We start from the raw sequence: 144,179 nt of genomic DNA, 5'->3' as shown, positions 1-144,179 counted from the left end.
TAAGTCCACGCTCTCCCTGTTCCTCGCTGTTGACTGTTGCCATAAAAATAGTTTCCACCGCCATTATGAAATCGACCGCCATGTCGGCCTCCACCTCTACCGCCCCTGTTATATCGACCACCACGACCACCCCTGTTATAGCCTCCTCTACCACCATTAGTGTGATTATTTTGAGGAGATGATTGAACTGTGAGAGCATTTGGAGAAGAAGAATGGTCTACATGGGTAAGAGTCGCATCTCTTTGTTCATCCAAGAGCATCTGTTGTTCTTCACAAATCAATATAGATCTTGCATCCCAAAAAGATGGGGGTGAGTCACGGTGCCTGATGGTTGTCGCAATATGGCGGTATTTAGGTGACAGCCCGTTTATCATATATGCGACAAGATTCGTATCAGAGACTTTGGCGTCCATATGTTCCAGGCGATCAGCTATAGACTTAATCTTATTGCAGTAATCAGTGACAGAGGAGGTACCTATAGAAATATTTCGAAGTTCTCTGTCTAGTTGGATGACCTTGGAAGCTTTGTTGTCACGGAAAACTTTCTCGAGGCTTTCCCACACTTCAAACGCTGTTTCCTGTCTTTTAAAAATCATGTTAAGAAGAGAAATTGATATAGTTTCATACAACCATGATTTAACAATCGAGTCCATACGAAGCCATGTATCCTTGGCAGTTACTGATTCTTTTTCTTTGTCTTTGTCAGAAGTTTGAGAAGAAGGCTGAGCAGGAGGCTTGAGATGATCGTCAACACCGTATCCAATACAATGGATTTCAAACAGCTCTCTCCATATATCATAGTTCATTTGATCCAAATCCAAGACAAAAGGGACAGCATGCTTTATATTGATTGTTGAAGAAGGTTTGTCTGATATGTTGGTAGACATCGTGAGAAGAAGATTGAAGAGAGGCTTCGAAGACAGGAAATATAGAATGAAAAAGGATTATCAGAAAGATGAGACGACGGCTAGGGTTATTGAGAATGATCCAAGTTTACAGGAATTGCTCTGATACCATGTTATCGTATAAAATTCCCCTATGAACCCTTTTCATTAATAACCCTCAACATATATAAGTAACATATGAGAAAAGGGCCAAACAATAAAAGGGCCGGACTATACAAAATAATACAAATACATAAATTAATAATAACACACTAACAGAATGTTGACAAAATAACTCTTGAATTCTATCCCACCAAATTCAAACAAACCAAACACACCCTTATTACATAAATTGTGTTTAAAACCGAGTATCCTTTAAATGACAAATAATATTATATATATATATATATATATATATATATATATATATATATATATATATATATATATATATATATATATATATATATATATATATATATATATATATATATATATATTTAAAGGAGTAAATCGATAAGATCATCCGTTAATTTTGTTGTTATGCTCTTGAAAGTTGAAAGTATGTCATCTTTATTTGTGTTGAAACGGATTATTAAATACAATATTCATGTGACATGTGACATGTCGAGTTGCAAAGCTGGACTAGTCTCTGTAGACCCGAAAATATACATGAGTATACGACTATGAAATAAAACTAAAATGCATTATCTAAAAATATACCAAATAAATGTCCATGTATTATTATTTATTATTATTTATTAGGTCTATATGTGTTTCAACCCATCAATTTTTTCACCGTAACTAGTGACAAAATGTGGATATGTGGCTTCTTGTGCACCAAATAAAGTACATATATAATTATTAAATTATACATGAAAGATGTATAATTTATGATGGGCTTTAAAGGACTCATCAGGAAAGGACCACCACTTACGCTTTAAAGTGTCTACGTGGACACGATTATATTCACCTCATCATATATTTATAACAAAAGTTATAATCAAATTATATATCTTATGTTATTTTGAAAGTATAATCTTTAAAAATATTGAGATAAATATGTTAACATATTGGTGTTATACAAGAACATGAAGGTAAATAAATATAAACCAAAAAAATTGAACCTTCTTTTCATGCAGATCGTACTTGACAGTTAAAAGTTAGTACAGTAACCAAAATCCATAAATATATATTTTCTTAAAATTAAAATAACTGACACAAAGTATCTTCATAAATATTTTCTTAAAATTAAAATAACTGACACAAAGTATCTTCATAAATATTTTCTTAAAATTAAAATAACTGACACAAAGTATCTTCATAAATATTTTCTTAAAATTAAAATAACTAACACAAAGTATGTTCCTTTTATATAATTTTGTTACTTATTTTAATACTTTATCCATATTATTTTATTATTTATTTATTCTAAAAGGTATAGGAGCCATACTTTATATTTTATCTAGTTTCATTCGTGCCTTTTAAAATATGAAAGAATGAATTATATTTTCAATGTGTAATAACTTTCGATAGGTGCTTTGTAATTGAATTATTGGCACTTTTTAGAGTGTCGTGTGAGTTATATGGTCCATCGATTTCCCGTTTCACCATTATACCCTTCGTATGCCGTCTTTATGAGGGCGAATTGTGAATCCTTGCTCTTCAGATTATTTAATAGATTTTTTTGTTATATGTATAAATAAATTTAATAATAATATATTTTTTATTAGAATCATATGCTAATGATTTTCTCTACTTATCTCTATTGCTGGTCTATGCCTCCATATGTCGGTAGTAGTGTAATATCGTACTATCATTAAGTATCGCCTTATGATTTCATTATTTTCGGTTAATTAGATATCTATTTTGTCACAAGACACGTTTTGACTCGTTTGGGAACATGTTGATAGTTTATTTTATTTCCATCTTTTATGTAGTTTATTTTAGCATTTTAGCTATTTTTTGTTATTATAGCATTGCATTAACTGTCACATTCTTTATCTTGGATTGTATCAAGTATTTTTTTTCTTTTGTATAAGGTGTTTTGCAGGTTTTTGGATTCTTGTTGCAGTTGTGGATTAGCTTGTTGCTGGACTTGGTGGGCTTGCGATGAGTTTTTGGGCTTTACGGATCCATTCTGGAAAAATTGGGCTTGATGCATTGAAGACTTGGATGAGATGAACTTTTGAAGATGGATCATGGACTCTTGAAGATAGGCTTGGACTATCCATTTTGAATCTTGAAGATAATTGGTTCATTTTGAATCATGTGAGGTGTGGAGGGACCAAGGAAATCTAAGATAGTGGGGTGGAGTAGTGGAATAAGAAGCCAATAGCATTTCAACATTATTTGCGAGGGTGGGGTATCCACCTACGCAGCCGTGCGCGAGTACCTGCACAACTGCATAGTTAGGGGCATTTTTGTCATTTGGCTCATCATTTACCTTGGGGGTTAGGTATAGCAGCACACACTTCGAATTTTATAGCATTGGAGCATCTTAGAGGCGATTTTGAAGAGCTAGAGCCATCATCTTCTCATTCTTCTAGTAATTGCTAATTTCTTGATATTAAAACACTTTTATGATTATTGTCTTGTTGCCATGAGTGACTAATTACTTTATTTTGGTTGAATTGGGCTATGGGTTTTGAAGGATTTTTGTTTGATTGTCATTTATCTCATGTTATTGATCATTACTTTATAATTCTTATGCTTGTTTAATACTTTGATCATGAGTTTGGTACTTGAATGAGCAATTGTTGGTTTTTTTCTTTGATTTAGCAATGAATCATTAAATTTGCTTAGAACAATGGCTTTATGATGGTAGAAATCATCTCTAGCTTATGGATCATGACTTCTTTATGGATGTGTAAGCATTTACATTTTCCAAGAATTGGGAATTCCTTCATTCATAAGGCTAATTAATTTTCTTGGGTTCAATTGCTTTAATTGAGTCCTTGATTTTGATTAAGAGTGTGTGTTGTGTCATTCACCAACCTCCATACTACCTTTGAGGAATTTTGGCATATCATGCTTCATGATTGCTATAACCAATTTAGGTTGAATGATAACTTACATATTATATCTTAACGATAAACATGCAAATATACATTGTGTTGAATTATGTTGGTTGACCATTTATGTCGATACATGAAAAGTGATCCTTTAGCTATCTGAGATGACGCATGTCCGAGGCGAGGAGTCTTCTGAAGTGAGAAGTGTTCCAAAATGAAGCCAATTCCAAAGTGAAGTTTTGTCCAAGATGCATCTTTTGTTACTTGTTATTTAGAGTTTGTAATGTGCATTTAATGTTCCTAATACTATTTTGTTTTGTATTTAATGTTTTATAGTACAATACATGGGACAAGATCAATAGAAGTTGTTGCGTCAGTCTGTTGATCTTCAAATGTCCTTTAGTCCATACACTTTATGAGATTTGTCTTATTGTCAAAGAAGGGTAAACTTGTCCATTGATCAGTTGGGCATTCTAAAACTTACAAAGCCTGTTCCCAACTTATTGAACACTTAAATTAATGTTTTCAAGTACATACAACCTTCATTAATCTAATTGTAACTACATAAAATAACCATGGAATCCTCCATTCCATTCCATGTTTCTCAAAATTCCCTTTAGGCCAAACAATCACTAGAACCACTTATAGATCAAGATATCCTTCGTGTTTATGTTCCAATCTCATCACTAAAGTGTCAATTCATATCTATGAATGTCATTCATCTCTTAGATGTCAATCAACATGTAGTTATCCCTAAATTTCCCTAAATTCCCTTATGGCCAAGTACTCCTTAAATTCAACAAGATATCATTCAAGTCTTCATGTTTTTGCATTTAAATCATGTTATTAGTATTAAATCATATTAATGAGTATCATATACTCATCAAATACTCATAAACAAAGGATTCCATTATTTTCATTACATTTCACTCAATTCCATTCCAATTCTAGCATAAACATGATTCTACCATCATTGATAATTTTGAACATTCAAATTGGATTTGTTTCTATCAGATATCATCTAGGTCATAGAATCCATTCCAATCTAACATATAAACAAGAAATCCCCAATGTAGATTTCTAGGGTTCATGAGGGTTTTCACCCAAGTCTTTAAATCCAGCAATAGGATGATTGGATTGAGATTGGGGTAATCAAAACAACTCAAGGGAGGTTAGAAAACCAAATCCTTAAATGAGATCAAAATCGCACAGCTCCCAATCCATAGATGAAACTCGAATTCAACATTAATGGGGGAAGTAAGTATACCTTGAACCACTTGATTTATTCACAACTTGCACCAAATGAACCAAGAAGGCTTGAGATCGACTCCTAGGGTTTATCTTGAGCTTGAATCACCATTTCACTTCCTCTTTTCTATTCCCATCATTTAGATTTAGCTGAAATGGAGAAGATGCATTCTTATTTTTGGATTTGTCATATTTGGTCCTTCAAGTTTCCTTATTTTGGCTAAAACCTACAAAAATCTTCAATATTTATGATTTTAATTAATGTTTTGGCATAGGAAGTCCTTCCCCATCCTTTATATAACCTTTTTAGTCCTTTCCACTAACCAAGTCAACTCGTTGGTCCACTCACTTTGCCAATTTGACACCTTTTCCCTTTAACTTTTAAAATGTTATTATTTTCACTTCTAAACTTCCAAACTTCATATCAACTAATGATGTGATTATCCCTTGATGCTTTAACTATACAAATAATTTTCTTGTTTATTTACTTTATTAATTTAAGAACCCAGTCTTAAATTTTAGGATGTTACAATTATGAGTGTTTAAAGTTGAGAAAAAATGTTACATGAACTAATGAAAGTACATTGCCTAAAGTAATCCTAGAGCGAAACCGGACATATAAAACAGTCACTTTAACTTGTCTAAATAAAACTACAATGTTTAAACGGATTGGATTGGTCATTACTCTCCCAAATCAAAATAAAATGATCCGGATAGGGAGGGTGAATATGGTAATCCTTAAGCTAGATTTGAAGTTGGAAAATAAAAACGAAATTTCAAATGAAAAAACAAGAATCAAGTTTTATCCACGTAAATCAAGGGTGAGTTCTTCTTTCTTGTAGCTTTGTTTGCTTTAATGTAGGATTTATTAGAAAGTCTATCTGTTCAAACGTTTTGGTATGTAATAAATCTTGAAATATGATGATGATTTAAGAATGGAAAGCATGATTCCAAGCTCAAAACATCAAAATTACATCATGTAATTAATAGAATGACGAATTAGTAAAATTAAACCAAAACCATAGTTTTTATAAGTTGATGGATGCTTGAAAATGAGCATGTATATTGATAACTTGATATGTATGAACAACTGATGTGTTATAAAGAGAAGAAAGTATTTGATAAATGATAACTAGAATTGAATTATGGGTTTAATTGGACCATTATTTCTAGAAATGATTTCTTATGGATGTGATATATCCATTGAATATGGATTGAAGAAGATTCATCAAAAAACATCAAATCAAGGGAGTAAGGGTAGTAGTTAGTTGATACCAACTACCAAAGGTGAGCACATGTGGGTTTTTTCCTAGTTTGGGAAGCATGGCTATAACATAGTTTTATCATAAAAGAGCTGTGAAAATAATATTTGAGCATGATTAGTGTTATTCTTATAAACTTGTTTTAGAACAAACATTTTTTTTGCAAACTATTATTAAAAATAAAGTGTGTTATTTGATAAATTGTTTGTGTGTCCATTTTTTGTGATAATATAACTAATAAATTGTGAATGTCTTTCCTATTAGACATAGTTATTCTATAAGTATATTTATTTCATGGAATTTGTATGTGGTAGACTTGCATAATAGAAAAGTGGTGACCATGCATACACTAAATGTTATTGCATAGTATGAAGTATTGCCTGAAAAATCATGATATCCCAAGAACGGGATATGGGAAGATTCTATTGGGATTGTACATCTCTTTGCAAAGTATATGTCTAGTGATACCTTAGCAAGTTGATTTATTCTTCCTAATTTTGTAAGGTTTTATAAGGTGAAATTTATATCATCAACCTTAACGTTTAGATTGTTACATAATTGAAGGACTGTATGTCGATATAAAGATATGATAAAGGAAAGATCATAAAGTTTTTATTTTAGTTTATGATCATGCATTGCACACATACTACATTTCATGAAGTGAGTTGGAATAAAAGACTTCTATAAAATGTTTTATGATTATATTATATGTAAACCCATGTAGGTTATGGGATATTTTATCATGCATACTATTTTTAAATGTTATTTACTCTAAGAACATGGTTAAAGACTAAGAAGAATTTAGTATTGGATTAGGTGTCTAAGCCCATAACTATAATTGGTATGTACTTGACCCTAGAGTAGCATGGTCCATTTGGGTTGCATATCATCATGATAATTTGTTAGGATAGACTTTTAAGAAGAGGTTATTTATGGTTTATTAATATATTATAAGTTCTAATATATTAACATGAAATCATATGATTTAATTATTATTGATCAAGAATTAGTTTGGAATTAATTTAGTGATCAAAAGAGACTAATTAAATCAATGGGGACTAATTGTGTAAGTTAGTTATATTTATATGTTGGGCTTATTATCCATGTTGGACTAAGATTATGTATGGATACATAAAGAGTTGGGCCACATGAACCATGGATCATAAACCCATGGGTACGGATTAAGGTTAACCCATGACCTTTGGAATCCCACATATAAATATGTTGCTCCACAGCCAAAATCATGACTAATGTATTATTGGAGACTACGGACGATTTTGGTGGCTAGCATTCTCTCTCAAATGTCATCTTTTGTCCTAGATGTGTTGTGATTCCATTTGAGGTATTCATACTATTGGTGCTAGGTTCTTAAAGGTCGAATACAAAAGGTTCTACAAGCTACATAAAGAGGTAAACTCCTAACTAGTATTTTATGTTGTTTATATCATTTTTATGCTAGTTGTAGGCTCAAAGATTTGGAAACAATATTACACGTATAATTAGAGAAAACGTAGATCCAAAGCTTTTAGGGTTGTATGTGTACCATAGGATGTTGTAGTATACTAAAACCCAACAGTGGTATCAGAGCCATGGGTTGTTTTCTAATATACTTGATGTTTTATAAGTTTTCAAAGTGAATAAATCGAAATTTTTGTCTTCTGCCCAGTGAACTCGCCGAGTCCACTGGGTGACTCGCCGAGTTGCTTGAATATTGTCTTGGACTCGTCGAGTGCATCAAGGGACTCGACGAGTTGGCAGTCCTGAATGCAGATTTTCGAGTTTTTTGGCCTGGTTTGGATTAGAATCATTACCATAAAATGTTTTTGTTCATAAAATTTGATTTTGTTGTTATAGTAATGATGATTCTCTTCTAATTAATAGATAATTGTCAAAGTTTCAAGACTTGTACTAGATTATATGATTAGGCTATTTTTGAAAAAATTTTGTTATGAATTATCTTAATTTAGGAGTTTGTTTTTTATCAATAGAAAGTTGTATGATGATAGTTATTGTTCAAACTTTGATCTAAAATATTCTTGATATGAGTTTTGTAACTTGTCCTCGAGTTACATGAAAAGTCTCATTCAAGAATTTTAAAACTCATAAAGTTCCATAGGTTATGAAAATGAAGAGTCTTATTTTCTTAAATGATTTTAAAGTCTTCCATAACTTGTCCTCAAGTTATGGAACTTGAAGAGTTTTTCATTAAACCACTTTAAACTCATAAGTTATGGATTTGAAAAGTTTTGACAAGTTTCAAAACTTTCCCTCAAGTTTTGGAATTTGTAAAGTCTCTCTCATGATTACTTTAATTCCAAATCCTAGAATTTTAAAAGGTAAAAATTCAAACCTTATGGACTTTATTAAATTAATTAAAGTGCCTAATTAAAAGAAAGTTAATAACTCCATAATGACATGGTTTAAGGTTAATTAAATTAAGAGTATAGTTTAATTAATAGATTAAACCACCAAGTATTTTTAAATGTGTAAAATACACCCTTATACTATTATAATATTAAACGTTAATACTTATATATATGTATAAGACAAATTAGTCTTACCGTTAGTAGGCCTCATTCACGAAGTCGGTCTATAAGAGGGGTATAAGGTTACTGCCTATAAAATGACACTTTAATGGGATTTCCACTTTCACCCACCGCTTCCTTGACTGGTGGAGGGTCGTTAGCCGAACTGGTTTAACATGACATTTAAATTCTCATTAAAAGTATAATGAAATACTAAGTAACTAAACACTTATAAATTTCTAATCTTAGTTACTTAGGAAAATGTGAATATGGTGCTAACACATGAAATTTGACTTTGCACCTTGTTAGGCCGTTAGTGGAGCGTGTGTGGTTAATCGGCACACTAACCTGGGACTGACAATGTGTGGAAAAGGGTAACTTGATGTTAATCATACATCAATGGAGAGTGTGTGGTTAACTGACACATTGGTTAGGTGGTTGTAACATTGGGTGTACCAAGCTAATTTGCATGGTTATTCACACCTTGTTTGTAATCCTCGGCATCCCAATCACAAACTTGAAGAGCACAATCGAGATCTAAACATGCCATTAAATTTTTCAATGAATCTCAAAGGATCTAGGAATTTCAATTCACTTAAAACCTAGAGTTCCTTTTTCGTTTTTCGTGGTGGAAATTGGTAAATCGTCATTTACCTACCTTCAAATATTTTGCAATAGGATTACGACATCCCTCTTCGGAATTGTAAAGTATTGTGTTGGGTCCTAGCCTTAATATTTCATTTGGGTGTTATATTAAGGACAAAAAATCAACTAAACTTGAATTTCTCCTTCATAAATATCTAAGTTCAGACAACTATGGTCTTCTCGAACCTTTTGAAAAAAACTTTCTTTATAAAGATGATTTTCCACAAGGCGATCAAGGTGAAAGATTAATCCCATTTTCGTGCTGTAGTGGAACTTCACTTCCTCCACCTCCTCCAATAATTATCCCTAACCCACAAGTTCTAGGTCACTCAAAGTCCTATTGGCAGGAAGGAAAGTTTGTATGTACTCACGTCTTGGAGATGAAGTTGCATATTGACAAGCTGGAAGATTTGGGTGTCGAAGTCTCAAGGAAGTTGGCGGTTGACTAGTTTCTTCAATCACTTCCAAAGTCATATAGCAGGTTCTTTAAGGACTACTATGTGATATACCACGACATGACCCTTATCGATCTTACCTATTAGCTTGTTGTTGTTGAATCAGTAATGATTTGGTGCACTGGTAAAGCAAATTTGATTAGAAGGTCTACTCCCCAAACTTCCATGGACATTGACAAAGGTAACATTGGAAGTCCAGAAAAGCTTTATCTTCCCATTGGAAAGGGATCGACTATGGTCAAGTCATTTGAACAAATGGTAAAGAGAAAGGCTAAGTCTGAGATAGTCATGTGCACCATTCCAGAGAGTCCATAGGTTTCTATTGCAGGGGCATTGGTTGCGAAGTTGCCATATCTACCTCAAGGACCATAAGGATGGTAAAGTCAGCGTGTATGACTCTGCTTCAGGTAAGTCCATTATCTAACTCTATTAAGCTCCTATTTGGAGATTCTTAATACATGATGTAATGTAATTACATTTTGATGTTTTGAAGAATCAAAGAAATGAAAGGAAGCTTAAAGGAAGAGTATGTTGAGTCTGATCATGAAGAGATGGATTTCGATCGCATGGTTCGATGATCAGATATATGAGCTATTGCTTAAGAGTTATGATAGGTTGCTTAGTAATAGATAACAACATTTTTTCACTTGTATTTGCATTGTAAGGATAAGTTTTCCGCAATTTTTATAAATAAAGAATTTTTTTGAAATTTATCTTATTTTTAAAATTTCCTTACAATGGCTTTTGTGAAAAATTGTTGTTTATGTGATTCCATTGATAGCAATATTAGGAAAATGGATTTGATTCTTTCGTTTGTGGTAATGTCAAGAATTTGCCAAATAAGGAAAGATTCTCATCACCAAAGTTTCATTTGGATAGAAACTTGGAATCATGCAACTTGTATTGTGTGATGAATGAGAATTTTCATCTTTGGGAAATTAAGACTAATTCCTTGTTCACATGTATATGTGAGTCAAGTGAAAGACTAGGGGATCGGATACACTTGGGTATGCGTTGGTCAGGTCCACCACAGAGAACGATAAGACTATTCATCATGATTTACTAAATTTTAGTAAATATGGTTATGCTTACAAGTTAACTATAATTCTGAAACATTGGAAAAGTTTCAATGTATGGCAGAACGAATGAGAATAATCAAATTGGGCAGAAAGATAAAAGTTTCTCCAATCTAAAAATATGGGATAGTACTTGAGTATCATGTTTTATGATCGTCTTAATGATTATGAAAACCATATCACAATTGATCCTCTAAGTACATCTTAGTGCATTTGTTTGGTAAGAAGAGGAATCATTAATTGTTGAAATTGTTAAATCAAGAAGATGAGTCATACTTCGTTCCAAAACAAGTCTTAGAGTCATACTCCAAGATTGTAACTCGAGTAAAATAATCTTAAGAAATGTTTATAACACTTGTCAAATGTAGAGTAAAATGTTTTCTACTCTTGTACATTTGAAACTGGTAAGTTGTGATGTTTTGGATAAAACAAAGACCAAATAAGACCAATAGTGTGAAGTGTTTTTTTTCTTGATAAGAATCCGCACTAACTCTTAAATATTTGTTTGTCAAGGAATGATTCTTGACAAGAGAATCTCATATGTCATGGAGTCAGTGGGAGTCTTAATGATCTTGAAAAGGGTCTCAAGAACTAATCAAGAATAAAACATTTTGTTTATCACGAGCACACTACTTGAGGTTTATAACCTATCGTGTTGACATATTCTTATTTTTATGCTCATTCCAGTTAAAAGTTGACTATGCTTGTGAGTTCTATAAGTTCTCAGTTGTTTGCATAACAACTTAGAAGCAATGGTAGGCCCCTGTGCTGCCATGTGACAAGAAATTAAGATTGAACAAGTTCATTCCATACGAGTTTGGATTTGTCACTGACCTTGTCTTCTGATTATGGTTTTGACAAATTCACATGGATAGGAACACATACACCATAAAAACTAAGTGTCATAAGGTTTCTCTCCGATTCATGAAAATGATTGTGACGAAACACTAAGTAGATTTTAAGGAGATAGCAATTATGATATTTGCATTCTCAAATTTGATTATGATTACGGCATACGTTTTTATAATTCGAATTGTGAGGAATGGAAAAAGGTCTAAACATTTGAGACTTATTGTTGTAAGTTCTTAGATTGTTTAGACACACATGTGAGCTATCTAAGGAAAGGTGTATGATTTTGAGAAGCCTAGATAAAGTGTTATCAAAGCATCTCATATCAGAAATATGAACTTTGGTCATGAAAGTCAATAAGTATTGATTTCTAGAAGATCACCTAATTTATGGGTACATGTCAAAGCTAGTGGGAGCATAAGTGTTATGCTAGTAAAGTAATTATTATGCTAGTGGGAGCATAATCAATTATGGTAAGGGTTGCAAGTTAGCAATGTTAATTATAGAAAACAAAGGTTTCAATTCGCCAAGTTACAGGGTTTGAAAAATTGTTTTACTATAATTAAGGGAGAGGAATTCATACTTCATTTCAAATCTAAAAGCTTAGATTGAGATTTTAATCAAATTTAGTCAAGTATATATATTAATGTTATGTTGGAATGGTTCAACATAAGGAAATTCTATATATGGAAATATTATTTGCGTTCTAAAATTCAATTATGATTACCGCATCCCTTTTCATAATTCGAATTATGAGAACATGGCAAATAGAAATAGAAATATTATAGCAAAAGACTGGTCTAGTATCATGTCTTTATGTGAGACATCATGAATCATGTCCCATATGTTGTGGGTATAGGATCGATTATATGTGATGTAATATTCATCCGTTCTAAATTTTCCAAATGCCCAGGGCATTAAGAGGGAAAAGGACTAGAACTGGATATGACTAAAATGATTAAGCAATTGTCGAGGAAAATCTGAGGTTTACCAAAGATTGGTTGATCATGGACACTTGGAAGTATGGTGTAAATTTTGGAAATGACCATATTGACATATTCTGAAAAGAGGAAACTCTAGTTTAGAACTGATAGTCAAAATGGGAATATGGAAATGTTTCCATAAGTGGAAGTGATTCTTTAAATCTGTGTAAGATTAGAAAACTTAATGCAAGAAGGATGTTCAAAGGAATGTACTTTGAATGTGAGACTTCGTTTCCATGGAAGTGCTCTCCACTGGAATACTTTGTAATGTTTGTTGCCAAGTCTCTGTGATTTTAGTGCATAGTCATTACAAAAGGATCATTGCATATAAGTTTAGAATCTAACAGATTACAGTAAATGGAAAGAATTTAATATTCTTACGTTTACAGTAAGGATTTGGGATTGTGAAACGAGCATCATTAAAGTATTGTCAATTGATCTATTTCACATAGTAAGGACCATACACAAACATAGTGTGCATTCTTAGAGCATGGGACAACTATTGCTTTAATTTGGGTATTAAGTTGATTATTCGAAACATTATACAATGAATAATGAGTAATCAATATGGCACTCAAAGTTTTGGGGCCATATAGGATTAATATTATTCTTGTGTTTCGTTTTGCATGTTTTGACTTCCCGAATAACTAGGTTATTCAAACCATCCACAGTCGATCATACTTTGGAAAAAGGTATTGAGGCAAGACTGTCATGAATGGGTCTCTAGTTTGTCTAGGTGTTTTAGACATAGCTGCAATGTTCATGAGTGCTCCTGGAATAAGATTCGAGTATTGGATTAAACCCATGCTCATTTGAATCACTTCATGGATTTTATCACGAGTGATCATGAGACGATAATATCTTATATTCTTGAAACTAAGAGATATGAGTTGCACTTTACAAGTCAGTTGTACATTTGATGATGTGAAAACGCACTCGTAACTTGGTGTTATAAAACGCATCATTGTGTGTGATTGGATGAGTAAATAGAGCAAACATATAAGTCAAAGTTTATCATTTCCTTTTACCCTTAGAGGGATAAAAGTGATATCTGTGGGCCCCTCGATGATTTAGTGATGACAACCCTAAGTGCTCGGTCGGGTCTGGACTAATTTAATTTGTTCAATTAGTCAGTCATCATAAATCGGTAATTAGGAAACAAAAAATGGATAGAGAGAATGATTATAATCCATGTCTCAGTCCATATGATATCTAGAATGGAGGAATATATGATCCCTTATCTAACTAACACGTCCTTGACTAGGTCAGAGTTCGACAGCGACTTTTAAGAGCTACGATTGCTAGTCAGGATTTTGGAGTCGTACTTGCAATAATAGTGATTAGACTTATCTAAGTGGGAGACCGTTGGATTAGGTGTCTAAGCCCATAACTATAATCGGTATGTACTTGACCCGAGAGTAGCATGGTCCATTTGGGTTGCATATCATCAGGACAATTTGGTAGGATGGACTTTTGAGAAGAGGTTATTTATTGTTTATTAATATATTATAAGTTCTAATATATTAATATGATTTAATTAGTATTGATCAAGAATTAGTTTGGAATTAATTTAGTGATCAAAAGAGACTAATTAAATAAATGGGGACTAATTGTGTAAATTAGTTATATTTATATGTTGGGCTTATGATCCATGTTGGACTAAGTTTATGTATGGATACATAAAGAGTTGGGCCACATGAACCATGGATCATAAACCCATGGGTATGGATTAGGGTTAACCCATGACCTTTGGAATCCCACATATAAATATGTTACTCCATAGCCAAAATCATGACTAATGTATTCTTGAAGACTATGGACGATTTTAGTGGCTAGCATTCTCTCTCAAATGTCATCCTTTGTCCAAGATGTGTTGTGATTCCATTTGAGGCATTCATACTATTGGTGCTAAGTTCTTAAAGGCCAAATACAAAAGGTTCTACAAGCTACATAAAGAGGTAAACTCCTAACTAGTATTTTATGTTGTTTATATCATTTGTATGATAGTTGTAGGCTCAAAGCTTTGGAAACAATATTACATGTATAATTAGAGAAAACATAGATCCAAAGCTTTTAGGGTTGTATGTGCACCATAGGATGTTGTAGTATACTAAAAGCCAACATTTAGTTCGTAGAAAAATGACGATTTGAGAAAGCGACTAGAAGAGAGTTGTACTTAGACGAAGTGAAGCTTGATAGTTATCTTAAGCATCATGTCCTAAAACCTTAAAATACCCAAAATATTTGATGGCTAATTTAAAAAATGATCCCATCAGAATAAGAAACTTGTGGCCACTAAAGATACTATATAATAAATGTTTCATACATATTGTAATTCATAGATGTTAAATCATATTTTGACTAAAGATACATTAACCATTATAAGTTGTGTATTTGCATTATCTTGCATTAATATGAATTAATCAAGAGCTATTCTCTAAAATAACCATAACATACTTTCTTGGGATGCAGAGTTCTTCATGGAGGATGACAAGATAAAACTTCAAAGACCCAATTAGACATATAAGTTTTTAGCTTATGATTTGTGAGAGAAAGAGGGAGAGAGAGAGAGAGAGAGAGAGAGAGAGAGACTTGTACATGCACCTCTATAAATAGTGATTGGCTTATTCATTGTAGAGTATGCTTAAGAGATGTAATATTTGAGAGTTGTGAGTTGAGTTAAATATTTAGACTAGATCCAGTTTCTTTTTGTAACTCCTCACTATGATCGATTATGTTTTTAACACCCAAATCATCATGTTGATTGTATCCTTATTATTTTGCATGTCAAATCAATCTTCCATGTCCTAACAAGTCGTATAAGATCCAAACCAAGAAGATTCAAGCGATTATGTCATGGAACAGTTCATGATTTGACAACTTTTGTACAATTCGAAAGATTTTGACTCTTGTTAATGAAAAGCAATGAAACGGTGATTGATTGTCGAAGACGGTAAAAGAAAAGTTATCAGAAAAATGAAAGTCAAATTTGATCACATTTTCTTTGTGTTCATTTGGTACTTAAGGTTACAATACTTCTTACTTAAGGGGTCGAGCAATAAATTCTTGTTATGCATTTTTGGGTTGAAATGAATTCTAGCTTACAGAAATACTTCACTTTGGGCTGATAATGTTCACTTAGGGATATAGTGTTGTCTTTGTGCTTCAATTACTTCGAGTTGATGAAAGCATGAATTTCAGGTTGAAATCTATTTTGGGTTCACTTCGGGCTTATGTAAAGATGAGTTTCGATACCATTTTGATATTGATTTATTGATTTTTACCTGCTTCATTCCATTTTAATTGTTTTTACTTCATGTTGACTGCAACAAACAATTGGGCAAGAAACATAAACAATTACATATTTGGTTCCCAGTCAACTGAAATCCTCTCCCACGAGCCTTCGGGGCCTCGGCCTTCACCGGCCGAACCTCGGTAGTCCTAGCAGCAGGCGTAGATCCCTGCGCTGACCCCTGAAGAAGCTGAGGGCACTCGGCCTTCCAATGGCCGGTCTGGTTGCAATGAAAGCAAACCGAAAATCCCTTGGGGCAATCCGTCGTGATATGCCCCTCCTTCCCACACTTGTAGCATACTCCAACCCTGGACGACCCCTCATGACTCTTACTGCACTTCCCACAAGTGCGGCCCTTCGCGCCCCCAGATCTCGAATCAGCGGGTCTAGCCCGCTTGGCTGCCGGCTGAGACTGAGCTGGTCGCTGATCCGCCCTCTTTGACTCGGCCTCCTCCCTGGACTGAGTCTCCAACTCAATCTCCTTCTTCCGAGCATTTTCCTGGAGCTCAGCAAATTTCCGGTAAGTCGAGTTCGCCACAAACTCCCGAATGTCTCTCCTCAGCACACTCAGATAACGGCTCATACGAGCCTGCTCAGATGACACCTGATCAGGGCAAAACATCACCCTCTCATGAAACTTCCTGGTGATCACTGCCACAGAATCAGTACCTTGTTTGAGGGTCAAAAACTCATGAATCAACCGTTCCCTCTCCACTGGGGGAACATACTCCTCTCTAAACATAGCGGTGAACCTCTCCCAGGTCACCTCGGAAATCTCATCCAAAGTGAAGTTCGTCGTCACGAACTTCCACCAATCCTTCGCTCCCAAGCGGAGCTGGTTCAAGGCGAACTGAACCCTCAAGTGCTCTAGACAAGAACACATATAGAAACATCCCTCGATGTCAGAGATCCATCTCATAGCAGCAATCGGGTCCTGCGTCCCGTCGAACTCTGCTGGCTTCATGTTGTTGAACTCCCGAAACAACGACGAGTCACCTCCCTGAGGTCTGGCAGCAGCAGTAGCTGCAGCTGCAGCAGCCTCAGTCAGCGCTGCATACCGCTCATCAAAAGTCTCAATCAATGTGGTCTTGATGTTCCCAAACATCTCAGGAATCTCAGCCCGGATGGCAGCAGCCACCTCCTCGTGAATCAATCGACGGGTCTCCTCGTCGCTGACACCACTGCTCTCAGGTGTGTGTCGATTCCCAACCATGATGCCTCTGAAATACAACAATAATTATCAGAGACCCGATCGAGCATACTCATACCCGATGACGCAACCCTACTGGTCCTCCGTTGTCCAAATGATTCTTACTTGGAATGCCCACTGATCCGGTGTCTTCAGTAGTACGGGCCCAATACTACTGACCACACCGCATCAGCATTCACTCCAAGTCCTCCTCCTTGGATCCTGGATTACGAGTACTCTACTCTCATGAGCTCCTAACTGCTACCTACTCGCTCTCAAAGCATCTCAGCAGCAGAAATCTCCTAGGCTAAGGCATCACAAATCAGGCCATTCTAGTCCTAATATGTATACCTAGCCTACTCTAGCATGCATAATGTAACATAACATATCTCATAACACATAATGTAAGGGTACTTTTGGGGATTCACCATTCGGGCGCTGGCTGATCGTACACACGGCTCTGCTCTGTTTGTCTCAAAACTCTTTTTACTCTTTTCTAAAATTTTACTTCATTATCAAAATTTTCCTCAAATCCTCAGTTTGAGTTCAGATACGCCCGAAGATGCATCTGAATCCCTCAAACCAAGGCTCTGATACCAACTTGTAACACCGTAAAATTTGAAACAATTTTTCACTTTTGAAAACCATAAAATATCATTCACATTCATTTTAAAAACATTGTATCAACATTGTATCAGTACAAAACCCCAAGATCAGAATATATATAAACTCCAATGTGTGTGTACGAATCATGTCGTCGCCTTCCCGCACTCATCACTGGTACCTGAAACACATAACACAACAACTGTAAGCATAAATGCTTAGTGAGTTCCCCAAAATACCGCATACAACACATACGCCACTCAAGGCTATAATACAACCTTCCAGTCGATGTGTCTTAACGGGACCCTCCAGTCCCGTAGCTCATTGGACCCTCTGGTCCGGTCATAGCTCGTTGAGCCCTCCGGCCCGGTCTGTATCGTTGGACCCTTTGGTCCGGTCTATAACATCATACAACATACATATAACACATAGCACATAATTTCATACATAACACATAAGACCCTCTGGTCCACACAATATACCACTCTAGGTAACGTATAGTGAGAAGACTCACCTCGGTGTCTCGGTAAATATCCGACTCGGAAGAAATGTGATCTAGCCTCTGCCTAATCACATAAAGTAATACTCTCATAAATACAACTGTACTCAACCCTAAAAGTCAACAAGGTCAACGGTCAAACTTTGACCCGACTCGTCGAGTGCACTAGGGCGACTCGGTGAGTCTACACGTGTCCACTGACTCTCTTAGTCCCTTTCTTGGCACGTCGAGTACTTCCCCTGACTCAACGAGTTCCACCTGGCATGAATCGTGGGGCCACCCCGACTCAACTCGCCGAGTCTCAAGAACAACTCGGTGAGTTCCGCCTTGAACTCCAGTCCCCCTGACTCTCCCTGACTCACCGAGTTATTCTCCAACTCGGCAAGTCCACTCACTGAGTGATTTACGGGAAACCCTCATCCTACTCGCCGAGTCTGTTCTTCGGACTCGGCGAGTTCATGCCATGCACAAACTCCACAGGCCTCCTAAGGTCAGATCTGTCCCATACATTCATAGATCTGGCCTTCCCAAGCATGATAATCTTGTAAAGTTCAGACCTTGACACTCATTCAACATCAAAATGGTCTAACTTGGTGATTTAGCCCCAAAAATGACATCCCAAGCTCATGGCTCCCAAAATGACTCATAAAGCTCCAAGGGTTAAGGTCTCTGGACCTCTTTGGGTCCAGATCCAAGACATAAACTCGAGAAGGGACCAAATGCTCCACTTATTCAACCTCTAAAAGGGTTAGAAAACCCTAACACTAAGAATCAACCCCAAAACTGAAGAAGGTCCGAGAAAAATACCTCAATACAATCTCTATGAACTCAAAAGTCACCCAAAATCGCACCTCCTTCAGCCTCCTCTTGCCTTGGTCACCTTCTTCTTACAAAAACACCCACAAAAGGATCAAGAATGGCCTCTCCTTCCTCACAAACGCTCTAGATCTCTTAGGGTTTCTTTCTGGGGGTTGGTGGCCGCAAATGACGGCCCTAAGGGCCTTTAAATAGGTCTCAAACCCTGGAAATTAGGGTTTCATTAAACAGCATGGACTCGTCGAGTCCACTCATGAACTCGCCGAGTCTAGCTGTGAACTCGCATACGAATCTGCGACCATACTCGGCGAGTTTAAACGCCAACTCGCCGAGTCTACTCACAATTCCCAAAAATAAAAGAACACAATAGGATACCTGGGTATCCAAATGTTACAATTCTCGTGGATATTTTTTCTACCTTATTACATATCCTAAAGCCCATCGACGCTTATCGACTACCGGAGATTTGAGTTTGCAGATTTCTTCATCGTTGTTTTTCATTATGATATCTCGTTTGGTTTTCTTATTTAGTAGTAGTTAATTCGAATTTTAGAGCATCATCATCCATTTCGAACTTTGAGGGGGGAAATGTTGAGATGCAAAGTTCTTCATGGAGAATGACAATATAGACTTAGAAGACCCAATTAGACATTTGAGTTTTTAGCTTATAACTTGAGAGCATGAGAGAGAGGGAGAAAGGGAGAGACTTATAACTACATCTCAATAAATAGTGATTGTCATAGCATCATATCATATCATACTATACTTATAAAGGAAGCATTTTTCCTAGAACCTCATGCATTTGAAACTCCCACACCTCTTTTTTCTAGCACCTCATGTATTTGAAACTCCCACACCTCTTTAACTTCAAAATAATTAATCATACACTCAAAAGTTAAATGTTCGTTGACCTAGAGGTTTATTCAATGGAAAGACCACACAATTGGAAGAGCATTCAATCCATAGTACAAAATTGAAATTGATGTTATAGTTGTGCTTTTCTCTATGTATACACCTCTATAAAGGTAACCTTTGATGTTATCAATTTTATGATGATATTATTGTTATAAACCTTCAAACATGTTCATTAATTCTTGATGTTGTTCGAGAATATACCAGAAAAGGTAGTTGTTAGTTCTCAGCTTCAATGAGACTATTCAAAATCATACGATTTTATATATTTTGTTTTCTCAAACCATATTGATTTGAAACCTACATAACTTTTTATATCCCTTATTTAATAACATTTATAATATTTATAAATTTCCAATAATTTTTTTTGCACTCTCTTATTATATATGTAGCTATATTAGTACACTTTTCTTACAAAAATTCGTAATTTGGTTGAAGATATTGTAATTCAAAAGTTTTCCTGTTGTTCAAGCATTCACGATCGAAATATGAAGATTTGAAGAAATGGGTTATGTCGCGCGATGGTAATTGTAATATGATTTTTTCCTTCAACCAATAGAAATCAAGCTTTTCTATTCTTTCTTTATATTCATATTCAGTTTCTCATGTGATCCTTATATGTGATTTGTGTGTATTACTCAATCTTGAATCTGACTCTCCAAACATCAATGTTTTGCTTGGAACATCTTTCTGATTCTTCTTTTTCAAGAAAAACAGTTTGATTACAGGTTATTGAATAATTGTCATTAAGGCTTTATGGTTGAATGGTGTTAAATGAAGAAAAAAGATTCAGAAAACGGATATAGGTTTTTTTTAGCAAAGTAGACGAATGTTAGTTTTTTTCTTTGGATTTAAATGTATATTTACATAACATTTTTATTTATATATTCAACAATCCAATGTTCTTATTTCTTTGATTGTAGTTTTTCTATTTTGATTACGTTTAGTTTCTATTATTTTTTTGGGTCATCCTACACAACATATTTACAAGACAATATTTAAAAGATAACATGATTTTTAACATTAGATATTGTCACAACTATCATTTTTGCTAGGAAATTCTACTCTCATGTAATCATCCACCTAGTGTAAAAACTTGTACTCTAAGAGAATATCATACTCTATGCTCATTCAAATACATCTCATATGTTCAACTATGAGTTGAAAACCCTAGACATCCCGGTTCAAGTTCGTTATGGACTAGGATTCTCTTATTGGACCTAATGGACCAATAAGCCTTCAACTTTAACTAGTTTGGGCCTAGAAACTATAATTGGGTTCTAATTGGACCCACACTCACAAACCTATAACATTTTGGACCATTTGGGCCTAGAAGGATTCATTCTAACCCTAATGGGCTCAATCTATTCCAATTCCTACCTTCTTGGCCCAAAAGCTCGGCCCAACATCAATTAAAACACAAACGAAAAAAAGAGAAAACTAATGGGAGAAAATGGGGTGACACCTCATTGTTGTCTAACATATTTCCATGTCTTGAACCACCAAACATCTAGGCACATCACATCCAAGCTTGAAGAAGTCAACTCCTACTTCTCTCCTCCCTCCTCTACTCCTCGGCCATACACATACACACAAACAATTCACACTTTTCTCTCAACACTCAAAGATTCTATCCTCCTATTCTTCAAAGATTCATGGGTTTGTGAGGGTGTTATTCAAGAAAGTATTCTACAAGCTTCATAACTTGAGCAACCATCAATTGGAGATCTCTTCAAGGCACAAGCTAGGACTAAAAAATCTCTCTCATTCTTCATCTACATCTTGAAAACCCCAAGGAGAGTTCATACCCCCTTGTTTTTGGTTTTTTACTTGTTTTGGGGGAGAATACAAGTTGATTTGTGTAGATCTATGTGTATATGCATGATTATGTGCGTTTTCCATGAATTATTTGGTGATTATGTGTTGATTACTTCATTAATCTAAAAATTTGTTAAGAACTTGAAGTTTATCACTTGGATCTTCATAAGAACTTTGAGAAAAGTATGTTTTATCACATATATTACATATAAACTAGTAGATCTGGGATTTCTACACTTTAAATAGCAAAAATGAGTGTTGTGCTCTTAGATCTATAAATTAAACTCATAAAACAGACCTTGACAGAAAAGTTTTGGTCCAATCTCGGACTGTTTTGACCCCCTTAATGATAATATTTTTCAAAACTGTTTCACATGCAAAAATCTCAGGTTTATACCTTTAAAATGACTACTCTCACGTTTTCATACGATTTTTCTACAATTATTGGCGAATTTTACAAAACTGCCTACCAGATTTGAAATAATTTCGGACCAGCCTGTGAAGGTGAGCAATTTCACACTTGTTGGAAGCCATTAAAAATTATGAAAAAAATTGTGAACAAAGTAGACAAAATTTCCAAACTTCCAGAATGTACGGATCCAAATTTCGACTTATGATGATTTTTCTACAAATTTTCCAAAAACTAAGTCGAAAAAGCCAAAAACCAGAAAAATGTGTATTTCCACAAAAATCAAGTCAAAAATGATATTTTTGACAAAAATGGGTTTAAAATGTTATTTTTTACCACAAACTAGTCATCACCACAAGTTTTTAGCAAAATTAGAGACTAAAGTGTTATTCTTACAAAAGTTGGGCCTTAATTGTAAATTTTTGGCTTATTGGGCCATGAACGTTATTTTTACAAAAGGTGGGCTTTTTATATCAACTTTGTAAATCAAGAAAAAATAAACAAAACAATAGCAAACGGTTTAAAACAATATTCATATCCTTATCGGGCCTGGAAATAATATACATGTTTAGTGGGCCTTAGTGTCCTTTTACATGTATATTGGGCTTATGATAGACATTCATATCCCTTTGAGCCTGGAAATAATAGACACATACATTGGGCCTTAGTGGTCCACTTACATGTTTATTGGGCCTGGGAATGAGTTTTATATGTGTTCTTCTTTCTTTTGCTATTTTAGTAAATACTTGAACCAAAACCAACGATAACTAACAAATAGATTCTTTTGATCATTTTCTAGATTATTGGGCCTTAGTGGCCCATTTTTATGTGTGATAGGTCATGTATACTATTTATATGTCTATTGGGCCTCATTGACCCATTAACATGTGCGACAGACCTTTGATATTATTTATGTGCTATTTAGGCCTGTAAATACCTTACATGTGAAATGGGCCTTAGTTGTCCTTTCATATATATATATTTCGGGCCCATGTTATATAATTTCATTCCAATTTGGGCCTTTAAATGATTTACATATTTAGAGATGCCTTAGTGGTTCACTTACATGGTTCATTGGGTCTGAAATAAGATTATACCTTTCTTCGCGTAAATTCGATTAAGGATCTAGTGAGTTTTGTCGGTTGGCACCTTTTAAGTGTACGATCGTAGCCTATAGTTATAACCAAAGTCTCTTGGAGGGAGAGAAGGGATTTGTGTATATATCTATACGGGGATGACACCCCACACCTGAGCTGTTCGCTACAGTTAGACTAACTCAGTCTAGGGTGACGGAAACCTTATAATAAAAAATCAAAACCGACGTCCAACAACGCCAAGGCAGGCGAAATTGTCATTATTTAGTATGGTTATGACGGCTCACTTAGAGGAATTAATGTTATGAAGTTTACAGAAGACCCTTATCTTTTCTTTTGGATTACTCGAAAACATTCTCGTACTGGTACTCAACCTCGGGGGTTGGTATGGCAGCTTTCTCTTTTACAGACAACATCGGGTTGTCTGGGAACATTCTCTTTACATTCTCTCTACATTCTCTTTACCCATTTTAGTCAAATAAACAATAACATACATGTATTAATACAAGATCTGACACAAACACACTAAACAGTTTGCAGAAAATATAGGATTTTCTGGTGGCTTTCAAAGTTATACAAATCATTTTCACAAACATGCTTATGAACTCACCAACATTTTGATGTTGACCGTGTTTTTCAAAATAACTTGTATTCTCAGGAAACCGTTGAAGCGGGATGAACGAAACAAACTAATGGATATTGTGTTATATTTTGTTTCATCATACTCTTACTATTTTGGCATGTAATATTCAAATACAATATTTGATGTAAACAATGAATGTTGTTATATTACATGTGTGTTGATGATGATGTTATATTTCAATTATATTCATTGTAATGATATTTCAAGATGAAGTCACGCACAAGCCCCCGGACGTTTCCGCCGTCTGGTTCGGGGATGTGACAGATATATATATATATATATATATATATATATATATATATATATATATATATATATATATATATATATATATATATATATATATATATATATATATATATATATATATATATGACTGACTTATCATGATATGTTCTTCATATGCAAATAATTTATCAATCTTACTACGACAAGAATTACATGTGACATTTACGAGAATATATATTATATGTAATTTTTTTAACATATATATGCACCTATGTATTTTATAAATTTATAATTAAATATCTTTATGTTTAATAATTGAAGATATTAAAATGATGCATCAAAACCAATTATTTACACAAGAAATATTATATAATAATAATAATAATAATAATAATAATAATAATAATATAATAATAATAATAATAGTAATAACAACAATAATAATAATAATAATAATAATAATAATAATAATAATAATAATAATAATAATAATAATAATAATAATAATAATAATAAATACACATTTCCAAGCACCACATTCATTTGAAACACACACTACAACTCAAGAGTTTTCTAATTTATATATATTTATTAGTTACAACTCAAGAGTTGTTAACATATGGTTATTAATTAGTAATCACTAATAACTTTTTATTTTCTTTTCATTTATAAGTTTGTAAGATTTTGCTCATAAAAAACATTCATGTATTTGAAGACATTTGTGATTTAAATATGAAGTGTTAATATAAATGTTATAATTAATATTTTAGTGTTTTTGTGTTACAAGTTGTAGTGTTTATATTTCTTAATTTTTATTATTCGTTGTATATATATCTTTTTTTAATATAAATGTTATAATAGATTTTTTGTATTTTTATGTTGCTAAAAAATGTAGTTCATTTTTTTCCATACATTTTGTTACATGTTATATATAGATTGTTATATGTTTGATATATAATTTACATAATTCTAAACGCTTTATAAAATTATCAAATATTTGTATACATCACAATGACTTAAAAATTAAAACTATAATCTTTAATAAAACTAATATGTTAACTTTAGGTTTGCTTTACTACTAGCATTTTGTTTCAAAGTAGAAATATTAAATAATAAGTTGATAAAAATTATAATTTTAACTACATAATTGTATTATCGCGCAACGCGCGGAGATTCTCCTAATTCATAACACCCAAATTATCGTCTCGATTCTGTTTAAGAGATGTAATCTTTGAGAGTTGTGAGTAGAGTTATTTATTTAGATTGGATCTAGTCTTTTTTTTGTAACTCCTCATTACGATCGATAATATCTTTTAACACCCAAATTATCGTCTCGATTGTGTTTTTATTATTTCATATGTCAAATCAAGCTTTCGTATTGTAACATACTCCTATTTAAGGATATTTTAAGGTGTTTATTTGACTTCTCTACAACTAAATAAAAACATCTCAAAACAAATAAGGTTATACCTGATTTAATACAACGCAAAGGAACATTATATTCACGGATTGGTATAAACACTTACAAATGTTAAAAAGATGTAAAACAATATATATTTACATTGCATGGATATAATCAACAATATATGGTATTATGTTATATCATCGTCTTCGTCTTCATTTTCACCATTCATTTCTTCTAAACACATATCATTTGAGAAAAATAACGAAAACATATCATCCTCTAATTGTACCAAAAATTTGTTGCATCAACTGACTGTAAATAAAGGCAAAATTTAGTGTACCTCACGATGTGGAATACTGATTTTCTGATATAGACAACACATATGTTTGCGTAATAAAAGCATATAATGAGGCATTAACGATCTCACTTTAGTGGGAAACCTATCCTAGCCGATTGACATGGTTTGCTTTGTAGGTGAACAGAACACCATTCATTCACTATTTGATTAGATATTTGGAGAGCATGCAGTTCACTGTAAAGAACTCTCGGGGTTCAAATACAGGCACAATATGGTTAGGGATGTTTTGTTTGACATATTTAAGCGTGCCAGGGTTTCTGCTAAGAAAGAGGCACCTATTAATTTTTTGACTGACCCGACAGAAGAAAGGTCAACCCTCAGACCGACTGACATTTTGATTTTTGGATGGGTCGGAGGGAAACACGCATGTGTTGATCTTACAGGGGTATCCCCTCTCGTGGGCCTGAGGGCTGGGGGTTTCACAGTGGGACATGCTGCTTTAAAATCAGCCACAAGCAAAGTCACCAAACATGAGAGATCGTGCATGAAAAATCAACACGTGTTCATACCATTTGCATTTGATACGTTTGGTTTCCTCGCACCGGATACGATAGAGTTTCTTAAAAGAGTACAACGAATCATGCATAGTAATGTTATATCCCCTAGATCTTCGGATGTAGTTTTTAAAAGAATTAGCTTACCATTCAAAAAGGTTTAACGGCACAGCTTGTTGCCCGTTTTCCATCTCACTCATTGTACGATGACAATTGAAAAATAAATAAAGAAAGAACACTACTTATAAAATAAAATAAAAAATAAAAAAAAAAAATGAGTAACATTCACAAAAATAGAAAAATATATGATAAATCATATTATGAGATTACAATATTATGCTATGTCATTAAATGATGAATTTGATGATTTATTTAATGTAGAATGCGTGTTTATTCAATAAAGCTCGTTCCGAGGGGCTTGAAAGAATACAAAACTAAAAAACTATAAAATTTATTGAGTTTTAAGTAAATAAAAAATATTATTTTTGGTTTGATTAAACCCGAAAACATTTTGATATAGTGATTTGTTATTATTTACGTTATTGTGTTGACATGTGAATGATTGATCGAAAAATTGGAAAATCCTTTGAAAATCCGAATTTTCTTTTTAAGCTTACTGGATAAACGTATTGATCAAATTATAGCCCACATTGTAATTTTAACTAGCCCAATAAAAAATAGGCCGGAAATTATAATAGGTCCATATTTTAATTGTCGAAATGTCTTTCAATGATATGTTATAGTTTTACTAGTTGTGTAATGTCAAAACAAATTGTAAGTTATTATAATAATGAAATATTAATATTTTTAATATTAATGTTATAAATTATAAATTGTATGAAAAACTAGAACTAAAACCGGAACCGAACGCAATGGATCATCGAACCAAGACTAAAAAAACACCGCCCAAGATCAATTATATTTGGGTTAAGAGATCCAAACATTTGAAACGGTTTAAACTATTCTAAAAAAATTGACCGAGAACACTAGGACTAAGCAATCTCCATTTGGTCTAAAACGTGGGTCTCAAGTGCTCCTCACTTTTAGCTACCCACTTGTCTTTAAGCAGGCTCAAGTTAGTCTCGGACCAAAATCAGCCTAAATTTGTTTTGAGTCAGTTTTATGGTAGTTTAGGTGTAGGTCGGATGATTTTGCTAGCCAACGTCTAGTTTTCAAAGCTAACAATAACTTTTCGGTCTAGTCTGGTCAAGACTGAAATAAAGTCGATGTAAACTAGTCTTGACAATTATATTAATGATTTTTTTTTCAAAATTACTCCATAAATGTCTCCTACTTCCTAACCATTTTCCCATCCTAAAGCACAATTTATCTCTTGAAATCTATCATAATATGTCTAGGATACTATTATATTTAGCAAATGTCAACAGCCTCAAAACCTCAAACCATCCAAAAATGACAGGAGTTGAAAGAAGTAGTTATTAAGTTGGTAGATTTGGTTTTGATCCAAACACGTGATTTGAGTAATGTAGCAAATGAAATTTTATTGTGTATGCTAGAAATAGTTTCGCATAAGTCGAAGAAAACAAGAAATCATTTTTTTTTCGATGAAATCGATCTGAACAAGTTGTATATGTCAAACCTAACAAACAAAGCGTGGTAATAAAAATCAATGCATGTTTGCACTAAAGGGTTGTACGCAGTAAGTATGGTCGAATCAACATGGAGATGTCCTAAAGTTAATGTATTTTTACACCATACATAACGGAATTAAAATAAAGAGGGTCTTTATAATTATTAAAATTAAAAACTAAAATATATAAGTATTGCATAAATTGTAAACTATAAGAAAATTTAAAGTAAAAGACGTTCCACTTATGATAAGACTTCGACCTTTTCTGTGATAAATCATCAAATTTTGTTTTTAATTCGTGTTTCTATCTAGTGATTTCCACTTTGGTTTAACTGAACATTTGATTTTGGTTCGATCTATGTTGTCACATGAATTAGAATTCAAGCAATATATTTATTCAAATCAGTAAAATTCATAATTGCGTTACAAGCTAATAGTAAGTAACAACATCAAATTGGTTATGTAATGATGTAAACTAAAAACTACAAAATGCTTGCAAGAAATATTGATTATTGTTGGGAGTTTTACACTGAGCTTAATGCGATTATTTAACTTATATCTATGAGTTTGTTTAAGTTTTGTTAAGAAAATCATGTTGATTTCAAAGAACTTGTTTTGATTAAATAATTTGGTAAAAAGAATTGCTAGAGTTTGTTAGTAGTTTCACTTTTTAGTATCAACTTAGATAGAATGTGTATATTTTAATTGGAGTCAAATCCATTAAATTGTAATTCATACTACACTTATATCATTTTAAAAATAATAGTATATCTTTAGGGACTCGGGTTAATCCATAAATTAACAAAAACAGTCATGTTTTATTCAAACACATAAAAGTAAAATGGATCCTAAAAACGAATAAATTAAACCAAAACTATCACTATTATGCACACAAAATTAACATCAAACAAGAGTAAAAACAATCTAGTTTCGAGCATGAGCATATTTCCAACAGTTCTGACTTCTATTATAAAAGTTGTAAAAGCTTTGAGAACATGGTTTCTTGGGGTGCTGGGTCTTAATGGTCAAGGATATATAGACATTTTGGTAGGCTTCAAGATCCAAGTGTTTGTAGTGCGGCTTCGAGGCATTGGAACTATATTATTACAATTCTCAGACAACTCCTAGATAGGGTTTTGGACATGTTAGAGTTTAGATGGATTAGTGTGGTTGGTTAGATAGCTTCTTTTTTGCATCAGGAGTCGAGGGATAAACTTGAGCAGTGAGATGCTACATCAGTGTGATTAGAGGGTTTATTTATTTATTTATTTATTTTGTAACATCCCAAAATTTCCAGATAAAAATTTTCATTTCAAACATCCAATAGTCATGACAAAACAACCAAAAGTGTATCAAAATGAAAATAGTATCATAGTACAAATTCCAAAATCACGCAAATGAGGAAAACATGGGAAAATACGGTGTGATCAAGCCGGGCTCTTCCTTTTCGAGCTGGAGGTACCTGAAATATAAATTGAAAACTATAAGCACAAAGTTTAGTGAGCTCCCCTAAAATACCCCATACCATACATAAATATTAGTCAAAGCATAATTTGGTCTATTTCAACCCCTTTGGTCTCTTTCAACTGGTACTAGGTCTATTTCAACCCCTTCGGTCTCTTTCAACCAGTACTGGGTATAACTCAACCCTTTCGGTCACTTTCAACCGGTACTAGGTATATCTCAACTCCTTCAGTCTCTTTCCACCAGTATCGGGTCTATTTCACCCCTACAGCTAACACATAATCGTAACAGTAAGAGGCACAGAGACAACCAACATATACATGCAATACAGGAAATTGTCACGAAGACAATTATCATCCTACTAGCATAGTCTATTTGGATGGCATTAGTGCTTTCGACTCACGAGTAAAGCGAAGGAAACTCACCTCAATCTAAAGATGTCAAATCACACTCGGGTTGTCGGATCATGAAGTCCTCTTACTAAACCACAAATAATAGAACCCTAATTAGCAATTAGGTCATTAACCCTACCCGAGAGTCTAAATCCTAAACCACGACTTCAAGGGTAAAAAGGTTGCTTAACCCATCCCTAATTGGGCCTAACAACGACCAGTCCAAACTAAAGAACCTTAAGGCCCAACATAAAAGATCTCCAAGATGGCCTAAGGCCCACACTCAACAAAGCAAGAGCCCATCAGTCTGTAGGTGGAAAGTTGTGCTGAAATGCAGACGAGTACCCAACTCCTCATGGAATCTCTTCCATAACCTGGAAGTAAACGGAACATCCCTATCAGAGACCACAGAAATCGGCACCCCATGTCGTGCCACAACCTCCTGAATGTAGATGTCTGTCAACTTCTCCACGGAGATACTCTCCTGAATCGGGATAAAATGCGCACTCTTGGTTAGTCGATCCACAATGATGATGGGTTTTAGCCATAAGAACTTTCCTATGTGCGCATGCAAAACCCTAATTCTTGGATCTAGGCTTTCTAATTAAACATGCTTTGAATCCAAGACTTCTAATGATTAATTAGGTATAAAACAATACAAAATCAGATCTAGAATCATACCTTTGAATTTCTTGTTTGATCTTGTTGTCTTGGAGCTCTAGAGTCACAATTGTCACTCCTCTAATGGCTTACAAACACCAAATAGCAAGGAGGATGATTTGAGAGAGATGAGAGGGGAGGAAATTCGGCCAGAGATTCTCTACTTGAGATGAGATGATGATTTCCCTTTGCCATAGGGTCTATTTATACTTGTAGACTCCTTAAGGGTTACAACTTAAACCCTAGTTGGATAATCTTTCCTTAAAGCAATCCAAATCCATTCCTTAGATAACCTTGGACGATTTTAAGCTATCCTTAGCTTCTAAAATTCGTCCATCCTCTATCCAATAAGGATTTACAGTCTAAAGTTTAACTATCAAACAACTGACAGTTTATACCCTCTTATTTAATTAATCTCTTTAAGTCACCAAATTAATACCAATTAATTTATGACTTATATTAATCAAATAACAGTATTATTATTCTTTATATTATTCTCATAATATATTAATAATATTTATTCTCTCTTAATAAATCATCCTATCAAGTTGCTATGGTGAAGGCAACCCAAAAGGACCATGTACAATCGGGTCAAATACTTGCCTAATATAGTTGCAGCCTTAGACACTATTCCAACAGTCTCCCACTTGGATAAGTCTAGTAACTATATGCATAAGTACAATTCGATTTGCAATCGTAGCTCTCAAAGACGTTGTCAAACTCTGATCTAATCAATCTTGTCCTTTAGATAAAGGATCATACAGTCCTCTGTTAGATATCATGCTGACAATTCTATGGAATGATTAGTCAAGCATTTAGGTTTCTCGATCTCTGATTTATTTGACATAGAACTTAATCGAACACATCAATTCAGTTCTGACCGGGCCCGACACATAAGTCAAATCAAATCATTGAGCGGCCGAGATATCACTTTTACCTTCTTAGGATAAAAGTTACAGATAAACTTCAACTTATATGCATTTACTTATTCATTAACCAACTATACACAACAATGCGTTTTATGACACCGAGTTACTGATGCGTTTTCGCATTATCAATGTACAATCAATTAACAAATAACAAACCATATATCTAGGTTTTAAGACTATATGATATTATCGTCTTGCGATCACCCTTTTATATCATATTCCATAAGGTGATTCCAGCAAGCACGGGTTTGTTCCAATGCTCAAAACCAGTTCATAAGCACTCATGAACGTCGCAACAATCTTTTGTTATGTCTAATACCATTTAGACAATCTACGCACCAATTCACGACAATCTTCATTCATATCTACTTCCAACATATGAACGATTGTGGACAATTTGAATAATTCGATTATTCTTAATAAACTCAATTATTCTGGAAGTCAAAACATGCAAAATGAAACAATAGTTAAACAATTAACATAAGACAGTAACATTACTTATAAATAAAACTCCTTTATTTAATCATCAAATGTTAATTACATTTATCTATTACACGTTTCTACTACTATCTATCTAATCTATGCTAATATCATCCTTCAGCCCAATACTCCTAGCATGCTGCAAGTGCTTAACCCTACTCAGTCCCTTCATAAGCGGATCTGCTGGGTTATCTTCTGATGATATCCTCTTCACTACGAGTTGTCCTTCTTCTACACGATGTCTAATAAAGTGATATTTTATGTCGATATGTCTTGATCTACCATGATCTCTCAGTTCCTTGGTCAAGGCAACCGCTCCTTCATTATCACAGAAAATCTCCATGGGCTCCTTTATGGCAGGTACAACTCCAAGATCACCGATGAAGTTCTTCAGCCATATTGCCTCCTTCGACGCTTCACTCGCTGCAATGTACTCTGATTCGCACGTTGAATCAGCTACGGTTTCCTGCTTGGAACTTTTCCAAGTCACTACTCCTCCATTTAGGGTAAAGACCCAGCCCGACTGCGAACGGTAGTTGTCCCTGTCGGTCTGAAAACTGGCGTCACTATACCCTTGCACCTTCAAGTCATCACTCCCTCCGAGGACTAAGAACCATTCCTTCGTCCTCCGAAGGTACTTAAGGATATTCTTCACCGCAATCCAATGGGCTCTGCCAGGGTTCCCTTGATATCTACTAACCATGCTCAAAGCAAAGGATACATCAGGGAAAGTACAAGTCATAGTGTACATGATTGAGCCAACTGCGGAAGTGTATGGTACTCGGCTCATTTCTGCTATTTCAGCTTCGGTACTCGGACTTTGAGTCTTACTCAACTTGGCATTACTTTGTATCGGTAATTCTCCCTTCTTCGAGTTTTCCATACTAAAACGTTTTAGTACCTTCTCTAAGTAAGTGTTCTGACTAAGTCCAATTAGTCTCTTACTTCTCTCTCTTACTATCCTTATTCCTAAAATGTAAGAAGCCTCTCCGAGGTCCTTCATAGTGAAGCACTTCCCGAGCCAGGACTTAACTTCCTGCAGATTCGGGATGCCGTTTCCTATGAGTAATATGTCATCGACATATAGAACGAGGAAGCTAACTATACTCCCACTGGCTTTGACATATACACAAGATTCATCTTCGCTTCGTACAAATCCAAACTCTTTGACTTTCTCATCGAAGCAAAGATTCCATCTGTGAGATGCTTGCTTAAGTCCATAAATGGACTTCTCAAGCTTACACACTCTATTCGGATGATTCGGATCCACAAACCCCTCTGGCTGAGCCATGTAAACATCCTCAGCCAACTTTCCGTTAAGGAAAGCGATCTTGGCATCCATTTGCCAAATCTCATAATCATGAAATGCGGCAATCGCTAGCATCACTCTAATAGATTTTATCTTCGCAACTGGTGAGAAGGTCTCGTCATAGTCAACTCCGGGAGTTTGAGTAAAGCCCTTCGCGACCAATCGCGCTTTATATGTGTGTACTTTTCCATCCACGTCGGTCTTCTTCTTGAAGATCCATTTGCACCCAACGGTCTTACGTCCGGGCACATTATCAACCAAATTCTAAACTTGGTTATCATACATGGATTGGATCTCGCTATCCATTGCCTCTTTCCATTTTGCAGACTTTGGGCCTGCCATGGCTTCCTTATAGCCATTAGGTTCATCAAGTTTTATTAGTGTACCATTACTAATATACGTATCCCCTTCGGTGGTAATATGAAAACCATAAAACTGGGGTTGAACTCTAACTCTATCGGAACGTCTGAGAGGTAAGGACTCGTCAATCGGTTCAACCGGAGTTTCCTCCTCGGGTTGAGTGCCAGCGGTAGAGGTTCCTTCATCTATCGACTCTTGAATCTCTTCAAGCTCGATTTGCCTCCCACTGTCTCCTTGGCCTATGAGTTCTCGCTCTCGGAAAACTCCTCTCCTCACAACGAAGACAACATTGTCCTTCAGTCTATAGAAGAGATATCCAAAGGATTTATGCGGGTAGCCGATGAAAATAGATCGCTCACTACGAGGTTCGAGCTTGTCGTGAGTATCTCGTCTTACGAAATCCTCGCAACCCCAAACCTTGATATGTGCTAACGAGGGAGCTTTCCCTGTCCACATCTCATGAGGTGTTTCGACAACCTTCTTAGTAGGGACTCGGTTAAGGATATGGGTGGCAGTCTCTAAGGCATACCCCCAAAAAGAGATTGATAGTGAAGCATGACTCATCATAGAGCGAACCATGTCCAACAAGGTTCGATTACGCCTTTCTGCCACACCATTCAATTATGGTGTCCTAGGTGGCGTCAATTGTGAAACTATTCCACACTCCTTGAGATAATCGTGGAATTCAAGACTTAGGTACTCTCCTCCTCGATTGAATCGAAGCATCTTGATTTTCTTGCCCAATTGATTCTCCACTTCATTCTTGAACTCTTTGAACTTTTCAAAAGTTTCTGACTTTTGCTTGATTAAATAGATATACCCATATCTACCATAGTCATCGGTAAAAGTCACGTAGAAGCGGTTCCCATCCTTCGTGGTTGATCTAAACGGTCCACATACATCGGTATGTATTAGGTCCAATAGACCCTCACCCCTTTCACACGTACCTGTGAAGGGTGACTTAGTCATCTTTCCAAGTAAACAAGATTCGCACGTGTCATATTCCCTAAGGTCGAATGACTCCAACACTCCATCCTTTTGGAGTTGGGCTATGCGTTTCTTGTTGACATGTCCAAGACGACAATGCCACAAGGATGCTCTATCCATACTATTGGAAGAATCTATGTTTAAAACATCATTTCCTAAGTTATCAACAATCATAACAGTTTCATATATTCCATTACATGGTATAGCTTCAAAATAAAAGACACCATTTAGATAAGCTAAAATAGAACCATTCTCATTATTAAAAGAAAATCTAAAACCTTGTCTAAACAAACCATGAAATGAAATGATGTTTCTAGCCATTTCTGGCGAATAGCAACAATTGTTCAAATCTAAACATAAACTATTCCTAAGCACTAAAGAATACACTCCAATCTTGGTCACAGGCGACGATCTTCTGTTCCCCATGATTAGATTGATCCTTCCTTGCTCCACATCCCTACTTCTTCTTAGTCCCTGCACATTAGAACAAATGTGATAACCACAACCGGTATCAAGAACCCAAGAAATAGCATGATTAGAATCGTTAGATTTAATTGTGTATATACCTGTGAAAGATGGCTTGATCTTTCCTTCCTTGATGGCTTGCAGGTACTCTGGGCAGCTTCTCTTCCAATGTCCTATCTTATGGCAGTGGTGGCACTCTGCCTCCTATGGGTTAGGGTAGGGCTTATCATGATCAACTTTGTTCCTACTAGAAGAGGCACCATCTTGGGCTTTAACCTTGCGATAGTTCTTAGACGAAGCCTTCCTCTTCTTTCCCTTCCCTTGACCAATAGCCAAGACAGGAGAAGTAGGAGGATTGGGAGTTGGTGCAACAGACGTGTCCTTGAAGTTCCTCTCAGCGACCCTCAAGAGACCTTGGAGTTTGCTTAGGGTGACCTCCTCTTTGTTCATGTGGTAGGTCATCCTAAATTGATTGTAGCTCAGAGGCAAAGAGTGAAGCACCATGTCGATCGCCAAGTCTTCCCCAAAGTCAACATTTAACTTGCGAAGACGGTCGACATACCTTTGCATCTTTTTCAGGTGCACGGTAAGAGATTCTCCATGACCCATCTTAGCAGAAATCATGTTAGTGAAAATCTCATAACGCTCTTGTCTCGCATTTTGGTGGTATCTCTCCAATAAGTCTTGATGCATCTTGTACGGGTACATGTCCTCATAGGACTTTTGGAATTCGGAGTTCATGGTGGCTATCATGATGCAATGTACCTTTGTTGCATCGCGCTCATGAGTTTCAAAAGCGGTCATTTCAACCGGAGTAGCGATTTCAGGGTTAATTTTCTCGAGCTTCTCATCGAGGACATACTCCTTATCCTCATAGCGAGCAATGGTGCGAATGTATCTTATCCATTCGCTAAAGTTCGTCCCATCGAAAGTGACCTTTTGACAAAGGCTCATCAATGTGAAAGAACTAGCAGCAGCGTTGTTTGCGTTCGACATCTACAAATAGAAAGGACAAATATAGATTAGAATATGAATCCCTAATTATCACCCAATAAGAAAAATTAGGGCTAGGATCCAACAATAATATTTACATATTAGAAAAGGGATGCCGTAATCCAACATGCAAATAATATGAAGGTAAGTGAATGACGATTCACTAATTCTCCACCATAAAAAACTAACTATAAGTCCTAAATGTATTGAGAATTCCTAGGTTCGGATGAGATTCAATGAAACTATTCAATGGCATGTTTAAATCTCGATATGCCCCTCTAGTTTGTGACTGGGATACCGAGGATCACAAAGCGGGTGTGAATTACCATGCAAATTCACATGGTGACTTCATTGTAACGATCACCTATTCGATGTGCCGGTAAACCACACACGCTCCATCGAACTATGATAAACAATGAATCACCCTTTTCCACCTTTGCTTAGAACCAATTAGTGTGCCGGTAAACCACACACGCTCCACTAACTTCTTAGCAAGGGTGCAAAGTGTAATTTCATGGGATTGCATCAATTCACTTTTCCTAAAGTAACTAAGATTGGGAAGTTTTAAAAAATATGTGTAGTTACTTTGTATTTCATATTATACTTTTAATGAGAGGATGAGGTTGCCCTATCCTACCCGTTCGGCTAACGACCCTCCACCGATCAAGCAAGCGGTGGGTGTGAGTGTACACCCATTAAGCACCATTTTATAGGCCGCAACCTTATATCCACCTTATAGATCGGCTTCGTGAATGAGGCCTACTAACGGTAAGACTAGCATTTTAGTTATACATACATATATATATATATATATATATATATATATATATATATATATATATATATATATATATATATATATATATATATATATATATATATAATCTTGCAATATTATATTAGTATAGGGTTGTATTTTAAACTTTTAAAAACTTAGGGTTTGAAATTTAAATTGTTTAAATTAAAACTTTTAATCACAAAACATAAATTTCAAAACTTGAGGACAAGTTTTAAACATTTAAAACAAGGAGGATCAAATAACAAATAATTCTAATTAACAATTAATTTCCTAATTATCTATATTTGATTTATTCAAGATTTCTTGTAAGATAATTACCAATTTAATCAAAATAATTAATTAATTATCATATAAGGAAATTAAATATTTTATTAGTTGATAAATATCTTTAATTAGATCAAGATTATAGTCATATATATCAAAAAAAAGATTAGGGTTGATCTAATATGATTAAGGTAAGTTTCCATAAGATAATCATGAAGAAATCCCGAATCTGGCCTTTCCTGACGCTTGGACTCGCCGAGTGCACCAAGGGACTCGCCGAGTCAGGCCAACTCGCCGAGTCCACTATGGAACTCGCCGATTCCATGACTCAGAAACACAAAAATCGAATTTTGCAGTTAAGTTTCAAACAAACAAGCAACATTTAATAGAAACCAAGCTAGTCTCTGATACCACTGATGGGTTTTAGCCATAAGAACTTTCCTATGTGCGCATGCAAAACCCTAATGCTTGGATCTAGGCTTTCTAATTAACCATGATTTGAATCCAAGACTTCTAATGACTAATTTGGTATAAAACAATACAAAATCAGATCTAGAATCATACCTTTGAATCTCTTGTTTGATCTTGTTGTCTTGGAGCTCTAGAGTCACAATTGTCACTCCTCTAATGGCTTACAAACACCAAATAGCAAGGAGGATGATTTGAGAGAGAGGAGAGGGGAGGAAATTCGGCCAGGGATTCTCTACTTGAGATGAGATGATGATTTCCCTTTGCCATAGGGTCTATTTATACTTGTAGACTCCTTAAGGGTTACAACTTAAACCCTAGTTGGATAATCTTTCCTTAAAGCAATCCAAATCCATTCCTTAGATAACCTTGGACGATTTAAGCTATCCCTAGCTTCTAGAATTCGTCCATCCTCTATCCAATAAGGATTTACAGTCTAAAGTTTAACTATCAAACAATTGACAGTTTATACCCTCTTATTTAATTAATCTCTTTAAGTCACCAAATTAATACCAATTAATTTATGACTTATATTAATCAAATAACAATACTATTATTCTTTAAATTATTCTCATAATATATTAATAATATTTATTCTCTCTTAATAAATCATCCTATCAAGTTGCAATGGTGAAGGCAACCCAAAAGGACCATGCACAATCGAGTCAAATACTTGCCTAATATAGTTGCAGCCTTAGACACTATTCCAACAAATGACCCATATCGAATCCACTTCGCGCATCTTCCGACGCATTTTGGTAATAAAATCCATCGTAATCTCTTCCTATTTCCAAACGGGAATATCCAAGGGCTCCATTTTTCCATGGGGTCACTGATGCTTGACCTTTACTTTCCTGCAAGTCAAGTATCTCTCCACATACCATGCCACATCTCGCTTCATACATGGCCACCAATAATCAGGTTGGAGATCTCTATACATTTTTGTCGCTCCGAGATAAATAGAGAATCTCGACTTGTACGCCTCCTCCATCAAAACCTATCATGCACCACCCCAGCATGGAACCCACATCCAACGATGAAGGGTCAATAACACGGCTATCATAATCGAAGGAAGCAACCTGACCCACTATATGCTCACTCTTCTGGTGCTCTTCCTTGATAGCCTCAAACTGAGCCTCTCGAATCTGCTCTAATAGTGTGGTAATCACTATCATCCTCAAACATACATCCCTAATCGGGGCAGAAACTGCTTTTGCAGCTGAGGGCATCGGCCGCCACGTGGGCCTTCCCCGGGTGATAAAGAATCTCACAATAGTAAGCTTTTACCACGTCTAACCACCTACGCTGCCTCATGTTCAGATTCAACTAGTCCATCAAATAACTTAGGATCTTGTGATCCATGTAAATAGTACAACGAATCCCATAGAGGTAATGTCACCAGATCTTGAGGGCAAACACCATATCCCCCAAATCCAAATCATGCGTAGGATAATTCGCCTCATGAGGCTTCAACTGCCTCGAGGTGTAAGCAATCACATGACCCCGCTGCATCAGAACTGCACCTAAGCCCGTGATTAAAGCATCACAATATACCACAAAGTCCTCAACACTGTATGGTAGGGTCAGAATCAGCACCTTACATAATCTCTGTCTCAGGGTCTCAAAAGTTGCCTGCTGCTCAGGCCCCCAACAAAACGTGACAATCTTTTTTGTCAACCTGGTCAAAGGAACCACTATCTTGGAGAAATCCTAAATGAATCTCCGATAATAACCTGCCAATCCAAGGAAACTCCAAATCTCAGATGGAGACCTCAGGACTTCCTACCTCATCATCGATTTAACCCGGGCAAGATCTAACAAAATACCATTCTGGTTGACAAGGTGTCCCAAAAACTGCACCTCACATAACCAAAATTCACACTTGGAGAACTTATCATACAATATCTCCCTCCTCAGAGTCTCTAACACCTCCCTCAGATGCTCCTCATACTACTCTTGGGTCTTGGAAAAGACCAGGATGTCATCAATAAACACAATCACAAATCGATCCAACATGGTCCTACATACACAATTCATGAGATCCATGAATGCGGCTAGAGCATTAGTGAGCCGGAAGGGCCTTACCATGTTCTCATAATGAGCATAACGAGTTCAGAAGGCCGTCTTATGCATATCCTCCACTCCGACCCTCATCTAGTGATTACGTGAATGCAAATTAATCTTGGAAAACCAAGATGCGCCCTGAAGTTGATAAAATAAATCGTCGATCCTTGGAAGTGGGTAACGGTTCTTCACTGTTAACTTATTCAGCTCCCAGTAGTCAATACACATCTGATGCATCCTATCCTTTTTGTTCACAAATAAGATTGGTGCTCCCCATGGTGAACTACTTGGCTGACTAAATCCCTTATCTAGTAGCTCCTGCAGCTGCGTAGACAACTCCTGCATCTTTAGAGGTGCTAACCGATAAGGTTCTTTGGCTATCGGAGCCACACTTAGAACCAAGTCAATCCAAAAATCCACCTGCCTCTCCGAAGGCACTCCTGGCAAGTCCTCAAAGAACACATTTGGTTATTCTTGAACAATCGGTACGTCATCTATGGTCACCTCACCCTTCTCCCGGGTATCCATCACATAGGCTAAAAACCCGGAACATCCCTGCTGAAGATAACGCATGGCCTTGGCTATCAAACATAGAGTTGGACAACGCTGAGAAACCTCCTTGTGGATCACCAACTCTCCCCCACTTGGGGCTCGAATGAGTACCAAATGAAGCCCACAATCATTCATTTCCCCATTGAGGCTCAACCACTCCATCCCCATGATGACCTTGCTCTCACGTAGAGGAATCGGAACCAAATCAATTGGATATTTCTCACTAAATAACTACACAGTGGATCTTTAAAGGTGCTAACCGATAAAGTGATTTAGCTATCGGAGTCACACCTAGAACCAAGTCAATCCAAAAATCCACCTGCCTCTCCGGAGGCACTCATGGCAAGTCCTCCAAGAACACAATCAGGTATTCCTGAACAATCGGTGCGTCATCTATGGCCACCTCACCCTTCTCCTGGGTATCCATCATATAGGCCAAAAACCTGAAACATCCCTACTGAAGATAACGCCTGGCTCTGGCTATCAAACATAGAGTTGACCCACGCTGAGAAACCTCCTTGTGGATCACCAACTGTCCCCCACTTGGGGCTCGAACCAGTACCAAATGAAGCCCACAATCATTCATTGCCCTATTGGGGCTCAACCAGTCCATCCCGACGATGACCTTGCTCTCATGCAGAGGAATCAGAACCAAATCAATCGGATATTGCTCACTAAATAACTCCAAAGTTCATCCCTGATGAACCCTCAACACTCGCACTAGACAGTCATCAGCAATCTCAATCACTAGTGGATAATCCAACTCTCTAGGAGCATCGTCAAACCTCCTGCTAAGCGCAAGGGATACAAAAGATCGGGTAACCCCTGAATCGAATAAGACCAACATGGGAATATTGTTCACAAGTAACGACCCTAAACATCAATACAAACATATAAGCATGAAAAATAACATAAACAAGAAGGTAATGAGAAGATACATACCAATGACCACATCGGGTGTTGCACAAGCCTCCTCAACCGTCAACTGAAATGCCCTGCTCTAAACAACTGGTGCCTCCGCCTTTCCTTAGTGGCCATCAGTGATCCTTATATTTGTCGAACCAGGTGCTACTACTGGTCCTCCTGATGCTAAACTCGGGAAGTTGGCCTTCTTATGACACCTGTGCTTGCAAAGGAAGCAAATCAGATCTGATATATGGGTGGTGGTAGCAGTACAATCCCTGCCGAAATGCTCTATCTTGTGCACTTATAGCAACCCAAACCAACCACCCTGAAGACCCCATCATGTGCCTTGTCTTACTTGGCACAGCAGCTACGACCCTTCTGGCCCCTTGATCAAGAATCGAACCCCTTGGGTTTCTTCACCAAAACCCCAATCGTCTGCCTATGCTCTGCCTTCCTCTTACTTATGTGCTCTAAATCAATCTCCCGTTCCTGAGCCCTGGATATCATGTCATATAGTGTCGGGCATGCGGAAAAACTGACTAACTCCTGAATATTTGATTTCAACATGTTATGATATTGGGGCTCTCTTACTGAACTTGGCGGTGATCTCCACCACGATCTCAGTCGTCTGTCGCATAACTAGAAACTCACTCACTAGTTGTTGCACCTCAACAGTTGGTGCAAACTCTGCTAAGAACAGAGTAACAAAATCTGACCACGTCATGGCCTTAATGGTTGGGGCTTCCAGAGTATAGCCAACCTCCTACCACCAATCCCAACCTCGCTCCCTCAAACAACCTGCAGCGAACCTCACCTACGACCTCTCGGGCTAGAAGCTAGTCATATGGGCACACTCAAAGTCAGTTATCCAACGTCTAGTTGCGATGGTATCCTTCAAGAATTTTGGCGCCCCACAACCCCTGGAATCCTTGAAGGAGAGAAAGCGGGCTATAGGCTAACTAGCGGCTAGATCTGCCCTGAAGATCTAAAGGTGGTCCTCCATCAACTCGATGATACCTTCCTTGATCGACCCAACCATCACCGGGGTCACATCAAGGATGCCTCTAGTAACCTCTGATGCAATGAACTCACATAATCCATCATCAATTGGTTCGCTAACCAAGCCCGAATCAGATCCCGATCTTGAACCTCTTGCTCCACTACGTGTCACCACCATGCTGAAACATAATCACATAAACAATCAATATACACAAGAATCAAATAGAAAATATCTAGTTGTTGGCTAACGGATCCATGAACTAACCAATTCAAAACAACATCAATCAACAATTGGGTTTCAACTTTCAATCCATAACAATAAATCCATTACTAGGGTAAATGAGCAATTTACCCCTCACCTACTTTTGGACTAAGACTTAGGCCCAAACCTTATAGTCCACAAGGCCCACATACTAAAAACAACCCAAGGCCCAATCCACGGCCCAATTTTCCAAATTAGGCTGAAATCCATAGTGGGCCTCCACAAATAGATATCAACCCAAAACTTGATGGCCCAACAGGGCCCAAAAAAACAAAGTCCAAAAGATGGCCCAAACCGAAGCCCAAAAACCAAAATCTCAGTCTATTGAGTACGCGGGGCGTACTTAGTGTAACATCTGGAATTTTGAAGGTTAAGAAAGGAAAGAAAAACCCCAAGTCAAGAGGTCTACTCGTCGAGTATAGGGAGGAACTCGATGAATAGGGGCGCGGTTTCAGTCGCAGATTAAGTGACCAACTCGACGAGTCGGTGGACCGACTCGGCGAGTTAGCCAGGGTTTGGGAAACCCTAAATTCGGTCCTTGTACCCTATTTAAAGAACATGAGGCCTCTCACTCATCCCCTTACTACCCTCTCAATTCCAGAAATGAAACCCTAGCCACCCAACTCCATTTCTTGAGCATTGTGAAGCTAAAGGTTGTTTTGTGGTGCATACCTTGGAAGATTGGAAGCAAAGAACGAGGAGGAGAGTTAGATCCAACATCTACTTCAGTTTGGCAGCTAATAGAAGGTAACAAGTTGTTACCTTGAGCATTCATTTGATAGATCCTTTCAACTTCAGCTTTATGGCCTTTTCTAGCACATTTGTGGCTAGTGCTTGCATGGAGCACGATCTGAAGTTTGAAACTTTAGATCTGGACTCTCCAATGTCCTTAGTGCATTAAAGTCTCAAGATTTTGAGGCTTGAAGCCCTTCCCCATAGCAAAACTCTTCCTTATAGCTTAGTTTTGGCTTTTGGGAATTATTCATACGTAAAGGTTGTAACTTTACGTGGAAAGCATGATCTAGGAGGTTGGATCTACCTTTGGGAGAAGTTGTTTGGCTTGTAAATCGTCTGTATAGAGTTGTACCTTAGGGGACTCAACGAGTTATTCTTTGGACTCAGCGAGTCAGGTCTTGGTTCCCCCAATATTCCTGATTCAGTGTGTGGTAGCTGGATCTAGAGGAGGACCTAGCCGTTTGGGTTCATTATGGACTTGAAGATCATCATACTCGACGAGTTCAAGGAATGAACTCGGTGAGTCTAAGGCAATATCCCTAACTTATGAAGATGGAGTCGACGAGTTCAAGGGTAAACTCGGCGAGTTAATTGAATAAGGGTCCTCGGTGTTTGAAGGTAAACTCGACGAGCTCAAGGAAGACTAGACGAGTAGGATCGAAGTCCAAAGCTTCGTGTGGATAGTAGGACCCGACAAGTTGGTGGGCCAAGTTGGCGAGTAGAGTCAATTCGGAGCGTTGACTTTGACCATTGACTTTGACCAAGTTTGACTTGGTTAGACTTTTGAGGGTATTATGGTCTAAGTGTTATTTTGGTATTGTTAGTTCGGGGAGCCGAAGGATCAGTAGTGCAGGAGTTGCCGGTTAGCAGTCAGCTAGTCTTCAGCAGTGCGAGGTGAGTCTCATCACTGTTTGTATGGGTCTAAGGCACCAATGTCGGCCCATTTAGTTTATGTATGGTAGGAAGACCTGGGGGTTAGCCCTAGGCATTATGCATGAAAGAACAGGAGGCGACTCCTACCACGTAGTATGTTATTATGCATGGTAGAAAGACTCGGGGGTTAGCCCTAGGCATTATGCATGAAAGACCAGGAGGCGACTCCTGGAACGCAGTATATTATTATGTATGGTAGGAAGACCTAGGGGTTAGCCCTAGGCAATATACATGAAAGACCAGGAGGTGGCTCCTGGCACACTGTATGCTGATTAGCTAAGTAGATTAGTATGTATGCTAGTTGTCTTTGTGATGCTTGCATGGAAGACTAGGAGGTGGCTTTTGGAACTTGTCTATAAGACCGAGGGGGATGGCCCCAGGCTTGGCAAGAAAGACCACGTATGGCCCGTGGCATAATAACAAGACTATGTTTGGCACATAGCATCTTACTTGATTATGGATGTGTTTGATATGTATGGCTCACAATATGTATGGCATGTATGGCCCAATTGATATGTATGGTATGTGGTACTTGGGGAAGTCACTAAGATTCGTGCTTACGGTTTATAGTTTTGGTTTCAGGTACCTTTAGTTTTCAAGAAAATGAGCTCAGGACGATCGCAGCGCACTCACCCATGTTATTATGCATTATGTGATATTTGGGATTAACTCTGACATTCGTTTTAATTGAAATGTTTTCAATGTCTGGAACATAGTTATTAACGGTTTCCTTATATATATTAAAAATGAAATTTTTTTCCTTGAGTTTTGGGGATGTTACAAGTTGGTATCAGAGCCTTGGTTAGAGGGATTCGGGCACACTCTCGGGTGTGTCTGGACTCAAACTGAGGACTTGGTATGAAAATTTTCAAAAGAAAAATCATTTAATAAAAGAATTTTGAAAGTAATTTGAAAAGAGAAAAGGGCTTTGAGAAGAAAAGGGTGTGATGCGTGCAATCGACCGAGCTCAAGTAAGTGGTTCCCAAAATACCAATACAGGGTCGTTATACGATATGATATGATTATTGATTTGCATGCTAGATTAGAGTTTAGGATCTAGGAGAGATGCATTTGTATGCTTATATGAGCTTATAGATCTGCATGCCAGAACTTATAAGTCGGTAGTAGGATGGTCGGTTAGGGTTACGCCTAATTGTATGAGCCTTTGATTTACATGCTAGTATAGACTCCTGGTAAGAGGATTGAGTGGCTTGTTTGGGTAGATATTTCCGTTTGTCTGAATGTTGCTTGCTTTGTGCTTTGTGGGGCTTCAAGTGATGGGAGTTAATGTTGGATTAGTGTCTAAGTCCATAACTATTTTGGTATGTACTTGACCCGATGGTGCATGGTCCTTTTGGGTCGCCTTCACCAAAGCAACTTGATAGGATCAATTATGGAGAGAGAAGATTAATTATGATTTATTAATATATTATGAGAATAATATATTAAAGGAGAAATCATATTGTTTAATTAATATTACTCAAGAACTAAAAGGGATTAATTAAACTTAAGGGACTAGAACTGTAATTATAAGATAATTGCATTTGGGCTATGGATTACCTTGGAATAATAGGTTGGACGAATTCTATGGGGAAACCCATTAGAAATCGTCCAAGGGATATTCTAAAAGGGTCTATGGGCTGCTTAGGGCTTAAGTAGTCAAATTAGGGTTTCCTAGTTGAAAACCCTAATAGCCTACATGTATATATAGAACCCTTAAGCCCCAAAAACGTGGATAAAAGTTCCTCTAGGGTTTTGGACGTTCTTGGGCAGCCTCCTCTCTCCTTATTCTTCATCCTCTTGCTCTTGGTGTTTGTGAGCCATTAGAGGAGTAACACTTGTGACTCTAAGCTTTCTAAAGTCATTACAAGGAGGATTTGAGATTGTTATTGCTACATAACAATCAATCTAAAAACCCTTTCACATGTTAATATGATTAATTGTATGCTAGAACTACAGTTTAAAGTCTGGGATGAATTGCATGTACAATAGAGAAACCTAGATCCAAGCATTAGGGTTGCATGAGCATATAGGATGTTCTTATGGCTAAATCCCATCAGTGGTATCAGAGCCTTGATTGGTTTCTATTGTATTGATGCCTAGTACATTCATTCATGTTGCAAGATCGAGTTTTTGGCCATCTGCTTGACAAACTCGTCGAGTTCCAATGTGGACTCGTCGAGTAGGGTGAACTCGGCGAGTCCATAAAGGGACTCGACGAGTTTAGCTGTCAGACAGGCGGATTTTCGGGATTTTTACCTATTTTGACTTACGATAATTGTCATAATTGTTTAAAATTAATAAAATTCGAATCTTATTGATTCCTTATGATTATCTTTGTCAAAATAAAAGATTTTGGTCATCTAATTAGATAATTGTTACCTTATTTGATAAATGTTAAATTATTTGAATTATTTGATCATTATCTTGCAAGAATTTGAACTAGATCTAATTAGATAACCACCAATTAATTGCTAATTGCCTTATTTGAATTATGTGATCTAGAATATTCTTGATAAAGTTTGGAAAAGTTTCAAATTAATCCTTTTAGGTTTTATAGTTTAAATTTGAACTTAAAAGTTTTTGTTTTGAAATTTAAATTGTAGCACCTGGTTTCTGGTACGTAAAATTTGTCTTTGCATTTTTCATTTTTAGCCTTGGACTCGGCGAGTTGTAGGTCCGACTCGCCGAGTAGAGACGGGATCCGGAGCGTGTTTAAGTTGGCGACTCGACGAGTCCATATTCCAGACTCGGCGAGTCACCGTTGTCTGATGAAACCCTAATTCCAAGGGTTTGCCCCTATTTAAGCTAGCTTGTGCGGCCCAAGCTCGCCCCCTTTCACCCTCAGAGCGCCCTACATCAAACCCTAACTCGTTTCTTGTGAGATTGAAGTGATTAGAGTGATTCCTTGAAGTTTTTGGGAGAAGAAGGAGATTGGAGCAAGAAAAGGAGAAGGACACCAGATATCTTGGTGCTATTTCAGAGTTCTCTGAGGTATATCTCTACTCCATTCTATTTGTATGCTTAAAACCCCATTAGAGCACCTTTGAGCTCTTCTTGAACCTTTTTCCAAGCTTGTGCATGAAGTAGAATTCGTAATAGGTTGATTATCCACTAGATCTAGTCATGGTTGAGCTCCAGAAGCTCAGATCTATAACCTTTATGGGAGTAAATTGCTTGAATGTCCTAGATCTACCTTCTTAGCCCTTATTTCGCCCTTAAACCCCATTCTATGCATTTCTACACGTAAAGTTGGAAACTTTACGTGAAAATCCTGCCCTAAGAACCCAGATCTATGAATGGCATGAGTTGGATCCAAGCAGAATTGCGTGTATAGTTTTTGCATGTGGCCGACTCGGCGAGTCGTTCATCTAACTCGGCGAGTCGAGTCGCGAGTCCCTGAGTTTCCCCCTTTTTGCATTTGCGGGTTGGGAGTAATGAGTCATTAGGTGTGACTCAGTGGGTCGGAAGCTAGACTCACTCATGAAGTCACTCAGCGAGTTGATTACATGACTCGGCGTGTTCAAGGCAACCTTCTTAGATCAAGAACAGACTCAACGAGTTGTTCATACAACTCGGCGAGTCATAGCATAAAGTGTTCATCGGATGAAGATGAACTCAGCGAGTTGTTCATACAACTCGGCGAGTAGGATGAAGGACTATTGGCCTTGGGTATAGAAGGAAAACTCGTCGAGTCTACGTCTAACTCGACGAGTAGAGACATATTTATGGTCAGACTAAGGGAAAGGGACTCGGCGAGTTGGCAAGCCAACTCAGCGAGTCTGGTCAACTGGCAGTTGACTGTGACTTGACTCTTGATTTGTAAGGGTAAATGGTCAATTTACTCTGAAGTCGGTTAGCAGTATTTGACTAAGGGTTTTGTGGGAATTATAGCCGGAGGATTTCCGGAGTGGCAGTAGTAGCAGACAGTCAGTTCCCACACAGATCGGCAGGGACTTTGAGGTGAGTTTCCTTCCAGTAGTAACGGGTCTAAGGCGCCAAGGCCGGCCCGTATAGACGAGATGTTAGTGTTAGAGTGTGGGTCGAGCCCGTATCTCTTGGTTGAGTTGATTATGATATATGCCAGTATGATAGAGATGTCTATACTCGTTGTCTGTGTGATACTTGTATATTATGGGTTAGCGGCTGAGTGTGGGCGAGGCCTGTATCTCTCCGAGAGTGGAGTGTGGGCGAGGCCCGTATCTCCAAGATAGTGGAGTGTGGGCGAGGCCCGTAACTCCCGACTAGCGGAGTGTGGGCAAGGCCCGTATCTTCCTGAGTGAGGGTGAGGCCTGTACCTCCTAGGTGTACGTTGTATGCTTGCATGGTATGAGGTATTATGGGGGGACTCACTAAGCTTCGTGCTTACAGTTTTCAGTTTTGGTTTCAGGTACCTCTTCGTCGAAGGGGAAGGAGCTGGCTCGGTAGCAGTACATCACACACACACACCTGCTTGTGTTCCGCATTATGACATCTACCTGGGAGATTGTACTCTGACATTTTTATGATTATTACAATGTTTTCTGACATGCAACATCTTTTGTGAAATGAAATGGTTGTTGAATGATTTATTTCTAAATGTTTTGCTAAGTACATGTTTTAAAAACGAAATTTTTAGCTCGTATTTTTTTGGGATGTTACAAGTTGGTGTCAAAGCCTTGGTTTGAGGGATTCGAACACACCTCCGGGGGTGTTTGAACTCAAATCGAGGGATTAAAAGATTTTGGAAAAAGAAAATGTTTTCTAAAAAGCTAGTAAAGGGTTCTAAGAAAGAACGAAGTGTGTGATGTGCGCGACCGGCCAAGCTCAAGTAAGTATTCCCCAAAGTACCCATACAAGCTTATGTTATACTTATCAGTTTCAGTAGAACAGCATGCTAGAATAGGACTAAGGATCTAGGAGTGATGCCTTATGTGCCTGCTTTATGTGCTTTAGTGTGTGAAAAGTTGAATGCTAGAATTGAGTATACAGCAGTAGGATGGCCTATTTAGGTTATGCCTGATAGTGCGAGTTTAGCATTGTTAGCTAGTTCAGTTTTTCCCTACAAGGATAGAGTTGCTTGAGATTGTTTTCCTTATGTCCAAATGTTGTTTGCTTTGTGCTATGTGGGCTTTGAAGTGATGGGAGTTAGCTGTTAGGTGAATACGTTAAAGTCACATGTGATCAGGGTTGAATAATCTCAGAGTGTTGGATTTGACCCTATTGCATAGCTCTTGTTTGAGTTCTAACTGTGATAGGGATGAGTCCCTTACTCGAAGGATTATCCGAGCCTTGTCACATGTGATTATATTCAGGTAATAGCTAATTGGCATCACCAAGAGGCCTTCAGCAGCTGAGGACTGGGTTGGGTGGAGTCAGAGGTTTCCTAGGGTAAGCCTAGGATAGGAGTAGCAGAGATCAGCGATAGTGAAAGGGACCTGGTGGAGTCAAGGCAGTCCTTGGAGAAGGTACGGATAGATGTGGAAGGTAGTATGGGCCCGTACACTACTAGAAAAAAGGCCTTTTACGACGCTCATTGCGCGTCGTAAAACGCTCAGACGACGCGCAAATGCGTGTCAAGGAAGGCCCTGTCATAAAGAGAGACGACGCGCATTTACGACGCGCATTTACGACGCGCATTTACGACGCGCGGTTACGACACGCAATGCGTATCAAGGAAGGCCCTGTCATAAAGGAAGACGACACGCATTCGCGTGTCGTAACCTTACGACGCGCGTGTTAATGACACGCAGTGCGTATCAAGAAAGCCCCTGTCAAGAAAGGTCATGTCATAAATGAAGATGACACACATTTTTGCGTATCGTAATTTTAAATTTAAAAAAAAATTATTTATGGATTTACTTATTTTCATATTAAATTTGCATTTTATGTCACATAATGGAAAATAAAATACCATATACAAATAATACAGTGCATTGCACAAAAGTTAATGTTATACAAATAATCATTCGAATAGTAGACAAATGTAATACTACAAATAATCATTCCAATAGTAGACAAATGTAAGATTTCAACATTTTTTATATAATTAACTAAATTATTAGCCAAATTTCCTAAAATACCAACATACTTTTCTATGAAGAGCATTAACACTATTCTTTTCCATCAAAAACTTCAAAACCTGCATAATTAATTTAATGTTTAATCAGCTACAGGTCAATAAGGTAGGTTTAAGCAAAAGAGGTTCATAGTAGTAAGATTTTACTTACCACTGTTGTTAATGACATTGAAAGAAGCAGCCCAACAAACACCCCCTCAGAAGGATTATTACTAAATGAAACCACAAACAAAGTTAAAAAGTCAAGTATTTTGTGACAACCCCGGAACCAGGGGCAAGGCTGTTTTTACCCATGGTATGACCTAATACATGATAATAAAGACTTGTTTAACAAAAAGAAAAATGATTTCTCACGTGACATCACTATTAAGAATTGATGAAAGAGGGTACTCCACACTGTATTGCCAACAAGCTTGACACCAACACCTAAAAGCTGGAAAAAACAATAACATAAATAAAAATAAATGTAAGATTTGAGATAACAGATGCATAATTCACATGTCTACTTTTACCAATTTATTTTATGCAACATATATGCAGCTGACATGAATGAATTATACAACAAGATAGGAGTAAAATAAGGGATGGTTGCATATTTAGTATGATAAATAAAGAGATTTGTGGCATAAGGGGGCATAAATAATAAAAAGCAAAAAGGAAGAGGAAAGCTGACTTACATAATCAGCAAATTTCTGAATTGGTGCTTTTAACATAATACATAAGAGTGGTCCCGAAGGGATAGCTGGCAGCAAAAAATCTCAGGCAAAAAAAATTCCAGGAGAAAACAGTTAGTACCTCAAAAGCAAAGGTTTTATAGGGTTAGGCATGCACCAGCAAGACAGGGACTAAGATTATAAGTGATGTGAATGGGACATAGTAATTAAAGGAATTTTTGTCACCATTGTTCCATGCATAGTGGTTGGGGTAGAGTGTTTTTCCATCACTGTTAACACGGAAGGGTCCAAGTTCTTCCATGGCTCCACATCCAAACAACAAGCATCCTAGCCCAGTAGAATACCTTCATTAATAGTGGTTCTTACTCTAAATTTTGGTGCATTTGGATGATGATCTTTAGAATCTCCATTCTGATTCATGAATATTTTATGTGATTCAGATTCCAGTGAAGGGAAGAGAGGAGTAGCCGGGGCTGTTAAAAGCCTGAAAAAGATAACATCCAAACTTTACTAAATGTGTAAATGTGATCAGTAACATGTGCCTACAACTCTACAAGGATATAAAACCATAATTTGTACATACTGGTTGCAGAAGGCATACTGATTTTGGTAGAATTTCCTGTTCTTGATCCTGTGACATCAAATTTTTTATATAGTTATTGAAATATATGATGATAAATTCGTATACACATGGCCAGGTAAGCTACACAAATCAAAGAAATTCATTAGGGATTTCCTATACTTTTACTCCTAAATTTTAGATAATATATTAAAAGATTTATTACTTAAAAGGATAAGAAAAGGTCATAAACTAATAATTTTGAAGCATTAGCAACTGAAGTAATAAAATAATCATCAAATAAATGGAATACCAAGTGACGAGTCAAATTCCTCTTCTGGGTGGTGATTTGGAGTTTATGGATCCTGCAATCTTCCACATGGACAAATCCTAAGAGAGGGGGTCTTGGATATGGTGAAACTAATGCAAGTTTTTGAAAATATATGGACTAGCCATGTTAAAAATCAAAAGTTAAACTAAAAATGTAGATTGGAACAAGCTATATGGACCAAAACTTAGAAGATTCACGAGCAATCTAGAAGATTCACGAGCAAAGTTCGATTATCTTTTTCAAACTAACCCAAAAAAAGAACGTCTTTAATCACTTTAGTCAAAACTTCCGAGGTTTGGTCAAATGATGATGCTAGCATACAATTAGCCGATCGTTAGGTACAAGGTTGATGAATCACGACCATGTAACCAGAGCGTAACGAGACCTAACCCATTTTTTGATCCATGCTTACAATTAGCCAATCATTAGGGGTTGGCATAGATGCTGATAGCTCGCAAGAGCTCTGACCTGGATTTATTTCTCCAGTCAATGTTGATCTTCCATGGCAGCATAATTAAAATAATCAAATGTCAACAACGAGCTATCATGAGACCATATACTAAACACCTATATATTTGTTTATGTTCTTTTGTCTGGCAGGACTCTAGCCTAATTTCGACCTCTGCCAGCAAAGAACAAGTCGGGGAAGACCTTCACAAGCTTCAAACCATGCAAACCATGGTGTTTGTCGTCCACACACAGCCTTCTCTAACAGCCCATCTTTTTTCCAGGGCAAAAGAGTTGGGCATGATGGGTGAAGGATACATGTGGATCATAAAAAGTAAGACTACCAACTTGTTGAATTCCATGGATGCTGAAGCAATCAAATCGATGCAGGGGGCTGTGGGTTTCAGATCGTATTTTCCAGCATCTAGAAAGCTTCACAACTTTGCTTCAAAATGGAGGGAGGAACATTATGCAATTAATAAAAGAAACCATTTCAAGAAAGTCAATTATAGACTTCATTCAAGTAAGAATGAATCAAGAAGAGCCCTTGAATGAATTGGTCAAGCAATTAAAAACAAGATAGTATTTTAAAGATGTTAAAATTAGGTAAATTTACATCACAATGAAAAGTTCAATCCTACAAGTTTTTAAGCAATTAATAAAAGAAACCATTTCAAGAAAGTCAAACATCTATAAAATTGTCTATTCATGGAAGATGGAACTACCAAAGAATTTGCTGATTAATTGCTTGAAGGTAACAAAGTGCAAACTTTTTAAAGAAATAGAAACAAATTCAAGTAGATTGTAACAAAGAACCCTTGATTAGAAACGTTCAAACAATTGAAATCAAGAAAGTAATGTAAGTTTCAAGCACACACTAAGTTCGACCATGGCAAATTTCAAGCAATTCAAAATAACCCACTTCGAGTAAGATCAGATTAGTAAGTTTATTCAGTGATACGACCACATATAAACCAAGATCAGATCTATAAGAACGCTCCACTGATCTACTCAAATAGTAGACATCGAAGTCAAAGGATAGTTTTTAAAAATTATTAAACAGGGCAATCTCTTATCATAATCCTTTTCATCCATGGTAAGATATAGTAAGGTTATAAAGCATAAATAAAGAGAAATTTACCTTGCATAGAAGGTCTAGGGCAAACAAAGCCATCATTCACTAGAGAAATATTTAAAGACATAGGAACAGCGGGCGAGTTGACTCTGAACTGCGTACCCACAAAATCGACCTCAACCGACATCTGATTCACATCTACAGCAGTTTCAATAGCAGTCTTGAGATCAGCACTTGGAAATCCAGTAAAAACGGTGCCGTTTCCAACCGGACCTGGAAAAGTAGCAGACCCATCAGCAAAATCGACAAACACCCTCCATGATTTAAGCTCTTCGTCGGCGTTATTGAGGACTCTGAGGGTTGATTCGAAGCGGTAGGGTTGATTTGATGTTCGGTTTGGTGGGAGCTTGGATCCGGATGTGTAAGTGTAGGATAAGTAGACGCCGTTGCAGGAATCGGACGCTGGTGGCGGTGACGGTGGTGTTGGAGTTGGAGTTTGGGCGGCGGTAATGGTGGCGAGAAGCGTCGCTGCTTCTCCCTTCTCTTTTTGTCAAATCGATCCCGCACCAGAGGTGCTTCCCCTTTCTCGATTGATTTCCATCATCGAGCCACCATGGCTGCTTGCGTTCCCATCTTCCTTTCTTGATAGATGAACCACGACCACCGGACCAAAACTCCCGCTACCTTCGTCATTCTAATTCCCCTTTTTCTTTTTATCTGTGGGGAATAAGAAACAAACGAGAATTAATATTTGGATTCTAATATTGAGACTTGAGAGTATAATACTTAATTAGGGCTTTTTCTGAAAATTTCAACATCGAGTGGGGAATAAGAAAACTATTGGCGAGTATTCTCAATAACAGCAGAGAGATGAAGAAGGTGAAATTACAGCAACGATGAAGTAGATGAATGGAAATCAGAAGCCCTTTTTCTTGATTGAGATGATGAAGTCGGGAGATGGAGATGAAATCGTAACCTTCGATCTTTGATTGAGAAGTTGCACAACAGTGTGAGGAGAATGAAAGATGCGTGAAAATGCTTAGGGCAGGGAGGGTAGCGGGCTTTTCTAATTTTTTGGCTTTTCTTTTCCCGCTTGTAACTAAGGAACACGCGTTCATTAAAATTATAAAGCGACACATATAGAGGGCGCGCATTTAAGGTACAGCGCCCTCCGTGTTTTTAATTTTTTTTTTCTTTTGACACTAATTTAAAGGCACGCAATAATGCGTGACCTAAATCCTTAAATTTTCTGAAGAGATGACACTTTTTTAATGTCACTCTCGTTTGCGTAACATAAATTAATGAGTGTTGTAATTTGCACGTCGTAAAAGGCTATTTTTCTAGTAGTGGTACTACTGAAAGCAGAGGATCCATACCCGAATCGAGGAATGCTAAGATAAGACCAGGGAACTTGCAGTGAGTGTGATTCCTCCAGAGGTACCAGTATCGCTAACAGTTGTTATTTCTTTTGTCTTTCAGAATGGTGGTACTACGATCGAGGCCAGCAGTAGGCAGTACAGGAGAGGGATCGGGTTCGGGATCAGGTTCCGAGCCAGTAGATGAGGGGCTACGCGAGTTCATCGCGTCTGAGATCACCAGAGGCATCCTTGAGTCGACCCCCATCATCTTCGGGTCGATCAAGGAGGGGATATTGGAGCTGATGGAGGATCGCCTCTGGGCATTCAGGAGCGACATGGCATCTGGCTAGTCAGGATCTCGCACGCTGTCCTTCAAGGAATTTCAGGGCAATGGTGTGCCAGATTTTCATGCAGCGAAGGACCCCATAGCGGCCAGACGATGGATTGCAGACATTGAGTCTGCACAGATGATTAGCTTCTGCCCTGAGGGGTCGAAGGTGAGGTTCGCAGCAGGGTGTCTACGAGATCGAGCTAGGGATTGGTGGGAGTCCGTGGGGGACTCATTGGGAGCCTCGGCTGTCGAGGCTATGACTTGGTCGGACTTTGCGACCAGGTTCAGGGCAGAGTTCGCGCCGGCTGTCGAGCTTCAGCAGCTGGCCAGGGAGTTCTTGGATATGAGGCAGACGACGGAGACTGTGGCGGAGATCACCGCCAAGTTCTGGGAGAGGGCATTGTTGGTGCCCTAGTATGCGGGTGATGAGGATATGAGGAGGACCCGTTATCATGACATGCTACGGGCTGACATCCGGGAGCATGTTAGCTTTTCAGCTTGCCCTACCCTGGAGTCCATGATTTCTAGGGCGAGGGAAAGGGAGATTGATTTAGAGCACATTTGGAAGAGGAAGGCAGAGGCGGGACAGGTGGTTGGGGCTTCGGGGAAGAAGCCCAAAAGATCAGATGGGAGGCCAAAAGGCCAAGGAGGACCGGGCCGCTGCGGGAAATGCGGCATGACGCATGAGGGACCATGTAGGATGGGATCAGCAGGCTGCTACAAGTGCGGCAAGGCAGGGCACTTTAGCAGGGATTGTACTACTCCTATCTCGGTTATTCAGACATCTGAGTTGTTGTGTTTCCACTGCAACCAGAGGGGCCACAAGAAGGCCAATTGCCCCCAGTTGGCAGCATCAACGCCGGCTCCAGCTACCCTGCGGATTACAGATGCCCGGCAGGGTAAGGCAGAGGCTCCAGTGGTGAGGAGCCGGGCGTTTCAGCTGACGGCAGAGGAGGCACGCGCCGCACCCGATGTGGTGACAGGTATGATTCTTTCCCTCTACTTTATTTTTATGATGTTATGATATTGATATGTGCTATGTGTATATGCATTAGGATCGTTCCATGTGAACGGTATTCCTGTCCAGGTGTTGTTCGACTCGGGTGCCACCCGATCATTTGTTTCCCTTGCGCTTAGCAAGAGGTTTACTGAGCCTTCGGGCATGTTGGATTGCCCTTTAGAGGTGGAGATTGCCGATGATCGATCGGTGCGAGCGTCATCATTATTCAGGGATTGTGTCCTGAGGCTTTTCGAGGAGCGCTATTTGGTGGATTTAGTTCCCATCCCGTTGCGGGGGAACAAGGTAATTATAGGCATGGATTGGTTGAGCCCTAATGGGGCGGTGATAGATTGCGCACAGCAACTAGTGCAGATTAGGACCCCGAGTGGGGGAGAGTTAGTGATCCACGACGAGAGGTCACAGCGTGGGCCTGAAGTATGTTCGGCAGTGAGAGCTAGGCGCTACCTTCAGCAGGGATGCGCGGGGTATGTCGCGTATGTTATGGATACCCGGGAGACGGGTAAGGCGACGGTGAGCGAGGTTCCAGTGGTGCGAGACTACGCTGATGTTTTCATGGAGGAGCTTCCTGGAATACCTCCGGAGCGCCAGGTGGAGTTCAGGATCGATCTAGTTCCTGGTGCGACTCCAATAGCCAAGGCACCCTATCGGTTGGCTCCTCCCGAGATGCAGGAGTTGTCTACACAGCTGCAGGAGCTGCTAGATAAGGGGTTTATTCGACCGAGCAGTTCACCCTGGGGAGCCCCGATCCTGTTTGTAAAGAAGAAGGACGGGTCGCATCGGATGTGTATAGATTATCGGGAGCTGAATAAGGTAACGGTGAAGAACCGTTACCCACTCCCGAGGATTGATGACCTCTTTGATCAGTTGCAGGGAGCATTTTGGTTCTCCAAGATCGATTTGCGTTCCGGTTATCACCAGATGAGGGTCAGGGAGGAGGATGTACAGAAGACCGTGTTTCGGACGCGTTATGGCCATTATGAGTTCGTGGTGATGCCGTTTGGGCTCACCAATGCTCCTGCCGCGTTCATCGACCTCATGAACCGCGTGTGCAGGCCGATGTTGGATCGGTCTGTGATAGTTTTCATCGATGACATCTTGGTTTATTCCAAGACGCAGGAGGAGCACGAGGAGCATCTGAGAGAGGTTTTGGAGACCTTGAGAAGGGAGAGCTTGTACGCCAAGTTCTCCAAGTGTGAGTTTTGGTTGCACGAGGTGCAGTTTCTTGGGCACCTCGTCAACCAGGACGGGATTTCAGTAGACCCGGCCAAGGTGGAGGCCGTGATGAGATGGGAGGTTCCAAAGTCTCCATCCGAGATTCGGAGTTTCCTAGGATTGGCAGGCTACTATCGGAGATTTATTCGGGATTTCTCCAAGATAGTCGTACCCCTGACACGGTTGACTAGGAAGGCCGTGGTCTTTCATTGGGGGCCTGAGCAGCAGGCAGCGTTCGAGATTCTGAGACAGAGATTGTGCGAGGCGCCGATCTTAGCCCTGCCCGAGGGCGTAGAGGATTTTGTGGTATATTGTGATGCGTCGATCTCAGGCCTAGGTGCAATATTAATGCAGAGGGGGCATGTCATTGCTTATGCCTCGAGGCAGCTGAAGCCTCACGAGGCGAACTACCCGACACATGATTTGGAGTTGGGGGCGATGGTTTTCGCCCTCAAGATTTGGAGGCATTACCTCTATGGGGTTCGATGTACCATTTACACGGACCACAAGAGCTTGAGGTACCTCATGGATCAGCCGAATCTGAACATGAGGCAGCGTCGGTGGTTGGACGTGGTGAAGGATTATGATTGCGAGATCCTTTACCACCCAGGGAAGGCCAATGTGGTGGCCAATGCGCTTAGCCGCAAGGCGGCGCCGATCAGGGATATTTGCATGAGGATGACTGTGATGGCTCCCCTGTTGGAGCAGATTCGGGAGGCTCAACAGGAGGCTATGAAGGAGGAACATCGGAAGAGTGAGCGAATAGTGGGTCAAGTCACCTCCTTCGATTATGATAGCCGGGGGTTATTGACACTACACTGCAGGGTGTGGGTGCCATATCTTGGAGGCGTGCGCCAGATCTTGATGGAGGAGGCGCACAAATCCCGATTCTCTATTCATCCAGCGGCGACGAAGATGTATAAGGATCTTCGTCTAGACTATTGGTGGCCCTGCATGAAGCGGGACGTGGCATGGTACGTCGAGCGGTGTTTGACCTGCAGGAAGGTCAAGGTCGAGCATCAGAGACCGCACGGCAAGATGCAGCCGTTGGATATCATGTTATGGAAATGGGAGGATATTACGATGGATTTTATCAAAAAGCTTCCCCGGACGGCTCAAGGAGTGGATTCGATTTGGGTCATCATGGATCGATTGACCAAGAGCGCCAATTTTATTCCGTTTCAGGAGAGTATCTCGGCCGAAAAGTTGGCCGATATCTACATCAGGGAGATAGTGGCACGGCACTGGGTGTCAGTGTCAGTGATATCGGATCGAGATGTGCGGTTCACTTCCAGGTTTTGGAAGAAGTTTCATGATGAGTTGGGCACTCGTCTGCACTTTAGCACCGCCTTTCACCCGCAGACGGATGGTCAGAGTGAGCGGACCATCCAGACTTTGGAGGATATGTTGCGGGCTTGCTTGCTAGACTTCGGTGGCAGCTGGGATACCTATCTTCCCTTGGCTGAGTTCTCGTATAACAACAGCTACCACACGAGTATTGACCGTCCTCCATTCGAGATGTTGTACGGTCGAAGGTGCAGGACCCCGATATGCTGGGGTGAAGTTGGCCAGAGGGTCATGGGGAGCACCGAAGTGGTGCTCAAGACGACCGAGAGAATCCAGCAGGTTCGGAGCAGGCTTCAGACTGTGCAGAGTCGGCAGAAAATTTATGCCGACAAGCGTCGATCAGACCAGGAGTTCCAGGTCAGGGATATGGTTCTCTTGTAAGTGTCGCCTTGGAAAGGCATCATTCGATTCAGGAAGCGGGGCAAGTTGGGCCCGAGATACATTGGTCCGTTCAGGGTTGTAGCCCGGGTGGGCAAGGTGGCATATAGGCTGGATCTGCCAGCCGAGCTCAGCCAGATCCACAACACCTTCCATGTCTCCCAGCTGCGGAAGTGTCTCATTGATGATTCAGCGGTGGTGCCATTAGAGGATATACAGGTTGATGACAACCTGACTTACATTGAGCGCCCAGTCGCAATCCTCGACCGGAAGTCGAAGGATCTAGGGAACAAGAGGGTGAAGTTAGTGAAGGTGTAGTGGCAACACCGAAAGGGGTCCGAGTGGACTTGGGAGCCGGTGGAAGAAATGATGGAGCATTACCCCGAGCTGTTTCAGGATCGAGCAACAGACTTCGAGGACGAAGTCTAAAATAAGTGGGGGAGATTTGTAGCACCTGGTTTCTGGTACGTAAAATTTGTCTTTGCATTTTTCATTTTTAGCCTTGGACACGGCGAGTTGTAGGTCCGACTCGCCGAGTAGAGACAGGATCCGGAGCGTGTTTAAGTTGGCGACTCGGCGAGTCACCGTTGTCTAATGAAACCCTAATTCCAAGGGTTTGCCCCTATTTAAGCTAGCTTGTGCGGCCCAAGCTCGCCCCCTTTCACCCTCAGAGCGCCCTACATCAAACCCTAACTCGTTTCTTGTGAGATTGAAGTGATTAGAGTGATTCCTTGAAGTTTTTGGGAGAAGAAGGAGATTGGAGCAAGAAAAGGAGAAGGACACCAGATATCTTGGTGCTATTTCAAAGTTCTCTGAGGTATATCTCTACTCCATTCTATTTGTATGCTTAAAACCCCATTAGAGCACCTTTGAGCTCTTCTTGAACCTTTTTCCAAGCTTGTGCATGAAGTAGAATTCGTAATAGGTTGATTATCCACTAGATCTAGTCATGGTTGAGCTCCAGAAGCTCAGATCTATAACCTTTATGGGAGTAAATTGCTTGAATGTCCTAGATCTACCTTCTTAGACCTTATTTCGCCCTTAAACCCCATTCTATGCATTTCTACACGTAAAGTTGGAAACTTTACGTGAAAATCCTGCCCTAAGAACCCAGATCTATGAATGGCATGAGTTGGATCCAAGCAGAATCACGTGTATAGTTTTTGCATGTGGCCGACTCGGCGAGTCGTTCATCTGACTCGGCGAGTCGAGTCGCGAGTCCCCGAGTTTCCCCCTTTTCGCATTTGCGGGTTGGGAGTAATGAGTCATTAGGTGTGACTCAGTGGGTCGGAAGCTAGACTCACTCATGAAGTCACTCGGCGAGTCGATTACATGACTCGGCGTGTTCAAGGCAACCTTCTTAGATCAAGAACAGACTCAACGAGTTGTTCATACAACTCGGCGAGTCATAGCATAAAGTGTTCATCGGATGAAGATGAACTCGGCGAGTTGTTCATACAACTCGGCGAGTAGGATGAAGGACTATTGGCCTTGGGTATAGAAGGAAAACTCGTCGAGTCTACGTCTAACTCGACGAGTAGAGACGGATTTATGGTCAGACTAAGGGAAAGGGACTCGGCGAGTCTGGTCAACTTGCAGTTGACTGTGACTTGACTCTTGATTTGTAAGGGTAAATGGTCAATTTACCCTGAAGTCGGTTAACAGTATTTGACTAAGGGTTTTGTGGGAATTATAGCCGGAGGATTTCCGGAGCGGCAGTAGCAGCAGACAGTCAGTTTCCACACAGATCGGCAGGGACTTTGAGGTGAGTTTCCTTCCAGTAGTAACGAGTCTAAGGCGCCAAGGTCGGCCCGTATAGACGAGATGTTAGTGTTAGAGTGTGGGCCGAGCCCGTATCTCTTGGTTGAGTTGATTATGATATATGCCAGTATGATAGAGATGTCTATACTCATTGTCTGTGTGATACTTGTATATTATGGGTTAGCGGCTGAGTGTGGGCGAGGCCCGTATCTCTCCGAGAGTGGAGTGTGGGCGAGGCCCGTATCTCCCAGATAGTGGAGTGTGGGCGAGGCCCGTATCTCCCGACTAGCAGAGTGTGGGCAAGCCCCGTATCTTCCTGAGTGAGGGCGAGGCCCGTACCTTTTAGCTGTATGTTGTATGCTTGCATGGTATGAGGTATTATGGGGGGACTCACTAAGCTTCGTGCTTACAGTTTTCAGTTTTGGTTTTAGGTACCTCTTCGTCGAAGGGGAAGGAGCTGGCGCGGTAGCGGTACATCACACACACACCTGCTTTTGTTCCGCATTATGACATCTACCTGGGAGATTGTACTCTGACATTTTTATGATTATTACAATGTTTTCTGACATGCAACATCTTTTGTGAAATGAAATGGTTGTTGAATGATTTATTTCTAAATGTTTTGCTAAGTACATGTTTTAAAAACTAAATTTTTGGCTCGTATTTTTTTGGGATGTTACATAAATAAGTTAAACCCTAATGTTTTGAAATGTTTCAAAACTTGCCCTCAAGTTTTGGAATTTAAAATTTGATTAATAGTTTAATTTAGAAATGTTAAATTCTGAAACCCTAGTGTTGTTTTGAAAAAGTTCAACTCACACCCTTATGGCTTTATTAATTAATTAAAGTGTATAATTAAGAGAGATTTAATAAATCCATTAAAGTTTTGGTTTACAATTTAATTAAATTAAAAGTATAATTATTAAATTTAACCACCTTGTATTTTAAAATACTTTTAAAAGTATATCATTAAAAGTCTAATATTATATATGTATGAGTAAAAAAGTCAGTCTTACCGTTAGTACGCATCATTCACGCAGCTGGTCTATAAGGAGTGTTTAACGAAATTGCCTATAAAATGGCGATTGAATGGGTATCCACTCTTACCCACCGCATTCTTGACTAGTGGAGGGTCGTTAGCCGAACAGGTAGGATAGGATAGAAACCTTCCAATATAAGTATAATGAAGTACAAAAGTAAGTAAATGCTTTTACAAATTCTCAATCTTAGTTACTTTAGGCAAAAGTGAATTGATGCAATTCCATGAAATTACACTTTGTGCCCTTGCGAAGACGTTAGTGGAGCGTGTGTGGTTAACCAGCACACTAAATGGTTCTAATCAAAGGTAGCAAAGGGTGACTCAATGTTTGTCATAGTTCGGTGGAGCGTGTGTGGTTAATCGGCACATCGAATAGATGACTGTAACATGTGGGGGCACCATGTAAGTTTGCATGGTTATTCACACCCGCTTTGTGATCCTCGGTATCCCAGCTACAAACTAGAGGGGCATATCGAGATTTAAACATGCCATTGAAAATTTCAATGAATCTCAAAAGATCTAGGAATTTTCAATAGATTTAAAACTTAAATTTCTTTTTCGTTTTTCATGGTGGAAATTAGTGAATCGTCATTCACTTACCTTCAAATATTCTGCAACTAGATTACAACATCCCTTTTCTAGGTTGTAGAGTATTCTGTTGGGTCCTAGCCTTAATATCTCATTTGGGTGATTTATTAAGGACTCAATCAATCAATTAACTTGAATTTAATTTTTCTCCCATTTTGTAGATGTCAAAGTATGACAACTATGGTCTTCCCAAATCCCGTGGAACAAGCTTTTCACATGAAGATGATATTCCACGATTCGATCGAGGAACACGAGATCATGCTTCACTTCCTCCACCTTCTCCTATTATTCTCCCTAACCCACAAGTTCAAAAGATTGAAAAGTTCAAACTCACTCAAGCCCTTTTGGCAAGTAAACATGAAGAAGGAAAGTCAGTGTATGCACACATCCTAGAGATGAAGTCACACATTAATAGATTAAGAATGTTGGGATCTGTTGTCTGTAAGGAGCTGGCTGTTGACTGGGTTCTTCAGTCACTTCCTAACTTATATAGTGAGTTCGTAAGAGAGTACTATATGATGAACCACGACGTAACCCTCATTGATCTCACCTATATGCTTATTGCTGCTGAATCAGCAATGATTTGGCACACTGGAAAAGCAAAGTTGATTGGTGGATCTGCCTTCTAGACCTCTATGGATATAGGCAATGGCAACGAAATACATTCCATGATCGAAAAATTTGATCATAAGAGAAAGGCAAAGTCAAAAGTAGTTCCGTGTGCTGTTCCAAAAGAGTTAATTTGTTTTTATTGCCAAGAGAAGGGGCATTAGAGACAAAGCTGCCCTATTTACCGAAGAGATCAAAGAGATGGGAGAGTCAAAACGTATGGCTCTGCTTTAGGTAAAATCCATTAACTAACTCTTTTAAGTTCCTATTCTAGATTCTTAATACATGATGTGATAAGATTACATTTCGATGTCTTGTAGGATCGAAGAAAAAAGAGGAAGCTTAAGGGAAGAAGTGAGTGGAATCTAATCGTGAAGAAATCGATTTCGATCGCATTACTTGAAGATTAGAATCTTGAGCTACTACTTGGAGTTAGAATAAGATTGCTAAGAAATATGTATTAACATAGTTTTTCAATTAAATTGCATTGTAAGGACAAATTTTTTTCTGCAATAAAATAAATTTTGATTTTATATTATTTATTTATCCTTGCAATGGCGTGTATGAAAAATTGATGTTTGTAAGTTTCTATTATTAGCAATAATGGATTTGATCTTAATTATGTGGAAAGGTCAAGAATTTACCAAATGGGGAAAGTTTCTCATCTCCCAAGTTTCAATTGGACAGAAACTTGGAATCATACAACTTGGTTGCATGATGAATGAGAAATTTCATATTTGGAAATTTAACTAATTCGTTGACAAAGTGTCAAGTGAAGGACTAGGAGATCAAGCACACAAGGTTGTGTGTTGATCAAGTCCACCACAAGAGTAACAAAGATATTCATCATGATTTACTAAGGTTAAGTAAATATGATTATACTTATGAGATTAAGGGTAATTCTCAGTTGATTGAAAGAGTTTCAATCAATAGCGGAACAAATAAAGAAGAATCAAGTGGGCAGAAAGATAAAAGTTTCTCTATTCTAAGAAGAAGGGAGAGTACCTTTTATTATGTTTTATGATAGGTCTTAATGATTAAGAACTATATCTCAATTGATCCTCTAAATGAGTCTTAGTACAATTGTATGTTTGAGAAGAGGAATCAAGAATTGAAAAAATGGTTAAATCAAGAAGTCAATCATACTTCGTTCCAAAAATAAGTCTTAGAGTTAAGATTGTGACATTGAGTGACAAGTCTTAAGAAGCTTTATAACATTCATCAAATGTGGAAAGTTGTGATGTCTTGGATAAGACAAAGACCAACTAGGACCAATTTTGTGAAGTGTTTTGTCTTGATAAAAGCTACGCTAACTCTTGAATATTTGTTTGTCAAGAAATGTTTATTGACAAAAGAATCTTAGATGTCAAGGAGTCAGTGGGAGTCTCAATGGTCTTGAATGGTTTCAAGAACGAATCAAGAATAAACATTATCGATCATCATTAGCACACGACTTGAGGTTTATAACCTATCGTGTTGACACTATCTTGTTTCTGTGCCGTTCCAATTGAGTTAATTATGCATGTGAGTTCTATGAGTTATCATTTGAATGCATAAAAGGCAAGGACCTTGATCAATGAAAAGTACATTGATAAGAAAGGATGAGCTGCTTAACTACTTGGAAGACATGGTGGGCACTCGTGTTACCATAAGGCAAGAAATCAAGATTAAGAAAGTTCGGTCCATAAGAGTTTGGATTTGTCGCAAACTTTAGTTTTGGACAAATTCGCATGGATAGGAACACATACACCATAAAAATCTAAGTGTCATAAGATTCCCTCCTAAGAATGACTGTGAGGAAATGCTTTCGCTAAGAGAGATTTTAAGAAGATAGTAATTGTGAAAATTGTATTCTCGAATTTGATTATGGTTACGGTATCCCTTTCCATAATTAGAATTGTGAGATTTGGCAATTAGTCTGAATTGTTTAAGATACACATATGAGCTATCTAAGGCAAAGGTGTATAAATTAAGAAGCTTTGATAAAAGATTATCAAAGCATTAGGTATTAGAAATATAAACTTAAGAAATTCAATAGGTATTGTTTTCTGGAAGTTTAGTTGTTTTCTGAATACATGTCAAAGCTAGTGGGAGCATAAGTGTTATGCTTATATGAAAATAATCATCATGATAGTGGGAGCATAAATGTTGTGCTTGTATGATTATTAAGGCAAGTATTTCAAGTTAGCAAGATTAATTATAGAAAACAAGAGTTATACTTTGCAAAGTCGTAAGCGTTAAATAGTTGTTTTGCTATAATTAAGGGAGAGAATCCTTATGCTTCATTTCAAATCTAAAGGCTTAGGTTGTGGAATGTTAATAAATTTAGTCAAGGATACATAGTGTGTTCTCAAATTTCGACTATGATTATGGCATAGTTCGAATTGTGAGAACATGGCACATAAAATATTATGGCAGAAGATTGATAAATTATCAGATCTTTATGTAAGAAATTATGCATCGTGTCCCATACGCTTCGGCAATAGGATCGATTGCAAATGCTATAATATTTAACCATTCTAAAATTTTCCAAATGTCTAGCACATTTTGAGGGAAAAAGGAAAAGAATCGGTTTTGACTAAAATAATTAAACAACTATCAAAGGACGATCCAAAGTTCGCTGAGGATTGGTCGCTTGTGAGTAGTTGGAAGTATTGTATTGGATGGACCATATCGACATTATTATGAATAGATAAGATTCTATTAATAATGAGTTGTCATATGGCAAATATGGAAATGTTTCCATATTGGTAGTTGGATATTGAGAATCTATATCTAGATTAGAAACTATTATGCAAGAAGGATGTTCAAAGGAATGTACTTTGAGTGAGAGACATCATATCTATAGAATTATTCTGATAGAGATTAGCCAAGTCTTGATGATTTTGAGCTATGAATTTACGAAAGGATCATTGCATAAAATGTTAGAATCTAGCATATTCTATAAGTGGCAAGAATTTGATATTTTTATACTTATGATAAGGATTGGGAGTTGTGAAATGAGTATGATTGGAAATGTGTTCATTTGATCTATTTCACAAAGTAAGGACCATAGATAAACATTGTGTGCATGCTAAGAGCATGAGACAATTGTTGTTATAATTCATGTAAGAAGTTGATTACCCGAAACAACAAATAATGAGTAATCAATATGGTGATTAAATAAAATGTTTTATTTATACCCAGAGTTTGGGGCCATATGGGATTAGTATTATTCTTGTGTTTCACTTTGCATGTTTTGACTTCCTGAATAATTAAATTGGTTCAGAACAATCAAATTATTCGAACGGGCCACAGTCGTTCATATGTTGGAAGTAGGTATGAATGAAGACTGTCGTGAATTGGTGTGTGGATTGTCTAAAGTATATTAGACATAAGCAAATGTTTGCTGCAACGTTCATGAGTGCTTATGAATATGAGTTTGAGCATTGGATTAAACCCACGCTCACTTGGATCACTTCATGGATTTTATCACGAGTAATTGGTGAGATGATAACATCTTATATTCTTGAAACCGAGATGTGTGAGTTGTATCTTGCGAGTCGGTTACACATTGATAATATGTAAACGCACCAGTAACTTGGTGTTATAAAACATATTGTTGTGTGTGATTCGGTAAGTGAGTGCAAGCAAGCATTGAATCAAAGTTTATCCATTCCTTTTATCCAAAGTAGGATAAAAGCGATATCAGGGCCCCTCGATGATTTAGTGATGGCACCTAAGCGCTTGGCCAAGCCAAGACTAATTTGATGTGTTCAAATGTAGTCTGTTGTCAGTTGTCATAAATCGGAAATCGAGAAACAACACATAGATAGAGAGAATGATTTAAATCCATGTCTCAGTTTATACGATATCTAGAATGGAGGAATATATGATCCCTTATCTAAAGGACGCATATCTGATAAGATCAGAGTTGACAGCGGCTTTTGAAAGCTACGATTGTAGATCAGGATCCGAAGTCATACGCAGAATAGTTATTAGACTTATCCAAGTGGGAGACTGTTGGATTAGTGTCTAAGTCCATAACTATTTTGGTATGTACTTGACCCGATGGTGCATGGTCCTTTTGGGTTGCCTTCACCAAAGCAACTTGATAGGATTAATTATGGAGAGAGAAGATTAATTATGATTTATTAATATATTATGAGAATAATATATTAAAGGAGAAATCATATTGTTTAATTAATATTAGTCAAGAATTAATTGATAATTAATTTTGTGGCTAAAAGAGATTAATTAAACTTAAGGGACTGGAATTGTAATTATAAGATAATTGCATTTGGGCTATGGATTACCTTGGAATAATAGGTTGGACGAATTCTATGGGGAAACTCATTAGAAATCGTCCAAGGGATATTCTAAAAGGGTCCATGGGCTGCTTAGGGCTTAAGTAGTCAAATTAGGGTTTCCTAGTTGAAAACCCTAATAGCCTACATGTATATATAGAACCCTTAAGCCCCAAAAACATGGATAAGAGTTCCTCTAGGGTTTTCGATGTTCTTGGGAAGCCTCCTCTCTCCTTATTCTTCATCCTCTTGCTCTTGGTGTTTGTGAGCCATTAGAGGAGTGACACTTGTAACTCTAAGCTTTCTAAAGTCATTACAAGGAGGATTTGAGATTGTTATTGCTACATAACAATCAAGGTATGATCTAAAAACCCTTTCAAATGTTAATATGATTAATTGTATGTTAGAAATAGGGTTTAAAGTCTTGGATGAATTGCATGTATAATAGAGAAACCTAGATCCAAGCATTAGGGTTGCATGAGCACATAGGATGTTCTTATGGCTAAATCCCATCAGTTAACTGCTAGATAAATACCTTAAGTCACATGTGACCAGGGTTGAATAATCTCAGAGTGTTGCGTTTGACCCTACTGCATAACTCTCGTTTAAGTCTAACCATTGTAGGGATGATTCCTTTACTCGAAGGATTATTCGAGCCTCGCCACATGTGATGGTATTCATGTAGTGGTTAAATTGGCATCATGAAGAGTCTTTCAGCAGATGAGGATTTGATGGGTTCGGGAACCTAGGAAAGCCTAAGATGAGAGTAGTGTTGAGAGCAATTGTGGCAGTAAGGGACTTGATGAAGTCGAACCAATCCTTAAGGAAAGTACGGATAGATGTGGAAGGTAGTATGGACCCGTACTACTGAAAGAAGAGGATCCATACTCGAGTCAAGGAGGGTCGAGATAGAACCAGGGAACTTGTAGCATGTGAGACCTTCTGAGGTTACGTATGACCTTGACGATTATGTGTTTCATTTCGGAATGGTGATGATTATGCGACACGGGGCAGGAGGATCGGGATCAGGTTCAAGTTCGGGATCCGAACTAGTTGATGAGAGTCTGCATGAGTTTATCGCATCAGAGATCACGAGAGGCGTCCTTGAGGCGACCCCAGTGATTTTCAGGTCGATCAAGGAGGGGATTTTTGATTTGATGGAGGATCGTCAGAGGGCATTCAGGAGTGATATGGCATCTATCCAGACAGGGATACGCATACTCTCCTTCAAGGACTACAGAGGATGTGGTGCGCCAGACTTCCACGGGGTGAAAGACCATTGTTCCCAGGAAATGGATTGCAGACATGGAGTCTGCTCAATTGGTTAGCTCCTGTCCTGAGGGGTCGAAGGTTCGGTATGTTGCGGGATGTTTAAGAGACAGAGCCATAGATTGGTGGGAGTCGATTGGTGACTCTCTGGGAGCCTCAGCCGTTGAGGCTATGACTTGGTCAGACTTTGTGGCCCGATTTAGGGAAGAGTTCACGCCGACTATGGAGCTTCAGCAGTTGGCCAGAGAATTCCTTGACATGAGGAAAACGACAGAGATAGTGGCGGAGATTACTGCCAAGTTTCGGGAGAGGGCCTTGATGGTGCCTCAGTACACAGGAGATGAAGATATGCGGAAGACTCGCTCTCATGACATGTTGAGAGCTGATATTCAGGAGCATGTCAGCTACTCGGCATGCCCGACCTTGGATTCTATGATTTCCAGGGCGCGGGAGAGGGAGATTGATTTGGAGCACATTGCAAAGAGAAGGTCAGATCAGATATGTAGTTTGGAGGGTCCCGGGAAGAGACCCAAAACTTCGGATCAGCGAGTGGTAGGCCGGCTGGGCCAAAGTCAGTGTAGCACGTGCGGGAAACTACACGAGGGAGTTTTTCATTCCAGGGGTTCAGGCTGCTACAAGTGTGGCAGGGATGGTCACATCAGCAGGGACTACCCACAGGGGCAAAGCCCATTATGTATTCACTGCAATCAGGTGGGTCACAAGAAGGCCGACTGCCCGACGATGAGGAGAGGAGAAGGGAGTGCGACTGCCCTGACTACTTTGAGGATTGTGGAATGGCGAGAGTGTAGGGCCTTGTAGTAATAGACGAGGAATCCGGATTACAGCAGGCAATGTTGCAGATATGTATCAGTTTCCCTTTTCGATTCTATATGTATTATGATGGTGCTTGCCTCGGTCTCAAGTAATGGTGTGTATGAGTTATTTCCCTGCTTGTATTCGGATGTAATTGCAGAAAATGCCATATGCCAATTGCATACCGGGAATTATTAGTAGTTAGTGTAAGGTCATTTCCCTTTTCTAGGGTTCAGTGTTATCTCGATTGCAGCCGAGATCGGTTCAGGAGCATCATGAGAGATCTGCGGTCAGGATTCAGTAGGATGGTTATCCACCATCGTCATGATTCGGTGAAGCTCACTCTATGTGTTAGGGATTGCTTTTGGAAGTATCAAGAGAAGCGGTTTATCGCTGAAAAAGTTGCTCTGAGCATCGGCTAATTCGACTTTAAGGTTGAGAAGGACATCAGGTTAAGCTTTTGGGGTCATTAGTGTCGGGATTTCAAGAAGCGTTCATCTAGTATTTAGTGATTGTGAAACCTTTGGAGTGGGCTAGTAATGGATCGCTAGAAAGATTAGGCGTTGGTAGTCAACGTGCCTATCGTGTAAAGGAGGAAGGTATTGAAATCCTCCGATTTTTGCGTGCCATGAAGACTTAGTCGAAGCTAAGTGGGGGAGAAACAATCTTGATAAAAGATATATTTATTTTTAAAAATAAGCTATTATTTTAAGAAAAACCAAAAAAGAAAACATGGACTACTAATATGAAACACATGAAATATGTTTTATTCTATTAAAATTTATTAAATATTAAAATAAATAATTTCTTTTAAAACAAATAAATTATTTTTTTAATATAATAAATAAATAAATTTTATTTTATATTCATGAAACATATTTAATAAAATATACTATAATTATAATTATATGGATTAGGTTGTTTAAATTAGTCGAAAAGGTCGTAAAAGTAGGGTATTCACTATTCAGCATTCACAGTACGACCCAAACCCTGAAATTTATGAATCCATTAAAATCGGTACAAAGCATCTAGCTATAAAGCGAACACCTGTTTCCATCTATCACAGAAGAAGCATCAATCGACAATCATGGATGTGCCACTGTTGGAGACACTTAAAGAGGCCATAACCGCATACACAGGACTATCTCCGACGACTTTCGCCACTGTAGTCGCTTTGGCTCTCGCCGGCTTCTATGTCGCCTACGGTATGTTCGGTGGATCCTCCGATTATCATCCACAACAAAGCTCTAGATCATTCCAAGAAGAAGAATCGCAGCCTCTCCCACCGCCGGTTCAGCTCGGCGAGATTTCCGAGGAGGAGTTGAAAGCCTACGACGGCAACGATTCTAACAAGCCTCTCCTTATGGCGATCAAGGGTCAAATCTACGATGTCTCACAAAGCAGGTATATTATTATTTTATCACAATTTTGCTTCTATTTTATCACCATAGAATTTCACTTTACTGATTTGATTTCGGTCGTACGTTTTTCAGTACCTTTTTGAGAAGAGCATAATCTCTAAATATTTCTTTATTGGCTTTAAGACGACGAATTCTGTTGACTTGAGGAATGTGTATAATCAAAATTAGGGTTCATAATTCGATTCTTAAGCTTATGATTTGGGCATTATTGAAGAAGCTACAATTTGTGAATAAAGTACTGATTTTTTGGTAACCCTTTTGATTTCTTGCAGGATGTTCTATGGACCAGGTGGACCATATGCGTTGTTTGCAGGGAAGGATGCTAGTAGAGCTCTTGCGAAAATGTCATTTGAAGATAAAGATTTAAATGGTGATCTCACTGGTCTTGGTGTATTCGAGCTTGAAGCCTTACAAGATTGGGAATATAAGTTCATGAGCAAGTATGTCAAAGTTGGTACAATTAAGAATCCAGAATCTGCACCCGAGTCGTCTGCTACACCTGTTCAACCAGCTGAGTCAACTCAACCTGAGTCAACTCCAGATGACCATGTTTCACAGAGTACAGAATTAGCAGCCGGTGAAACCAAGGAAGAGACAACAGGTGAAGACAATAAACATGAGTGACTTTCTTTGTGATGCCTTGAGGAATTTGTAGTATATGGGTGTCCATGATTGTGACTTCTTGTATGTTATAATAGTCGTATTATTTGGCATAATATGATGATTATGATATGTTACCTATTATTATTATTATTTTTTTTCATTTCAAAATGAATGATGCGTGTTTTGTGTAGATTTTTAGTTGTCTTTCTTTGTAAAAGGTGTCTGATTTTTGTTTTAGACTTACTAGGTGTTTGTTTGTTTTTTTTTTTGGCAAAACTCTTTTGATCTTTTATGTAGTAGGAAAGAGATTCGGTAAAAAGACTGCGTTTTGGAAGACAAAAGATATAAAAAAGTCATCGTCACATTTTTTTTCCGAAAAAAAAATAGTTTCTGATTTTCAAAGACGATTTCTAAGTTTAAGCATAATATAATATTTCTTTTTTCCACCAGCGCCGCCACCGCCATCTATGTCACCACTCTTACCTCTGCCGCCACCACCACTCCTACCTATGTCACCACTACCATCACCATCACTATTCTTTTTTATGAAGACTTTAAAAAATATATAATTTTTTTTATGAAGACCGAAGATATGGAAAAATATTTTTGGTCTATATTTTATTCCACAGATATAAAAAAAGATTGAAGACGTTTTACGTGTTCAAAACAAACACCGCCTTATAGTAACAAAATTTTGTAGATTGATTTCGGTTAACACACAATAACATACCTAAGTTCAATAAGAATGGGGTAAAAGAAGTAAAGAGTAAGTTGCTTCCATTGATGACCTCTAACATAATAAAAAAATTAAAAATAAATAAATAAATAAACAAAATATAAGCCTAAACTAGTTGATCTCCTGCGTAAGCATGTAATGAATAATAAACAAGGTTGTGTGACCAAAGAAAAAGAAAGCAGATGATCTCCTACATGTAATGAAGAATAACCAGTTTTGTGTGATTAAAGAAAAAGAAAACAGATACTAGCAATAAAGTTGAAAGTAAAGAGGAGGATGATATTCTGGTAAAGAAATTGAAGAATACATAAATAGTGAAAAAGAATACTAGCACATAAGTCATGAAGTAGATACTAGCAAAACAAGCTCAAACTATAAAATATAAACATTGAAAACAATTACTAGCAACAAGTCACAAATGGCACTAGCAAAACAAGCTTAAAGCAATAAAACTGAGTGGCAAACACAAAGAATAGAAAGGAAGCTAGACATATGCAATTAATATAAATGAAACATTTGTTAATCAAAAACCATATAATATTGCAACTTTGCTGAATATTCCCTTTCATATAGGAGGAATCATTAGTTCATGATACAAAAAACACTAGGGTTTACTACAGAATATCTAGTTTATTATGCATTGAAAACAATAAATGCTTTTACAAAATAACCTAAAAGAACTTGAATATGATGAGAATGTTAATTTGTGCCCTAAAATATGACAAATTGGAGTAAACTAGAGGGGATTCAACAATCTCGATTCCTACTCTAAGCATGCCAAAATTATTGTAGTACTACTTATATATATATATATATATATATATATATATATATATATATATATATATATATATATATATATATATATATATATATATATATATATATATATATATATATATATATTTTAATTAAGCTAATATCTTATATCTCCCATGTTCTATTATTTCTATGGCATTATTATATGAAATTAGTGGTGGTCAACTAAGGATAAAAGAAGGTCATTAAGGTAATTTTACAGCAATTGAGTCAAATTTGATTCTATACAATGTCTCTGTCTCCTTGTCCAACTGTATATATCTCTCTTCTGCTATAAATACATCACAATTTCAAGAACCCTTTTCATATTTCCTCAATCTTAACATAAAAATCACATCTTTTGAAGCATGAAACGATTCTCAGTTCTTATTTTGATGATCTTGATCGCAAGTTTTCATTTTGTGAATTGCAGTATGATGACGGAAGTCGATCAAGAGTCACACCAAAGATTGTTATCAAGAAAGTTTCTTTTTTCTTATAAGAGGCAACTAAGAACAAGTTCTTATCAATATCGTTTCAAGCAATTTCAGAGCAACAATGGCGGATCATTGAATGAATCTGAACAAACTGTTCCAGGTGGACCAAACCCACTTCATAATTGATGCGATTTTTGTGCAAAATTACATTCTTGTAATAGGATATAGAATTAGCCACGTGTCAAAGTCTTATTCTTTTTTCTTTCGTATGAGACAATCCATGTATTATAGATATAGATTACACAAGATGCAGAATTTAATGTATATCGTATGAATCATAAAGGAATTTTGTTATCGTATTGTTTCAAATTCACAAGAAAACTGTTGGTTATCAAGGAAATATGTAGAATCATGAACGATCATTTCAACATTATATTCTCAATCAAGAACATCAAAATCTGCATGAAATTCGTCATAGAATTCGGAATTTTTTCAAAGATAATATGAATTCATTGACTTTTGTAACAAGATAAATTAATTCGAAAGAAAAAACGAATACAAAGACTTGGTTGGATGCATGCAAGTACGCAAAAAGGACATCTCATATTCTCATAATTCAATTTATTCAAATGATTTGAAGTCAAAGCCAGCTAATATAACCAAGAAATTTTATCTAAAATCTAAATAAAACATATAAAATGGGAAATCAAGATTTTCCATTTTTTTTAAGTTTGAATTCGATTGCTATGTAGGAAAAAGAACGTGAATCGCAGGTTGATCACACTAAAGCAGCTGTTGATACTAAGATGACAGATGAATACGTTGACTTTAAAGTCAACACACAATAATGTGTATTATTATTATTATTATAGAAATAAAGTAAAACGGAGGGGATCGGTTAGTGAAAATTCTTAATCTTTTCAAAAAATATTTATATTATCTATTTAAAGAAAATTACATAAATAGTACTTGTATTCAGCAAAAATACAGAGTTTGGTCCTTATAAGGAATTTATTGCAAATATGGTCCTTAAGTTTGAAATTAATTACAAGAGCAAATTATTGAAATCGTCCCTATGGTTTGGTCAAAATTGCACGTTTGGTCCCTAACTTTTTTTTGCACTCGGATCGTCCCTCTAGTTTGATTTTGTTGCGTTTTTCGTCCCTTACATACATAAATTTAGGGACCAAACGTGTAATATTTGACCAAACCATAGGGACGAAAAACGCAACAAAATCAAACCACAGAGACGATCCAAATGCAAAAAAAAAAAAATTAAAAACCAAACGTGCAATTTTGACCAAACAATAAGGACAATTTCAGTAATTTACTCTAATTACAAGAACCATTGGTGTAATGGATTTCAAACTTAGAGACCATCTCTATAATAAATTCCACATAAAGACCAAACTTGGTAACTTTTCCTAAGCATAGGGACTATTTATGTAACTTTTCCATTTATTTATTTATTCGCCATTCTTAGCTAAGCCTGTTTTCAGAATCTAAAAATAGTTGCAGCCTGCAGTATGACATCAAGCTGCCGGCTGTACTTTGAAGGTCGACACTGTTCATCGGAAAGCTACAATGTTGTTTGGATTCATCCACTTTTAACTTTTTCTTGTGTTTTCCTCATGGCATATTCGTAAATGTTCGCAAAAAAAGCTGAAAAAACGATTAAAAATATATGAATTCTTTATATAAAAATCATATCTAAGTGTCCGACTATTCAAATTTTTAATAAATGGAATGAACGCATGCTCACCAAATGGCCTGCTTAAGTTCAGATTATAATTTTATGGATTAATTCCATGAATCATGAACACCATGATTTGAAAAATAAATGTCAACTGTTAAAAAAGTCCAAGATAATGCCTTAGTTGATAAGCATGCTGAAAAGATGTGGTATTGAGGTCCTTTTAATGCTTAATTACACGTAAATTATAAAAGTCTACTCTTTATATTAAGACCAAAAATGCAAGATGTCACAAGAAAATAACATGTTAATTCTAGCAAGGTTGACCTTTTTATATAGATGAAATTTCCTTATAAATATAGACTTGTTTAACAACCTAAAGCCACACTTAAATCTTCATTTTTTTCATCCCTTTTCCCTCAAAGATGAAGCTTCAAGTTTCTCGTTTGAGTTTTATATTAATCTTCTTTCTTTTAGTCGATATGTCGAGTTGCAGAAACATGGTTGACCGGTCAACAAACAGATTGAAGAATGAAGAAAGAATAAGAGATAAGTTTGTTTCTACGTTTCAGAAACACTTTCACACAAAACCGGAGTTTAAGAATGAAGGCAACAGTGAAGATGCTTATTACAAAGTCTCTCATCGGCTTGTACCCGGTGGACCAAATCCGCTTCATAATTGATGATAAATCTTCTTGTGTTTATATGTAGAATTATTTGATTCTTTTTGGTATAATTTGTTTAGTAGAATTGAGATTTTGAATCGAAGTATTGATTTCCATTTGTATGTGTATTTTCATCAATGGAAGAAGTACTTTGTGACTGGATTTTTGGTCTTTCATGCGTATGTGTTTCTTGATATGGGTAAACGGGTTGGAATAGGATATGGGTCGGGTCACTTTTATACCGATTTCTCTATAGGATTGGTTAAAGACGAAAAATAATGGAAAGAACCAAAAGTCAATTGGTGGGTCTTATGAGTTATGAGTTTTAAATAAATGGCATCTATTAAGTAGTTATTTAATGTTTAAACCTTTCAAAATCCCAAAAGTCCATTTCATTCTAGGAGGTACTCTAGGCTTTCATCTTTACATTTAAAGTTCACATTGTTTTGTTAAAAATGGGAACCAAGTTCTTATCAAGCCTATTGAATTACTCAAGCTCTTGACTTACTTATGCTTATTCAATGTATGTATGTGGGCTTCTTGATTTTTAGTACAAAAAGAATCATTGAGGATTAAAGTAAACTCTAATGTATATAAAGGTAGATGATGTCATGATATCATGTCTAATTAGTACAAGACTCCTACATGTTACACGATTTGAGATGGAGGTTCGATGAGATGATGACATGCGTGGTTGATCAGTCCTTAAGGTGTTAAATACAAACAACATAAATGTATAAAATCATTGATTTTTTCTAATAATAGATTACAACATACATAGATTTGAATGAAATCATTTCTAGTGAGTGTATGACTCATACAAGCAACCATAGATTTAAGAATAGTCAAGTTTAAATCGTTATCTAGTCGAGTCTTTACTTGAAAGAACCCTTCAAGCCATATCAATGCACATATTTCAAAGCATTTAACTTGAAGCAAATAACAACTCATTTTGACTTTTAAACATCTTCATTTTCCTATATAGAGTCGTGTGAGTTTTATCATAATTAATAGCTTGTCTCAAAGAAAATACACCACAATAGGCATCTTTAGAAGTTAGTTACCATAAAGACTTATTCTTGAAATTATCCTAAAAAATCAAATTTTTTTAGTCAAATAAAGAGGCCACACAGCAAGAGTGACTGTGTCATCTCCTACACGTTTAACGTTTTGGAATGGGGTGGTGGGATTCACCTTTTCCCCAATTTGGTGACCCTCAAGGCCCTGTGTACACGTGTTTTCATATACCCTCTCTTTGTCGCACTCTTGACCCTTTCATTATCTAACCTAAAAATCGATTATACGAGTTTGTTCTCTTTAGAAGCGCAGCAAAAGGAGCTACCCCAATTCGATCGGTGGTCGTTTTTTCAGTTTTCAGTTACAGATCGCTGAAGCACACCAGGTGTTTGTGAAATGTCGCCAGTGAAGTCGCCGCAGGAGCTCAGTACTCCGGATATTGCGAAAAAAGATAAGGTCAGCGTCTCAGCGAGTCTAATTAGGGTTCCGAAGTTATCTTTTTCTTTGTCGGGCATAACCCATCATCAGTCCAAGATCTTTAATCCCCTGTTCCGAAATCCCAAACCTTGTTCATAAAATTTAGGGTTTTTCTATTAACTAGTTATTTAAATGTAGTTTCTTAATCCTATTAGTAAACCTTCGGGTTTAGATTAAACAGTTTAGTTCCTCATATCAGTTTCTTAATCTTATTAGGGTTTCTATCCCAGACACCGCGTTGTAACATTTTGACTATTAATTCTGCGTGATTCTCAATCGCATGCTTGATTATTTTGAGATTAAGTTCTAATCTTTTCAAGAATCTAGCTTGTAGTTAAGAAGGGTGAAGAAGAAGAACTTCCTCCAGGGTGGAAGGTCGAAGTGAAAACACGAACAGGAGTAAACGGGATAAAAAAAGATCGGGTACTTTGATCCTAACTATCTTTCAATCTCTTTATCATTTAACAAAGGGACAAAACAGTAATTAATCATCCATCACCATCTTTCTATCATCCATGCTTCCAGTACTACACAGATCCGGCCACCGGATACATATTCCGATCACTCGTAGATGTCCACCGCTATCTCAAAACCGGAGATGTGGGTCCACGAGCGAAAAAACCCAAAATCACCGGTAAGAAGTTTTCACCTTCGAATCGTTATTTTCACCGCATCTCATACCTAAAACTTGTTTCTGATTTGTCGCTTCAAAAAACAGATAAAAAAATCGTTGAACAAATTGAATCAAAGGAACAAACGATTGTTTCTTCTAGTCCTTTGAGTGAAACTCCAAATAATAATAAGCGACCACTACAAGATAAATCAGCGACAAGAAGCAAGTCTGAGTTACCTCAACGTGCTTCAAAAAGACTAGCCAGAGTCACCATTGATGCACCACCACCACCACCACCATCATCATCACCACTGCTGGAGCCTAAAACTAGTAAGGCTACACGATTATGCGGCATCAAAACTGATGCACCACCACCATCACCACCAGTGCTTAAAACTAGACAAGCTAAACGACAAGCTGCAATGGAAATTGAAGCACCGGTAACACCACCACCACCACCGCCGCCATCATCACCGCCAGAACCCAAAACCAGTCCTCAAGTTACCGCTAGACAGGCAGAGGAATCACAAACCCAGCCACCTGTTTCTTTGGCTATTTCAAAAGAGAAAGACAAGAAAGCTGAACCACAAAAGATCAAAGACAATGATGGAATTGAAAATGCTGACGTGGCATCCAAGCGTGTAGTAGCAACTCAAGAAAGTCTTGAAAAGGTTAAATCTAAGTCTAATAAGAATCAAGAATCACGCACTGTATCGAGCCACCCTATCCCTGAAAAGCAACCAGTGGAATCGGAATCACGGATTCCGATTCCGATTCCAATGGCTGATTCCGATTCCCATTCCCACCACAAGAAACAAGAATCACCTGTCACAAACACGAACCCGGGTCAAGAATCGTCTATAAACTTCTGTTTAAATGATTTTTGGACAGACCCATGTATCGAATTTGCTGTAAAAACACTAACAGGTGCAATTCCATTTGGGGAATTGAATAAAGTTGACAACTTTCCTCCATCATCTTCACCATTAGAGGTCCCCATGGAAGAGCTTTGGACAGATCCATGTATTGAATTTGCTGTGAAAACTCTCACAGGTGCAATTCCTGTTGTAGGGGAAGATCAAAATCCTGGAAATGGAATTCAAGATTATTTACATCATCAACCTAAAACAGGGAATAATAATAATAATAATAAGCAGTTGGATTCAGTTGGAAATTTTGGGTTACAAAAGTCGGGTAATCTTGGTTTTCATCAAGTTAATGGGAATAGTAATAACGGGCAATGTTCAAGAGCAAGGTTCTTTTAGTAGGTAGGTGTTAAAAGTGTTTGTAACTTTTTTTTTTTTTTTTTTTTTTTTTTTTTTTTTTTTTTTAAGTTAAAATGTGCAGGGTGTAGAACAGGTAGGATATGTTAGTTTTAAGGTGTGTGGTGGTGTTTTTGTTGTTGTATGGAGTTTGTAGTATTTTTTATTTTTGTTGTAAAATGTACTTTCAGATGATAAATGGTTGATAATATCGTTAGAGAAGTATTTCACCTCGTGTAAAATTCATATTCTAGAAGGGGAAAATTGGGAAATCGTTAATAGAGGATTAGGCTTATTGGTAAAAATATTGTAAATATTATGTTGTTTGTCGTTTTTATCGTGTATAATCGAGGTACGATGATTTTGTCGAAAAAAAAATGTTTTTTTTTTCAGGAAAAAAATTATGTTTTCTGGGGAAAAAATTTGTTCGTTACAAAAGAGTTTGGAAATATATGAGGGTGTCTAAAAAAAATGTGTTTAAAAAGAAAAACACGAGACTAGTGAAAATTGAAAAAAAAGAAAAAAAAATCATAAAAATGGAGGGTTCGATTACGAAAGATGATTAAAATTGGAAAAACAAATATAAGGAAAAATCGGGCCAATTGTTCATCGTTATTTCGTGAAATCTGTATTTCGAGCAAAAAGCACCTCCGGCAAGTGTTTCGCCGCCGGCTGAACGACGTAATCGTTCCATTTGCTTCGGTAAGCAAAGTTCCGACCGATGGCTTTTCATTTTGTATTCATTTCTCTTTGTTTGACCCAATCGATCCATACGCATTCCTCTTAATTTTCTCGATCATGTTTTTAGGGCAATAATCTATTTATTATGTTTGAGTTAGTGCTCCTTTGCTTCTGTTTTTTTTATCATGGTTGCCTATATGGATGTACTTTCTAACAACATGCGAATACATTAGGTTTTAAGCGATTGGTTTTGTTTATTTATGAATTTGAGAGGGATTGGTGCTTAATTCGGTGTCGCATTTCGTTCTGTTAAAATCCTTTTGGTTACACGCATTCAACTTAGGTTTCAATCGATTGTTTTTGTATCCATAATGCCAAAAGCTGACATAATAATGTTATTGTGAGATTGTGCTTCAAAGAAGGGAAATCGCATCTTCTGTAATTCATGTTTTTATCATTGTTTAGGATTTTGGAGATTGTTCTTAATGCTAAACACATGCTATAGGCTGCTATGTGCTTTGTATTAGCATTCAATGTGTAGCTTCTTTTCATATTTGTGCATCTTCTCTCCTTTTTCTGTTTCAGCAATCAGATTACACAGCTACTTGTCACTCCTAGGTTTGAGGTGAAGAAGAGGAATTATGAGGTAACAATCATCAACTCCTGCTTTTAAGTTAATACCCTTACATTGCCATATTTTCTTGTAATGAAGGTTTCTTGATCTTCATTTTCATTTGAAGATTGTTGTTCAACTAGATTTAGCATATGTTTCATTAAACTGTTCCATCATGTGAAATTTTATAATTTGTTGTTTTCTGATTGTATTAAGCAGTAGGAAAGGTGTGAAGTGGGATGAAGCAAATCTGGGGGAAATTGAAGCAAATAAACCTGTAAGGCAGAAAATCACTGAACCAAAGACCCCATATCATCCAATGCTTGATGTTGATGGTATAATTCCATTTATACCCTCTTCATTTCCAATATATATGTATTGTCTTATTTTCAGCTTTAATCAATTTCATACAAAATCCTCTTCATCTTGCTCAAATTTTGATTTCAATCACCACTTATTAAATTAATATCAATTAATTATTATTATTATTATTTTTAAATTGTTTTCAGGATCTTTGTCTCCCAATATACGTAGGGATACTAGTTTTCTAGAAGGCGATGACAACACCATTCATGCAGAAGCAATTCGTTCTGCATTGAATGACGTGGCATCTTCTAGTAGTAGTAGTAATAACAACCTCCAACGTGCCAGCTGGACATCATCAGAAGATGAAGCTGATTACATGGATCAAGATAACCAAGGTTTTATTATTTATTTATTTATAGCATCTTCTGTTAATTCCTTTTAAGGGAAAAGACGTAAATGCCCTTGCCATCCTGGTTAACAGATTCTGAGACGGGGAGAGGAAAGGGGTTTAAAGAGCACAGGCGGGCCCACTACGATGAATTTCATAAAGTTAAGGAAATGCAACGGAAAGGTTCTTTCGATGACGTGTCATCTGACGAGGATGGAGGAAATAGGAAGAAAACAAACGGGAAACAACGTGGGTTGTCCACGTCATCGTCCTCGCTGGCAACTGGTTTGGAGGATATTGACCTCAAAGATGCGGCTACAGATTTATCGCCTCCAAGGGGATCTCACATTTGAATTGAATGTCATTCAATCCATGGATTAATTGAATTCTATAACTCTCTATCTATGTTCTTTTAACTCTTGAGACACATATGACATTGATGATAATTAATAAATAAGAATTTTTCAATGTGCATGTGTGTATTTTTTTTAATAATACTTCCACATTCAAGAATTAAAGTTTTATAAATTATAATCAAATAATCGTACTTGTATGTGAGTTAAGAGAGATCTTGTAGGTCATGATCTGGGTCAACTATTGAGATTGTCAATTCGTGGTAATTGTTCCCAACACCAAAGAACATCATCAATCATCGAGGTAGTAATTGCTAACATCATATAATTGAAACGTTGAATCCTCTACTCGAACTTAGCTCCTCCGACTTTGGACCTGTTCCGTTCAAGATGTTCAACTTGTGGCTTCGGAGACCTGGTTTCAATGATGTCGTTTTACAAGCGAATTCGGAATTTAAAGGGTATGGTATGGGAGACCTATTTTTCCTTGATTAACCGAAATTCATTATAAACAGAATCAGGAGATGGAGGGCAATGGAACTCCCAAGTTAGAATTTGGAGATTGTAAAGACCAAAGAAAGAATGACCGAACTGGATAAAAAGGTTGAAAGGAACAATTTGAATAATTCTGAACTTGAAGAGTGGGTTATGATGTCGAGTAAACTCACTGAACTAGAGAAATTGGCGAGCATGGACATCAAACAAAAATCAATAATAAAATGGTTGATAGATGGAGATGAAAATATTCGGTTCTTTCATGGATTTGTTAATAACCGTAACTAGAAAAAATCACTTGAACGGTCTTATGATAAATGGTGTACGGTCAAATCAATTGGGCGAGATGAAAGAGTAAATTTTCAGATTTTTCTCTTCAAAATTCAAGGAGAGATGGAAGCAAAGACTAGAGTTCAGAAGCACTAAATTCAAGACCCCATCCCTCGTTAGCAAGGAGTTTTTGGAAGGAGATATCTCAATTGAACAAGTGAAAAGGGCAGTGTGGACTTGCAGAAACGATACGGCCCCGGGACCGGATGATTTCACTTTCAAATTTCTAAAAAAATATTGGGGAGAATTGAAGTCGAATATTTTAGCATACATAAAACACTTTAAACAATGGGGAAGATTCTTATAGGGATGCAACTCCTCTTTTGTAACACTTGCGAGGAAGGTTAAAGATCCGTTATCTCTGGGGGATTATAGACCAATCAGTCTCATTGGATCTTTATATAAAATAATAACAAAACTCTTAGCAACAAGAATTCGCTCGGTAATAGGGGAATGTATCGATGAAGTACAAACGGATTTTGTCGAAGACCGTAACATCCTAGAAGGACCTCTCATCGTTAATGAGATTTGTTCGTGGGGGAAGAAAACCAACAAAAAAAATTTACTTTTCAAAGGTAATTGAGTAATTTCCATAAGGCCTTTGACTCGGTGAACTGGAACATCCTAGACTCTATGATTCAACAAATGAATTTCAAAATAAAGTGGAGAATCTGGATGAAAGGATGCTTAGAGTCAGCTAGGGCATCGGTTTTGGTGAATGAATGTCCAATGGTAAAATTCCAATTGGAGAGAGGAGTTAGGCAAGGAGATCCCTTATCACCGTTTCTTTTTATATTGGTTATGGGGGGATTAAATATTGCCTTAAAGGAAGTGGTTTCAAAAGGAGTTTTCCAAGGAATATCTATTCCCAACTCCAATATATAGAATTCTCATCTCTTCTATGCCGATGGTGCCCTTTTCATTGGAGGATTGTCAAAACATAACATAAAAAACCTAGCAAGGATACTTAAGTGCTTTCAAGTATCCTCCGGTTTAAGTGTAAATTTCAACAAGTCGAAAGTCTATGGCATTGGTGTTGATCTCCATGAGGTTGAAAGATGGTCATCACCGTTAGGATGTGAGCCGAGCTCATTACCATTCATATATCTTAGGGTCCTTGTGGGAGTAAACATGAACCACAAAAACTCTTGGAATCTAGTGATTGAAAAACTTAACAACAAACTCTTCGGTTGGAAATCAAGGGCCTTGAGTTTCGGGGGAAGGGTGACACTAGCAAAGTCGGTTATGGGGAGCCTCCCAACTTTTTACTTATCAATCTTTGCAACCCCCTTGGGTGTTATCGAGACCTTGGAGAGAATACAGAGAAATTTCATATGGGGAGGTCCAAATAAGGCATTAAATATCTGGTGGGTGGCATGGGAAAAATCCTTGCTCCAAAAGTGGAGGATGGACTAGGCCTCGGGTCCATTAAAGCACTAAATCCAACATTATTATCAAAATGGAGATGGAAATTCTTCCATGAGAGAAACTCACTATGGGTAGGGATTATAAACGGAATCCATAACCTTGGCGCGCATCTTCTAACTCGGATGTCATCCAAATATCTATGTGGTGTATGGATAAACATTGATAAATGTAAAATTACCCTTGAAAATTTGAATATTGTAGGTATTGATGTTATCCAGAGAGATCAAGCGGGAATAGGATGGGAAACGGACTTTGAAATCGATGGTCAGTTTCGTGTTGCAGCCTTAAGGAAAGGATTGATCGGGCAACCCATTTGATCCCTAATGGAGCCTTTCAATGGAGCAAATGGATACCCACTAAAGTAAGTTGCTTTGTGTGGAGAGCAAGAATGGACCGTATTCCAACAACGGTTACCCTCTCTCAAAGGGGAGTCCAAATCCAATATACACTGTGTAGTGCTTGTGTATCTAGAATGGAATCAGCGGACAACATGTTAGTAAACTGTGCCTTCGTTGTTGCATTTTGGAACCAAATTTGGGAGTGGAGTGGTATCATACCTCATCAATTCTCTAGTGTAAAGGAGATGCTAACCTTCACAGCCATGTCAGGACAATGCCCGAAAAGGAAGAAAACAACGAACTCAATCATTTCTGGAGCACTATGGGGGCATATGGAGAGCAAGGAATGATGAGTCTTTAACACAAAGATTCACTTCCCCAAAATTGGTGTTTGAAGAAGTTATATCAATGGTTCGTGTATGGATTAAGCATAGATATGGAAAAGGAAATTTTGTATGGGGGAATGGCTTAAATCACCTTTCTATTTCTTGTAATACATAACTTTTTTGGCACCCTCTAGCTCATTGTTAGGGCTTTCCCTTTTAATAATATTTGTTGGTTTCAATAAAATATAGTTTTAAATTGTATTTTTGCTTTCATTTTATGATTATTAAATTGTTTTTAATCATCTGTATCTACTAATGATATAAAGCCACTTTTAAAACCATGGATCACATTATTAAATTTGTTTTTGATTGTTCTTGGTTACCTTCTTTGTATTTTTTAAAATAATAAAGAAAATTGATAGGTTCATTATTTTTTCATAATGTTTTGATGATTTAAATGTTTTTACTTTAGAAAGTATTAACATAATTGTTATTTCACATGCATGAGATAACAATATTATTATTAAAGTCGTTCTTTCAATAAGACTAGATGTGTTGCTTTTGTCCAAATAGTTTGTGTTCTTTTTTTTTTTTTTTTTTTTTTTTTTTTTTTGCTAATTTTGCTAGAGTTTACCTAGAGGTGGCAATGGGTCGACCTGGGTTGGGTTCGGGTTCAACCCATTTATTAGTTGGGTTGAAAATTTCAACCCAACCCAACCTTTTTATTTAAATGAGTTGATATTTCCAACCCAACCTAACCTTTCAAATAAATGGGTTGTCACCGGGTTGACCCGTTTATGTAATTCCCAAACCAACCAATTAAATAAATTGGTTAAATTTGGTTTGACCCATTTAAAATAAAAAGAATAAATAATTTAACTAAAGATTACACAACTTAAATTAGTTATAGACTTAAATAAAATTTCAATGTATGACAAAAGCACAATCACAATTCACATATACAAAGAAATTATTCAAATAACATTAAAGATATGTAATTTCTAAGAGATTTTTTAGAGTGATTAGTGTTGTCGGTGCCAAGCAAAAAGGTAGAAATTAAGATTCTATTTTTTTAAAACATAAATAATAATACAAACATTGTAATTTATAAACTAATACATAGATTAACACATGATAATATTTTAATAATTATTAAATTTAATATAAATTAAAGTTAAATGGGTTGGTAGGTTGAAAACGGATTGATAGTTTTTACCGACCCAACCTATTTAATTAAATGGGTTAGACGGGTCGACCCATTTAACATAAATGGGTTGAAAATCTCAACCCAACCTGCTAATTTTAAGTTGGATTCAGATTGGGTTAGTGGGTTGGATCAGTTTTTGCCGACTCTAAGTTTACCCACGACAATTGGCGGCACCCGAAAGCAACCGTCAACAGTCTAGCAATAGTACGATGATTGTGGTAAAAATAAATAAATAAATCTTTTGCCATCAATTTTCGAGGCAACCCTAATTCTTTTTTTTTTTTTTTTTTTTTTTTTTTTTGGCATTGTGTTTGAATTGTTCATACTTTATTTCAAATTGTTTCTTTTATTGGTCAAGAAATAAAAAATTTAGGATCGGGCTGACGAAGCAAAAATTGTTTTACCTGTTATTATTAAATGTTTGTGATGTTTCTTATTTGATTTTATTTTTGTTTATGAAACAAATTAAATTATAAAACGGGTTTTAAACTAAAATGTCATATTTGAAACTCAATGTAAAACGTTTTGAATTAAATCATGTCGACAAATATACTTGTATGCATATGCAATATATTCAACATAAAATTAATTAATTTTGCTGATAGAGATTATACAAGTATTAATTAAACAACCTAAATTTAAACATTGTCATCAAAGAATGTGTATATGCATTTTTTGACATGGTCAAACCTAACCACATGTTACCCCAAGGTGAATTTATGGGCCCACCTAAACAAGAGATTCACATGTCCCAATTTTGACAATTAACTAAGGCTCTAGTTAGACTTGAGCATGAGGCAACAATGAGACCAAACATGTTGAATAGAAAGTAGTTTTCTATCGGGAGTCCACAAACGATATAAGAATTGAATAAAGATACAATTGGTAATCATTACCTAGTGTTTAAATCTATTGTTGTGTAAGATCATTATAGCATAATAACATCATTCGGTAGCCTTATTAAGTTGAGTTTGATAACAAAGATAAGGATGATCGGAATTAAATAGTAAAAATGATAAATTTGAATTTGAGTTTCTTTTCTAGATGGACTTAACATCCATAAACAACATATATCTATGCTCACTCCTTGGGAAAGAAAAGCTAAGGTTGCGTTTAGTTGTAGAAAATTTTCCAGTTCGTTCGGTTTTTCAAAGTTTTTTAAAAAAATGAAAATTTTCAGTTTTCCAAATTGTATGTAAATTAGAAAAGTGATTTTTACAGTTTTCCAAATTTCTAAGATGGAATATGAAAGCTTCACCGATTACAATCAAACATGTTTTCTAAAATTTTCATTGAAAATTAAAAATGAAAACTCAAATCTGTTTTCTAAAAATATTTTTTTAGAAAATGAAAATAGTTTTCAACAACCAAACGCACCCTAATGTTATAGGGTCATTGGAAGAGGAATTCTCTCAGTTACCTAGCAGAGGTGGTGAAAGGAAATGATGGTGAGACCAGCAACCCATTTATTATATATATGATAGGATTTTCAATTTTCAAAATTTTTGGGTATAAGATACCGACATATGCTATTATGTGTAGGAATGAAAAACAGTTTAAAGAAGTTGATGGCTACTTTGAGCTAATAATTGGATCATCAAGTTTATCACTTTTTATTTTATATTAATGTTTTTCAGTTTCTAGATATGTTTTGGAACAATAGTTGGTTATGGAACCTATAATTTATGTTCAATGCATTTTTCATAGTGATTACAACTTTTGATGATCGACTCTTTTTGGATGACTATTGACTATCCCTTTTTATGATGATCATTGGAATATGAATGTGCATAAATATGTTTCAAAAAAATATACATGTAATATGAATCAAGTAAGACTTGAGTATTAATATGAGACATAATTACCCTTGACATATAAACATACAACAAGTTTTCCAATTAGAAGGAAACTTGACTTCATCCGCCTTAGGGTTGTGATTAGATTTACATGTTTCATGGAAAGATTGATTTAGGAATTTCTTCAAATAGTTGATGAATTCATCAAAGATTTCTATTGGAACTAATGCATAATGATACATGTAGTCTTAATAAAATATTGTCAAAATATTACAAAATTACACAGTCTTCTTTGAGATTTTCCCATAAATTATGTTGTGATATATCTCTTTCAAAATGATTCCATACTTAAGAAGATAATTAAGACACCATAGTGCATGTTATGATATGGGCAGATTTTCCATAAGTTTTCTTACTGAGAATTAAGGTCGATAAGGATCATGCATGATGTACATCTTATGCAAATCCAAGATTATCACGTCTATTTATGAAAATTATCTTTTACAATCCCACTAAGGACAAATATGTTTGATACTTGAAACGATGAGTAACAAAGAAGAGATCTCATTTTACAAGAAGGGAACGGGACTATGTAGATCTTGGACTTTTCCAACAACTACATTGGACAACATCTTTTGTAGTTAATAGCGGATAATGCATTAGGCCTATGTATTGTCATGTAAAGACACAATATGAAACCACCATACATTTAAGTTTTTGACATATTCCCAAATTAATTATGTTAGTTCGGCTATTCTAAATAAAATCATTTTAGTAAACTTGTGTATACTCAAGAAATATCATAAGGTGAAAAACTTGTTACCCAGTTTAAAACCATAAATGCATAGATGTGGTCCATAAAAACAAACCAAGTCCAACACTTAGTTAGTTTTTCACTTAGCAACAAACATATTAAGATATAATGGATATTTTTAGGTAGACGTTGAGGAAATCTATTCCTCTCAGGTAACAAGAAAAGTAAACATCATGATGTACAACATCATATCTATATAATAAAAGGTATTAGAAATTTCAAAGATTGTTTATCAGAGCATATACTTGAATGGTCACCTTAAAGAGGACGTGGTCATAGGTGCAGGAAAAATGTTTTTTGAAGTCTAGACATCAGGATGATATGTATAAGCTTCGTCAAAAGTAAGCATCTAAGAAAGTAAGACCTATTATGAGAAGATCGAAGTGTTTAATATTGCACACAATAGGGATGAGTTACTAGGTTTTCATTGGATCTTGTGTGGAGTTGTCATCTCATTTAATCTAATGTGTGACACACACATACACACATATTAAATGCAGATGTTTTTAGTCTTACTGAATATCGATCAAGACTTGGAAATATCCTACTATAATATGATTCTGGAATGTAGTATGAGAATCAAGGTCTATAAAAGATAAACATTAATAAAATAGCATATGTTAGTCAACGTATAAATATCGACACTATCTTGGAATTGGCTCAAGATATATGTTTTTGACTTTTGACTCATACGAGTGTAACATGATGTTAAAACACCACCTCTGATGAGATATATGGATTAACCTGGCTTCATTTCATTAAGTTTGTCACCAATGATATTATATGTATTTATCCCAATATTTAAAATGCTCAAGAGATTGTTGGTTGAATATAAATAAATTATAATGTATGACGTTGATGTTCATATAGAATTTTATTAGTATTCGAGAAGCACTGAAGATATATTCTTAGATTACAGATACATGTATTCGGGAAGCATAGTATAAAGGTATTACTGATTCCGACTTACAACATAGTTAAAGAGATTTTTTATTAACCAGTTTTCAACTATGCTTGAATAAATAATGAAAAAAAAAGTCTAGGTGAAACTACTCTTAAGAACATGTTACAACTTACAACACATCTAACAAAGGGAGTCAATGTATGTCACACTTTCATACTAAGTTTGAAAAGATGTATGAAAGGAATATATTAATGCCTAAACTCGAATAGCTTATGGCATATCTAAATCCTTGTAGTGATATACTATAACAATGTATGTATTTTCTTATTTTTTTTATTCTAATAAAAAATAGTTTTAATCTTCTTTTCTATATGTCACTTTAATACAACTCATCATTAATATTATATCACATGTCAGATAAATATATTAGATAATCATTTTAAAATTCATATTTATTTTTTCTAATTATATGTTAAATTTGAAGTTATAATAACTTTAAATTTTGAGTATATCTCTTAATTAATGATTTATTGAAAATAATTGATTAATAGTTATAATTTTTTTTATAAAAATTTAATTAATTCTATAATTATATGTATTTAAGCTAGTTTAAACTAGTTTAGGTTAGAATACTTTCATACAATAGGAGTGGATGTAGCCTTTAAGATATGGGGGTACGTGCCCCAACTCCAATAAAATATAAGCAAAGTGGGCTTAAAAAACATTACTATAATGGATGCCCTTGAGCTAGCCCAACTTGTTAAAGAGAATTAAAACTTAAAAGTTAAGTAGAATATCTCTTTGTACTTTGGCTACCTCCCTTTTTTATAATTGATCTTATCATCCCTTTATTCTTCACCCACGTGGGATGGCTCTTTGTGAACCAACACTCATATCTTATTTCTTCTTATTGTCTTTTTCTGAATTTGTTTTCATAAGTGATTTTTTTTTCTTACTTTAACTTCCCCTCTAATCTACGAATAATATGATTTCCCACTTTAACCTTGTTTAGTCGTTGTCATTTGATAAGTTATCATTTGTGGTTATATTTATTAATTATCAACCCCATATGTGTCGATTGATATTTTTCTAAATTAATTATTTATGTACTTTATGTACTTAGCTAACAATAGATATTATGCAAAGTAATTTGGCAATATAGTTACGAGTTGGGATGCTTTGTAGGTGAAACCGAACCAAAATACTTTAGCAATATAGTTACGAAACCGGAAAAAAAAAAGAACGAAAATCCGAACTGCATAGAGGTTCCAAAAAACCAAAAAACCATGAGACGTATTGGTAATTTTGACCATTTAACTCGACCCTATTATATACATGGATGATCCATTGATTTTGAAGGTTTTTGCAAATAGTAAAATAGGTCTCTAAATATAATTTTTTATATAAACAAAATAAATTTAAGGGGCTGAATTCACGAAGAAAAACTAAAAAGTAAATTGAATTGATAAAAATGGAAAAATGCAGATTTATAAAAGTTGATGGGCTAAATATACATCTTCTGTAAACTTGATGTGGATAAAAAAAAATGGAAGGTGCGATAGATTATAAAACATGGAGCATAAATAAGGGGCTGAAAGCGTAAGTTGAAGTATCAATCTATTAAACCAACACGAAAAAATTGATTTAGCTACGGAAAAATTCCGTTAGATAATCATGGAATTCCATAGGTACACGTGATTAGTTATGGTGCTACGACATCATTCCGTAGTAAAAATTTTAGTATCTTTGCTATCAAATTTGCTACAACCTTCTTCCGTACCAAAATCATTATGAACTAATTTCGTAGCAAACTTTTCCACAACCGAGAAACTTCGTAGCAAATTCACTACAGTCTACCTTTATAGCAAAGAAAAAAAAAACATGACGGAATAACTTTCGTAGAAAATTCATAGCAATTTAACTACAAAATAAAGTCGTAGATAAATGCTTATAAAAATAACTAAAGACTAGTTTCATAGCGAAAAATTGTGACAAGATCAATTACATAGAAAATACATACAAAATTTACTACAAAATCATCTCGAACCAATTTTCTAACAACAAACATTATGAAAATGCAAAATTAAATAAAACACAATTACATAAATTCTTAATAAAAATATTGTATCATCCAATGTTTTTATGTTTTGTCCAAAATGTGAGACAAATTAATTAAAAAGTAAAATGTAGCTACAAACGATAAACGAACAATTAAAAAAATATCACTAGTTAATCATGTTTCTCGTATCATTGACCGTGTTTATCACTTCATCCAAGTCGATTCTTTGTTGCTCTATAGCTTCCTTTAGTTTTTGGATCTTGGTCTCGATATGATGTTTTTCATAATTTGTATCAGGTGTAGTGCATGCGTTAGAATAATTTCTAGGAAAAATGGATCTGCCATATGAGCCAAGCCCATAAATTCTTCCTTTATGGTCATGTCCTCCAACAACTATATAAAACAACTTATTTTCATCAACTTCCTCTCCAAACGGTTCTAAATCTACATGTCAAGACTCAATAAAATCTTACAATGTTATCATCGTATTAATATATAGTTTATACAAAACGTTTAATTTAATATTATCAAATTACTTAAATAAACTTACATGAACTTTTTTCGCTTTGTCATCTAAGAATGTCTTTTTGTCATGATCCTTAGTATGAGTAAACATGAATACATCATAGACTGATGGAGCTTTTCTCATATTGTTAACATATCCCTTTAGGAATATGTCAAAGATAACGGAGCGGTTATCTAAAGGACGACCTAGCTATCGGTCGTTGCCCTTGCATAAGTGTTAGGCTCGGGCCCTCTCCCTCGGAGCCTAACACTCAGATCCCGACGAACTAGCGCCACAGTCCAACTCAGAATGAGAGGCTTAGGTCTATAACGAGCCAAAACAGTATCAACCGCTTCCCGGAGCGACAAGTGTAGCATTCAGAACGCTACCCTTTGGTTGTTCTGCACCAATAGCAGATAACTACTAGTGGTGCACGATCCACCAATACGACGTATTCATATCCCGCCGGCCCAGACATGACAAAAGGTATTGTTGGGGACATACTCCCCCGACAACATGTATAAAAGAGATCATTCTTCTCCAGAAAAAGGATCACCTATTTCTCTATCTCAAGCTAAACCCTAATTTCCTCATCCAATCACTAACTAGACCGCCGGAGTCTCGTTCCGACACCCCCTCTCGGACGACGACAAACGCCGACTCTTTCTTTATTGTTCTCATTCTCAACTCAGGCGAAACCATCATAGACGACGTTAAGCTCGAATACATATCACAACATTTGGCGTCATACGGCGTGTGTACTCAGAGTTACACAGCCCTATAACGACCCTACACGGCAGCAATGACGAGAAAGGTACATGTAGTGTCCGGTGGGGAAGAAACAAGCCCACTCAAATCAATGTCATCACTCGATGACACACGACCATCTACCTTAGACGGACAAGCCTCCACCCACACGCCAACAACACAGACGTCATGTCTGATAACGAAAACCACATCGGCAGCAATTGTCGTCCTAAGTCGACCGTTAGCTGTCAAAACAAAAAAGCCAGTTACAACCTCAACTGCAACGCCCCGGTCGACAACGACTCAGCCATCGTAACCGGTGTTTTTTCAGTCACGACCACCGACCCAACAGTCATAACTGCCAACTCAGCAGTTGCAACCGGTGGTTTATCAGCCGAAACCGTTACCACAGAAAAAAAGGGACGACCACTTGGTTCCCACGGACCATGCTGTCTTTTACACAATTCTTAAAGTCAAGTTATCAGTTCTCTCTGGTGGTTGATATTGCCATATTTATACACATTGTTAGGAAATATTTTAATACATTTTAAGTAATAGTTTAGTTAATTGCAAATATATGTGATACTTATTGAGTTAATTTATATTTTGCAGCCAAATAGGACACACTTGAAGAATAAGGACCAGAAGTGACAAGCATTGGAACTTTGGAGGATTGGAGCTTAAAAGAAGAAGATTTTAGCTAAATACCAAGCACACCATGTGAGACATTAATTCTCACAGCGTAAGGAGGGAACTTCTAAAAGATTAGTACGCGGAAGGCAGAATCCTTGCACGATACGGATATCTACCGAGCTCAAGACATGAGCCGTGTATTTTGGAAAATTATAAACACTCCTTTGCATTATTGATTAAGAGAGATTTTGGAGGGGGGATATTCTGAGATACTGGAGGTCAGAAACCTATGACAAACATCTTTGGAAGGAGAGATCACTTGAAGATCGAGAATTTGAAGATTAAATCATTACACTCAGTTTGCATTATGAATTTGTTTGATTGATTTTAGTTATGAGTAGCTAAATTAGTTTACTTTCGTTTAGCTAGATGAAACCTTAGAACTATGGTTTATTTTATTATTCTCTTGGATTTTATAAAGTTGGATTTATGCTTGTGTTTGATTATCATTACCTATCATGTTAAAGTTTGTAACTTTGTTGCTTAAATTGAAGTTTAATGTAGATTAGTGACCATTAAATTACATGAACTTGTTTACCTAGTAATTTAGTGACTATTAAATTGCTAGAGCTAGGAGTGACCGCATCTAGATCAAGTAATAAAAGTAACAAACTTAGCTGTGTTGAAGAACATAATTGTAGCCAAAATTGTTTTTGCTTAATTGCCTTAGATAATTCTTACATATCTCAATTATAATTAATAACTAATTATGTGTTTGCTTGTGTATGACCATACATAGTAGAACATGAATTGGTGAAAATATTAGTATATTGGACCAAAATTGCTAATTACATAATAATTGGTAATCAACTTTATTAATCCATAAATAGTAACTAACCATAGGAAAAAGGTGGAATCGAAACTAAACGAAAGTGTTTTTAATATATTGGGTAAAACCGTTTTTATTTGAGTGCTTAAGTTTTTCTGGACTTGAAAAATTAGATAAAAACTCTCTTAATTATTTCTTGCTTTTAGATTAACTTTTAGTAGTTACCTTAGTATACTAAATCTGTTCGTTGTGTTCGATATGCGACTATGTGTGTTATACTATTTCCGATTAGGTCCACTGCCTTAGACGTAATAGTTAGTTAATTAGTTGGTTAAAACTAGTAGGTATAATTTTACGCATCAAATTATTGGCGTCGTTGCTGGGGAACAACTAGTTCAGTTTTTAATTTAATTGTTTTAGGTTAATCGATCATTTTTGTGGGGTAAAACCTGCAAAAAGTTATTTTGTTAGCACTAGTTAATTTTTCTGAAATACCGAACTCACAATGTGAGATCTGATATCTCAGATTTTATTTCGTTTTTGCTTTCTGTTTTAGTTTATCTGCTATACCTAGGGGTGTTCGTTTGGATGGATCGGTTTGATCCGATCCAATCAAGTGAATCTAAATTGATTTCGGTTTTCAAAACATGGATCCGAATAGTCCAAACTAAATTCAAATCCGATCCGATCCGATCCAATTACAGTTCGGTTGGATCGGTTTTTATAATTCGGTTTTCAAAAAACGAAAAATTTTAAAACGATATATAATTATAATATTACCCAATTTTACATAAGAAGTGAAACAAATTATTTGGTTGTGATATTGAAATTTATAAACAACTACTAAGAAGGTATGTTATAGTTAAATATTTTATAGATATAAAATTTTTGAGAGAAAATGCATATTAATATTTTTTTTATCAGGTGAAACATTTTGAACCAATTTTAAAGAATAAATTACAAATTAATATATATATATATATATATATATATATATATTAAAATAAATAAATAATAAATGTTTATTCGGTTTTTTTGGACTATTCGGTTCTTATTTTATAAACCAAAACCAATCCGAAATCCAAAATAATAATTCGGTTTTGTTGAAAACCAATCCAAAAATCCGAATATCCGAACCAAATAGTCCAATCCAAATTGTCCAATTGAACAATTCGGTTTTATCCAAATAATGAACAACCCTAGCTATACCACGAGGTGACACCTATTACCACGACATGGTAATCATTAAGTAGGTCTTTTTATTTAGTTTTAGTTTATTTTTATGGTTTTGTTTTTGTTTTTGTTTTAGTAGTATATGACCCGCGGATCAAACACACCATTGACATCACCACTTGAAGATCCAGAGCCAACTTTTCATAAAAAGAATGACAAGAACGTAGGAGGATCAAGCAACATCCCAAAAAAACGAAAGCACATTTGAGAGCTTCGAGAGAACTCCTAACAAATAGGAAGTCGGTTACGACCCCAAAACAGAAACATACAAAAGTAGCGAACCCGGAAGCGAGCCCAAAAACAAAATGGCGAACATTGCTGACATGACTATGGAGGCATACAAGAAAAGAATACGTAAGGACACCGGTCCAAGACTTGTGTAACCCGCAATTCCCACTACTGCTACCTTCGAGTTAAAGGGACACATCCTTTCCGCGCTAAATGATATTCTATTTTCCGGAAAAGATCATGAAGATGCATACAAACACCTCGATGAAGTCAATGAAATAACTGATTACTTCATATTCTGAATGTACCATGAGAAATGATGTTTTTGAGAGTGGTTCCGGTTACCTTCAAAGGAGCAACAAAAGATTGGATGAAGGCAAAATCACCACTTGGGTGCAGATGTGTGAAGAATTCTCCAACAATTTTTCCCACCATGCAAGGTTGCTAAACTTAAGAAAGCCATAGCCAATTTTGAGCAACAAGTGGGAGAGTCTTTGGATGAGGCATGGGAGCGATATAAGGGGTTAATAAGGAATTGTCCCCAAAATGATCTAAACGAGCAACAAGAAGTCTTGATCTTTACGATGGGGTGAACGTAACGACAAGGCAACTCCTTGATTCTCAAGGACCTTTAACAAAGAAGAATCCCACCAAAATTAAAAAACTAATCGAAGAATTTTCAAAGCATTCACGGGAGTACCACTACCCTCGTAACGTCGGAGTTAGGGGAATTGGAACGAAAACTCAAAATGAGAAAAATTATTGAAACGAAAACTCAAAAATGAATATTGTTCATATAAATTATATGTGATTGGATACATATAATCACATTTGATTAAATATATCTAATCACATTTGATTAAATATATCTAATCATATGTGATTATATGTATCTAATCACATGATTTATATGGACAAAAAATGATGTCCATATAAATCATATATGATTAAATACACATAATCACATGTGATTATATACACATAATCAATGGTGGTGGGGGTGACATTTAAGGTGGTGATTATAGTGGATGGCAGGTGGTAGTGGCGAGCAGTGGTGAAGACGGGTGATGGTGATAGGTGGTGGTGGTGAAAGTGGTGATGATATATGGTTGCTTTGGTGGGTGGAGGTGATGGTGGCGGGTGGTGGTCGGTGGTGATGAATGGTGATGGTGGTGAGTGGTGGAGGTTGGTGGTGGAGGCGGATAGTGGAAGTGGATGGTGTAGATGGGTGGTGGGTGGAAGTCATGGTGGTGGGTGGTGGTGGTAAGTGATGCTGAACGGTGATTGTGGTGGGTAGTGATGGGTTGTGGAGGCGGGTGGTGGTGACGAGTGGTGGTGATGGCGAGTGGTGGTGATGGGTGGTGGTTAGTGGTAGTGACAGGTAGTGATCATAATGGTAGGTAGTGGGTGGGTGGTAATGACAGGTGATAGAGGTGGGTGGGTGGTGGATGGAGGTGATGGTGGCGGTTGGTGATGGTCGGTGGTGGTGGCGGGTGGTGGTGATGGATGGTGGCGGTGGGCGGTGGGTGATGGTTGTGGTGGGCGGTAGGTGGGGGTGATGGTGGTCGGTGGTGGTTGGTAGTGGGTGGTGGAGGCGGGTGGTGGTTGTAGGTGGTGGGTGGTGGTTGGTAGTAATGGTGGGTGGTAGTGATGGGTGGTGGATGTGGGTGGGTGGTAGGGTGGTAATGGTGGTGGGTGGGTGTGATGGTGGCGAGTGGTGGTGATGGGTAATGGTGGTCGGCGGTGGTGGATGGTGGTGGCGGGTGGGTGGTTGTTTTGTGGGTGATGGTGGTGGTGATGGGTGGTAGTGGTAATGGTGGTGGTGGATGGTGATCATGGTTGGCGGTGGCGAATGGTGGTTTTCGTGGGTGGGGGTGGTGGTGATTGGTGGTGGTGGTGGGTGGTAGTGACGGGTAGTGGTGGTGGATGGTATTGTTTGGGAGGTGAGTGGGTTTTTTAATTTTTTTACTTATTATATATATATATATATATATATATATATATATATATATATATATATATATATATATATATATATATATATATATATATATATATATATGTTGTGGATCGAAATAAAATAAAAAAGAAAATACTATATAACACCTACATGCCATATCGGTTGAAAGAGATAGAATCGATGGACTTCCTCAACGTATTGACAATAATATATCATAGATATTAAGAATTGCGGTGATGGGTCCACTTTTATTGTTTAATTGAATTGAATTATCTCTTGAATAATAGTATATTTAATGGGTACTTATAATTAAAATATTTTATATATTTAGGTTGCCACCAAGAAATTATTACTACAAGTTGGAAGAAGTCATAAATTAGATATTTAGAACATGAAAAAGAATATAACTGCAAACCAAACAATTTAGAAGTTAGCTGTACTAAAATATCTTAAAAAGAATGTAAATATCTAAATAATATTAATCAAAGGTTTTTAATATAATTAACCAATAAATTAATAATATCCCTAACACCAATCAAAAACCGACCTATTTGTTATAAGCTAAAACAAAACTATCAAGAACTTGTCCACTTGTTGTCATCATCTTCCGTTTTTATATATTTGATCTCTGGAACTACCTGTAATTTTTTTTCATATAATTATAGATATTAATTAGCATCCATTTTTAATAATAATAATAATAATAATAATAATAATAATACCTGATCCTCTTCATGCGGAGAGGAAAATTGAAGGCGTAATCTTCTGACTCTTTTTTCAACTGATTAAATTAACATAACATTAATTAATTGTGGAAAAGAGAAAATAAAACAAATAAAATATAGAGGCCTCAAAATATCTAAAATCATACTTTCTTTTATTTTTCTTGATAATCATGTACAATAATCTTATACATATTATAATTAAAAAATTCATTTCAACTGGTGATGATTTTTTTTAGTAATTAACAAAGGTTGTTTAATAATTAACAGTCACATGTACAAATTATAATTAAAAAATTTATAACTGCATCAACTTCAGTCAACTGGAAATTCCACGATCTAACAAATTCTATAATATTTTTGATAAATCTGTTAAGATCATGAGAAATCTATACTTGTTTTCTGTTACGATTCATATTGTTAACCTAGAATTTTATCAATGGTGATGCATTTCTCTTACATTATCAAACATACCTGCCGGAAAATGCCTTTTTCTTCTCTTCGCACCAGTCGGCGCCGTCGTCATCCGCTTCGAGTCTAACGTCGATTCGCAACTATCCGGCAAGTACCGATCCATCGGAAGAAAAACGCGATCGTCGCTGTTCTCCAGCATTGTTCTAACGAACGAAGCTTCTACAGATTTCAGGAAATCAAGGTGCCTCTCGTTCGTCCATCGATGATCGATGTAAGCTCTTTTGGCTTCCATTACAAAGTTTAGATCCACGAATTCCGGCAACCGTCGGAAAATATTTCCGGCGAACGATTATTTTGGGTTGGAGAGATATGGCGGATCCGCTTTTTATAAGGGCGGTTTCACTTTATCATACCCTTTTTTGTCCACGTTACGCTATGCTAATCGCATAGTCCCACGCGCTAAAGAATTTGCAGCATATAAACGCGCCCGATGGATGTGTACACGTGTCATGATAGAAGGTATAGGCGTATAGCGAAGTCGACATTGGAGCGGTTGCAACACACTTTCGTGCTCAAGAGGGCGTGAAGAAAAACAGCAGCAAAAATATCTGAGGGTCATTGTTATTTTTAAAGAAAAACAATTAAAGTATTTAATTTGAATTGTGTTGAGATATTTTTTTGGTCGAAAAGATCTTGTAAGCTCATCCCAAGATAAAATAGTTGTATCAACTTTTGTCATGGAATTCAATTTCTATTGTTTATTATTTTTTCCAAATTAAAAAAAAAAAAATTTATTAAACCTAAAGTTAATCTACATATATTATAACGTTTAGATCAAAGGGTGTGGTATCAAAAAAAAATTATGACATTTCCATTTCATCTTTGCCACTTCTTTGCAAAACAAGTGGTGTGGTGTACCACTTTGCCAAGGAGAATAGAGAAACAGCAAGGTGTTCAATTTCCTTTTCATTTTGTCATGCATTTATTGGGCATGGTGTTTGAGATGCCTAATAGGCAGTATTCTTGTCAAGACACATCCTAAGGTGTTAATTCTCGACTAGTGTTTTAAAAGATGTGTCATGGCGCGCGTTAAGGCATGGCGCGACTTCGCGGTTAGGAAAGGCTTCATGACATTATTGTTAGGCGTGGCGTATGACAATATGTGATATGGCGTGTCATGACGTGTTATGACACGAGTTTTTTCGTTTGAGACATGTTTTTTAAGTTTTTGTTATACATTTTTATACTGGGCATACACCTTGTGAATTTTTTTTGTTAACATTTTTATTATTAGTTGTTGATATAACACTTCTAAAAACTAGTTATATTTGATATAAATCTATATTTACGTGGTAATATAATTATAAATTAATGCAAAATCATCGTCTTATCACACTTTGAAAAATATCATGACTCGTAAAACTTGAGGTTTGGTTTTACCGCCTCGCCACGACACATGTCTTTTAGAACCATGCTCTTAACCCTCTAATTTTATTTCAAAAACCAAATATCATAGTAAAATCATAAACATAGATAGTACAGAAATCTCTAGTGGATGAGATGCAATCAAGTCGGGCCTTCACTTTGCTACCAGAAGTACCTAAAACATTTAAAACTTAAACCATAAACACAAAGTTTAGTGAATTTTCCAACATACCACATACATAATAATAATAATAATAATAACATGGGCCCCGTCCTAAGGGTGTATTTCAAACCATGTGAATGCTACGGTCCACACGTAGTCTTACAATCACTTATGTTGCTACAATCCCCTTGCAGTCCTTCCCGGTATCCCCCCCCCCCCCCCCCAATAGTCTTTCATACAATATGATATGGTCCCCCAATAGTCTTTCATGAAATTCACAAATAATAACAAAAATATTTGGACACTACATGTCCTACACAATATAGTGAGAGACGCACCTCCTATAAAATCAGATAATCACCACAGCTCGCAAGAAAAGTGAAGGTCGATACTACAAACCACCTAAATATTTTAAATCAAAGGTCAATCCCCAATCTATAACCCCAAACCCAAAAGTTTGACCATAAGTCAAATTGGTCTAAAAGTCAATGGACAACGGCCAACCATCACCGACCACCATGTCGCGACCTACTCCTTGACTGCGTCACAGTCAATAAAAGACAAGGTAGTTGCGACCGGGCCACATGTATTCACTGCAACTAGCCATTCACCGCGCCATGTTGAACGTTCATAATAACTTATTTCATTAAGCTCTTAGCCCGAAAGTCAATGGTCCTAGAGTTTAGATTTAGATCGGTTTACTATATAACTTTATCCGTCTCCTTCACTCCATAAACCAAAATCCTAAACCTTGGCTAAAATTAGGAACAAAACTCATGCATGGCTTGAAGAAGAAGCACACATAGACATTTTTCTTCCATGAAACAAGTCTTGAAGATGATTTAATAAAGTGAAATGTCTTAGAGTCCCCTAAACTCCAAGGACCTCAATGAAATGGACAAAAAGGGACCTAAAATAGTATATAACTATATCTAACTAAAAACGATTCAAAGGTAGAAACTTTATACCTCCAAGAGCTCAGAAACAAGGAAGAAATGTTGAATCAGTGAACCCAACTTTAATGCAACTACAAACTCTTTCTTCACTCACTTCTTCACTAAAATGGACAAATTAAGGTCAAAACCACCAAAATCTCAAGAACTATGGAGTAGGGGATAGGGTTTACCTAGAGGTAATAGAGGTTGAGGGTGGAGAGAACCATGGCCATCACATCCCTTAAATAGGAGTCAAGGCCTGAGACCTATGGTTTTGAACCCAACCGTTAATGTGCTACAACCAACACCTGACTGTGTCGCCCCTTAAGTGGTGTGGTAGCATCGCAGTGGTCTCAACCACCGCGTCGTGGTCAATCATAATTTAAGGACATTGATACTAAAACCAAGATTGATGTCGTGGAATAATACATGAAAGTTGGATGTTACTGATGGGTTTTGGCTATAAGAACATCCTATGTGCTCATGCAAACCCTAATGCTTGGATCTAGGTTTCTCTATTGTACATGCAAGTCATCCAAGACTATAAACCCTAGATCTAGAATATGATAATCAATATAACATATAATTAGGGTTTAGATCATACCTTGATTGTTATGTAGAAATAACAATCTCAAATCCTTCTTGTATTGACTTTAGAAAGCTTAGAGTCACAAATGTCACTCCTCTAATGGTTCACAAACACCAAGAGCAAGAGGATGAAGAGGGGGAGAGAAGGAGGCTGCCCAAAACGTGTGGAAACCCTAGAGAACAAGTTCACCATGTTTTTGGGGCATAAGGGTTCTATATATAGTGAGGCTATTAGGGTTATCTAACAAGGAAACCCTAATTTGGATGCTTAAGCCCTAAGCAACCCATGGACTCCTTTCCTTAAAGGCCTTGGACAATTTCCAATGGGTTTCCCCATAGAGTTCGTCCAACCTTATAATATAAGGCAATCCACAACCCAATTGCAATTATCTTATAATTACAATTCCAGTCCCTTAAGTTTAATTAATCTCTATTAGTCACAAACTTAATTCTTATTAATTCTTGACTAATATTAATTAAACAATATGGTTTCTCCTTTAATATATTATTCCCATAATATATTAATAAATCATATTTAATCCTTTCTCTCCATAATTCATCCTATCAAGTTGCTTTGGTGAAGGCAACCCAAAAGGACCATGCACCATCGGGTCAAGTCCATACCAAAATAGTTATGGACTTAGACACTAATCCAATAGTCTCCCACTTGGATAAGTCTAATAACTATTATGCGTATGACTTCAGATCCTGACACTAATCCAATAGTCCATACCAAAATAGTTATGGACTTAGACACTAATCCAATAGTCTCCCACTTGGATAAGTCTAATAACTATTATGCGTATGACTTCAGATCCTGATCTGCAATCGTAGCTTTCCAAAGCCGCTGTCAACTCTGATCCTATCAGATAGGCGTGTCCTTTAGATAAGGGATCATATATTCCTCCATTCTAGATATCGTAAGACATGATTTCTAATCATTCTCTCTGTACTATTTCTCGACTTCCGATTTATGACGACTGACTAATTGAACAAATCAAATTAGCCCTAGCCCGGCCGAGCATTTACATTCGTTATCACTAAATCATCGAGGGGCCCAAAGATATCGCTTTGATCCTACTTTGGATAAAAGGAACGGATAAACTTTGATTCAATGCTCGCTTGCACTCACTCACCGAATCACACACAACAATATTTTTTATAACACCAAGTTACTGGTGCGTTTACATATTATCAATGTGCAACCAATTTGCAAGATACAACTCACACATCTCGGTTGCAAGAATATAAGATGTTATCGTCTCACCAATCACTCATGATACAATTCATGGAGTGATCCAAGTGAGCGTGGGTTTAATCCAATGCTCAAATCATATTCATAAGCACTCATGAACGTTGTAGCAAACATTTGATTATGTCTAATACTCTTTAGACAATTCACACACCAATTCACGACAGTCTTTATTCATACCTACTTCCAACATATGAACGACTGTGGCCTGTTCGAATAATTTGACTGTTCTAAACCAATTAAATTGTTCAGGAAGTCAAAACATGCAAAGTGAAACACAAGAATAATACTAATCCCATATGGCCTCAAACCTTTGAGCATAAATAAAACACCTTTTATTTATCACCATATCGATTACTCATTATTTGTTGTTTCGGGTAATCAACTTTTCACTTGAATTATTACAACACTTGTCCCATGCTCTTAGCATGCACACAATGTTTACCTATGGTTCTTACTTTGTGAAATAGATCAAATGAACACATTTCCAATCATACTCATTTCACAACTCCCAATCCTTTTCACAAGTGAAAGAATATCAAATTCTTGCCACTTATGGAATATGCTAGATTCTAACATTTTATGCAATGATCCTTTTTTAATGTCATAGCACAAAAGTCACAATGACTATTGCCAAAGTTCTCTATCGGAGATTGTTACAATACAATTCCTTAGATATGATGTCTCTCACTCAAAGTACATTCCTTTGAACATCCTTTTGCATAAAATTTCTAATCTTAGACATAGATTTTCAATATTCAATTCCCAATATGGACACGTTTCCATATTTTCCATATGACAACTTATTCATAATAGAATCTTTTCTATTCATAATAATGTCGATATGGTCCATCCAATACTATACTTCCAACTACTCACAAGAGACCAATCCTTGGCGAACTTTGGATTGTCCTTTGATAGTTGTTTAATTATCTTAGTCAAAACCGATTCTTGTCCTTTTCCCTCTAAATGCGCTAGACATTTGGAAAATTTTAGAATGGTAAAATATTATAGCATTTGCAATCGATCCTATACCCGAAGCGTATGGGACACGATGCATAATGTCTGACATAAAGATTTGATACTTTATCAATCTTCTGCTATAATTTTTTATGTGCTACGTTCTCAAAATTCGAACTATGAAGAGGAATGTCGTAATCATAATCGAAATTTGAGAACTATGTATCCTTGACTAAATTTAGGGGTAGTACGGGCTACCCCGACTCCTACATAGATTCATCCTTGTTTACATCACTAAGGTCACTAAGGTCTAACTAAGTTATTACATCCCCTTTGGTTTCCTTTTTCGATCTTGTGAAATGGACTCAATCATTCATTTTTATGGTCTTCTCATTGAATGATAGTTTTTAATCTACTTGTTACTCTTAACTAGAAGATGTTTGAAGATGTTAGAAGACTCTAGTTTCATGTAACACTCGGATTCAGGTATTTTACCTTTTAGTCCTTGGGATAATAATTTTATTGCGAAAGCGGTCCCTTCGTACGGTGGGCGTACGTCTATGTACGCTTAGCGTACATGGGCATTCAGAGTCGGGACAATGAGCCACGTATGTGGGGCGTGCGTAACCAATTGCTACAACCCTAATTTTTGGGCATGCGCCCTATTTAAGCACACTTATGACATTTGGACCCTCACTCTTATCAGCCTCCACTTCCTTTGAACATCCCTAAACCCTAGTTTCCTTTGAGAGTGATCTTTGAGCTTGAAAGTGTCTTCAGTTGCCTTTTTGGTGTGTTTGCAAGAAAAAGAAGTTGGTGAGCAAGCCTTGGACGTGGCTGAGCTTCTAGATCCTAAATCTACATCATCTTAGGAAGCTTTTGAAGGCAAAAGCTCATACCTTGTTATTCATGTTGATAGTTAGATTTAGGATTTGTTTATAAGCTCATTTTTGGTCCATGGATTCTCTTTTGTGAGTTTGGGCAACTCCAGAAGCTAGAAAGGCCAGATCTTAGTCCCTTTGGCATGTTAGAAGCATAAAAATGTTATCTTGGTGGTTGATATGAATCCATGCATGAATCTAGGTCCTTTAAATGAGCTTTGATGAACAAAAATGGATGTTGGACTCCCATAAGACGTGCTAAGGCATAAAGTTGCCAACTTTATCCCCTAGGACCCTCTTATTGACCGAGATTTGGAAGTGAGATTAAGTGACTGCATGGATTAAGCACAAATGGTTGAAGGTGCTCAGCATCATAGTAAGTTGAGCGTACCAAGGTGTACGCAACACGTACTGCATGGCGCGTCAAGTATGCTAAGCGTACTAGGGTTACATCGTGCGTACGCTCCAAGTGAGCTTTTGGACTTGTGTTGGGCTTTTGGGTTATTGAGCCTTATTTGGTTTTGGGCCTTTATATGTTTAGAGTAGGTGAGCCTTTGAATTTGCTAATGGGCCTTAAGTGTTGTAGTTGGGCCTTTTGGGCCTTGGAGCCCATTATTGCATGTGGGCCAGGAATGGTTTGGCCCATCAAAGGGAGAAAGCATTTAAGCCCTTATTTTAGGAGTTTGGACTTAGGGCTTAGGCCCATGATTTGGGATTGTGATCTAATTCTGATTAGGGATAATTTATTGTGTAGTGTGGGATCTTCCTGTTTAGCAGTTGAGCATCTTGTTGCTAACAACAGACTGAGGTGAGTTTTCTCACTATATCAATGGGTCGAATGCACCAAGGTTGACCCATTATTTATTTTATAGGATACCGATTACTTGTGTGATATGTGTATGAAAGACCAGGGTTTGGCCCCTGACACCTGTATGAAAGACCAGGATTTGGCCCTTAGCAGTTGCATGAAAGACCAAGATTTGTCCCCTAGCAATTGTATGGAAGACCGGGATCTGGCCCTCGGCAAGAATTATACGTAAGACTATGGTTTGACCCATAGCATTAATTTGTATATTGGTATGTGGTACTTTGTGGGAAACTTACTAAGCGTTTGCTTACAGATTGTGTTTATGGTTTCAGTTACTTCCGGTACTAAGGGGAATGGCTCAGTGTGATGGCACAACATTCTCTTCCATTATTTCTGCATTTTGATGTTATACTCTGATGATGTGATTTTTATACATTATGATGGTTTTGGAACAATTTTCATACTTGTAATTTTTTTAAAATTGAAAATTTTTATCATATTTTGGGGATGTTATATTTCATCTATGCCAAGAAGAGGACGTGCAAACCTTTTTAGGTCTGTGTTCTTCTAAAAATTAAAGAGTTTATGGAGATCAATGTATGCGTGACGCAAACAAAGTAGGATATAAAGACCTGTAGAAAAATAATAATAATAAACACCACCTTATTGTAGTGGTGGAGGATAGTTAGGGCCAAGAGGGGATCCCCCCTACCCTCCTCTGCCGCCTTTTTTTGCTTTTAAGTATTCATTAGCCTAAATAATTTTAGTACATATTAGCCCAAAAATAAAAGAAATGGGTTGTGCCCCCTGCTATCCGATAGTCCAAACTCCTAACTAGAATCATCGACTTTCTAACCTGCACTCAGTTGTCAGTCGCTCCATCCTCCTTGCATCTTTCCTTCATTGTTCGTTGAATCAGACACCTCCCAATCTGCAATCACCGAACACCGCTGGAATTGATCAAATATGTTAAGCACTTTAGTGTTCTCTCCATTTCTCTGTTCTCTCTTCTCCATGACTCCATTGGTCCATCATCCCTATTCCTTCAACCCTTCTGATTTAGTGTAAGTGGTTTTTATCTTCAATTTTTCACTCAGTTGTTTGCTTGTTGAACCGTTAGGAGCATGATTTCACACATTGTTAGATAAATTGTTGCAGAATTTTGTTGATGTTAGATTAATTTTGCAGAATTTAACTATTTGAGAGCATGATTTCATGGGAAATTACAAATATATTTCTTCTTTCTTGGAATATACAATGATTCTAAAGCCTTGATAACTAGAGTTGTTTGTTCTATTTGAAATTTAAAGTCTGAAATTTTCATTTAGTGTGTAGGTAATATCACTAATATGTAATACCAAAGTACAAATGTATATAAACCTAATATAGTACTAATTGGTATGTGAAAAATGGCCTTTTTGGAGATAGCTACGTACGTATTAAACTTAAATTGATCATGTATGATGTATGTAATAATTAAAAACAACATATTTTCCTGAAATTATAAAGACAACTAAAAATAGTTCATATGCAATAGAAAAGTACTAAAAGGCAATGGATAGTTATCAAAAAGATTATATAGATGACTAAAATAGCAATGTACATTGATCGGACCCATGAAACCGTTTCAAATTATTTCAAGTCTTACATGCATTTGATCACCTACAAGATGATTTAGTGGGCACATGATGTTTGAAAGATCCGATTATTTTGGTTTCTAATATTTCCAGGCCCAAAATTAATTGTTCAAGCTCCGCCTTTGCCTTATTGTTTCGTGAATATTTACAAGTAAACACATTATTAACCTTATTGTTTCATGAATATTTACAAGTAAACATATTATTAACATACCAATAAAACTACATAAAGCATAACTTGTTAAACACCATTTCACGAAATATCTATCCATCTAAGAAATAGCCATACAAGTAAAACGTTATAGTCATTTGTAGGTTTTAGTTGTGTAAATCATCATATAATTGACAAACAGGTAAAAATAGCAGAAAACATAGTTTATAAAACTTGTTAATCCATTTCGCCACCAGGGCCGGTCCAAACGGTGGGCGACCGCCCAGGGCCCACATCTCTAGGGGGCCCAAAATTTCTAAGCTATGTAGTGTATATATATAAAAAAACTATTACATAAATTATTTTTAGGGCCTAAAGTTTGTTTAAATTCAAACTAGCTCAAAAGATAAATACTTTTGGTTTGCTTGTTATTGCTAATTGAACTTGGTTATAGTGAAGAATAAATAATATTTTTTTTAAATCTTTATTATATTTGTCTTTAAGAGGTCCCTTTTTTTCTTTTCGCCCTGGGCCCCATATACGTTTGGACCGGCCTTGTTCGCCACATATGTTTACTTTACTTGTGTGAAATAACTCTGCATAATAAAATCGAGAAGATAACAATAATTGAACTCAAAATTACAGTGTTATTTTTTTTTTTGAACGGCAAAGAAATATTTTTATTAAAACTGCAACCAAATTACATTTAAGTGGAGGTTTTGGTTGCGTATTCACCAAACCATTGACCTAAAACAATAGTGTAAAGTATTTACGTGTACGGAAGGTTTCGAACAATATAAGTATTTTGTTGTGTCAAAAAAGTGATGAAATATGTTTAGGTGTGCTTACTTGATAGTAATGTAATTTTTGAGTGTTTTGGGGAAGAAACAACAATTCGTAAAAATATAACATTTTCAATATTTAGGCATGTGAAATCGTTGTTAAGACTATTAGGTGTGGGCAACATGTTATTACATGTTACCACACCTAAAAGGTGCTATGTCAGCATCCTATTCATACGTGAGTGTTATAACACGCAATGTGGAAATGGACAACATCTAATAACATGTGATAAAACCAATTATTTTTTTTTTGTTTGTTTTTGATGTTTTTTTATATTTCGAATTAGTTTATTTATTTATATTTGAAAAGTAAAAATAAAATTTTAATAAAACTTAAAATAAAAAACAACATTAAAAAAATTACAACAAAACACAAAAACATTTAAAAACCTAAAAATAAAAAAAAATAAAAATAAATAAAGATAAAACCTACATTTTTTAGCCTAAAACTATTCATCTTCATCTTCGTGACCAACATAGATGTAATCCGCCAAGTCTTCACGGAGTTGCTTGTATTTTCGCTGATCTTGAATATCAATCACTCTATGTAAATATTCTGATGTTCCTGGTTGAAATTGCACGTGTCTTGGCTCCGTAAGGGAATATGTTGCAATATTGCGTTCTTTATCTTTAACAGTCATGTTATGCATTATGATACATGCATACATGATATATCGTAGAGTATCTAACTCACAAGGTCCCGCCGCATGTTCAACTATGTGTCATTTTGATTTCAAAACCCCAAAAGCACGTTCAACGTCCTTACGTGCTCCTTCTTGTCGTCTCTTGAAATATTTGTCCCTTGGATCTATTGGGTGTCGAAACGCTTGCACAAACGTGGAATATTGTGGATATATTCCGTCTGTAAGGTAATACCCAAACTTATATTCATTTTCATTCACTGTGAAAGAAGCATTCGGGGCTTTTCCTGACAAAAGAACGTCAAATATTGGTGATTGATCGAGAACGTTGACGTCGTTGTTAGAGCTCGCAACCCCGAAGAAAGCATGTCAAATCCATAAATCTTGTGAAGCAACAACCTCTAATACCAACGAAGGCGCTCCATGATGACCGCTCGAATACTGGGCTTTCCATGCGACGGGGCAATTTCTCATTTCCAATGTGTGCAGTTAATGCTCCCAAGCATACCCGGAAAACCATGTCTTTCTTCATGCGCCGCATATAGTTGTTGCATATCATGCAATGAAGGTTTGCGCAAGTATTAGTCACCGAAGGTTTCGACAACACCTCTTGCCAATAAATACAAACTTTCTCGTGCGGTCCTCTCAGACATTCTCATATAATCGTCAACAGAATCGGACGACTCCCTCATTGCCATAAGTTTAAATGCAGCAACACATTTTTGCAACCTGTGAAACCTTGTTAGCCTCTAGCATCATATCTCATTTGGAAAAATTCATACCTAAATAAATATTAAACATGTAAAAATTGTATTTATTTTATCTAAAAGTGACATTTTATAAATTATAAAAGTTGAAACAAACGATACCTAAATAAATATTAAATATGTAAAAATTGTATTTATTTTATCTAAAAGTGACATTTTATAAATTATAAAAGTTGAAACAAATGATACCTAAATAAATATTAAACATGTAAAAATTGTATTTATTTTATCTAAAAGTGACATTTTGTAAATTATAAAAGTTGAATCAAATGATATCTTGCTTCCATAGCGTTAGCTATCCTTTCAAAGACATTTTTTCGCAAATGAAATCTTCTTTTGAAATCGTTTGGCTGGTAGACACAATTTTCCGCAAAGTAATCTTTAACTAGCCGTCTATGTCCTTCCTCACGATCTATATTTAACGTCACACATCGTGTGAGTAGTGGAGCTGGATTTGGCTGTACCAGGCTGTCTGTATAATATCGGTACATCATACTCACGAACAAATCGTCTTCGTCGTTATCATCGTTATACGAATGGACCGGATCAAATTGATCCGTATTTTGGTTTTGAAATATTGAAAGAAATATGTAGAGAAGTAGGTGTTTTGTAGGTAAAAATAATAAAGGTTATGTGATAGTATAGATAATTTTTTTTTTGTGTTACCGTTTGTTTCAAACGGTCAAAATTATAGTCGTTGAAGCAAAAACCCAAGAAATAACGTACGCTACCTCCCGTTACGGCCATCACGCGCAACGCCGGTCCAGACGGTGGGTGGGCCCAAATTTTCTGGGCTATATCGTGTTATATATATAAAAATATATTGTCTAAATGATTGTTAGGGATAAAAGTTGGTTCAAACTCAAATTAGTTTAAAAATATAATCAATTTAGATTGCTTGTTATTGCTAATTGAACACGTCTATGATGAAGAATAAATAATATTTTTTTGAATATTTATTATATTTGTCTTTGACGACCCCCCCCCCCCCCCCCCCCCCCCCCCCCCCCCCCTTTTTTTTTTTTTTGCCTCGGGTCCTATATACGTTTGGACCGGCCCTGATCACACGTAATACCATAACACTTAGTAACGGCTAGAAAGGGCGATGTTCCTCCCATTATGACGCCCTTATTAGATGTCTTGTCACTAGGAACCCATTGCCCACACCCATCTCTATATAAAACATATTCTACACTTAAGTTATGATATAAGAGGGTGGACGGTTTGTCTTCATGCGCGAATCACCAAGCAGACCATGAATCATATAAAGTTAAAAGTTTTAGACAATCTTACTTAAAATATTTGGTAAATAAGAAAAATTATGAATCATGAGTGATTTAGAAAAAAAGAAATTTGATCCATCATAGTCTTTTCATTTGAGTTTGGTTGTCATTTAATGATAAAGTTACAAAAAAGTGGTTTTTTATAATACAATAATTTGTTTTTGGTCATTTTAAAATTATAATCCGCGTCATCGTAACAACTTACACTAAATTGCCTCTGCTAATTTGTTTTACATAGAAGGTAAATTACGGAAAATTAGTAAAATTTTAGAAATGACAAAGTTTGAACTATTGGACTCCTATGTGAATATTTTAAAGAATTAACTCATGTTCATCATTTTGTGATTGCATTTTATATATTTAACTCATGATCAAATATTTTTTGTATTATATTACAGACAAAATTGCAAAAATAGTCTTTGTGGTATGTATTTTTTGTGGGTTTTAATTCAAACATCGACTTTTTTGGTTTCGTGGTTCTTTTGAGATAGTTTCATTGCGTTTTTTGTCCCTATGAATAGTGAAATGACTGTAATACCATTATATTATTTATTTTTCATTTCTTTCATTTTTTTAAATCTAAATACTTATTTATTTATTTAACTAATTCAAAAAAATAAAAATATCTCTCTCTCTCTCTCTCTCTCTCTCTCTCTCTCTCTCTCTCTCTCTCTCTCTCTCTCTCTCTCTCTCTCTCTCTCTCTCTCTCTCTCTCTCTCTCTCTCTCTCGTACACACAATAAACAATCACCCTCTTCATCTTCTCCAATCATCATTCCCTAAAACTCAAAAGCTTACTGCAAGAATCAATTGTGTGTATGTAACTACATTGGGTTTGATTCCTTGGTCAAGCATTTCAGTGAACACATGGTGTGCACTAGACAAACCTAACACATGAACACAAACATCTGCAACAAAAAACCAAAATCTTTAAAGCTCAAGTACATACAATAAAAATTCCCACCAGATCTTTATTCCTTGGTCAAGCATTTCAGTGAACACATGGTGTGCACTAAACAAACCTAACACATGAACACAAACATCTGCAACAAAAAACCAAAATCTTTAAAGCTCAAGTACATACAATAAAAATCCCCACCAGATCTTTAAGAGCAATGCTTCTTCCCGTCTTTTCTCTGATATTTCTCCGACTCTAGATTAATAGGGTAAGTAAAACTACAAGAATCTTGTTGAAGATTTTCCCTTGAATTTTGTTAGAACCAGATTCCTCTTCATCTTCTTCCTCAGAAAACTCTTCTACACCTCTTCATCTTTAAAGCTTTCAGAACTATCTCTACATGCATCTCCCTCGTCGGAAAAACGATCTATTGGTACATAGTGTGCTCACCAACATACCGGTGTGACGTGCTAAACTAAATGGGTCAATAGAGACGTCAACGGACTTTAAACCCAAATTGAATTACCTACCAGACATGGAGCCTTCGGTGGTGGGTTTTCGAAGGTGACTTTAGATCCAGATGTAGGCCCTCCTGTCTTGTTCTCACAGTCATGTGTGTTCGGTGCTGAAATGGCGATAGCGGGGGTGGACGGCTGTATTTTCGGCATGTCTTCTCACAACTGTTCTAGCTTCGCTGGCGGCTGTGTGAGCTCGAACACAGGTAGCATTGAAGAGGTGACTGTTGGGGGTGATTAGTGATGGAGGATCAAGTGGGGTGAGGAGGTTGTGGCAACCTCTTGGCCTGTCGATTAGAGAGAGGGGGAGAGAGAGAGAGAGAGACCTATATTTTAATTTAATAAAACATTAAATTAAATAGAAAAAAGATTAAAAAAATATCAGGAGGGCATATTAGTCATTTCAGTTTAGCAAGGGACCAAAACCACAACCAAAATACCTCAAAAGGACCCACCAAATCAAATTCCGAAATATATTTGGAAAAAATTCGGATCTCGATTTCATTACAGATCTCAACTTTCCGATACATTCCAACATAACACTCCAACTCTCTGATTCTGATTCCAATCTCCGACATGCCAATCCAACTCTCCGATTCCGACACATTAATTCGAAACTCCGACTAAAAATATGGAAACCGATCACTATGACCCGATTGTTTTACGGGTAAGTCCTTTACTCCGACTTAAGATTTTTGTTTATATTCATCAAAAAATAGTGTGCTGGAACAAAACATTGCATTCCGGAATGCGAAGAACACCTCCGGAATGAACTCACCATGTTCTAGAGTACCAATATATGATGTCAGTGCATTAGGACCAACCCAAAAGTAGTTTGGTTGTAAATAGAGTGTTATTATACATCCAAATCTAGTGTTCTGGAACATAAAATTGCATTTTGGAACGAGTCTGGAACACGATAAACAAGTATGGAACACGAGGAACAGGTCCAGAACACTAGAACATGTTTGTAATGTTGGTCAGTTTGCATTCTAGAGTTGGTTTATAACAACCTTTTTATTTGGAACACGACGGGGGTTTTGATGCATCCATTACACTGTCTTGTAAACCCAAAATAGGGGATATTCTTGCAGCATTCAAAGACAGACCGACATGCGAGACTATGTTCCAGAATTCATGTTTTCGGAGGTGGTTAGACATTCCTAATCTAGATAGGGATCATTTGCTTCAACATTACATCTTTTGCCTCAAAGTTATCACAAAGCCTTGAAGCAAAGTAAAGGAAATGGTTTTTGAGATTTGGGGTTAGGAGCTGCCTTTCGAGAAGAAAGAATTTTGTCTTGTCACCGACTTCCGCTTTGAAGATTATTTTTCTGCCTCCGGTTCCGACGCCACCTTCCGTTCCCATGTGTTTCCTATGGCCGCGAGGAATGTATTTGTCAAATTAGACTATGTGAAAAATGTGTTTGAGCATTCGCTTAATGATTTATCGGACGAGGATGCAGTCCATGTATGTCTTATATATATGTTAGAGAATGGGTTCAATGGGCGGTTGGCTAAACAACCTGTTTAGAGGAGTATTTCGCTTAGGTATCCGACTTTGATGAATTCAATAGGTATCATGTCGGTAATTTAAAATTACTAAATATAATTTAGGGTCATTAATTATCATTACCAATATTTTTTAGAAATTTAATTGTAAATTTTTTATGTCGGATATATCCATGGGGGAGAATAATTTTGGATCAATTGTGCTCACAACTAATTACTGTATTCAATAAGGTTGACAGACATATACATCCAGTCAAACCCAAAGACAAACAACCTCAAAAAATGACCTACACCCAAAGCGGCTTTTTATATGCTTTTAAGGTAAGTACATGTTTAACAAAAAAATTTTGTTTGCTAACATTCTATACATGATTTTTTTCAGATATGGATTCTTGAGACTTTTCCTATTAGCCGTTTGTTTGGTATTCGACAAGAGAATGTGATCCATCAGGTCGTTGCATGGTTGAAACTAAGGCCTTTATAAAAGACTTAGTGCAACCAGTTTTTGTAAATGAACGACGTATGGTTACTTATATACTTTAAGATTTTCTTTTATATGTATAATTTATGTTTATTTTTAATTTTATAATTTTGTTAGCAGGATAATAGACTTGTACAAAAGTTGAAGCCAACAGAAGCTGAGAGTCGTGCTGAATGGTGGATAGTTAGCTCAACGTGGATTTATCGCCCTAATTTTCTCGACACAAAAGTTCACATGGCACTTTCCCTGACAGTCTAACACCATCACCCAAAACGCTCCCTGCCCATGAGCCTCTACATAAGAAGGGACATATAGATGTTTCATCTCACCCGCCACCATCACCTCCGCCGATCGTTGAACCATTAATTGATAAGGACCAAATTATTACTGGCTTGCAAAATGAGGTTCGTTAATTGCAAAACGAGCTCAGTGAATGTCACGGTCATATGAGGTCACATGATAAGCATTTAACAGAGCATGACGCTACTTTAGTCATGCTTCTAAAAGTATCAATAAGACTCCTAAAGATGACGAAGGGGGTGGTTGTACACTGTTAATTATTTCACTCACATACAATTTTTATTTAACTTTATGGTCCTTATGTTTTTGCATCGTTTATAATTAAATACTATTGAAACGTACCGATACTTATCGTGCAAGATGTTGGTACCACAAAGTACAATGACAATGAAATATGAGAGCATGATTATGGGTTAGGCACATCCGAACAACCGCTGAATCACGGATATGAGCAACTGTCTGCATGTATTCAATCATCAGATGTAAAACAGATTCCGCTGGATGAATACAAAACGTCGCTGACAGCACCTCTTAGGTTTTCTATGCGGCAAAAAGTTATGTCCATATGGTATAAGTCCCCATGGATATAAATGAAGAGGAAAGTGTTGCATGCCAACAGCCAACACCGTTGGACAATCTTTTAGAACCAACCGTACACATTCTATGATGATTCACAGTTGTTTGCTCACCGTTTTTTTTACTGGTATCACGAAGATTAAATTTTGGACGCGCTTATATGCGGATAGTCACACAGGCTAGATGGAATGTGATGTAAGTTATATAATTATGTGTTCCTTACATATTACGGTTCTAATAATAATTCTTATTTTACTGCAAATATTTTGATTGGCAGCACATCATGATGTAGATCTCATTGTTGATAAACTGTAGAGCGGATGATGGTTGGTGGACGGCTGTACCGTCAACTTTCAATACTGATGCATTTGAATGGAGTGACTTGGTTGACGAATCTGTTTACCTAGCTTGGGAGACTATGATACAATATAATTGTTTTTGGATTACATTACCTAAGTAATAGTAATTTATAATATAATGTTATTTGATGATTAATTATTTCTAACCTTTTATGTAGCTTTACATCCCAATCAATATACCATATGCTCACTGGTTTTTGGATGATTTGGATCTGAAGACATTCAAAATGACTATATACGATGGTCATTGGAAGAGCGGCTATTGTTCATAAAATTAGGATTGGTTTATAGGTATGAGAGCCCGCATCCATATAATGCTAGTGGGTGTCAACTACTGAGGTATCGAACCAACCAATGCAATCTCACTTGAGAGTTTCAACATGACCCTCGAAAGGACCTCCGACGTACCACAACAGATTGATTGTAGATGGGATTGTGGGGTGTTTTTGTGTTGGTTGCTGGAGATGTTGATCATCGACAAATTGTGTTTTATAGAGGGTAAAAGTGGTCCATGGGCTATGTCATATCATAAACGACTGATGGATTTTTTTTTTGTACAAGGACAAATACCATTTGAACATTGTAATATTATTTTAAAGGGAAAATGACTCTTGAGGGTAATTAACTTTTGCGTTTGTACTCATTTGGTCCCTTTTCTTTTTTTTTTTTTGTATTCAATATACCATCGAACTTGTTGTTCGTGTTTACCATAGCCCTTTTGACCGGCTTTTGACCTGTGATAGCCGGTCAAAGGGCTATGGTAAACACCAACAACAAGTTCGATGGTATATTGAATACAAAAAAAAGAAAAGGGACCAAATGAGAACAAACGCAACAGTTGGTTACCCTCCTGATTCATTTTCCCTTTACTCATTTACAACAAATCCCACATCATCTCCTACTGATATTAATAACTTTTATGAGATTCATTCTTGCTTCTCTTCAAAACATAACCTACGAAAGGACATTATTCATACATGTACAACTTTGTAATGCACTTGAATATTTATTAGGGGAATCTTGACTAAGCAGGCGCATTTCATGACTACATTTACATTTCAATCAAATGATTTATCGTATCATGGATTCTAGACAAGTCTACAAACGAGTGGAATCATAAGTGCTATGATTTTTGAGTTTACTTAGCTTTAAGATCGAACTCATGGGATAAGATACAACATCAATATGGTGTATTGTACATATTGATGTTGTATCTTATCCCATGAGTTCGATCTTAAAGCTAAGTAAACTCAAAAATCATAGCACTTATGATTCCACTCGTTTGTAGACTTGTCTAGAATCCATGATACGATAAATCATTTGATTGAAATGTAAATGTAGTCATGAAATGCGCCTGCTTAGTCAAGATTCCCCTAATAAATATTCAAGTGCATTACAAAGTTGTACATGTATGAATAATGTCCTTTCATAGGTTATGTTTTGAAGAGAAGCAAGAATGAATCTCATAAAAGTTATTAATATCAGTAGGAGATGATGTGGGATTTGTTGTAAATGAGTAAAGGGAAAATGAATCAGGAGGGTAACCAACTGTTGCGTTTGTTTCCATTTGGTCCCTTTTCTTTTTTTTGTATTCAATATACCATCGAACTTGTTGTTGGTGTTTACCATAGCCCTTTGACCGGCTATCACAGGTCAAAAGCCGGTCAAAGGGCTATGGTAAACACCGACAACAAGTTCGATGGTATATTGAATACAAAAAAAAGAAAGGGACCAAATGAGTACAAACGCAAAAGTTAATTACCCTCAAGAGTCATTTTCCCTATTTTAAACAAACCCCTTAAGTTTATGTATTATTAGTTTTTTGTTGATTTTTAAGATTACATTTGCATTTTAGATTTTATAAAAACAAAACTTATACAAAAAGAACAAAACACATTTTACACATAAAAATAGAAAAAAAAATCTATTTTGGAACCAATGTTCATAATCCTACTCCGATTTTCCGAAAACCTCTCTGTAATGATATATTCCGCACAAAGTGGTTATTTTACAAAAAAAAATGTCGTTTTTTTTAGATAGTTTATTTATATTAGTTAGATTACTTAATTTTCTTTTATTTTTGTGTGTTCTGCTCGGGTCCGAGTAACCTACTAGCCCGCCTCATCTAGCCTAAATTCTCTCTCTCTCTCTCTCTCTCTCTCTCTCTCTCTCTCTCTCTCTCTCTCTCTCTCTCTCTCTCTCTCTCTCTCTCTCTCTCTCTCTCTCTCTCTCTCTCTCTCTCTCTCTCTCTCTCTCTCTCTCTCTCTCTCAATTTGACAAAGTTTTAATTTGTTTTACAAGTCCCTAAATGTTTTTTTTTTCCATATTGACTTAGTTTTATAATTTTATTCCAAAAAAATTTCAAAAAATAATTTGGATAAAAAAAATTGTGATTTTTTATATGTTTTTTTAAAACTTACTATTTTTTATAAAAAGATAACATGTTTTGTTTATAACTTTTTCATGAATTTGTTTTTATAAAACTAGTTTTTATTTTAATTTTTTCACACATACATTTTTATGCACATATTTTTAAAAGATTTTTCTGTTTTTATATAGTAGCTACTATATAAATTTAAATTTTATATTTTTTTACATATATTCGTTTTCATACCTGTAAGTTTATATCACTAACCAAAAGAACATTTTATGTATAATTAATCATAAACTTACTGTAAATCATATCTTAATTTTGAAACTAATTAAACCGACGTAATCATTTTTAGGGTTCCCGCTTCATCATACTAAGATATATGCATTCCTAATTACATGTATACCGATGTAATCTTTTAATAATAATATATTTAATGGGTACTTAGATCTAATAAATTGTTAAATATTTTATGTACTTGTTTGTAGCCACCATGAAATTATCACAAGTTTGAAGAAAGACGTCAATTAGATATTTAGAACAACAAAAAGAAGATAATAGCAAACCATATAATTTAGCATTTGCTTGTATATATATATATATATATATATATATATATATATATATATATATATATATATATATATATATATATATATATATATATATATATATATATATATATATATATATAAATATTAATTAAAGTTTTTAATAAAAGTAACCCAATGAATTAATCATTTCCCTAACATCAATCAAAACCTTCCTACTTGTTAGCTAAAACATATTTTCAACAAATGTTTTTTTTTTCTTGGAAGATGTTCATGGCAAATTTGTCCATATGTTGTCATCGTCTTCGGTTTTTATGCGTTTGATCTGTGGAACTATCTGTAATTTTACATATAGTTATAAATATTAGCATCCATTTTTAATAATAATAATAATAATAATAATAATAATAATAATAATAATAAATATACCTGATCTTCTTGTGGCAAAGTGGATGGGTGGAGGCGAAATTTTGTGATTCTTGGTTCAATGCTTATGTTTGGGTCCAAATAATCTAATTAAGTTAAAATAACATTAATCAAATTGTAAGAAAAGAGAATTAAAAAAATATAGAATTATAGATGCCTCAAAATATCTTCTCCTAAAGCTTCGATCGAATTAATATATATCATGTACAATAATCGTACATATATTAGCCGATTGATTGATTAGAAGGAATATCATGATCATGATTGAAGATTCATATGCCTCAGATACATTCATTTCCACTACTTACGTTTACTTATATAGAAATTCAAATTATAATAAGTTTATCAACTTCTGCAAATACTAAAAAAGATCTAACAAGCTTAATTCAATTTCAGCGTGTGTTTTTCACAAATAGAAATAAAATAAATTGAAATTCTACCTCAGTTTTTGATCGAGTAGTTAGATCATGATTCATGATAATTGATAAATCAGCTGATCAAAATTCATACACGTAATTTTCTGTTATGATTCAAATTGGAAGTATTGTTTATTGGGAACTACCTGCCGGAAAATTCCTTTTTCTTCTCTTCGTAGCAGTTGTCGCCGTCGTCATCCGCTTCGAGTCTAACGTCGATTCGCAACTATCCGGCACGTACCGATCCATCGGAAGAAAAACGCGATCGTCGCTGTTCTCCAGCATTGTTCGAACGAACGAAGCCTCTAGAGATTTCAGGAAATGAAGGTGCCTCTCGTTCGTCCATCGATGATCGTTGTAAGCTCTTTTTGCATCCATTACAAGTTTTAGATCCACGGATTCCGGCAACCGTCGGAAAATACTTCCGGCGAGCGATTATTTTGGGTTGGAGAGATATGGCGGATCCGCTTTTTATAAGGGCGGTTTCACTTTATAGCTCCCTTTTGCACATTCCCACGCGCTAGAGAATTTGAAGCTTTTCTTACACGCCCGATGGAGATATACACGTGTCACGATGGATGCATAGCTACGTCGATATTAGAGCGATTGCAACACATTTTCGTGCTCAAGAGACTACGAAAACAAAGCCGCATAAAATATCCGAGGATCGATGATCTTTTAATGAAAATCAATTAAATTATTTAATTACGTGTGAGATATTTTTTTGGTTGGATGAAAAGATCTTTGTAAACAAATAAATAGTGACGGTTAACCGATGTATATTTAATCTTCTAATAATAATATTTAATGGGTATTTAAATCAAGTTCGTGTCTTAAATATGAGAAAATTCATGAAATAACCAAAAGTTAGGGTGTGTTTTACAGAATTAACCATGAAATTTTGAGTTTTTGAAAATGATTACGAGATCCACTGAGGGGGCTCTACGGATCCCTTTAATCCTATGAAGAACGATGCACAGTACTGAAGAAATGACGTGGTACCACTAAATGACAAAAAAAATTGTGGCTATAATGGTTACGCAGAGGCGGCTCTGTAGATCTATAATATCTCTGAGGAACCATCGAAAACGGGTAAAATCGGAAAAATTGCGATACACAGAGGTGTACAATGGATCCACAAAGCCACCTCTGCAGAACCATTATAGCCACAATTTTTTTTTTTCATTTAGTGGTGTCATGTCATTTTTTCAGTACTGTGAATTGTTCCTCAAAAGATTAAAGGGATCTACAGAGCCCCCTCTCCGGATCTCGTGGTCATTTTCCAAAACTCAAAATTTCGTGGTTCATTCCTTAAAACACCCCCCTAACTTTTGGTTATTTCATAAATTTTCTCTTTAAATATTTTATGTATTTATTGCCAACAAGAAATTATCACAACTTTAAAGAACATCAATAGATCATTTTGGTGTTTCTTGTTGTAATAGTTCCTTAGAGCCTTTATTAAATGTGTGAGTTTGGAATGTGTTACTGTGAGTTGAAGTATCTTCTTTCATAAAAAGGTTTTTTCTTTTCGTGACATATAAACGGGGGGAGATAATTGGCGTGCGTTTCTCTTTTCTTGTGGTTTTGTATGAATATAATTGGAGAGTGTCGAAAAAAGTGGAATTAATCTTCTTCAAGATCCATTGAAATTGTTGTTGGGATATTTTAAAGAATTGATGGGTTGTTCTTAAAGTACATCTTATGAAAATATGTTATTGTTGTGGGTTGATCTTGAAAGTACATTGATATCGATGGGATTGTTATTTAAAGCACATTGATATTGTTGGATTGATTTTGAAAGTATATTTTTTAGAACTGTTTAGAAACTCACCTATTACTTTGCTCCTAAATCTTACATCATCCATCCGCAACGAAACTTAAACCTTCAACATTTAGTTTAGGGGCACATACATGTCTACAGTTAGGCCAAAGGCCATTTGGTGATCTTGAAAGTATATTGCTAGAATAAAAGTTCAAAATAGATTGGTATTATGGGAATGATCTTGAAAGCACATTGATATTGACATAAGATTTGGAGAATACATTGATATTATTGGGTCATTAAGGAAAGTTTATTGCTTTTTTAAATGGTTAAGTTTTGTAGGGGTTTCGCTCTCTTAGTTGTCCCTCGTGCCTAGATTTTGTAAATTAATGTCTTGTGGCGTTTGTTTCGGATAGTTAACATTTTGTTTTTAGGATTAGTAATATTTTCGGTCTTTTATTTTAAAAATAATATTGATTTGTTGTTCGAACAAAAAAAAATACAAACCAATACAAACTAGAGAATTTAACATTTCTTGGTATATATTTAAATAAATGTTAATCTAAGTTTTTAATTAAAATTAACCCAATGAATTAATACTATCCCTAACATCAAACAAAACTCCCTATACATGTTAGCTAAAACATACTTTCGATAAATGTTTTTTTTGGAAGATGTTCATGGCGAATTTGTCCATTTATTGTCATCATCTTCGGTTTTTATGTGTTTGATCTGTGGAACTACCTGCAATTTTACATATAATTATAGATATTAGCATCCATTTTTAATAATAATAATAATAATAATAATAATAATAATAATAATAATAATACCTGATCATCTTGAAGCATAGCGGATGGGTGAAGGCGTAATCTTTTGACTTCGTCCAAATAATCTAAATAATTTAAAATAAAATTAAACAAATGTAAAAAAGAGACAATAAAACAAATAAAATGGAAGATGCCTCAAAATAAAAGATGCTTCTTCTATAAAATAAATTGGAATATATGATTTAATGACTTATAAAATAATTATAAGGGATTGTACTTTATATAAATGAATTTTTAAATTTTTAAATATCTTCTCCTAAACGAACATATATCATGTACAATAATCGTACATATATTAGCCGATTGATAAAGTGGAAATATCATGATTCATGTGTGTCAAATACATTCATTTTCATATTAGTAACTAGAGAAATTAAATTGATTCAAATTATAATCCAAGTAAAATTCTTAGAAATTCAAATTATAACTGCATCAACTTCTGCAAATATTGCAAGATACAACCAACTTCAGCATCTGTTTTCCACAAATAGAAATAAAATATTTGAAATTCTACTTCATTTTTTGATCAAGTGGTTAGTTAGATCATGATTCATGATAAATAAACTGATCATACATGTAATTTTCTGTTATGATTCAAATCGCAAGTATTGTTTGAGAACTTAACCAGTATTGTCGACGATGCATCTGATTTATATTTTTATCAAACATACCTGTCGGAAAATGCCTTTTTCTTCTCTTCGTCGTAGTCGTCGTCTTCGAATCTAACGTCGATTCGCAACTATCCGGCAAATACCGATCCATTGGAAGAAAAACGCGATTGTCGCGTTTCTCCAGCATTGTTCGAACGAACGAAGCCTCTAGAGATTTCAGGAAATGAAGGTGCCTCTCGTTCGTCCATCGATGATCGTTGTAAGCTCTTTTCGCATCCATTTCAAGTTTAAACCCACGGATTCCGGCAACTGTCGGAAAATATTTTTCCGGCGAACGATTATTTTGAGTTGGAGAGATACGGCGGATCCGCTTTTATAAGGACGGTTTCACTTTATTATTCTCCATTTTTTCTTTTCCACGTTACGGAAATGCAAATTGTAATGTTTCACGCGCTAGGGGAAGTGCAGTGTTAGATACGCGCCAGGTAAATGTGTACACGTGTCATGGTAGCATGTTTAGGGAAGTCGGTATTGGAGCGAGTATAAAACAGTTTCCAAATCGAGAGAGATGTGAAAATGACTGGATCGTTTATTTTTGGATTTTAAAATAATTGAATTATATTATTTTTTTATTATTATAACTTTATAAGAGATATTTTTCAGTTTGGAAGAAAATATCTTGTAAAGAAAATATGGTGCTGTTTCACCCCTTTCAAGACAGCTGATGAAGCATCTCATTATCTTTTAATTGGTGCAAAGATAAGGGAACTCTTTTTATTGTAACCGGGGGATTGAAAGTCATTCTCCTTTTAAATATGTCATTAATCAGTGTCTATATTTTTCTCATGATGAGCTCATTCGTACTTAAGAAATGTTTTTTTATATATAATAATTTGTGTTTAAAATATTATATTATATAATTCTATTAAACATAAAATATTATATAGATATAAATTGTTGCATTCGAATTACTTTTTTTTTTTTTTTTGTGTATTTTTAGTTACTTGCTAAGCTTGTGGCAATTTTATATAGAAAAATCTTACAACAAAGTTTCAAATTAAAATTTGTTTATGAAAAATTATGAATTACCGGTAAAAACAACGATTTGGTTCTTTTTTCTCGGTTTACCGATTTCATTACATATCCGGTTCTATTAAAGTCTCATTAATTTATCATAATTTACGAATAAGTATCAAATTAAAATGGGAAAATGACTCTTAAGAGTAATTAACTTTTGCGTTTGTACTCATTTGGTCCCTTTTCTTTTTTTGTATTCAATATACCATCAAACTTGTTGTTGGTGTTTACCATAGCCCTTTTGACCGGCTTTTGACCTGTGATAGCCGGTCAAAGTGTTATGGTGAACACAAATAACAAGTTCGATGGTATATTGAGTACAAAAAAAAGGGACCAAATGAGAACAAACGCAACAATTGGTTACCCTCCTGATTCATTTTCTCTTTACTCATTTACAACAAATCCCACATCATCTCCTACTGATATTAATGACTTTATGAGATTTATTTTTGCTTCTCTTCAAAACATAACATACGAAAGGACATTATTCATACATGTACAACTTTGTAATGCACTTGAATATTTATTAGGGGAATCTTGACTAAGCAGACGCATTTCATGATTACATTTACATTTCCAATCAAATGATTTATCATATCATGGATTCTAGACAAGTCTACAAACGAGTGGAATCACAAGTGCTATGATTTTTGAGTTTACTTAGCTTTAAGATCGAACTCATGGGATAAGATACAACATCAATATGTACAATATTATGGTGATGTGTCTACAAAAGCAGCATGATATTGTACATATTGATGTTGTATCTTATCCCATGAGTTCGATCTTAAAGCTAAGTAAACTCAAAAATCATAGCACTTGTGATTCCACTCGTTTGTAGACTTGTCTAGAATCCATGATACGATAAATCATTTGATTGGAAATGTAAATGTAATCATGAAATGCGTCTGCTTAGTCAAGATTCCCCTAATAAATATTCAAGTGCATTACAAAGTTGTACATGTATGAATAATGTCCTTTCGTATGTTATGTTTTGAAGAGAAGCAAGAATGAATCTCATAAAGTCATTAATATCAGTAGGAGATGATGTGTGATTTGTTGTAAATGAGTAAAGGGAAAATGAATCAGGAGGGTAACCAACTGTTACGTTTGTTCTCATTTGGTCCCTTTCCTTTTTTTGTACTCAATATATCATCGAACTTGTTGTTTGTGTTCACCATAACCCTTTGACCGGCTATCACAGGTCAAAAGTCGGTCAAAAGGGCTATGGTAAACACCAACAACAAGTTCGATGGTATAATACAAAAAAAAGGACCAAATGAGTACAAACGCAAAAGTTAATTACCCTCAAGAGTCATTTTCCCAATTAAAATTAAATGATTATTTGACCAATTTCTCCTTGTAACATATATATTACCCGGTTTCATTTCTGATTTGCATGTCTAGTCATTAAATAAGGTGGTAATATGGATATTGTAGGTTATATAATGTTGTGTTTACCATAAAACTTTGTATTGTGATGTATCTTATATTTTTTGGAATATAAAATGCATCAAACGAAGACTATGATAATTACATAAACTATGAACAACTTCGTCATTTTTTAGGTTTATAAGAAATTTCAAATTGTTTATCTAATCTTATATAACCCAGTATACTCATCTCATCAGCTTATTTTCCGTCATTTTTCTCAGAAACACACATTTTATCAGTTTCATTGTTGACCTAGATATATAATTATAAATGAACCAATGAGATGGATATCAAATTTTACAGCAAACATAACACTATCTAACTTATCGTATCTATCTTATCAACTCATTTAATGACCAGACATCTAAATAAACAATGAAATCGGTAAAATGTATGTTACATGGAGAAAATGACAAAATCATCATTTAATTTTACTTTGAAATTTATTCGTAAATAATGGTAAAATAATGAGATTTAAAAAAAACCAAATAAGTAATGAAACAAATAAACTGAAAAAATGGGCCAAATCATTGTTTTTACCTGTAATTTATGTTTTTTTTTTGTAAATAAAAAATTATTTTGAGATTTTTTACAAATCAAAATAAAAAATTAGGACTTTCTCGGAAACTGTTCTTTTATATATGTTTATGCGTCATTTCCAAAAAAAAGTATACAATGATGATTCCCTTGATATCTTGGTAATAAGTAAAGTTGGTTTGGGTTCGTTTTAATATGTCTATTATATAAGTTGAAATCAGATTTATTTGTTTATTTTCTCAAACAACTTATTTAAGTTTTAAAATGTTTTTTAACCGTTAATATATACATATTAAATTTTAGACTTATACAGTTTTTTTTGTTTACCATGGAACTTAAACCCTAAACTTATTAGGAAGGGATATATTTCAACTCCTTGATACTTTTATACGTTAGACTAAAAACTCTTTGGTATTTACATGATTGTTTACTTGTTGGTTTGATTGATGATTGAATATTGAAATGTGATCAAATAATTAACTCTTTGACCATTCTAGAGAGACTAATATTATGGTGAATTTAAGATAGGTGACTTATGAGAGATTGAAAGGCTTAGTTAAGATTGTACTTCATGAATCAACTAATTGAGAATACGAGATAAAATTGGTTTGGCTTATATTTTTTCTATTATGATTCTTTTATTTAATATTTAAATAATATATGTATTAAAGAAATATGTTGAAAGTTATTGTTTAACTTTCATAAATTCCAGCCTCAACTTTGAAAAGATTGTCCAAGAGGAGGATTAACTTGTAAAGTTTCTTGTAGAGTTAAAAACGAAAGATTTTGTTTAAATAACTATTAGGGAATTAGTTCGTGAAGGGTGTTGCTCCTTTTATTAAAGTTGGAGGGTAGTGAAGCAATATGTTGGAAATGAATGACTATTTTTGTATACTTGTATATTCGAAGGTGCAAAATGTAAATCATCAGTATATAAGTAAGAGCATCTATTTGAGAATATGAGATGAAAATTGGTTTGGCTTATATTTTTTCTATTATAATTCTTTTATTTAATATTTAAATAATTTATGTATCAAAGAAATATGTTGAAACTTATTGTTTAACTTTCACAAATTCCAACCTCAACTTTGAAAAGATTGTCTAAGTGCAAGGTTAACTTGGAAAGTTTCTTGTAGGGTTAAAAATGAAAGATTTTGTTTAAATAATTGTTAAAGAATCAGTCTGTGAAAGATGAAGGGGTGTTGCTCATTTTATTGAAGTTGGAGGGTAGTGAAGCAATATGTTGCAAAATGAAGGACAATTTTTCTATACTTGTATATTCGAAGGTGTTAAGTGTAAATCATTAGTATATGAGCTCATTAGTATATGAGCTAAGAGCATCTAGGGTTTCATCATTATTCATCATTCATGATAATAAGTATTATATGTATACCTCGTTGTTTGTTTTTCTCAAAAAGATATTTTTGGCCTCTTTTGTCTGTAGCCAGGCAGACGTATAGTCTAAGACTATTTGTTTATAGAAGATCGTAGAACTAAAAATGTATGTGTGTTCTCTTCTTGTAGAAGAAATAGACTAACATCCTTTTAAGGATGCAAGGGTTTAAACTAAAAAAATATGGAGAATACCCCATGTCATATTCACCATCACCACTCACAACGTTTGCCACACCTATTTCGATACTGGCCACACCCGACGTTGATGACAACCTACACCACACCTCTTTTAGCCACTATATCTTCTCTATTGTAGGTATTTCTTCTAATTTCCAATTATTTGTTCATTATGGTTTGATGTTACAAAAATCTCTGATCATGGTTGAAATTGATGGGTTATGAGCACTACATCAATCCTATGGTGTACATGCAAACCCTAAAGCTTTGGATCTAATTTGTCTAATGAACATGCAATAATCGTCCAAAGCTCATAAACCCTAGATCTAGCATACAATAATCAATTTAACATATTAATTAGGGTTTAGATCTTACCTTGATTGTTATGTAGCAATAACAATCTCAATTCCTTTTGATCTTGACCTTTCAAAGCTTAGTGCCTCAAATATTGCACCTCTAATGGAGTCACAAACACCATATGCAACAAGATGAATAAGGAGAGAGGGAGGAGGCACCAAAAACATCGAACCAACTTCATTATCAAATGAAAATGTGAAACCTTGTTTATACAATGCATGAAAGGAAATAATATTTCTTGTCATTTCTGGCGAATAACAACATTTATTCAAATCTAAACTAAACCCACTACTTAGCGATAAAGTATAAACTCCAATCTTGGTGATAGGTAAAGCTTTCCTATTCCCCATGTTTAAATTTATTCTTCCATGCTCCACATTCTCACTTCTTCTTAGTCCCTGCAAATCAGAATAGATATGAATACCACAACCGGTATCAAGGACCCAAGAGTTAGAATGGGGTGAATTGTTAGATAAGATAGTGTAAATACCTACATGGTTGGGTTTAACTTTCCCATCCTTCACATCTTGCTGGTACTTTGGGCAGTTCCACTTCCAATGTGACTTTTCATGACAATAGAAGCATTCAACATCTTTTGGGTCAGAAGAAGGAGTGACGAAACCTTTCTTGGCTCCACTTGAAGAAGATCCATCAAGGGTCCTAGCCTTGGTGCCCTTCGAAGAGCTCTTCCTCTTCTTCCGTCTACCTTTCCCGATTGCCAAAATTGGGGCGGATTTTGGAGTAGGAGTGATAACAACCGACTTACCTTTAAGACTTGTTTCTGCAGTCTTGAGGAGTCCCTGAAGTTTGCTGAGTGTGACCTCTTCCTTATTCATGTAATATGTCATGTGGAATTGATCATAGCACGAGGGTAAGGAGTGCAAAATGATATCTATTGCAAGATCCTCAGGGAAGTTCACATTAAGCTCCAGCAACCGATCCACATACCTTTGCATTTTCTGCATGTGGCTCGTGACGGATCCTCTGTCCTTCATCATGGTTGTTATGATGGAGCAGATGATTTCATACCTCTCTTGTCGTGCACTTTGATGGTATCTTTCCATCAGATCTTGGTGCATTTCAAAAGGGTAGAAGTCCTCATAGGACTTTTGGAGTTCTGCTGTCATGGTGGCCAACACGATGCATGCCACTTTGGTAGCATCCCTTTCATGTGCCCGGAAGTCAGCAATCTCTTGGGGAGTTACAGAGAGGTGGTGGCCTGGCACGAAGTGCCAGTTTCGGTGATTTCGGATAGGGATGTGTGGTTCACATCCAGGTTTTGGAAGAAATTCCACGACGAGTTGGGTAGTCATCTGCGTTTCAGCACCGCCTTTCACCCGCAGACGGATGGCCAGAGCGCGCGGACCATCCAGACTCTGGAGGACATGCTGTGGGCTTGTGTTTTGGACTTCGGAGGTAGCTGGGATACCTACCTTCCGTTGGCAGAGTTCTCGTATAATAATAGCTATCATAAGAGCATCGACCGTCCTCCTTTCGAGATGTTGTATGGGAGGAGGTGCAGGACCCCGATATGCTGGGGTGAGGTTGGCCAGAGGGTCATGGGGAGCACCGAGGTAGTGCTCAAGACGACAGAGAAGATTCAGCAGGTCCAGAGCAGGCTTCAGACTGCTCAGAGTCGGTAGAAAAGTTATGTCGATAAGTGTCGATCAGACCTGGAGTTCCAGGTCGGAGATATGGTTCTCCTGAAGGTGTCGCCTTGGAAAGGCGTCATTCGATTCAGTAAGCGGGGCAAGTTGGGCCCAAGGTATATTGGATCGTTCAGGGTTATAGCCCGGGTGGGCAAGGTGGCTTATAGGCTGGATTTGCTAGCCGAACTCAGTCAGATACACAGCACTTTCCATGTTTCACAGCTACGGAAGTGCCTGGTGGACGACCCAACAGTGGTACCCTTTGAGGACATTCAGGTTGATGGCAGATTGAATTACATCGAGCGGCCTGTAGCGATCCTTGACCAAAAATCGAAGGATATGAGGAACAAAAGAGTATAACTCGTGAAGGTGCAATGGCAGCACCGGAAGGGTTCGGAGTGGACTTAGGAGCCGGTGGATGAGATGATGGAGCACTACCCCGAGATGTTTCAGGATCGAGCAATAGACTTCGAGGACGAAGTCTAAAATAAGTGGGGGAGATTTGTAGCACCTGATTCTTGGTACGTGTTCTTTTTATTAAATCTTTTATATTTTTGCATATTGGCCTTGGACTCGGCGAGTTAAAGGACCAACTCGCCGAGTACAAGCGGGATGAAGCGTGGAGTTTAAGTTGTGGACTCGGCGAGTCGAGTCCCGGACTCGGCGAGTAGACCCTGTTTGGGAAAAAACCCTAATCCGAGGGTTTGCACCCTATTTAAACAACTTAAATCGGCCTCCTTAGTCCCATTTGCTCCCAGAAGACTCCCATAGCAAACCCTAGCCGTTATTGAAGCAATCTAAGGCTTTAGGAGTGATTTTGGTGCTTTTGTGATACAAGGAAGGAAGGAAAAGCTTGAAGGATCGAGAGGAGGCTAGAAGGATTCAATTTTGAGCATCATTTGCTGACTTCAGAAGGTATAAAGTCTATACCTTGCTTGCTCTTTTGATAGATCCCATTTTGTTGAGTTTTAGGGCTTTTCTAAGCCATTTTGGTCACCAACCATGATTGCAAGCATGGTTTGAGGTTGATGTCTCGGATCTAGGTCCTTTGAGGGGTTACAAGGCAGAAAGGAGTGGCTTTTGCACTCAAGGAAGGCCCTATGCATTGTGAGAGCTTGTTTTAGGATCTTTTGAGCTTAAAGTCCCATGCAAGCATGTAAAGGTTGTAACTTTACGTGCTAGATCGATTGTAGAAGCTTAGATCTACATTTTGATCAAGTGTTGTACATCAGAAAGCGAAGATTCAGTCAGTGGTTATGACCAACTCGGTGAGTTCGTTCTTGGACTCAGCGAGTCCAAGGTTCTGTCCCATATCAGTTGAGGGTCAAAAGGACCCAGTTGAGTGTGGAAAGGTTTTAAGGGGGTCCCAAGGGGTGACCCAACGTTCTGGACTAAGCCATTGTTCTGGAAATTCATGGGACTCAGCGAGTGCATGAACAGACTCGGCGAGTCCAAGGCAATCTTCTTAAGGATGAAGATGGACTCGACGAGTTGTTCATACAACTCGGCGAGTCAAGGGCAGGACCTGAGTATCAGTTGATGATGAAGTCGACAAGTTGTTCATACAACTCGGCGAGTCAGATGAGGATTCAGTCGATGTTCATTTAGAAGGAAAACTCGTCGAGTCATCGTCTAACTCGACGAGTAGAGACGGGTATGAGGTCTAATGGAAGGATAGGGACTCGGCGAGTTGGCGAGCCAACTCGGCGAGTCAGGTCAACTAGAAGTTAACTTTGACTTTGACTTAGTCAGGGGGTAAAATGGTCATTTTACCCTGGGAGTAGATGTCAGTTTCTGACTAAGTGTTTTGTGGGAATTTTAGCCAGAGGATTTCCAGAGCAGCAACAGCAGTAGTCAGAGGATTCCCGCACAGTTTAGCAGCTACTACAAGGTGAGTTACCTTCTAGTAGCGGTGGGTCTACGACCACAATGCCGACCCACCAGTAGGGATCGTATGCTAGATGTTTGTCTTTGTGATATTCATCTGTGTTGTTACTACCTGATATGTTATATGCTAGCCTGTTATGATATGTTATAGTGATAGAGTTCGGTTGTTAGGACCGAAGGGTAGGTTAGGCACCCCAGATATGCCTAAAAGTATGTGGTGATATGTTTCGCTGCTAGCATGATATGTTATATGAGATAGAGGTAGTAAGAGGGGAAGAGTCCCCGAGATTTGGTTGTTAGTACCGAAGGGTAGGTCGGACACCCCGGATATGTCTGACAATAGATTATTCTATGATATATGTGATAGTAGTAGTAGGGGGTGAAATAGTCCCCGAGGTTCGATTGTTAGGACCGAAGGGTAGTCAGCACCCCAGAATGGCTCGACATGGGTAGGTCAGCGCTCCAGAATGGCTTGACATGGGTAGGACGGCACCCCAGAATGGCCGCACGGGTAGGTCGGCACCCCAGAATGGCCGTACCGGGTAGGTCAGGCACCCCAGAAATGCTTGGCAGTATGTATGATTGTAAGGTATGTGGTACGATGGGGGAACTCATCGAGCTTCGTGCTTACAATTTACAGTTTTGGTTGTAGGTACCTCTTCAGCGAAGGGGAAGGAGCTGGCGCGGTAGCAGCACATCATACACACACACTTTGGTTTTCCGCATTATGAGATGTTCTGGGATTGTACTCTGACATTATTATTATTTTCATGTTTTGGGTTTTCAGACATGAGATATGTTTTATGAAAAGATATGATCGGATGATGTCTTACTACAAATGTTTTACAAACTACTTAATTTAAATGAAATTTTTTTGGGCGTGAAAATTGGGTCGTTACGTACCCGTTCGGCTAACAACCCTCCACTAATCAAGAGTGCGGTGGATAAGAATGGATACCCAATGACGGTCATTTTACAGGCCGCTTCCTTAAACACCCCTTATAGACCAACTTCGTGAATGAGGCCTACTAACGGTAAGACGCACTCTTTACTTATACATATATAATATTAGACTTTTAATGTTATATAGTATAAGGGTGTATTTTACACTTTTAAAATACTAGGTGGTTGAATTTAATAAATTATACTTTTTACTAATTTAATTAAATATAAACCATATCATTATGAATTTATTAACTCTCTTTTAACTATACACTTAATTAATTTAATAAAATCATAAGGGTGTAATTTGAACTTTTCAAAATACTAGGGCTTTAGAATTTAACATTTAAAGATTAGAACTTTTAATCAAAAAAATTTAAATTCCAAAACTTGAGAGCAAGTTTTGAAACTTTTCAAAACATTAGGGGTTTAGAATTTAAATCTTTCGAAATTAAACTTTTAATCAAAATTTAAATTCCAAAACTTGAGGGCAAGTTTCAAATTTTTTCAAAACTATCTAGATCAAATTACAAATAATTAAATTAATCAAATAATTGGTAGTTATCTAAATTTGACCTAATTCAATTTTATGGAAAGATAATCCAATCAAATAATTCAAATAAATCAATTTTATCATATAAGACAATGATTATCTAATCAATTGACAATTATCTTCTATTTTGGCAAGCATAATCACTCCAAATCAATAAAAATCGGATTTTATCAACAAAAAACGTTTTTGGTAATTATCCCAAGCCAAAACAGCTAAAAAAAACCCGAAAAACCCTCTATTTGACCCTCAGACTCGTCGACTCAGGGCTGAACTCGTCGAGTACCCAGTGAACTCGGCGAGTCCAGGCTTCAAAAAGTGATTTTTTGCGTTTTTCAGCCATGAACGATTATGAAAGCATCAAATACATCAAACAAACAACCTAGGCTCTAATAGCAGTGATGGGTTATGAGCATTACATCAATCCTATGGTGTACTTGCAAAACCTAAAGCTTTGGATCTAGTTTGTCTAATGAACATGCAATAATCGTTCAAACCTCATAAACCCTAGATCTAGCATACAGTAATCAAATTAACATATTAATTGGGGTTTAGATCTTACCTTGATTGTTATGTAGTAATAACAATCTCAATTCCTTTTGATCTTGACCTTTGAAAGCTTAGTGCCTCAAATGTTGCACCTCTAATGGAGTCACAAACACCATATGCATCAAGATGAAGAAGGAGAGAGGGAGGAGGCACCAAAAACGTCCAAGAACCCTTAGGGATTACTTCACCACGTTTTTGGGGCCTTAGGGGTTCCTTATATAGGTAGGTGTGACATCCCGAAATTTTCACTTGTACAAACCCTACACTCAAGCACTTCAAATAAAAGTCAAATACATTTTTGTTAATTGTTAGCCGGTTTAAAGTCCGTTTGAGTGTTTTTAATATTTATTCTTCAAACGAACGAATGAAAGGAAGTACTTTCTAGAGTCTTGGAGTAGCAAACACACAATTTCACCCCTAATAAGGAGTTAACGGCCAAACTTTTGGAGTTTGAGCCGTAAACTCCCTCATGGCTGCAAACTCATGCTTACGGCATGAGTTTACTCTTCATTCTCTCATTCTCCAACTTCCTAACTCAAGAACTCCTAGCTTCTCTTTCAAGTATCATCACACTCTTCTTCCAATCTTCCAAAATGTAAGTGTTTTCTTTGTTTGATTTGTTGTTATAACCTTTCACCTAGTTGTTATACTCCATTTTATCCATGAATTCCTCATTTTTACTTAGATCTTCAATTGTTCTTCAAAACACCAAGAACATCAAGAACACACACTAGTGTTCTTGGACCTTAAACACCCAATCAAGCTTCTAGATTGTAAGTACACTTATCCTAGCTTGTTATACACTTGAAATGAGCTTTTTTACACCTAGAAAACACAAAGAAACACAAGATCAAATGTGTTTACGGCCAAGGCATGTTCTTGTGCCGTAAACCCTAATAGATGGGGCAAAGTGAGCCCTAGTCCTTTCCTTAGCTATGGATACTAGTCTAGATCACTTCCTTGAAGTGTTTAGGACCTTAAGCATAAAAAATACCATGAACATATAGATTTTACGGCCGTAAACCCATGAGGAATGGTCCATGGGGCGTAAACTCTATAAAGAGGTGTAATGGTGCCACCATGACTTCCTAAGGCTTAGACTTGAAGTAAGGATGCTTCTTTATGACTTATAAGACCTCAAAACACAAAATGGAACTTAATACCATCAGTTTGCGGTCGTAAACTCATGGGGGAAATGACCATAGGCCGTAAACTCCTTAAGGAGTGGCCCTTGGGCCATAAACTCAAATGCAAAGCCCTACACCCCTTAGATGCAACCCTAATGTACTCCCAGCACTTGAATCAAAGTGTTATCCATGTTTTAGGGTGTCTTTATTTGATTAATTAGTTGTTAATTGACTAATTGGATACTTATATGTGTCAATATCTGTTAAATAGGATCCGTGTGTGTGCTCAAGTCCTCACTTGACACTTAGCATCCTATACCATTCGTTCATCCAAACCACTCACTACAGGTGAGTTCATACCCCTTAATTAACCTTTATTATGTTTTTAAATGCTTTTATAGGGGGAATACAAGTTGAATTATACTAATTATTACATCAATCACATGTGATTAATAACTAGCATACAAATGGATTTACTATGCTTTAAACTGTCTTGTCAACAAAACTACTTCAAAATGATTTCCAAACACTTTTACATGTTAAACTCGTTATAAAACTTAGTTTTAGTTTCCAAATCTTTACTTTCAAAACTCTTTAAACTTATATACTGTCAAATCATGTCCAATACATATATGGTTATATAAGTAAGGTTTGAAGGACTTAGGATTGATAATACGCTCTATTTCATGTTCCTTGTTTGGTTGTGGACTTAGAGTCCCCTATTGTTTGTCCGAGTGTCGTTTAATCCTTAGTTATATATCATATGTATATGTATAGAAATAAAAGCTTTCTGTCTTATTTCAATACACTCAGTTATACAAACAATCTTTCTAGTAAACTATAATAGGTATAGTTTAGTGATATACTACTTACTACTTCTAGTACAATGTAACATACAAAGAGTCAGTTCATACATGAGTCAATACATACTGTAAACAATACACTACACTATACAATTGAACATACTATAAAGAGAGTCAGAGAGAACATACACTAATACATACTATTCATACACACTATATACTACACTAGAGAACTCACTATGATAAGGATTAAGAAAGACATACACTACACTATTACATACACCACATACACACTATGCAATAAAAGTGAGGCACTACCTCGAGGCATGGCATCTCCGTCATGGCTCGTCTTGTATCCAGAGTCTCCTGAAGGGAGAGCGTGAATTCGTGTATAGATCTATACTGGACTAACCGTCCTACACCTTGTTGCTAGCTACAGTGGGACCTGCAGGTCTTCGAGTGATGAATGTCATAACATCTCGACGTCTTCGAGCGTCGTGTTTCACTAGGTCGATCAAGTATGGTTACAATTACATCACATTATACCTTAATTAACAGTGGAATAAGAAGCCTTCATATCTTAATGCACGTATTTAATTTATTCGGAGCTATTAGAGCGGGATCCACTTTTTGGGGAATATGAGTCGAAGCAATAATTTGGTTTAAGGTAGTTAGTACAATAGTAGTTATAATATTATTATACTACAATACTTCATTATTTTCCCTTTGCATATACTTTGTGATCTCCTCACATAAAGAGTAATGTAAAAACTATATTTACTAATAATAGTCACATTTGGGAAAGGTACACACTTTTACAATGAACAAACATACATTACACTTGATGCCTTGGTAGAAGGCTGCTTTTAAATGGAAAATATAGGGTTTTCTAGGAAATACAAACAAACACTTACAAACATTTTACGTACTCTTACATTCGAACACTTACAAACATTTTCATACAAAACATGACACTAAAATACTCATGAACTCACCAGCTTTAATGTTGATAAACTCTTTCAAAATAACTTGTATTATCAGGTCATCAGTAGACAGATACCGATGCCAACTTTTGAGAAGATGGAGCATTTACAAGACTCATATTTTATTTTGATTCATATTTTTGGTGTCTATAACTGTACAGAACACACTTGTATTAAAATACATTATTAATGCAATGGATGATGTTGTTTGCTTGTTTACTATATTTATGTGTTGTGATATTATACATGACGTCCTCCGCCCCATAATGTTTCCGTCGTTCTTGGTTTTGGGGTGTGACAGTAGGCTATTAGGGTTTTCAACTAGGAAACCCTAATTTGACTGCTTAGGCCCTAAGTAGCCCATGTACTCCCTCCTTAGAAGCCTTGGACGAATTCTAATGGTATTCCCCATAGATTCCGTCCACTCCAACTTCTATGGAGTCCATTAGCCTAATATTCAACTATCACACAATTGACTGTTCTAGTCCCCTTTATTTAACTAATATCTTTTAGCCACAAAATTAATTCTTATTAATTCTTGAGTAATATTAATTAAACAATATGATTCCTCTTTTAATATATTATTCATATAATATATTAATAAATAATAAGTAATCCTCTTTCTCCGTAGTTCATCCTATCAGTTGCTATGGTGAAGGCAACCCGAAAGGACCATGCTCACAATCGGGTCAAGTACATACCAAAATAGTTATGGGCTTAGACACCTAATCCAACAGAAATTGCAAGTCACATCCTTTGTTGAAATCATATTTGGTCTGATTATATGCTTGAAATATGATTTTCGTCTGACTTTGGTGTGATTCTTGCTTGAAATTTGATTTTGGTCTGAATTTGGTGCAATTCTTGCTTGATATATTATGTTGGTCTGATTTTATACTTGATTTTGGTATGATTTTGTGTGATCTTATTTTTTACAGGGAATTATATGTGAAAAAGTAGAAGAATTTTTTAGGTGCCTGGTTAATCCATTTTCATATAGGTGTATGGGGGTTTAGATTTTGGCAAAAGGGCTTACTTGGTGTTATTTAGATGATGATGATGATGTTTTGAGAGAAAAATGTAAGGGATTTGGTTTATATGTGTTAAATAGGTTAAAGAGTTTGAAGTTAATAGCATGTATGGTTGGTGTGCTTGGTATGTGCTTTAAAAATTCTATGAAATTATAACATTTAAAATTGTTTTGGATTATATAAGTTGTAGTTTATTTTGTATAGTTTTACGGATTATTGTTTATTTTTTAATGTTGTGATATTATAATCTCTGGGTATCAGTTGTTATGCTTGGTGTGCTAGTGATTATGGAGTTTGGAATTGTTTTCAACTATAATTGATTCGTGTTCCTGATTCCTACTATAATAACATATTTAAAGTAATTAAAGATCGGATTGGAAAAGACTTACACAATTTTCAATTGAAGGATGTTCTAAATTTGTTATGTTTGAACTTCATCTAGATAAATATCTCATATAATGCATGTTTTTGTGCTTACTTAACAAAATACAAAACCTGAAGTATCTATATACCTTCGTTGAAACGACCCAAAAATTATGAGGTAAAATTTTCATTTTTAATTTAACATAAACATTAATTATCTCTGAGTCAACATTTAGTATCATTTTTCCAAATATTCAAAAGCTCTTTATAAGAAAACAGTTATCAGAGTACAATGTCAAAATCATCATAATGCGGAAACATAGGTGGATGCGTTGCGATCAAGTCGGGTTAGGCCCGTCCCAGAGGGTGGGCGATAGGGGCAACCTTCTAGGGCCCATATTTTCAGGGGGGCCAAAATTTTTATAGGATTTGTTATATATATATATATATATATATATATATATATATATATATATATATATATATATATATATATATATATATATGAATTATTTATGGATCATATAAGTATAAACATTCTTAATGTATAAGCCCAACAAAACTCCATTCAAACTCCATATTAGCGGCCCAAATGATTGTGATGATACTAATGTGTCAAATGAACATGATGATACTAATGTGTCAAATGATTGTGATGGTACTAATGTATCAAATGAACGTGATAATACTAATGTGTCAAATGAACGCGATGATACAGATGTGTTTAATGATTGTGATGATACAAATTTTAATAATCCTTTAGATATTTATGACCCTAGAAATTGGAATGTTCTTGATAATAAAACAAGAGATATTCTAATTGAAAAGGAGCCAATAAGGGAAATGAATCTTGTGTTTCCAAAGGATAAACTATTTAGACATTTCTCTTATGTTTTTTATACCCAAAAAATAAATAATGGTGAGACACGAGATCGGAACTGGCTAGTTTACTCAAAGTTTTTGGATAAAGTGTTTTGTTTTTATTGTAAACTTTTTAAATCTACTAATCAAAAAGGTTTTTTTTTAGCAATTGAAGGATAGAATGATTGGAAACATCTTAGTGTTCGATTTAAAGAACATGAAAGTAGTAATGAACATCTGAGTTGTATGAGTTATTGCAATGAAGCAAAACAACGATTGAATAAAAACCTTACTATTGATAAAGATTGACAACAAGAAATTTTAAAGGAAAAAGAGCGTTGGAGACAAGTTTTAAGAAGAATAATTGCTGCTGTGAAATGTTTGTCTAAATATAATTTGGCTTTTCGTGGTTCTAACTCTAAACTTTATGAAGATAGTAATGGTAACTTTTTGGGAGCAATACAAATGATGGTAGAATTCGATGGTATAATGCACGATCATGTTAGACGTATAGAAAATCAAGAAATTCATTATCATTATCTTGGCCCCAAATTCAAAATGAACTTATTTCTCTTTTAGGCCACATAGTTATTAAAATAATTAAAGAGACAAAATATTTTTCTATAATTCTTGATTGTACTCCAGATGTGAGTCATCGAGATCAAATGACTTTAATTATAAGATGTGTAAATTTGTCTTCTAACAAAATACAAGTTGATGAATATTTTTTAGAATTTTAAAAAGTTGATGATACTTCTGGTTTGGGACTTTTTAATGAGTTATTAGATGCATTAAATTGTTAGATCTTGATGTGAATGATGTAAAGAGGCAAGGTTATGATAATGGTATAACATGAAAGGAAAACACCATGGGGTTCAACAACGATTTCTTGAAATTAATCCTATAACTTTATATATGCCATGTGCTTGTCATAGTCTAAACCTTACCGTTTGTGACATGGCACTTTCTTGTGGTAAAGTTGTTTCTTTTTTTGGTATTGTTCAACGCTTATATTCATTATTTTCTAGTTCTATTAAAAGATGGAAAGTATTATTAGATAATGTTCCAACTTTAACTATAAAGTCTTTATCTAATACTCGTTGGGAAAGTAGAATTAAAAGTGTTAAAGCTATTAGATTCCAAGCTCCTCAAATACGATTAGCTTTGCTAGAATTGGCTAAATCATTTGATGACCCAAAATTAAAAAGTGAAGCCAAAATTTTAGTTAAAGCTATTAAGAGTTTTGAATTTTTACTTAGTACGGTTATTTGGTATGAAATTTTATTTTCTATTAATATGGTAAGTAAAAAAGTGCAATCTAAATCTATTTGTATTGATGTCGCTATTAACCAATTACAAAATGTAATCACATTTTTTAAGAAATTTAGAAATGAAGGGTTTGTTTCAAGCATAAATATTGCTAAAACAATTGCTTTAGAAATGGGTGTTGAACCTACATTTCCATATAGGCGTAATGTCACTAGAAAGAAATTTTTTGATGAAAGTGATATTGAAGAAGAAGAAATACAATCACTAGAAGAGTATTTTAAGATTAATTACTTTTATGTTGTTGTGGATGTTGCAATTGTTTCACTAAATACTAGATTTGAACAATTAAAACATTTTGAAAGTATATTTGGATTTTTATCTGATTCAAAGATTTTAAAGTCATTAGATGAAAATAAGCTTAGAGAGTGTTGTATAAAGCTCGCAAATACTTTTTCTAATGACATTTTTTCTGATGTGGATTCAAATGATCTTTTTACAGAATTAAAATTTTTGCAAAAGACTCTTCCTAATGATATTAAATCTGCAGTTGAAATTTTAGAATTTGTTAAAGTCGAGGATTGTTACCCAAATGTTTTTATTGCATATAGAATCTTATTAACTATTCCTGTAACTGTTGCATCTGCAGAGAGGAATTTTTCAAAGTTGAAGTTATTGAAGAATTACTTAAGGTCATCGATGTCACAAGAAAGGTTGAACGACTTGGCAATTCTATGTATAGAGAAGGACATGCTAGACAAGATTGATCTTGAAGATATTATTAATGATTTTGCATCTCAAAAAGCTAGAAGAAGTATTTTTCTTTAAATTTTTGTATTTTTGTTACGGAAAATGTTATATTAAGATGCTAGTACAGATAATTATTTTCAATTAATGAGTTATTATAAAAATGTTGATGAATTTATGTATTATAGGGGCCTTTTTTCATTCTCACCCTGGGCCCAAATTATGTTTGGAACAACCTTGAGTCGGGTCATTCCCTTCCGAACCGGAAGTACCTGAAATCAGAACCACAAAATCGTAAGCACAAACTTAGTGAGTTACCCAAAATACCACATACCACACATAATATTCATATACTGGGCCCCCGCCCTTTAACGAGCCCCGCCCTACATCGAGCCTCGCTCTCTATACTGATATGTCAATCCCCAGGCCCCGCCTGACACTGGGCCCTGCCCGATACATATCTAAGCATATAAATATATAACCATACAAAAACATGCGATGATCACAAAGACTATACCATACCATACAGTCATCGAGCCCCGCCCAGCATCGGGCCTCGCCCGGTAAGCATAAAACACATACTGATAACTAGCATACAATATACTCATCAGGCCCCCTGGCATCGAGTCGTTCCCGATAAGCATACCATTGCATAACACTTGCAAGAGTCACGCAGACATCTAGCATCCTAACATATAAACCATGGGCCTACATTGGTGCCTTCGACCCACTAAACACAGTGAGGAAACTCACCTCAATCCGATGATAAACAATGACTGCTCGGGTCGTTGAACTGGATGACTTCGCACCAACTAACATTAAATACAAAACTCAATCAATAATCAACCCGAAACCCAAATTTCAAGTCCCACTCCATAAACTAACTTCATAAAGGGTAAAATATCATTTTACCCTTTCCTCATTTGACCCAAAACCAAGTCCCATCCCAACTACACCAAAGTCCTAAGATGGCAACCCAAGCCCAATATGGCCCAACTTCCTAATTGGGGCTAAAAACTCTCATGGGACCATTACCAAGAAAGTCCTCAGCCTAACCATGGCACAAAAACAGAATCCCAATGGCCCAACAAGGCCCATACTAAAAAAGGACCAATATTGCAGAATAGGGGAGTACGTCCTGCATGCTCGACCATGATGCACAAAGTACAAGTACCTGATGCACAACCTAGCATTACACTGAGCGTACCTTCTCGTACGCCCAACATACTCGTCAAGAGTCCAAAACCCACATTTAGCTCTTAATAGGTTAAGCCAAGATGTCCAAAACATAGATATGGTCCCTAGACAAGGTCTTCACCAATAAAGTTGCCAAATTTACTCACATACGTGCCTTAATGGGACTCAACACTTAAAAAGGAACTTAATAAGGGTCTTAATACTTGCATGGACCAAAAAATCCCATAAAGTTTTCATTTTTATGAACAAAGGACCTTATTGGAGCTTTGATCTAACATCCACCACTTCAGGAGTAGATCAAAAGCTCACATTTACTTCAAGGGACTCAAAAATACCAAAGAAACACCACAAAGTAGATCCAAACAAAATTATCATCAAGGTATAAGCTTTTTACCTTAGAAAGATTGCAAATGGGAAGATACTCTTGGATCTACAAGCTCAAGCCATTCCTCCAAGTGTTCCACTTCTTCTTCTTCACCACAAAACACCCACAAATCACCGTCCAAGCTCAAAATCACCACAATGTACTTAGGGATTGAATCTAGGGTTAAAAAGGGATGGAGGCTGAAGGTATGAAGGTTTGGTGAAGAGATAATGAGCTTAAATATGGTCCAACACCGTCATTTAGGGTTTAAATGAATTTGGAGTACGCCCTACGTACTCCCATTACGCTTACCATACTCCTCTCAAGTGTCGCAATCCATATGCTTAGTACACTCAGTGTACACCAATGTACGCCCAACGTATTGGCCTTAGCACTAATATGCCCCGCATACTCCCTATGTACGCCCCTTGTCTAGGGTTAGCCTTAAGCCCTACAATCTTCTGAAGATCATAACTTCTTCGTTATAAGTCTGTTTCCAACGATCCTTATATCCACGAAGAGGTAACAAGAAGCTCTACACTTCTATCAACTCATACTTGCCTTAAAAATTCCCAAAAAAATACAATTTCCATAAAGCCCGAATTGACACTTTACCAAAATACCCCTTGTCTCCAAAACACAAATCGAGCTCCCGGATCATCCAAATTACATAACTCACACCCAAATGGGTCTAAATCACATTCCCTCAATGGCCCCAAGCCTGATAATACCAGATCTTCGGGTCACCACCCCGCTTTAGGAAACGATTCAGAACAGGGCGTTACATTTGTTTTTTGTCCACTGATGCTTTAGAATTTCTACTTTTACGATTATCATTAAACATATGTCTTTGGACTATTGATGCTTTAGCATATCTACTTTATAGATGCGTGAGTGTGTTGACTTGTTGAAGTTGATGAAAGGGGATCTGTGAGAATAAGGATTAAGAGATACATAAGAAGCAAGAGGATTGTGGTTTTAGAAAATAAAGTAAATGACTAAATACAAGCCGAGAACATGTAACTATTGGATTAAGTGTCTAAGCCCATAACTATATTTGGTATGTACTTGACCCGGTTGTAGCATGGTCCTTTTGGGTTGCCTTCAACAAAGCAACTTGACTGGATGAATTATAGAGAAAGAGATTATTATGGTTTATTAATATATTATATGAATAATATATTAAACGAGAAATCATATTCTTTAGTTAATATTGTTCAAGAATTAATTAGGAATTAATTTCGTGATCAAAAGATATTAATTAAAACCTAGGGGACTAATATTGTATTTATTGGATAGTTGCAAAGTAGGGTAAGGAAACCCTAGAGATAGGGTGGACGAATTCTTGGGGATAAGCTCTTAAGAATTCGTCCAAGGTAGGGATTCCAGAAGATTCTTATGGGCTGCTTAGAGCCTATGCAACCGGATAAGTGTTTGACTAAAACCCTAACTCCTCACCTATATAAGGACCCTCCTAGCTACCAAAATCGGCTACATATAACCCTAAGAGTTCTAGGAACCAATTTTTAGCCTTTCCTTCTCTCTCTCTCTCTCTCTTGCCTTCTTCGATTGTTTTGGTGTTTGTGATCTATTAGAGGCACAACATTTGAGGTGCTAAGGTTCTCAAAGGCTCAAGTTCTTCAAAAAACAATCAAGGTAAATTTCTAACTAGTTTATTATATATGATTTTGATTTTTATGATATCCTAGATTAGGGTTTAGCAAGTCTTGGACAATTATGCATGTACAAGTAGAAAAACATAGATCCAAGCATTAGGGTTTGCATGAACACCATAGGAATGTTGTTTTTCTCAAAACCCATCAGTAACATCCATTTTCCAAGTAATATTTTTTCCCATTTTAATTATTTTAATTATAAATTATGAAGGTTTTGGGTGGGCCATGATGTGGTGGCTATTAAGGCCCCAAGACATGACTATTGTCCGATTAAGAACGCGGACCTAGAAGTGTTACGACGTGGCAGCCTAATTGCCACGGTGTGGTGGTCAATTTTGGTGAAAAACCTAAATCTTCGGTTTTGAACCCTATTTAAGGGTACTGACTCCTAGGGCCGTCTTATTTGTCAGCCTCCATTCTCTGAAATCCACCTAAATCCTAGTCTATTTGTGTGTATTTTGAGTGTGTGAAGCCATTTTTGTGAAGTTTGAAGAAAGAAGAATTTCATCTTGTGGTTTGTTAGCTTGGTTCCAACTTATATCCAACAACTTCATCTCATTTCATACCTTGTGGATGTAAAATTCTCAATCTTGCTCTTTGTTTCTCTAGAATTTATTCTATGTCTTTTTATGAGATTTTTAGTCCCAATCTTCTTGTCCTTGGATTTTGAGTATACTCTAGAGCCTTTGGGTGCATATTTTGGCTTCTAGACCATGGTGTTGGTTGGAAAGTGGTCTTGCATGAATCATTTTGGTGTTTATGCA

General features: G+C 36.3%; 7 protein-coding genes, 1 long non-coding RNA gene and 1 other non-coding gene across 12 annotated transcripts; 4 read left to right on the top strand and 5 right to left on the bottom strand.

The window, feature by feature from the left end:
- Nucleotides 1-50,237: 50,237 nt before the first annotated feature.
- On the bottom strand, nt 50,238-51,207 carry LOC145075003 (uncharacterized). The gene is made up of 3 exons (XR_013692243.1): nt 51,049-51,207; nt 50,523-50,804; nt 50,238-50,434 (listed from the first exon to the last, which is right to left on the bottom strand). It is a non-coding gene; the product is annotated as an uncharacterized LOC145075003 (long non-coding RNA).
- A 19,215-nt stretch (nt 51,208-70,422) lies between these two features.
- On the top strand, nt 70,423-71,683 carry LOC145074556 (membrane steroid-binding protein 2-like). Its single transcript, XM_079020910.1, has 2 exons — nt 70,423-70,873; nt 71,163-71,683. The coding sequence occupies exons 1-2, from the start codon at nt 70,557-70,559 to the stop codon at nt 71,512-71,514; spliced, it is 669 nt and encodes a 222-aa protein (XP_078877036.1). The 5' UTR covers nt 70,423-70,556; the 3' UTR covers nt 71,515-71,683.
- A 5,250-nt stretch (nt 71,684-76,933) lies between these two features.
- LOC145072620 (uncharacterized) lies at nt 76,934-79,416 on the top strand. The gene is made up of 4 exons (XM_079019076.1): nt 76,934-77,295; nt 77,644-77,739; nt 77,842-77,950; nt 78,035-79,416. Exons 1-4 carry the CDS (start codon nt 77,236-77,238, stop codon nt 79,192-79,194), a joined length of 1,425 nt encoding a protein of 474 aa, XP_078875202.1. The 5' UTR covers nt 76,934-77,235; the 3' UTR covers nt 79,195-79,416.
- Nucleotides 79,417-79,726: 310 nt separating this feature from the next.
- On the top strand, nt 79,727-81,647 carry I-2 (phosphoprotein phosphatase inhibitor). 3 transcript variants are annotated; one of them, XM_079019079.1, is made up of 5 exons: nt 79,727-79,893; nt 80,458-80,518; nt 80,708-80,820; nt 80,995-81,186; nt 81,273-81,647. In XM_079019079.1, exons 2-5 carry the CDS (start codon nt 80,514-80,516, stop codon nt 81,530-81,532), a joined length of 570 nt encoding a protein of 189 aa, XP_078875205.1. In that variant the 5' UTR covers nt 79,727-79,893; nt 80,458-80,513; the 3' UTR covers nt 81,533-81,647. The 3 variants fall into 3 exon arrangements, with proteins under 3 accessions (XP_078875205.1, XP_078875203.1, XP_078875204.1); XM_079019077.1 differs by having other exon boundaries at nt 80,702-80,820; XM_079019078.1 differs by having other exon boundaries at nt 79,730-79,893; nt 80,705-80,820.
- Nucleotides 81,648-95,850: 14,203 nt separating this feature from the next.
- LOC145077533 (small nucleolar RNA R71) lies at nt 95,851-95,957 on the bottom strand. Its single transcript, XR_013693275.1, has one exon. It is a non-coding gene; the product is annotated as a small nucleolar RNA R71 (small nucleolar RNA).
- Nucleotides 95,958-97,768: 1,811 nt separating this feature from the next.
- On the bottom strand, nt 97,769-98,874 carry LOC145074417 (uncharacterized). 2 transcript variants are annotated; one of them, XM_079020798.1, is made up of 3 exons: nt 98,547-98,874; nt 98,087-98,145; nt 97,769-98,002 (listed from the first exon to the last, which is right to left on the bottom strand). In XM_079020798.1, the coding sequence occupies exons 1-3, from the start codon at nt 98,790-98,792 to the stop codon at nt 97,999-98,001; spliced, it is 309 nt and encodes a 102-aa protein (XP_078876924.1). In that variant the 5' UTR covers nt 98,793-98,874; the 3' UTR covers nt 97,769-97,998. The 2 variants fall into 2 exon arrangements, with proteins under 2 accessions (XP_078876924.1, XP_078876923.1); XM_079020797.1 differs by having other exon boundaries at nt 98,561-98,873.
- A 19,700-nt stretch (nt 98,875-118,574) lies between these two features.
- On the bottom strand, nt 118,575-119,682 carry LOC145074693 (uncharacterized). The gene is made up of 3 exons (XM_079021021.1): nt 119,384-119,682; nt 118,825-118,907; nt 118,575-118,732 (listed from the first exon to the last, which is right to left on the bottom strand). The coding sequence occupies exons 1-3, from the start codon at nt 119,613-119,615 to the stop codon at nt 118,667-118,669; spliced, it is 381 nt and encodes a 126-aa protein (XP_078877147.1). The 5' UTR covers nt 119,616-119,682; the 3' UTR covers nt 118,575-118,666.
- A 1,877-nt stretch (nt 119,683-121,559) lies between these two features.
- LOC145076793 (uncharacterized) lies at nt 121,560-122,767 on the bottom strand. The gene is made up of 3 exons (XM_079022582.1): nt 122,504-122,767; nt 121,836-121,897; nt 121,560-121,746 (listed from the first exon to the last, which is right to left on the bottom strand). The coding sequence occupies exons 1-3, from the start codon at nt 122,721-122,723 to the stop codon at nt 121,681-121,683; spliced, it is 348 nt and encodes a 115-aa protein (XP_078878708.1). The 5' UTR covers nt 122,724-122,767; the 3' UTR covers nt 121,560-121,680.
- A 16,694-nt stretch (nt 122,768-139,461) lies between these two features.
- On the top strand, nt 139,462-140,259 carry LOC145075831 (uncharacterized). The gene has a single exon (XM_079021928.1). The coding sequence runs from the start codon at nt 139,462-139,464 to the stop codon at nt 140,257-140,259; it is 798 nt and encodes a 265-aa protein (XP_078878054.1).
- The last annotated feature ends 3,920 nt before the right edge of the window (nt 140,260-144,179 follow it).

Source organism: Lactuca serriola, chromosome 9 (genome assembly GCF_051521515.1).
Source record: "Lactuca serriola cultivar US96UC23 chromosome 9, Lser_US96UC23_V15, whole genome shotgun sequence".
NCBI classification, from domain to species: Eukaryota; Viridiplantae; Streptophyta; class Magnoliopsida; order Asterales; family Asteraceae; genus Lactuca; species Lactuca serriola.
Note: the sequence above shows the minus strand (reverse complement) of the source record. Positions and strands in the feature narration are given on the sequence as shown.

What these genes read in the sequence shown, in the direction of transcription:
- LOC145074417 (XM_079020797.1), bottom strand. Translation starts at nt 98,792, where the DNA reads ATGGAAGCCAAAAGAGCTTACATCGATCATCGATGGACGAACGAGAGG. An exon ending in AAAAAGGCATTTTCCGGCAG is followed by an intron (nt 98,146 to 98,560) that starts GTATGTTTGATA and finishes TAATTTAATCAG; the next exon opens with TTGAAAAAAGAGTCAGAAGA. An exon ending in CTCCGCATGAAGAGGATCAG is followed by an intron (nt 98,003 to 98,086) that starts GTATTATTATTA and finishes AAAAAATTACAG; the next exon opens with GTAGTTCCAGAGATCAAATA.
- I-2 (XM_079019077.1), top strand. An exon ending in TCCAATGCTTGATGTTGATG is followed by an intron (nt 80,821 to 80,994) that starts GTATAATTCCAT and finishes AATTGTTTTCAG; the next exon opens with GATCTTTGTCTCCCAATATA. An exon ending in CATGGATCAAGATAACCAAG is followed by an intron (nt 81,187 to 81,272) that starts GTTTTATTATTT and finishes CCTGGTTAACAG; the next exon opens with ATTCTGAGACGGGGAGAGGA.
- LOC145072620 (XM_079019076.1), top strand. Translation starts at nt 77,236, where the DNA reads ATGTCGCCAGTGAAGTCGCCGCAGGAGCTCAGTACTCCGGATATTGCG. An exon ending in ATATTGCGAAAAAAGATAAG is followed by an intron (nt 77,296 to 77,643) that starts GTCAGCGTCTCA and finishes TCAAGAATCTAG; the next exon opens with CTTGTAGTTAAGAAGGGTGA. An exon ending in GAAAAAACCCAAAATCACCG is followed by an intron (nt 77,951 to 78,034) that starts GTAAGAAGTTTT and finishes TTCAAAAAACAG; the next exon opens with ATAAAAAAATCGTTGAACAA.
- LOC145074556 (XM_079020910.1), top strand. Translation starts at nt 70,557, where the DNA reads ATGGATGTGCCACTGTTGGAGACACTTAAAGAGGCCATAACCGCATAC. An exon ending in TACGATGTCTCACAAAGCAG is followed by an intron (nt 70,874 to 71,162) that starts GTATATTATTAT and finishes GATTTCTTGCAG; the next exon opens with GATGTTCTATGGACCAGGTG.
- LOC145074693 (XM_079021021.1), bottom strand. Translation starts at nt 119,615, where the DNA reads ATGGATGCAAAAAGAGCTTACAACGATCATCGATGGACGAACGAGAGG. An exon ending in AAAAAGGAATTTTCCGGCAG is followed by an intron (nt 118,908 to 119,383) that starts GTAGTTCCCAAT and finishes TAACTTAATTAG; the next exon opens with ATTATTTGGACCCAAACATA. An exon ending in CTTTGCCACAAGAAGATCAG is followed by an intron (nt 118,733 to 118,824) that starts GTATATTTATTA and finishes GTAAAATTACAG; the next exon opens with ATAGTTCCACAGATCAAACG.
- LOC145076793 (XM_079022582.1), bottom strand. Translation starts at nt 122,723, where the DNA reads ATGGATGCGAAAAGAGCTTACAACGATCATCGATGGACGAACGAGAGG. An exon ending in AAAAAGGCATTTTCCGACAG is followed by an intron (nt 121,898 to 122,503) that starts GTATGTTTGATA and finishes TAAATTATTTAG; the next exon opens with ATTATTTGGACGAAGTCAAA. An exon ending in CTATGCTTCAAGATGATCAG is followed by an intron (nt 121,747 to 121,835) that starts GTATTATTATTA and finishes GTAAAATTGCAG; the next exon opens with GTAGTTCCACAGATCAAACA.
- LOC145075831 (XM_079021928.1), top strand. Translation starts at nt 139,462, where the DNA reads ATGGTAAGTAAAAAAGTGCAATCTAAATCTATTTGTATTGATGTCGCT.